Source organism: Enoplosus armatus, chromosome 14, assembly GCF_043641665.1.
Source record: "Enoplosus armatus isolate fEnoArm2 chromosome 14, fEnoArm2.hap1, whole genome shotgun sequence".
Lineage (NCBI taxonomy): Eukaryota > Metazoa > Chordata > Actinopteri > Centrarchiformes > Enoplosidae > Enoplosus > Enoplosus armatus.
In genome coordinates this window covers 10,357,694-10,493,047 of record NC_092193.1, presented here as the reverse complement: position 1 = coordinate 10,493,047, position 135,354 = coordinate 10,357,694, and the positions used below count along the sequence as shown (strand labels likewise).

General features: G+C 40.1%; 7 protein-coding genes across 14 annotated transcripts; 5 read left to right on the top strand and 2 right to left on the bottom strand.

Moving 5' to 3' along the window:
• Positions 1 to 8,978: 8,978 nt before the first annotated feature.
• LOC139297062 (coiled-coil domain-containing protein 178) lies at positions 8,979 to 25,930 on the bottom strand. The gene is made up of 19 exons (XM_070919644.1): positions 25,867 to 25,930; positions 23,458 to 23,594; positions 23,291 to 23,349; positions 23,126 to 23,205; positions 22,587 to 22,790; positions 22,218 to 22,438; positions 20,823 to 20,965; positions 20,288 to 20,441; positions 20,095 to 20,190; positions 19,728 to 19,864; positions 19,424 to 19,607; positions 19,242 to 19,304; positions 18,754 to 18,882; positions 18,521 to 18,634; positions 18,170 to 18,315; positions 17,697 to 17,856; positions 14,939 to 15,088; positions 11,493 to 11,627; positions 8,979 to 9,134 (listed from the first exon to the last, which is right to left on the bottom strand). The coding sequence occupies exons 1-19, from the start codon at positions 25,928 to 25,930 to the stop codon at positions 8,979 to 8,981; spliced, it is 2,532 nt and encodes an 843-aa protein (XP_070775745.1).
• Positions 25,931 to 29,266: 3,336 nt separating this feature from the next.
• Positions 29,267 to 45,925, top strand: dtna (dystrobrevin, alpha). The gene is made up of 24 exons (XM_070919311.1): positions 29,267 to 29,283; positions 31,879 to 31,946; positions 32,767 to 32,847; positions 32,935 to 33,148; positions 33,493 to 33,578; positions 34,073 to 34,227; positions 34,348 to 34,453; positions 34,992 to 35,158; positions 35,365 to 35,489; positions 36,459 to 36,467; positions 36,872 to 36,955; positions 37,166 to 37,246; positions 39,174 to 39,269; positions 40,501 to 40,582; positions 40,941 to 41,035; positions 41,996 to 42,109; positions 42,322 to 42,418; positions 43,464 to 43,487; positions 44,108 to 44,267; positions 44,370 to 44,459; positions 44,536 to 44,635; positions 44,743 to 44,860; positions 44,999 to 45,037; positions 45,850 to 45,925. Exons 1-23 carry the CDS (start codon positions 29,267 to 29,269, stop codon positions 45,014 to 45,016), a joined length of 2,187 nt encoding a protein of 728 aa, XP_070775412.1. The 3' UTR covers positions 45,017 to 45,037; positions 45,850 to 45,925.
• Positions 45,926 to 49,045: 3,120 nt separating this feature from the next.
• Positions 49,046 to 61,816, top strand: mapre2 (microtubule-associated protein, RP/EB family, member 2). Of its 4 annotated transcripts, XM_070918514.1 has the most exons (8): positions 54,183 to 54,419; positions 56,983 to 57,110; positions 57,758 to 57,903; positions 58,015 to 58,231; positions 58,479 to 58,621; positions 59,990 to 60,148; positions 60,415 to 60,556; positions 60,732 to 61,816. In XM_070918514.1, the coding sequence occupies exons 1-7, from the start codon at positions 54,298 to 54,300 to the stop codon at positions 60,511 to 60,513; spliced, it is 1,014 nt and encodes a 337-aa protein (XP_070774615.1). In that variant the 5' UTR covers positions 54,183 to 54,297; the 3' UTR covers positions 60,514 to 60,556; positions 60,732 to 61,816. The 4 variants fall into 4 exon arrangements, with proteins under 4 accessions (XP_070774617.1, XP_070774615.1, XP_070774614.1 ...); XM_070918516.1 differs by lacking the exon at positions 54,183 to 54,419 and adding an exon at positions 49,046 to 49,065 and having other exon boundaries at positions 60,415 to 61,816; XM_070918513.1 differs by having other exon boundaries at positions 60,415 to 61,816.
• Positions 61,817 to 62,995: 1,179 nt separating this feature from the next.
• spidr (scaffold protein involved in DNA repair) lies at positions 62,996 to 91,735 on the top strand. The gene is made up of 20 exons (XM_070918564.1): positions 62,996 to 63,010; positions 63,370 to 63,531; positions 63,653 to 63,716; positions 64,270 to 64,476; positions 65,287 to 65,429; positions 67,997 to 68,232; positions 69,001 to 69,104; positions 70,594 to 70,807; positions 75,561 to 75,765; positions 76,752 to 76,996; positions 82,666 to 82,824; positions 85,150 to 85,237; positions 85,362 to 85,502; positions 85,609 to 85,671; positions 86,171 to 86,369; positions 87,843 to 88,022; positions 89,277 to 89,373; positions 89,448 to 89,559; positions 90,536 to 90,592; positions 91,222 to 91,735. The coding sequence occupies exons 1-20, from the start codon at positions 62,996 to 62,998 to the stop codon at positions 91,339 to 91,341; spliced, it is 2,811 nt and encodes a 936-aa protein (XP_070774665.1). The 3' UTR covers positions 91,342 to 91,735.
• A 109-nt stretch (positions 91,736 to 91,844) lies between these two features.
• cebpd (CCAAT enhancer binding protein delta) lies at positions 91,845 to 93,261 on the bottom strand. Its single transcript, XM_070918565.1, has one exon. It carries the CDS (start codon positions 93,046 to 93,048, stop codon positions 92,167 to 92,169), a length of 882 nt encoding a protein of 293 aa, XP_070774666.1. The 5' UTR covers positions 93,049 to 93,261; the 3' UTR covers positions 91,845 to 92,166.
• A 4,206-nt stretch (positions 93,262 to 97,467) lies between these two features.
• On the top strand, positions 97,468 to 104,327 carry mcm4 (minichromosome maintenance complex component 4). Its single transcript, XM_070919306.1, has 16 exons — positions 97,468 to 97,546; positions 97,706 to 97,864; positions 97,987 to 98,150; positions 98,247 to 98,348; positions 98,432 to 98,527; positions 98,636 to 98,731; positions 99,157 to 99,295; positions 99,493 to 99,713; positions 99,863 to 99,983; positions 100,511 to 100,770; positions 101,249 to 101,614; positions 101,729 to 101,856; positions 102,506 to 102,713; positions 102,861 to 103,089; positions 103,326 to 103,459; positions 103,693 to 104,327. Exons 1-16 carry the CDS (start codon positions 97,483 to 97,485, stop codon positions 103,786 to 103,788), a joined length of 2,583 nt encoding a protein of 860 aa, XP_070775407.1. The 5' UTR covers positions 97,468 to 97,482; the 3' UTR covers positions 103,789 to 104,327.
• Positions 104,328 to 105,805: 1,478 nt separating this feature from the next.
• ube2v2 (ubiquitin-conjugating enzyme E2 variant 2) lies at positions 105,806 to 110,466 on the top strand. 5 transcript variants are annotated; one of them, XM_070918315.1, is made up of 4 exons: positions 105,806 to 105,851; positions 109,512 to 109,660; positions 109,760 to 109,885; positions 110,083 to 110,466. In XM_070918315.1, exons 1-4 carry the CDS (start codon positions 105,836 to 105,838, stop codon positions 110,227 to 110,229), a joined length of 438 nt encoding a protein of 145 aa, XP_070774416.1. In that variant the 5' UTR covers positions 105,806 to 105,835; the 3' UTR covers positions 110,230 to 110,466. The 5 variants fall into 5 exon arrangements, with proteins under 5 accessions (XP_070774416.1, XP_070774417.1, XP_070774420.1 ...); XM_070918316.1 differs by having other exon boundaries at positions 109,512 to 109,672; XM_070918317.1 differs by having other exon boundaries at positions 105,836 to 105,851; positions 109,515 to 109,660.
• The last annotated feature ends 24,888 nt before the right edge of the window (positions 110,467 to 135,354 follow it).

Genomic DNA, 135,354 nt, shown 5'->3' with positions numbered 1-135,354 from the left:
ATCTTGCTGCACACCCTCCAACAATGAGGACATTACACATCGCACAGATTTACGGAGTCATACAAAGGCAATTAGTTTGCCTTCCGAGCCGTCAGCAGCAGTACGGGTGCGTTTCGCTTTTAGCCTAACCCGAGTTAAGCGGACGTGAGTATCGAAATATATTCACTGAGATGCAGCTTTCGGTAAAGTTAAAAAGCAATATGCATATCTATTTGTTTCTTCGGCACTACAAAAGCTATTTCTATGTGCGTAGTGTGTGTAAACTTGACACGAGCGTGCTGTAACGTTGTCGCCAGATTCACTAAAAGCGCCTGTCACAACTAAATGATGTGAGCAGCTTGCCTGAGAAGGAGCCAAACTTACCTGACTTCAGCTCTTGACCAAAAAAAAAGGAAAGTAAGCTTCAGGTCCCCAATAATCTCACTTGAATTTTCCTTTGTTCTCCTTTTAAGAAATGTCCTTTCCTTTAAAGTCTATGGTCGGCGGTGCCTCAAAATAACCATTGATTTCCAACTCATAAAGTCACTATTTCAGGTTATTTGTTGACGTTGATCATTTGTTCTTCTGAATTAACAAGAAGTGTGTGAGTGTGTGAGAGGGAGCTGTGCTTTCTGCAAGAGAAGAAGAAGAAGAAATATACGTGTGACAAATTATGCTACCAAGAAACAACACATCATTATCCTTGGGCCTGGGGCTCAGTGAGTCGTAACGAGAGTAATAGGAAATCCACGGTTGGGGAGAGAAACGGTCGTGCATGGCCGGTGGAGAGAGACCATGCAGGGGTATGGATGCTGGAGAGACTCGCAAAATTATGGCTCAAGGCTATTGTAAAAACTGTCGAGCGTAAATGACTGCGATTTCAAACATCTATGGAAGAAAGAAAAGAGAAAGGGGGAGAAAAACCGAGTCTTTCCCTCGCTGTTATAGAGAGAACCGTCAAGTTTTAGTGCGCATTGCTAATTAGTCAATTTCTCTCTGCCTTCACAGCCCGACGACTTTGCTGCTGAGCTGAAACTGCTAATTTCTGGGACCAGCCTTTTTTTGGCTGTGAACTGGATGGATGAATGGCTTGTCTCGCACAAATGACAAAAAGCCCCTGCCTTAATCTCCATCGCCAAAATAACCCCTCATCTCATTCTGCTCCTGCTAGTCCTTCAAAAGAAGGTGCTCTACACAAACTCCAGTTTTGCATCTGTATCATAAATACCACATTCACTAAAATCTCCACACGTTGTTTATAATGTTGAATTAAAAATCCCCCCGACAAGCATCAGGCCACATACACAATGAAATACAAACACATGGCCAAAGTGATGTAAAGTTATGAAACAACAAGCAGAAAAATAAAGTATAACATGACATGTAGTGTTTTCACGTGCTATTATCTTGTCTGATCAGTTCATTCTTTCACGACCTGAGGTCTAGCTGCAGGCCTGAACACACAAAAGGTTTGAAACTTAATACAACATCCATCAGTGCACAGCGGTGTGTTGTATGTGAAAGTCCTGGTTGGATATTCAGATTCCATATCACACTTTCACCTCCACAAAGCTTCAAGACTGGCCATTAAAAGAAGTTGACTGATGAATCACACAATGAAAACACAATGTTGTCTTGAATGTCCACTTGACCTTATGGTGTAAGGTGTAATCCACAGCACTCTATCACATACAGCCGACAATCTAAAAGCCCAGAGGCACTGTCAGTCCTGTATTAGAAATATAGTTACTGTCATAGTACTTTATGGTTCCTTCATTTACTTCAACCACAGTATACAAACTCCCTTAAGTTCCGTCCAGCTCCTGCCTGAGCCTTGAGGTGTAGATGTCTTACACTGACATTTAAAAACAAAGCCATCTAATCTTATTATCGAAATGAAGACTGTATCCTTCCCACGACCCTGTTCATGAATAATCAGGTTCAAAATAAGCAAAATAACATCAAAAACTGTTAGAAATGACTTATTAGGACAGAATAAACTGTCAATTAAATAAAGAGCTCAATTAGAGTAAAAAAAAACTTACATACAGGACTCCCGTGGGACCAGAAGTGACAGATACCTCACAAGTTATGAAATGACAGATAGGGATAAATGGGTTTGTTCATGTACTATGAAACAGAGCAACACCATGCTACCGTCAAGCAATAACAGGCCACATATAGGTAGCATTTATAATAGATAGGAACCAGAACATAGTTTGATGTTTGAGTGTTTGACAAGTATGCAGCCTGCATATCCCCCGCTTGTAGTTATACCGAGCAAATTCATTCCACATGAACTCTGTGAGATGACTCATTAGATTGTGCACTGCATCTAAAATAATAATCATCACCGAAGGAAAACTGTATTGTGCTGTAGTATTAATTGGTGGTTTGAAACCGCTATAAAACAGTTTGTAGTATTGTTGTTTACTACTATTATTGTGTTGCCTCATTTTCAAAGCACTTGACACTGCAGAGCATTACAGTAGTTCACTGTATTTCACTTCGGAGTCACATACTGTTATCTGTACTAGCACTCAGTTAGCACTACATTACCCAAGTCTCGAGCGAGCTATTCTAACGCAATAAAATGACCATTTCCAACTCTTTCAGCTCTTTGTAGCAACTCAGTCTCCTGAGGCCACTGGTCTTCAGATTGCAGGGCGTTTATGGTTGTAAGTTGTTGCAGTGTGCAGAGGGAGGGGAGGTGGGGAGGGGTTGGGGGGGGGGGGGGTCATCAGATAAGAGAAGAATTTCTAGACTAATTAAACCCTTTGAGACAAAGAATCACACCACAGTGATTTACAACTCTCTGTACCAGTTAACCCAACTCATATTTATCTGTCATATTACTCAGATACCATATCTACCTCTATGGGTAAAAAGTGTTTTTGTCCTCAACATAACAGAAACACAAGAGGGGTAGATATTAGAGTAAATAACAACAGTTAAATGAGATTTAAACACTGTAGTTCACTCTTGAGTTTTCAAAGAGACAGCTGCTAAAAAAAAAATAGATTCCAGACTGACCATCTACCTCAGTCAGTGAATGTACAATAAGCTCCTTATTTTACTCTCAGCTGCTACACAACTTCCTGTGTAATGCTTACATTATAGCATGATTTCTCATTGTTTATAACATATAAAAATGGAACTAAACAACACAAACTGTAGACATTGCTGTGGCCTTGAATGACTGATTAAAGAGTGAACATTTAATCTAATCAGTGCAATGGAACAAAACAAAAGGAGAAGCTCCAAAGTTGTGAATAGCAAAGTCTACCAGGCATAATTCCTTTTGCTGGCTGCTGCAGAGGGGTATGCTAAGATAGAAAGTATTATTTTCCTAAATGGAAGGTGTCAGATGGTCACGGAAATGTGATCGGCTGTTCAAGATCACTGCTTCCCATCTGCAATTTGTGACGTGTGAAAGATTCAGCCCAAATGTGCTCACCAAGCGTAAATCCTCAGCACTTTCTCTTATCGTGGAAAAGCAAGATAACCAGCTGTTTACAGATCAGAGAACATATCATATTAATATCATGGAGAGGGTGATATCATCTTGTTTGTAAAATATTTTGTTAACTAAGTGTGGTGTGGTATGGCAACCTATAAAGTGAAAGTTGTAATTTATGTGTTAGTGAAACTGTTATAGTTTAAAGGTTTTTGTCTGATAAAAAAATATTAAAAGGGGAGAACAGAAAACGCTGCAGGCAGCCTCTTTAGAAAGACAAAATTAATGCAAACTGCAGGTTACAGTAAATACTAAATTATAAAGCTTTCAGCAGTTACATTTGAATTAAAGCCCCCCCTCCCTCCAGTTAACTATATGTCTAAACACAAGCAGGGTTCCTGCCTCCCTGTATTTTATATGATCTTAGAAGAGTTCACAGTTATGTGTGAAATGATATTATAATGTAATAAGACTGCTTTGGACATGGAAACAGTCTCTATTCAGTATTTAACAGGGTTTTGATTAGGAGTTCCTGTTTCAGAGTCCCAGCAAACTGTAACTTTAAGTGTTTGTGACAATGGTTGTACCAGTTTGTCATCTCCTGAGAGTGGCTTTGACGTGACAGAAACAAATAAGTTTAATTGAAGCATTAGTTTAATTTATAAAGGTGAGGAGGAAGCGGAAGGGTCAGTTAAAGTGAAACATTTCTGATGGCGGCTTCAATTTATCTGGATGAATTTGGAATTTGGAACAGATGTAGTCACGTAATATTTTTGACATATATTTTGATACTGGGACTAGTTATTGCCTGCTTGTCATCTCAGATCAAAGTTAGTCAGAGATGATTCATAAAATGTCCACAGTGTAATAAAGTGGAAGCTCTTATATTTGCCATTCAGGGAGTATGGGAGGCCTGCTGTTTTAAACCCCTAGATCCCCACACATGGCGTAGCCACCACAGACACGGCTCAGAGAGTCAGCCGGCAGCCGGGAGGTGAGCAAAAAGGAACAGGCGGTGTCCCCTTCAGAGTGAGCACAGGAGCGTGTGTGTGTACAGTTTTTGTGTGTGTGTGTGTGTGTGTGTGTGGCATTTCTCAAATGACAAAAGGATACCAGTTGTGCAGTTCAGGTGGGAGGAGACATGGAGGTGGTATGGAGACTCACCTGGGGGAGAGACTTGGCTGTTGGGACCAGGGCTGTAGTGGAGACCCGGAGATGTGTAGGGGCCGCAGGAGGCCACTGTGCCGTGGAGGAGGTTTTGGGGGCTGGTGGGAGAGGGGGCTGCTGTTGCACAGTCTCCCCAGCGTGATGCATCTACCTTCAGGGTGGCAGCAGGCGTGGAGTGGGGTGCGATGGAGCGAGCACGGGCTCAGTGGCGCGGTCACCTAGGGACGCTGAAGCTGCTGTAGCAGGACTGATAGTTATTCCTTGGGAGAATTGCAAGATGAGCCCCATTGTATTAGCAGCCCCCTTCTACTAAAACGGTATCAATGTTCTCAAGCCTTTAAAGAATGAAGTTAGGGTGCAAAATATCTGACATTTATCTGAGAAGCAAATGCAGCATGCTTCAAAGTTCTTTGAAATATAATGTTAAGTACTATGTATCGTCACTAAAATAAAATGTAAAATACAATAAATTATCACAATAATTAATTAACAAATAATTAACAAGGTTTCTCTAATTAAGCATAATATCCTAAACTGTATGGTTCACTGTGAATCAGAATCACTGTTGTCAGAGTTAAACTTCAGTAAATTCCTTTGGCAATGAGAAGCCAGGAAATTATTCCATACTGATTTGAAATTCTCAGACATTGAGCTTTTTAATTTCCAAGCCATACTTTTGTGTTGCTACTGTTTGAGTCGTATGTTTTAGAAATTCTCTGTGTCTAATATGGTCAGCACTCCCAATTATTCACTCCACTGACAAGTGAAACAAATGGGACCAACCAGTGCATTCTGTATTATCTACACCCCTTGGATTCCCTGACAATAATTAATACAATGGCAAGCTGCTGTTACCAGCCCCGACGACATGAGCTCAACAACATAAGCTCTCCCTTTCCAAGAGCTCTTGAGAGGAAATTACATCCAGCGGCGAGGTCATATACATTGTGGCCCCTAGCAGCCGGGTCATATCATACTATAGATAAGGGTCCTATTGTAGGGTGCTGTTAACATCACCAGGTTATTACTCACATCATTACACCATGAATGTAAGGAGCATGGAATATGTCGAGAATAATATGAATGTAGCCCTGACCATAGAGATATACGCAGCCTTTAACAGCAGATACTGTCCCATATATATCAGGGAAGTTCATTAATATGCCACATGATCTTACTGAAGCAGCAGTGCTGACCACCTCGTTGGTATGGTCACACACCATTATGTAGTGTTACTTCATTTGCTCATAATACACATAAAGAGCAACAGAAAATTACTAATATATCATATAAATAGCATATAGTGTGTGTAAGGTAGTTCAGGTGTATATTTTTCCAATAGAAACACTAGTCTCATGGTAAAACTAAATTAACTACATGCATTTTTTGGTTTAACAGTCAACTGACCAATACGTCCTTTTGAAGAGCTGTCATGTAATCATACTAACCCCTTATTTTTACCTACGAGGATATTAACAGGTTTTTTAATTATAGAGGAGCACATTCCCCCAACATCCATTAAAGGAATGCCATGCTAATTTTAAATCCTCGCAGCAGGCATTGGCATCAACAGAAGAAAAGTGGATGAGTTTCTCTTTAACAGCTGTAATTTGTGTTTTCCAATCACCATGCTGATTTCTGCTCATTATACTCCGGTTTCACACCGGTAAGTGAGCAAAGTTTGGATTGATTGACTCTAATTAACTAAAAAATGTTCCAAGCCATGGATTTATTATCATGCTAGCTAGCCACAAATGTCAGAGACTTTCACAAATTATTATCCTGTTAAGATAAATATCTTTGAAATCAAAAGAGTGTGGAAACACAAGGAACATGTTATGTTATTGTTATACTGATGAATTTGTTTGGCATGTTTTCCGCCGAGTTCCACATTAAAGACTCACCTGGGCAAACACGCAGTTCCAGTGTATTGTTAAGCTGTACAGTATGACTGAGTGACAGATGCTGTGGTTACCTAAACTTTAAACCAACACACTCCCTAATAACCTACTGCAGTGTATAAATACTGAATGGAATGAACAGTGGACAGTGTTTAACATGATTTTGTTCAAATAAAATAGAATGAAATCTTCTCCATAAGATAGTTTACGTATGAAGCAGTGCATTGCTGCCTGGTCTACTCTATGTTAACAGAAGACCTTTTCCCTCTTGTGTGCTCCAAAACTTGGCAGCACCTCCCTCATTGATATTTTAGACACAGTAGCACCTCTCTCAACTCACATTCTTTCCTTGACTCCATCAGCTCCATGGCTCAACTCTCCACTTGCTTATGAACAAAGACAGGACGGTTTGAGTGGACACCTCCATTTTCCTGGTTTTAAAAAAAAATATCTCAAAAACAGAATTCTGGTTTGCTCGAGAAGACAGAACGTTGCTCTGATTCACTTGGCTTCACGTCAACGATCAGAAGTGATCACTGGAGTGAATCCAAATGAAACGGGCCCATCGTCTGCATGGTGGCGCCAGGCTGAAATTGAGAATCATGCTGCCTGTAAATCAGATTTTCCCAACATGTCTCTCGCAAAATATGCCTTTATACAAAAACTACAAAAAAATCTTTTAAACCAGCTTTGATATATCACAGAATACAACAACACAGTGAGGCTTGTGCTGTATATCCCATCCTCATCATACTGAAACAAACATCTAACATGGAAGAAAATACATCTCAGCTGTCAAGTAGCCCCATCAGTATTTCCACAGTCTACCCTCTTTAGAGTAGCAGCATTTAGGTGTGTGCACTTCGAGGCGCGCCTGCAGATAAATGTGATGACATCTAGTTGTGGCTCACTTTCATTTATTTAGGGGATTGATTAGATGCAAAGAGAGTAGATAAATGTGTTGGGGAGGCACTTTCATTTGAGATATTGCCATATAGTCAGTAAGGAACATTAGACGGACTGAGCATTTTTCTCTTCAAGGTGCTTTTGGAGATCATGGCTTAGTGAGCAGTCGATATGAGGTACCGCGTTAGTGCCATTATGCTTGCATGTTTGTGGCTGTACAATATTATATAGTATATTTAAGTTCAAAGCTACGGAAGAAAACTTTATTAAAACTCTGATAATTCCCTTTCTCGCAGATAAAAGAGAGTACAGTTTGAAAAGTTTGAATACTTCATACATTATACATTATATTCTAATATTCCAATTGACTGAATAATAATAATCCTTAATTTGAGATGAAGTGCTGTGGCCATGTTAAGATACTAGACAGTCTTGCAGTCAATTATATCTTCCTGAGGTTGTTGTGTTCACACTGCCCCCTTCTGTCCCCATGAGTAGGAGAGGCATCCGGCGTATCAACAAAACAACAGCATCTCTATCAACCAGACACAGACAGAAGGAGAGGGCAACACATATTTCCAAGGAGCAGTCTAAAAGCATCGACCTTGAGACCACCAAAATGGAAAAGACAGTCAACAGCATGTGAACTCTTTCAAGAATTATATGACCATTATTATTTCCTAAATTAAAAATATGTAATAAGTCTGATAAGACTTAGACAAGTATTGTCTATCCAGAAACCTTTGTACTTAATAAAGTAAGAAGAAAGTTTATATGGAACAGGTATTGTTGTGTACCATTAGTATGACACTGTTGAAACATGATGAAACAAAAATCAATTTTCTACAAGTACTAAATGTGATTCAGTTAAGATTCCAAATTGAAAACAGTGTTTCCCCAGGGTTTTTTAGAAAGCCAGTGGATAGTGCGCACACAACATCCTTTTGTGCACACTATTTACCCCTGGATTGCTTCAGGCTAATGTCTCAATAATTTTCACTCCTTTCTCAGGTCCTTCCCACAAAGGACTTAACTAATGATCCATGGACAAAATGAAGCATTTAAATTTATTCATTAATCATTCATCTCCAGCTCATTGAAAATGCTAAACTTCCACAAAATTAAGATTGAATATTGAAAAGTGATTGAGGGAGACAGCTTTCAGAGAGTGAGGCGAGTGGAGGAGTGTGGGGCTCGATAACAAACACAGGGGTCTTTCGAGAGACAGTGGTCTTCACATGGGCATGGTCAAGGTGGCCAAGGTGTACTAAGTGCTAGTTAAGGTCACAGGGTTTCACTAGTTGTAATTAGATCTTGGAATCTGGAGAAGCGTAGAATTTCTGTCAACACTGCCTGTAATTATTCTCTTTTCCAATTAATGGTGACATAGATTAATTATCTGATGAGGCAAAGCCAATTGCAATCATTCACCCAGCTAAAATTAGATCAGTCCTGACAGCAGCATGAAAGTCACCTGTTTCATTGTTATGGATTTGCTGCAAGTGAAGAGGGGGGAATAGTGAAGCGTGCTAGGGTAAGTAAGTTGTCTGGTACAGGTGAATGTCCAATTACACTGCTATTTGAACTGAAGGCATCTTCTCATTCGATCCAGCGGCATCTGGACTGGCTTGTTTGTTCACACCGGCATCATCAGTGGTAGTAGAGTCATCTGTCAAGGATCGCAGGGACTCAGAGATGAGCTGAATTTCTTCTGACAACCCCTCCTGTTTGAATAAGGGACAAATGGAATCAATGGAAACAAGCTAATTAAGAAAATGCTGTTTTTGTAGAAAGGCAATTTTGCAAACTACTTGCTCTGTGTGCATCCCACACACAGCTGATGGTGGGTCTACAATTGTGAGAGTAAAGTTACCATCTCGTTCTTATTTTTGTGGGGAAGGAGAACAAGAGGCTCCTGGTGAACCACGTCCAGGTTCAGTGCTCTTCTGTTTTAAAAACCTCAGCATCCAGTTTTTCTATTAAACTGCCTGGCACTGTCAACCAGCTTGGGAATCTGAACCGGCCTAGCCATGCAGAAATTCTCTGACTAACAATTATATCAGCAACAGGATCTTGGATTACTGTCCCCTGGGACTGGGGCAGTGGGCGTCTGCTCCAATCATTACTGGCCATTCAACAAGGCTCTGCACTGCTCTCCGCTGTTAGCCATTGTCAATTATGCCATCCCTAGTGTAAACTCGCAGAACACAAAGCTGAACTGCCAGTTCTGGCAGGAGTGTAACAGGATGACAGCCCGCCACCCCCCCCCCCCCCACACCCCCCCCCCCCCTCCCGCCACTACCCCCACCCACTCCCATCCACCCACCCTAGGGTTCCCCCGGCCTTCCTCCCCTCAAGCTACTTTTGAGCAAACTGCCATTTGGCTCCTGATTCAAGCACGCCGTGAAAGCGCTAACCTGACCTCTCTTATGTTCTGCTTGTGGGGTTAAGTGGACATGATGGATTAGTATAGGCCTCGTCGGGATTCAGCCTGGTTTAACTCCAGTTACAACTGGTATCAGTTTTGATTTCTTCATTTCTTTCTTACAAAGTGGCAACGATATTCATAAGCTGTGTATCATGTAATTGTGAATCTCTGTGGTTAGTATGGACCCACTGAAATATCCTGTGCATTATCACTATCTGCATACTGTCATTTATTTGTGGATCATAAGATCATATTAAAGGTCTTGATTTTTAGGTAATCACGCAAATTGTGTGTTTTTGCTGGCTAATAAACTAATAAAGATTTTTATTCTCAAAAAGGTTTTTCTACATGTGTACTTTTTGGAGCATAGACCCTGAGCTGGACTGTTCATGAGGAGCCTGTTTAAAGTGAGTGCTGCCTGCTCTGATGGACCCTGTGCTGAGCTGTGACGGGTGACGGTGTGGTGCGCATGAATACACCAGCTCTTTTGTCCTTCACACTCTGCAGCTCCCTGATAGCTCCTCCCCCTGTGCCCTACTCCTCCCTGCCTTGAGCTGTGATCTGCTGGGGCCTTTTGAGGCTGGGCCAGTGAGACATGGCTGCTCCCTGTAATGTCTGGACCAGACCCATCAAAAAAACATGTCAGCAGTCAGAGGAGGAGGAACTGAGAAGGAAACCACTTAATAGTATTTTCACCAGGTACTCCCCTGGAAAACCTCTAATCAAATCTGAGCATGTTTTGCCTCCAGCATCTCTGATAAAGTTGAATTAGAATTTTGGTGAACAACAAATTAACCAACAAAAACAAAATAGGGATTTTTACACAAACAGATTGCAACTGACATGGCTAGTTACGTGTTTAGGATGCCCTACTGTTACGATAAAAAATAAGCAAAAAAGGTGGAAGTAGTTCATAGTATGGTTGCATGCCACCTGGCTCTGCGGTAATGCTGGACAGGACATTTCATAAAGATTCATCACTGTCTCTCCGTCCGCTTTGACCTCATCTCACATCACAGCACAGATTAGACACCGATTATCCTCTAAATGAAGATCCTTACTTCTCAACCTTGCAGAATATGCTGCTACTCTTCTGCAAGGCAGACGGAAGGTTATTCTATTCACAAAGGAGAAGCTGTAACACAGATATCTTCCATGTGGTGTAATGAACTCACTCTGAATTGTCACAAATGCCCCCACTAAACAGGACACCGGCTCAAATGTGAATGCAATGTGTTGTGTATATGGAGTTATCTAGAGAGGAGTAGAGCTAGCCGAAGACATGGAGTCACTGCATAGGCACTCTAGCAGACACATCATCCATCACATCAGTCTGCGATCTGATGAGTGAATGTATAGACTGTAATGTAAGAGTGGCGTCTTTAACTTCACCATAGCAGTGAGGCACAAAGCCTTGGTGGATGCTTGCGTGACTGCCCTTGCTTGGCACAGAAGACACAAGGCAACTGACTAGCCGGATGAGGCTCAAACAATGCCAAGCATAACATGGAGTTACTGTAGTATGCAAAAGAATACGCTTCCATCCGGTAGGATACCTAGACTGGGATAAAAGTTGAATAAAGGGATTTACCATTTAAATGAATGGCGACAGTTTGTGAAGTTTTCCAGCCTGTTTTACATTATGTACAAATACCTGGGCTGTTTTTATTTTCTGGTCGGTCTCTCGAGAAAGAGCCTGGCACCGGTCCAGTTCAGCCTGGCTGTAGAGGCTGCGTTGTTTGAAGTATTTCACCAAAGCTTTGTGCATCCTCTTCTGCAACAAAGAGAGCTAGGGGGAGAGAAGGCAGAGAAAAGGAATTGGTAAGGCAGGAGAGGAAATTAATGGCAGTGTTCAAGAAGAATGATGGAGGGGAATAGAGAAAGCAGTCAATAGCCCATTCTGCAGTACACGGGCCTGACAGGAATTTCACAGTCTCTTGGTTTCTCTGCCCACTCGTGTGCACTCATCAGAATCCAGTCACATCTGGCTGCCAGGATGGGGGGTTAATTTTCTCTAAATGCTTCAGCAGTTTTGTTCTAGCCGAGGCAAACTCTGTGACTGCAAAGCTGATGAGTAAAATATTTCTACTTCACCCAGTTTAACTTTATACCAATCCCCTCAAGACATATTTTACACATACACACAGAGTCATGAACCCCCCACTGAAACCAGAAATTATTCCTAGTCTCTTGGAAAGACATGCTGCTTGCTTTATTATTTGAACACAGTTTCAAGCAAAGAGGTTTAAATTCTGATAGATGCCATTGCTTTTCTCCCCCCTCCATCTCTCTACTCTTCCTACAAAGCTTATCATTGCTTGGCAATGTGTTCCCCAGTGCATTGAAAACTAAAGCGAATTAGCTCAGTCATCAGCTCCTGAAGGAAAGACAATAACAAGAATGCTCTTTATGGTGTACCCTGTTAAAACCCAAGTGCTGAAAGCCTCCACATAAACAAAGCAATGCTTACATGTACAGTAGGATCAAGAGGATTTTTATAAGAGGCTGGCAAGTGCTGTCAGATGCTAATTAATCATGCATTTTTTAATTTACAAATGAGAATTTTTATTATGTGAATGTATTTATACTTGTTGAATTTTGATGAAGTAACATCTAATGTAAATACATTATATTACATACATAACATTACTACATCCTGTTTTTTAAAATAAAAACTGCTATCTGTAATATTGGATAGCAGAAGAGTGTCTTGATTGGACAATAAATAAATAGGAAATGCTTCTTCCACTACAAACACACAAAGCCGTGGTATGCCACAAGATACACAAGATACACAAGATACACAACACTTTAAGTTATGTGGCTGACTGGAACTGTTCAGTTGAGTTAAATCTGTATCTGAAAGTACATTAAAGCCGCAGTCTGCAATTTTTTGATATTGGTAATAAATATAGAATAAACAATAAAGTAATATCAGTGTTGGATAAAGTGTGATCCTTTACTTTAGCAAAAGTAATAATACTGCAATACAGAGTATAAGTATATTACAAGTACAGTCCTGCATTGAATTAAAATAACGGTACTTAAAGAATTAAAAGTAAGCACTAGTATGCAAGTGTTATACTATTATATATTATATTATTGGATTATTTTTACTGATGCATTAATAATTAAGTAGCATTTTACTGTTGCAGCTGGTCTAGGTGAAGGTAATTCTAACCATTTTATACACTGTTGGGTAGTTTAATCTATAACAGCGCATCATATTTTATAAACTCATCATGTGTTTTGTGTGTAAAATCTTAATCTGAAAAGTAACTAGTATCTAAAACTGTCAAATAAATGTAGTGGAGAAAAAAGTACATTAAATGGAAATACTAGTAAATAATATATAATAGTCAAGTACAGCTACCTCAAATTTGTACAGTGCTACATGTACTTCATTACAATCCACCACCGACTAACATTCAAGGCAACAAGTAACAAGACTGAAACTAGATGCTCCATCTACTTTGCTGTATTTCAACGTGACAACTTGTGGAGAATTAATAATTACATATTCAAAGGTAGAACTACAACCTGCATTTTAACATGTTAACATCAACTATGGGCTGTGTTGATGTCTTGGAAAAGTTCAAATCACAATTATGAGCCCACTTCCAATCATCAGGTTTCCATGTTTTAGATGCTTTTTGTATGGTTTTGGACAAAAAAATCAAAGCGCAAAGAAATGTATTTATAGTAGTAGAAATCCAACTGTACTTCATGCCAGTTCATATTTAAGGCATTACGCGCTGTGTAGTAGTTGCCTTGAAAGCACGAGGGTTGTTTTAAACGTGTCACTTGAACTATACGTCAGAGATGCCTGCTGTTAGGATTATATTTCTATATAAGGAGACTTCAGAGATGGTTTTCATTGTGTCCCTCAGTTGAATATAATAAAAGAGATTATGGGCTCTCCAAACACACAAATGACTGGTGTGAGGCATTTCACACACATGCACTAATGTTATGATCTCTCAAATGATCCTGACAACGTTAAATGCATTTACCTTGTTGCCTCCAGTTACAATCAAATCAATTAAGGGCAATCACATTGTGTAATATATGTACTAACTGGGACATAAAATGCAAACATTATAAGGATAATTGTAAATTTGAAACAGGAAAGAAGAGTGCTTGACTGTTCCTGTTTAAATCAGATTAAATGTGATAGGCCTGCATCTACATTTCAGAAACACTGCTGATTATAAGCTTGTTATAAAAACTAAATTCAGGGATAAAACACTAGCCGAGAGGCTGCTGTTGTAGAAGTGTGGAGTTGAAACAAACAAAAATGGTGAAGGCTGAATCCGGAGTAAAAGAAAATCAGGCTTTGATCATGAGCGTGGAAAATCCTGTCCACAGGATTTTATTTTTGCATGCATTTTTCACTTGATAACATTCATGCAGTTAGATGAGGAATTGCTCAAGTAAAGGTATTAGTCATTTTTGGAACAAATAATATGTGTTTTTCATTGCAGGAGCCATGTGGCTTCTTCCTGGTGTTATGGTTGTCATGTGTAATTCTATTACAGTTAAATAGTGTCAAAAACTATAAAGATTAAACAGTAAAATGCTGCCGAGTTGTCTCCCTCAACTAGTCAAGACCTCTGCCACAATTTTAGCACTGAAGGCACGTTCATTGTCTGTCTGTTCCTAAACTGTGTATGTGTGAGCTGTGGTGAGCAGAGGCAAATTTGTAATACCCTGATAATAAAACGTTTCACCTCTAACCACCTTACAAAAACCATAATCAAGAAAATGTAGAAGGTATAGTATTTACATGTACCATCAACCTCTCTCTTTACTCCCCTTGGTGGCTAAACTACATAACTATCATTACATTATGCCACATCCATCATCCTCCTCCACTCAAGTTATCTCATCATTATTAGATTGCAGCAGTAACCTCCTCACTGGTGGCCAAACTAAAACCTTCTTAAAATTACTGCCCATGCGAAGACGAGCAGCATTGAATAGAACACAAAGGGACAGAACATGAGATAACAAAAGCAAAAATTCCTAAGTCATAAAACATAATTAAAAAGAGAGGGGGTGAGAGATAGTAAATATAACAATAGGTTATGTAAACTGTACCTGTGTATAATAATGAAAAGATTTATGTGCATGGTTTTTCTCGCTCAGTGCAGACGCTGCTTCCTGTTTGGCCTCCATGAGGATCTTCTGAAGACCTTCATATTCGCCTGCCAGCTGTTTGTTCTCCTTCAGTGCAATTTGTAGTGCTTCCTACACACACATGAAAACAGGTTTATGTAAAACGGTGAAGGTAAATAATATGTTTACAGTAGCTATTAAATAACCACCACAACACCAGCAGGTGCAAGGTCGACTACAGACCAATACTGTTGCCACTGTAATTGTGACAAACCTACTCTACATTGTCACTGACTCAACTTTTTGTCTCGCAATCCTGATCCTGATACATCAATTCAGAAAATACCGGGTACTGATCTGATACCTTTCCCAAAATTAAACTTTATATATCTTACTGCGCAAAACTCACCGGAATAATTTTTATGAAAGGTAACATGAGGCCAGGGGTCGCTGTGGCACTAAAAACTGGAGCTGGTGTCCCTCTGTGATTAAATGAATGTAACTGATTTCACAAACACAGAATTTTATAATGACATTAACAAAGACGTCATATTTAATGTCGATCAGTCACGCCAAGATCAGTATCGGCCCTGATACACATCTGGTGTATCTGATTGGCAATATACTGAACAAAGTTACAAGGATTGGAGCCAGGGACCTCTCACATTTAAATGTGAATATTACAATTAGAGCAATCAGCATTCACAAATGGATTTGTGTTAGTATGATGGCCGTTTTATCAATATGTTTGTATGAGACCACAGCAACACTGGCAGAAGAACATCTGCTGAGGCAGCATTAAGTGCAGTACAGATGTAAAATACATAATGAATGATCACATAGATCAGTGTTTTCTTGACTCACCATCTGCTATGTACAGATACCCATGAAAAGATGGTGAAGGGAACTGGAGAGTCAATATGCAGTACTGTACATACTATGTAGTAACAACACACTGACCATTAGAGGATGCTTTAGTTGTACCACTGACCTGCTAGGTGTGCGTACAATACAATAATACATGCTTTCTGTATTTGTGCTGCAAATAGCAGGAATACAACAACGGATACTTTTCTGGGAAATCAAGCAAATAAATCACAGTGAGTATGTGTCTCTCTGCATGTCCTCTTCTCATTTGAACAATGTTTCCCAAGTACTGGATATGTGGCTGGTGAATATCTCAAGTCTACCTGCAGACATAATGAAGTGTGTCTCTGCAGTAAAACAGAACAGCACTAAAGTGATGAGTTTAACCCAGCAGAAAGAGGGGCTGTAAACATGACAAATGCCTGCTATTGATTTCAGGTTTAATTACTCCATGCAGCACTGACAAAGCCCATCTGATGCTGTTGTGAAGTGTAAATGGAACAAATTACACTTCATCGCCCATAAGAAACTGATAGCGTCGGCAGTTTGCATTGTTTACTTTGTGCTCGCCAAAACGACAAGCCCTGATCAAATCAAAAGACAGGTGCATGTATGAAAGACGAGCTACTCTCAGATATGTATGGGGGGAATAGAGATGACCACAGATTCCACACCTATTTCACCTTGATATACCCTGTTTTTGTATATTTAAAATGAACCATCTGCAGGTTGTATTTCATACAGCCACAAACCAATTCCCATCTGGCCATTAGTCATACTGACCTCTATCAGCTTCTATAGCAAAGAGGAGCTGCAACCTACAGGAGCTTATAGGAGTATAGTATGGGGTCAGCATTTTCAGAAGAAATCTCTTCTGTAAGAATATTTGAAAGTGTCTAACCATTCTGCTTCATGCACTGTGATTTCCGAATGCACACTGCTTATTATGTTATGCTAATGCAGACATTATGTGTGCTTTATATTGGTCTGGATGATTAAAGTGACCAATTTCCTTAGAACTTCAAACTCTCTCTGATCTTTTTATTTGGTGAGGAGTATTGTTGTTATATCATCTTATTTCGTCAAGACTAAACCCTTTTTTGCATGGCTAACTTTTATCTGGCTAATGGGAGTTGTGTCTATGAGGAAGACTTCTAATTCTTAAATTGTCTCACGCCAACAACTTCTTTAAAGTTGCTGCACTTGGATGCATGGCGGCTTAAGCTCCATTGCCTTTTCTTGTTTTGAACTAATGCATTCTTGATCACCGTTTAATGAAACTATATACCACATGGCGATTTCACATTAGATAAGCCATGTGAAACCCCCATCAGCAAAGAGGCTCTGGCTGGGGCTGATAATCCTGCAGATGAAAACCTTACAATAAATAGGGGTTTCTCTTACAAAGGAGTGTTCAAATACATGCCATTTTGTGCACGGTACACTCATGTTTTTACATTGGTTTCTGACATTCATATAAAAAGTCCAGATTATATGCTTATGTGATACTGTGAACTGTACGCTTACATTAAAATAGCTATTGAAAATGTTGGCCTACAGGTAACAAAATAGGAACCGCATCTCACCACGACACGCATCATCAAATTCGTCCAGACAAAAGACTATAACAACAGTGAGTTGTCATTTGTGGGAAAAGCACTTAAACAAGATTGACCATGGCTTGTAATTTTAATTGCACACAGCTCTTTTTTCTGCATCTTAAGGGAAGTATTGTGACAAGCAATGTGCTGACACTAATCCACAAACAAATAAACAATGAGATGTTTTTTACAGCTTGTCTCTGATTGCACAGTATTTGACACAAAGAAAGTCATGTATTTACAGGGAGTTACACTGAACAGCGTTTTGTTACCTTGGTGTCTTCCATTTCTTTTTTTCTTGCTGCAAAATGAGCAGTGTGTGTCTGCATGGATCGCTGTGCTCGTTGTTGGCAGTTATTAATATCAGACTGCAAGGTGCTCATTATGAGAGCAGCTGATTTGTTTTTGAATTCCACCACATCAAAAACACTTCTGGAAGGAGAAATCAAACACATAAAATTATATTATTTTTCTAAAATTACTTATCATAAATACAGTGGGAGAGCTGATGGGAATTTATACTCAAAGCAAGAAATACTCAGCGTTTTTGAAAAAGTTGAATATTATTAAATATATAATCAAAGAAATACTAAACATTTTTAGAGAAAAGGTTGAATATTTTGATTGATTCATTTTCTTTCAAAAGGCTGACATTGAATAAAAGGTTGAGTACTCTCCAACTATAATATCCCATTCCTTATTATAAACTATTATATTGAGTGTTTCCTGTGTATAACTAACTTACTGAAGTTCTGCTATGACTTCTGGCATGCTTTCAACTATCTTTTCCATTTTATCTGAAGCATCTCGGTATTCTTCGCTCTTCTTCGTGAGGTCACTGATCTTGCCCAGGATGCTGTTATATCTCTTTTTAGTGGCGGTGTGTAAATCCTGTCAACAAATAGTAGCATTAACATTGTAAAAAAAGACTTTGTTCAAAGTGCTTAGAGCAAGACATTACCTTGTTCAACAAAAGAATAACATGATAAATAGCTGTGACTAGCTTTGTGCTCAACAAGCTTCAGAGTGAACCTCACTTAACAACTGTTCTTTTACTCAAGAAGAATTGCTTTATGCAACCCTTAACTTTTCTTACCTGAGCAGCTTTCAGCAGGTCACATTTGAGTTTTTTCTCCTTCTCAAGGTTGACTAATGTGTTCCTGTGCTCACACTGGATCTTTTCCAGATTTTCTGTAATTTTCTTGATTTTCTATACAAACCAAAGATGAGTCACAAATGCAGTTGACTTAAACTGTTACTAAAATGTTGCTTTTTTCATGTAAAACTATCTTCAGACTATGAGGAATCATTATTAAGCTTTATCAGTACCTCAGTTTTTGTCTCCAGAGCTTTTGTTGCTGAGGATGCATCTTCAAATTCTTTCTGAAGTTTTTGGTTAGTTAGCTCTGAGCTCCTTTGCTGTCGATACAATTCTTCGTTTATATTTTCACACTGACCCTGATGCAAAAGAAAATACAAGACAGAATGTCATTATCCTAAAGACTTCAAACATGTACAAGGGGTTAAAACAGTAGTGGGAAAAGTAATGGGAGTGGGAATGTACAAAATTATGCAACTGAATACAGGCAGGAATTTAAAACTACCTGTAATGTTCCATTCCACATAGGTAGGCGCTTATACAATAAAAGTATTCCACAGAAACTGAAAAGGTTTTCAAAAATACTGTGATGCATTTTGAAGATTTCAATTTAAATCTACTTTGTTTGCATCACAGTTTTGTGATTACATTTTTCTTCCACTCTGAGTAAAATGTAGTCGGTCACAGTGAAGACTCTGAAGCGCCTCATGAATTATACCTTCAGTAGTTCCAGGGCAGTCATCTGACCTGTCAGATCTTTCCTCAGGTTTTCAATCTCTTTCTGTAGAGCATAGAAAGAGCACTGAGTAACACTGGAGAAAGCACTTGGTTTCTCACATCTTCCTTACAAACTGTGACCCCTGCAGTATACATAGAACATGTACATATGTTGTCACTGACCCTGGCCCTCTGTTCTTCCATGAAGGTGAGCCGCTCCTGCTCCTCCAGTTTAGTCTGGGTGACACTGTGCTGGGCTACAACTTGGGTCACTTCCTTCTTGGCCTTTTCCCACTGCTCGTCATTGTCAATGATTTTCTGGAGCATCTGCTTCCTCTCCTCATGCATCTGCTTCACTGCTTTCTCGCTAACAGAAATCACAGAGAAAAGTAAAGGTAGACACTCCTAAGTAGTCTACTACTGTATATAGCAATACAAAATATGGGATGTTGTATGTTCCTCCTCCATTCAGGCTTTGACACTGTACCTCTCAGAGAGTTTTATCTTGTAGTCTTCTACATTCTGTTCATACTCCATGTTTTCTTTACGAATAGCTGCAAAAGCATTACGTTTTGAATGGAGCTGCTCTTCTATGCGGGAAACCTCTGCGTCCCCGTTAAGTCTCTGTGGATAACATAACATACAGTGTGCCACTGAGTGAGTGCACTTATCCAAAACACCTTACAGTACCATGAATTCAAACATTATTAGCATGCAGAGCTCCAGTGAGAGTCCAATCATAGTCTGGCAGTTATGTGCCATGCTCTACCAAATGAACTATCAAGACACACATAAGTAGCCAAAGCAGCACCAACATTATAAAGAGATTTGAACAGAAGTGTGGCAATACTTACAGTTTTCTCAATGTCTTCTTGCAGGGCAATTAGTTTCTCCTTTAATTTCTTATTCTTTCGTATTCCATCCTCAATTTGAAATTTCAACTGCACAATCTGTTATAAAAAGGGAAAAACACGAATTTGACTACTTTTGTAAACAGTTGAGAGCTTTTTTAACTTTAAAAATCAAAATACGGACAATATCAGTTACCCTGTCCTTTTCTGTTTTCTCGAGCTCCATAATTTCAGGGATACGTTGTGTTATGGCTGCAGACTTTTCTTCAGTAAGAGCGACTGTCTTCTCAGCATCCTTTATTTCAGCGCATACACCTTCCTCAAGCATCTTCAACTGGTTTAAATCTTCCCTGGAGGGAAAAACAGTTTTGTCTTTTCTTATTAAGTTGGTGGATTAAAAGCAGTTTTTGAAATCCAATGCTCACTTAGGGTTGAGAATCACAGGATAACTCCTAACACAATGTTGTCACAAGATGCTGCACATGGAAGCGATGGTATCACAACCCAAGCGACTCATATCATTATACTGCAAGAAAATCATCTACAACACAGCATGATAACTGAATAGGAAAATATAACCTTAGATAAGCACATTTATTTTTTTCAAAGCAGGAATGAACCCTATTGATGAAAGCTATTCAAACTTCTTTATGAAAGATGTCTCCTGTCTCAGTTGTACTACTTTGCTGGTGAACCTGTTTGTTTTCACTGCAGTTAGGATGAATACTCACAGTCTGTTAGCCAGCTGATTCTTCATCGCCATCAGTACATGATATAGTGATATCTTTTCATTGTTGGCGTCCAGTTCCATATTTTTTAACTCCTTCTGAATCAGTATGAGATTACTTTGTGTTTTTGTGTATATTTCATCAGCCTTAAAAAAGAAGGTGGGAATCATGGGGTTATTATTTTCCTCAGATTTCATTTGTAAGTCATTTCATAAAGGTACTGATATTGAAGGCAATACATTATCCTCTTATCAAATCACTGTTGAAACGAAATATTCTGAATCCCATACACACCTAAAGTAACCCCTTCCATAAGCCAACAGCGAGGCTACGCACTAAAAGGTTTTTTTTCTTAGTTTTGGCAAATCTAAGAAAATCCAGGAAGCCTAAAGCTAGCTATTAGCTCTGTGCTTTCAGTAAGCCTGATTCTTAAGATTCACACTTGAGAGCCCAGGGTTAACATCTTCAGAACTCTCACAGCCAATGACTTGTTAAGATGTGAATAAAAAACAAACCTTTAATGTGTTCAGAAACTGAGTCAATCTGGTGTTTCATTTAGCAACCATAAAGCTGCAGTGGTTTCGGGTCAAAGTCGACCTGTTGCACGTTGACCCCTCTGTCTTTTACCCATCACTCTTCTGGTACACTTTTATATTGCATATTTGCAATATAGGCATGAAAGTCAAGGTACAGCTGAGGTTGAATTTGGTCATTAGATTCTGATGCACCCTGACTTGAACTAAAGAAATTAACAAGTAGAAAAGCTAAATGAAAAAGTCAGGGAGTTATCAAAGTTAGTAGGATTCATCCTCTGGGGGCCATGAATGTCTGTGCCAAATTTCATGGCAATCCAGTCAATTGTTAAAATGGAATGATTTTACTTGAGACCAAAGTGTTAGACGAACACTGGACCAATAGACCAACACACACTGCAATCCCTAGTGCCATGCCACTTGTGGATTAAAAATAGTTAGAAAAGAAGAGAGAGTGGGTGAGGGAGATAGAGCTAGTGTGCAAGGGAGAAACTAATCAGGAACTCAAAAATGATCCTCATTTGGTGCATATTTTATTGTGGTTATTTGCTATTGTATAAAATGCACCAGAATGTGGTTCAGCACTTGCAAACCCAGACCAGGGATTAACAATAAAATCTGAGAAATTGGGGACTGTGAGATCTTAATCACATTGAGCTGGAAATGTACTAAGCAATCAACATTTTTTAACTTGACACAACTGGACTGTGTCAACAACAAACTCTTAACTATTCGCTGGTTAATTCTTGCAAAAATGCCAATTCTTCAGCTACTACTGGAGACAGTGCTATTAACCATATCCCTTCAGCTCCCAGGTGACATAGAAACTGTTTTTAAAACAAAAATAAATTAAATTAGAGGTTACCTCAGCTTGTGCAGTGTTGATTTGATTTATGATGCCTCTCTGGAGGTCCAGGTTTTCTTTCACAATGGGAACTTGTTTTTTGGCAAAGCTGATGTCCTCATGTAAGCGCTGGTTCAACACCTCAGTCTGTGACAGTTTCTCCTGGGCTTTGTCAAGTTTCTCTCTTTCCAATTTTAGCTGCCACTTTAGTTCAGTGATGTCTCTAATGCAAGCCTCGTGCTCTAGAAAAAAGCAATTGTCAGAAATGAAAAATAAATAAATAAATTTTAAAACATTTAATAAATAAATTTTAAACATTTATTTGTTGTTTTAAAGAACAGCAGCATCACAACACTTCACAAGACACACATACGTCTATACGTCACTGACCTTTTTGGACTACAAAAGCGTGCTCTTGTTGCTTCCACAGTGAAATGCTGTCAACTTTGTTCTCCAAAAATCTTTTTCTTCTCTTCTCTTTGTGGAGAGCTTCCTCTGCATACTGCCGATCAGCCTCCAGCCGCTCAATCAGACACACAACCTCTCCGAGGACATCATTTATTTTCTTCAATAGTGGCGATAATGGACAACTTTCTAGAGGATGAAAAACTTTATCTGACCAACTACAGAGTGCAGATAAACATTACCATGGTCTTTTATTAGTAGAAGTGAATACTGGAAAGTATCTAATTAACTATTATGTAGAGAAAAGATGTGAACCAGTAACTGGGACTCAATGATTGTCACACTGAGTAGCCACTTCTGCCATGAAACAACATCTAAACCTAGAGCTTCATGGAAAAGTCATGGAGACATGTTGCTCTTTTATCTGCATGTACATTAGTGACAGTGTTTGGTTTTCCATGGCATAAGAGAAATCAAGACAAAATGAATGACTTTATGGTATTTTTGAAAAAAGACTTGTTCACCTCTTGTACTAATTGCAATGCCTTCGACGAACAACTCTGTAGATGTCACTGATTCAGTATCTGAGTCTTTGGACTGAAATCTGTTGGAAGGGAATTAAACTCATTTTTACGTCCTACTAAATATAACAAAAAGAAATGGGACATGAAAACAAGAGACGGCTTTACCTTAACGTTTTGCTGTATTGGTGCTTGTCCTGATCGATCTGCGGCTGATATTTTCCAGACTGGTGCAAAACAAAAGGCAAAAAATACTTGTAAATTGATTTTTTACTCCTATCTGATATTAATCTTACAATTGCTCACAAGTTTGATCACATCTGACATCAGTTTACCTGTTGAGACCAATTTTCCACTGTCATCTTCAGCTCTTGGATATGGTAAATAGCATTGTTGACACATGGTGAGGGACTGTTGAGCAAAGCACAAGTGCGACGTCTACCAGAACAGACAGCTTGAAGATCTGCTTGATCTTGGGAAACACAAAATATTGAGATCTGTAAATCCAACTTAAAATTCTAGTTTATCACAAACAAACAATTTCTTTGAGAGAAGCAATGGAAAGCCAACCCTACCTAAAGTTGCTCCTTCACATAATGGCACAAAGACCCTGAAATATTTTATACATAACACATTGATGAACCATCCCTCAATGAAAGAAAACTCAGAAAACAACAGACTTTTGTTGGAACAAACACTCACCCTACTTCATTAACTTTATTTTGAAAAGTAATTACAAAAATGTATTTGGCTGTGAAAGATGTCCTGTGATTCTTTCCGTTCTCTTTGACTCTGCTTGCATAGACTCTGCAATATATTGGAGGCATCAGTGAGAGAGCAGAGACAACAAATTTGAACATCTCAAGACAAACCCAGGGGCGCAATTCTTAGTGGTGAAAGGACGCCATCTGGCTGACAAAAAGGATAAAAAACACCAACGCTGCAGATTGCAATCCTTCACATGAACGTCTAAGAAATACTGTCTTTTGTCTATATTATAGTACAGAGAGACGTCATGCACACTAACAAGTATCCTTTGGGCAAATTCAAAAGAGTAAAGATTATTGAAGACCAAATTGATCTTAGTAGCAAAAAGTTCCCTATGCTGTATATTATTTCAATATATAGTATATGAATGCTACTACAAACACTATGTACAGTTACGTATAAGGATTGGAATAGTTCATTTCTGCATATGTGAAAATGACATTTTGATGTCTCTGAGGTGAGCTGTCACAGGAATATCTCACAGAAATTATGTCAAATTGAATTTGTGATACAGTAAGTAGATAAAAAAAGAGGAAACAACTACCAATATTACTTGTACAATCGACAAAACTGTACAGAAATGTACATTATATGTACTCCTCTGTCTTATACTGTAAGCTGCAACGTAAGATAGCAGGTAAGATGGTAATGTTTTTTTCACTGCAAAGCCCACCAGATAGAGTGGGGGAGAGCTGTCTATAATAAGCAATACACTTTAATCAACTTTATTTAATTTTATACATTTTCCATTATTAGGGAAATAGGGCTAACTTTTTGCTGTCATGGTCTAGATGAATGAAATATAGATGGAGAACCATGGGTGGACTGCTAGTCGCTAAACTTTGCAGGGTGAGGACACATACACCTGTCTTCCCAGAGGTGCCATCATAGTGACATCTGGGGTTGCCTGGCACCTTTGAACAGCATCACATTTTTGGGGTAGTTGATAGGCCCCCTTCATTACAAGTTTCTGTATAGCTGCGCAACAGCAACAGATGTTGCGCTGCTAGACAGGTAAAAGACCACATAGTTGAGATACAACCAAAACTGTCACAGACCTGTGGACAAACAAGTAACTCTAATCAGTAAAAAATAGGTAGATCACAAACTGTATGTGAGACTATTGAACCTTTCCCGGTTAGAGATAACAGTTATCTTGCCACAGTGCTCCATTAATTAGGAGAATAGCTAGTGAGTGAGTTGATTTAGACCAATACAAGAACGGCTGAGGAAAAACTGTGGGGAGACCCGAAATGAAGGCCATCTGTTGCTGCGCAGTTTAGATGAATAATACACAGTGAAAGAACCAAGTGGGGTAGGAAGGTGGTAAGGTAATATGTCATCAGTGGGCTGAATAAGCTCTAAATCATACTGGCAGGGTGTATTATTGCCACAGGGCAGGCTCATGTGAGTCTGAGGGCCCTCACCTGCCATTTCACTAATGATATTAGATATTTAAATGTAAGTATCATCTAAATGTATTCACATTTATTCACCACCTTCACATAATTTCTAATATGCAGTCCTGCTCAAGCACTGACTGGACAACAGTTTACAGTCTACAAGCTGGACTTTGTGAGTGAGTGTGGCTTTCTTGCAGTAGTTGAGCTCTCCAGATGAACTTTTGTCAACATTTCAAGTGTTCAACAGTTCAATAAATACATTAGCAGGTATGTTAACCTAAAAACCACAGTCAAAATGAATAAAGTAGACTGTGAACACAGTCAGTTTCTTTCATCCATATTTGTTTGTTGTTATCTGTTACGTGATATTGGGAGCGTTATCTGTTGTAACAGAATATCTCCATCAGATTTAACGTCTGTTTAAACCAACAACCTAAGTTCAGGCGAACTTGTTGAAACAGACGGATAACACATTCTAACTGCAGCATCATCTGTTTACTGTAATTGTAAATGCGAAAAAATGTATTACTTAACAATAAGTCGGTTAACGTTAACACCGTTAACTCTTCTCACCTTGCTGACTAACGCTAGGTCGTCCTTCCCTTGATGGGAATCTGAGAGGTTCAACGTCCGGCATTGCTGAAACTTGTCCGGTCGGATTAGAAAAACACCACCAGTTTAATCTCCACCGTCCTGTGGAAATGTAGAGGCGTTTACGTTCAAAATTAACCTGAAAATTCAGGAGAAAAAAAGCAACCGTTAATTAGCTAGCTACTTTATTCACACTTTAGGTTTAATATATGCCGTTAATCTTTCATACAAAGTTAACGTTAGCTACCGCTAGCTAAAGTTGCAACTGATACCTTCACTCATCTCGCCCTCTTAGCTAACGTTAAGTTAACACGGTTAATTAACTGAGCTAATGACAAATTAATGAGCAGGAGGGGCGTTGTCATGGCAGAAAGTGAAAGCGAAAAATGGCTGGCTATCAACTTACTTGTATTAACACACCTTTTGTTGCCAGCTATCTGTTAGCTATCTTGAAGTGTGTTGTTCTTCTTCTGTGTGACAACGCCGCAGCTGTCCTGTAAAAAAAGTTGCCTTTCATTAAAGTTTTCTCGACATGAATCAACTGAAGTTACTGTCAATCTCCTGTGGAGGTTGCTAAGCAACAAGGGGCTGCACTTGAAGAGGATGAGTTGCGTTCAAGAGCAGCAATGAAGGTTTATGCTTTTGTTTAGCAGCACTGAGGGGTGTTGCCTACTCGTTTTATGAGATGTTGGGCACATTTTGTTAAGGAATAGAATAAAATCACAGAGGAGTTAATACTTATGGGCTTGTTTTTGATTTAGATCATTTTAGGCTATGATAGTTAGGCCTTCTGCCATACAACTGTAAACACAAGCATACTAAAGACCACAATTATAATGACAACATGCTACAGTATATTTTAGTCTTATACAGTAATGTATGATATATTTATGTTGATTATCAAATGCTAAAAATCTAAACTTAAAATCCAAATAATATGTGTTATTTTGACTTTCTTGGACATTGTTTTACAGGTCTTTTCAGAACTAAGCCAAGGACAGCAAAATCCTATAAAAACTATACAGCCTTTGAAAGACTTTTTAGTTTGTGGTTGCAAAACCTCTGCAATCTGATGCTAATTTTATTTACTATTAGTAATAGGTTGGGGTACTCAAAAATAGATTAATTATCTAGGGATATAGTCAGTGTTTTACAATTCAAACTGTTCAACCACAGAAAGAACAATTTGCAGCATTTGACAACACTTAAATTAGTGCAAAAAGTGCAATTTAAGAAAAACACATCTATCTATGTTCAAGAAACATTCTGAGATAAAATTTGTTGTAACTACAACTATATTGATTGAATATTGTTTTCATTCACAAAGATTTACTGAATCTCGATGACGTCATCCTCCTGAAGCCGCAACAATGCTTACACCAGCGAACGGACGCATCTTTTGCACGAGCGCATCTACGAGTATGCGCAAGTAAATCTGCTTGTTTTCTTCTATTTGTGTCCCTTTTTCGTATCAAACAAACATTTTGCAGCCGAAGCACACTGACGCAAGCGAAGAGATTCCGCATTACGTCATCGCGAAGGCCACATACTGGAGGCAAACGCTGCCTGTGCTCCGCTCAGCCAGTACGCTACCCGAAAATTTCCACTACACAAGCTTTGCGGGAGAGCGGCACAAGAACGGCCGCTTCGTGCAGTGATGCAGCAACCTACACCAAAGAAGCCCTGATTGCACCGCAGGACACGACCGCGCTGTCGGATTCCTGGCTGGAAAACAGTGATGTTGCATGACATGCCTCGAAATAAATTCTGGTAAGTCTTGTGCAAGTGCGCTGCTGCAGCTGCTGGAGGCTGGCGAGCAAGCAAGCAGCGGAGGAGCGACCTTAACCTACTTTGTCACTCTGGGTGAAATGAGTTTCCCCCGATCAAGTTACAGCGATAAAGAAACGGGGATGTGCGAGGATAAAAACACGAGAAACAGAGTCGTATATGCAGGCAGATATTCTGCAACAATGAGACCTTTTGTCTGTCGTACACACAGGTGTCTCTGGCGTGACAGGTGATGCCTGAGCTGAGTATGTACCATAAGGTGCCCGTTGTCTTTCTCGCTGCCCTTTTACCTTTGACCAGTGTTGCTGTGGTGGAATTTTGATGGTTTTCTTAATGTCTAGAGGGCAACGTGACACTTTCCATGCCCAGGAGTGCATCTCTATTCAAGCTTGTGATTGAAATGCAAATGCAATTCTGTGCTGGCTATCGCATCACACATTTGCACAGGCAAACATATTGTATTTTCATTTGCTCCAGTGTTTCCACTATTTTTGATACTTCAACGATTTTTTTTGATTCTTTCAAAAACAGTGTTGTAAACAAAACCACAGCACCTGCAACCATAAATTTGTAGCTGCACTCTCTTTTAACCTCAGGGTCCCAAAGTTTTGGCCTTTTTGCAGCTGAAACCATGGTGATCATCAGCAGGGGACGGAGAGCAGTGGGCCCTCCAGCAGACATCACTGGCTGGTACCAGACAGGAAAACAGTTTCACTACCTACACAGCATTTGCAACACTAAAGCACAACTTCTCTCGCTTTGCTGAGCTCTAACTGATTAACCTTAAGTCAACGGTGCAGCTTTTTTTTTATTCAAGTCAGGAGGGTGGGATTCGGATGCCAGTGTAGTTTATAGTCCCGTGATGTAAAAATAGCTCTGGCCAATCAGTGGTAACAGCTGCAATGCACTGTACCGAGCCGGCCAAACAAAGATTGCTCTGTAACTCTTGTAAGTGCTTGTGTTTGGAAATGTTGCATGACAATCTGTTCAAAGTACATCAAGTACATTAACAGCACTGTCCACCATGTTTTATTGAGCTGCTACAGAAATAGACTCATAATGTAAATAACTGACTAATTGTTGTTGTTGCTGCTGGCCTGACATGCAGTTGAATATTCGGCCAACAGAAGTCCGTGCAGCATTAAAAGATAGAGTGAGTCATTACTGAGAGACCCTTGCTTTGCTTTTGGCAGTGCTTAGCCCCACCAGTCTCTTCTGCAATGTTAATGGTATTCGATGATTTGCTCTTTTAAGGGCTTTTCTAATGCTGCCAGTGTGACAGTGCCACAGAGAAAGAGTAATGTTTGCTGGGCACATGCCAGGAATGAGGTTTGGGGTCTGCAACTAGAGAGCCAGTAAAGCTGTTCAAGAATGTGGAGCCTTCTCATTTGTAGTTAAAGATAGAGGCAGCACAGGCTGTATCCTAGCTGACAGTTTCTAATTTCAGATATCTTCAGTCAGCCCCGTCCATTTGGGCTGCTTTTGTTGTAATGTTTCCTCGTTAGAAAGGAGTTTGTGGTGTGTACAATTGTTTCTAGATGGAGGACTTGGCTTTCTAATAACTCAGGCTCAGGCAAGGGAAAGGAATACGACCATGGTGCTTTATGAAAGGTATGTTGATCATCTCGTTCCCTTCACCATCGTACAATTTGTATTGGCTGTGCTGGTTTAATATCTGCTCTTTCGCAATAGATTGTATCAACCTTAGTTATTTCCGAGACTGAAAACAAACCGCAGAAGGTCACATAGCTGGCACTCAGGATGTGTTTGCTTGTGATATGGAAAGGATATCAATGTTTATCTGTAAAATAGTGTATATTTGTATGCTTTTACATTCACTCACTGTGTAAGTGATGAATGGGCTCGCATATCCATTACTTTCAAGATGACATTGGATTTACTGGCTGACGGCAGTGGCCTGACATTGCTGGGTTTACGTCTAAAACTGCCATTTACTGTTGTAGGTACATCCATCTTCGCCTTATAACTGATGAAACACTCATTTATTACTTGTGTTTTGACAGGGTTGTCATTTGCAACATTGCTTTATAATAATAATAATAATATAAACCCTAAAATGCAGATCATTTGAATTCTTATGTGGATGTTCTGTTCTGTCTTGTCACGATAACATGCCATTAGTAATTAGTTATTACCATTTTTCCTGTTGCAGCTCATACTGTTATGTTGTGAGGTAATACTGCACTTGATTCTTTAATTCCAGGTCAATTTATTAGCTTAATCATTTCCTTCTTAAACTGGATTTCAAAGGTTCCTAGAGCTCTATAATTGACTGCCTGTACTGACTGGAGTCAGAGGAAGGATAGCAAAGGGGGAAAAAAGTATGCTGTTGTTTGCTTTTTAACACTAGGTGAATTCTAATTTCCACACTGTGGGTCTCTGCAGCATAATGTTTGGGTCTACCAATTACTGTCAAAGTAATTTGAAATACCATGCCTGAATGATTGTCTTGCAGAAAAAGTGTTTTCGAGCCACTCGCCCACCGAGCGTTATTATATCATAATTTACTAGTGAAAAAACTTTTCTCTACAAACTTTGCTTGTCTGCAGTGGGAGATGTAGTGTGTGTGTATGTGTGTGTGTGTGTTTGTGTTGGGGGGTGACTAGCACTATGTTTTTACGAACGGAGCGGCTGGGATCTTCGCTGCCATGGCAACAAACCACATGACTAGGTGTATTAGATTGCCTCGGACAGTGTGCAGTGAGGCATGGTGTGAGCATTCTCTCTGCTGCTCTGCCCCTTTGAAAGTCTTGTCCTTGTCTTACTTAAGTTTTTCCTGTGCCCCCTGCCTCTCACATTTCTGATAAGCACTGTAGTGTGCTACATTCAATTTGCAAATGTACTTTAAAAAAACTGAAACTGAAAAAAAAGTGAGGTCAGTGTGTAATTACCAGGGCTGGATTAACCTGCTATGGGGCCCTGGGGTAAAATAAGCTGTAGGCCCCTATTGTCCCCCCTATTAGTATTTAATAATTTGTTGTTTAATTGAGCACACATTTATTTAGGAAAGTGCACAATGCAAGTACAATACAACTTGAGATAATAAAGGCTTTATTATTTTAAGCTAGATTTGAACTGAACTGTTGTTTTGAACCGTTAGCATGTCCGGCTAACCTCTTACTTACCAGTCTTACTTCCAAAGCCAAGGAGCATATCATTAGCTACCGACATTAAGTTGTCCGGTTATAGGTTACATTAAAGAAAAGCACTGTTCACGACTAGCACGTCCACTGTGTAGAAGCTGGTCCTGGATTACAGTGTAGGCTAACGTTAGTACCTCTGTCCTGCTATTTATTGGATTTAGTTAACACTCCAGCAACTCCAGCCAATGCTACCTGAGATAGTGTTATGTTTACCTATAACACACATAATGCTAGGGCAAATTAGCTCACACAGCAATGCAAGAATAATGCTGTTATTTCCATGTCTTCTACATGATCATCACCTGGTGAGGATGCTAACTTTATGCTTGGGAGCTAAAGTTAGCTTAATTATCTAGGTAGCTACAACTGATAAAATCGGCTAAAAATGAGAGGCTGCTTTTGTCTGCCTCTGTCTGAAATCATGTAGCCATTGTTTCAAAAATGACTATGAATTTTGAGCGGTAAATCTGCCGCTGATATCATTGTTAACTGCATATGCGCTGAGCGAGAACAGGAAGCTTGACAGGCATAGCAACAGTAACTAAGGGGGGTGGGGCTTAGTGACCAGCCAATTGCCACACAGTGAACCTGGAGCCTCTGGGCCCCTTGTAGGTCTGGGGCCCCGGGCATCTGCCTGCTTTGCCTGGTTGGTAATCTATCCTTGGTAATTACTACTAAAACATTATGTAACGTCATTACTTGATGACAGCTGTTCACAAGTATTCCTAGGGGAGAGTTTAAATATGTAAACAGTAATGATGTATTATTTAAAGTGAAATGACTCGATGTAACTGTGAGTTGATGTCAAATTGACATAATATTATCACAGTATGTCTACTACGTGTTGTAAAGATTAATAATACACACTAGTTTAACAAATGCTTTGTGATGCCTCTGTTCTAGTTTAATTTAGCAGTTGCTTTATACAGAATACAGCTGAAAGCAATAGGAAGAGCGTATTCAGTGATTCCTTTATTGGAACTGTTTCTGTTAAAAGCAGGTGTTCACCGGCTCTGACATTATTTTTTCTCCTCTTGATCAGAATGATTGAAGACTTCGGGTGGAGCGGTGACAACATGGCAGATAGAAGGCAACTGTTTGTCGAGATGAGTAAGTGCTCAGGGCCGTAGCTCGGCGTGATCTATGCGGGGCTGTTTTACTCACTGACCATAAAAATGGCAAATTCTTCTCTGTAACTTTCATGTAGAGCAAATATCATGAAGATCAAGTGTCCCCACTAGTGTCAACCAGAAGTGTTCAATATTAGATAAATAAATAAGACATTATGAAGTGAAAAATCATATTAATAAATGCAGACAAATAAATAATAAACATGCAATTATAAAATAATACAATTCATCTTTAAGATTCAGTGTTTTTCCATCACAATTCTTAATTGCAGCTTAAGTCTTTTTTTATTTCACAGCGGCATGTTTCCCAATGACTATTTCATTTCATAATGCCAAGTCTGAAACTGTGTCCCATTTCCATACTACACACTCATTCAAAGCAAGGTTTGAGTATGTTTTGTGTTCACACTAGAAAAATGGCAGAGTCAGTATGCATAGTAAAATATGCTTTATTTTTTTTGTGTGCTGTTGATAGACACATCACAATGCATTGCACATTGTGAAAAGGTGGCATTATAAAATCAAAACAGACAAAAAGGACAAATATGAAAAAATATGACTGGAGTAAAATAAAAATGACCTACTATAAACTCTTATAATATAGAGCTGAGTTTTAAATATTTATTTGGTTATTTCACAAAATAATATTTATAATATATACTTTTATGTATTTATTCATATGATTACTTGTTTATCTAATAGTGAACACTTACACACACTCTCCCTCCAGGGTTCCACATTATCTATGAACTGACATTGACATTAACGATGTCATTCATTAACAAGTAATTCTTCTTCAGGGGCTCAAGACTTGGATTCCATACGATTGTCGACATACAGAACAGCGTGCAAACTCAGATTTGTGCAGAAGAAATGCAATTGTGAGTATGATGTGTGTACTATGTGTACTATACTTATAATCCTCCCCATCACGATCTTTATATTCAGTTTTCCTGTTTGCTGTCCAGTGCACTTGGTTGACATTTGGAACGTCATCGAGGCTTTCCGAGAGAATGGCGTCAACACCATGGACCTCAACGCTGACCTCTCAGTGGCTCGTCTAGAAGTGGTACTGTCCACTATCTTTTACCAGCTGAACAAGCGCATGCCCACCACTCACCAGATCAACGTGGAACAGTCCATCAGCCTGCTGCTCAACTTCCTGCTGGCAGCCTATGACCCGTGAGTAACACGTCACATGATAGTCGACGGCTGGTTGTGTACTTTCACGTCTGAGGTTTTGACGCGAGCTAATGTAGTGTGAAATGTGACTCTGAAGTGTCTGCCAAAGCGGAGTGGAAATACAGACTATTTACCCTCATAATGTCTCAACATGCTCGTGTAGAGTGTATATTTTTAGAGATGCTAAAAGCCAAGCTAAACATTTTTTAAGACGATGTAATTCAAGTTTGCCTTTAAGGGTTTTGCCTCTTAGAAGAACACTTAAGCTCATAGGATTCTTGGCCTTGACAACTCTGTTTAAAAGAATCCATGACCGTAATGTAAAATGTATTTGCTCCTTTTAGGGAGGGCCATGGCAAGATATCTGTCTTTGTTGTGAAGACGGCCCTAGCAACCATCTGTGGAGGGAAAATTCTGGATAAATTGAGATGTAAGCAACACAACAAATCCTTATTTTACTTTTAATTGTGAAAAATTAAATGAAAATCACTGATTTTACCTGTAATAAATCAGCTAATTGTCTTTGTAAAGTTCATGGAGTTTTGAATGTACTGCTTTGGAATTTCTAATACAAAGTTATTATCTATATCGCTGTCTGCTTAGCCTATTGTCCCTAAAAGAAGAAACAGTACTGGCCCAGCTCTTCATGGCTGAGAGAAGTCATTATTCATTATCTGAAGGATAGGGTTTATTACATAATCTACAAAATCCGTGGGAGCAGTCGCAATGGCTCGTGAAGGAAAAAAAAGGAGTACTGTGTTGCTGGTGTATCATAACAATTGATTTGAATAACTGCTGTACTTTGATTTGTTTTCACAAATAAGTGGGATAATTGTATTGTGTAATGCTGTAATTAGCCGACTGTGGTGGCAACTGACAATTAGTTTGATTCATTCGTATAATGTCTCCCTGCATTGTTCCCAGATATTTTTTCACAGATATCGGATTCTGCTGGAATAATGGTGCACTCACAGTTTGACCAATTTCTGAGGGAGGTTCTCAAATTACCAATGGCGGTTTTTGAGGGACCTTCTTTTGGTTACACCGAACAAGCTGCGAGAACGTGCTTTGCACAGCAGGTGAGGGGTCATTAACCACAGAGTGTTAATATGAGTGAATCTGTGATTGTTTTAGCACTGACGTTGTGGAGGATTTTTCCCTGTTGAATGTCACCTCTCTTCTGCACCGAACGTCAACAGAAAAAGGTCTCCCTCAATACATTCCTCGATACGTTGATGTCAGACCCACCCCCTCAGTGTCTGGTGTGGTTACCGCTCATGCATCGGCTCGCCAACGTGGAGAACGGTAAGACACCACACAGAATATTTATAAACCGAGAAAGCTAGCAGGGGCTGGGAGGATGTAAAGTTCAACTTTGCATCATAATCTTGAGTCACCACATACACACACAATCAGTCAAGCAGACATATATACAAGAAAACACACACACACACACCTCCAGTGAAGATGACCCATAGGGACCTTACACCCTGTGTGTGTGTTTGTGTGTTTGTGTGTATGTGTGATGCACTCATCATCACAAGTCATCTCCAAGTGAGCAGAAGAAACAGTTACATGCTTACACATGTACAGCGTACAGCTGGTGTCACACTGCTTTGTGCGTATTTGGTTTTAAATGAAATGAATGTTCAAATCAAAACAAACTCAGTAGCACATCTGTCCTTAAATTAATTGAAATTAATCCTCCACTCTTGGCAATGTGCAAAATATCTGGGTTTGCGATCACAGCTGTTTGTGTGCATGTGTTTGTCCATCTGCGTGCATGCGTGTGTGTGTGTGTGTGTGTGTTGTGTGCGTCTGACCCCTCCCCTCCTCCCTGCAGTCTTTCACCCGGTCGAGTGCTCCTACTGCCATACTGAGAGTATGATGGGCTTCCGTTACCGCTGCCAGCAATGTCATAATTACCAGCTCTGTCAGGACTGCTTCTGGAGGGGGCATGCCAGCGGTTCCCATAGCAACCAGCACCAAATGAAGGAGTATACGTCATGGGTAAGCGAAGGAGAGGGGAGGACGAGGAGAGGGGGTGGGCTAAGGGAGGTGTGTCTGCACTGGACCAGTCATTGTGGCTATTTTCGTTCTGCTTCACCACAGTGTGAGGATGCTGAATGTTCGAGGTGACAGTGTTGCTGTGATGATGCCATGTGTTTTGAAAAGAAATTAGCGTCCTCATGTGCTCACTTCTGTGTTTCTCCCAGAAATCCCCTGCTAAGAAGTTATCCCATGCCCTCAGTAAGTCACTGAGCTGTGCATCCAGCAGAGAGCCTCTTCACCCCATGTTTCCCGAAATGCCAGAGAAACCTCTCAACCTATCTCATATTGTGTAAGTCCATCTTCTTGCTGTTTTTTCTTTATGAAACTGAAACACAGGAGTCCAGTTCTGTCAGAAAATTGTGTTATTTTCAGAGCCTCCGACTTCCATTTCAGATTTTTTGAAATGTTTGATTTCATCCCTCAGCTGATAATTATCTTGTTGCTGCCTCTAAGTCTGAAGTGATTCCAGTCGATCTCTTGGGTCAACTGATCAATGAGGCTTAATTATAGCCTTGGGAATGATTGTAATCTGCAACGCTGCTGCTACCTTTTCCTTGACTTGACTGATGTGTTTGTGTTGTTTTATGAATAATGAAACAAAAGCCTACACAAGCACAGACTTCGTAGCACTCTGGTGCTGTTTATTAAAGGCTGAACCACGTTTAGGGACATAACGCTACTTCTGGTGCAAAAATCACCCCCCTACCTTTTTCGTCTACCTTCAAGTGGAAGGTAAAAATTGATGTTCTGGCCTTTATAGTTGCTGCATTTTATAACCCTTAAACAGCCAAAAGGATTCAGATTATTGCAGCTAGTTTTGTAGAACTCAGTGTCAGTTTTAGAGCCTGACCATACTGGATTTTTGAAGCCAATATCGATATCAGTATTTGAGAGTAAAAACATCTGATAATGATACATATTGGTTGATATAGTTTTTTCACAAACACATAGAAATACAACATATCTTTTATAAGGATCCCTTAAAAGTGTGTCCAAGATATAGATATTCAAGATAAGATATTTTGCACTGCAATTTCTTGTTACTTACCAGCTGAAATATATGCAGATACCCTTATATCTGTTGTAAGCTAATATCACCCAGTAATATTTTTTGGTAAATTTATTGAAAAGTCTTGTTTGTTTGTTGTTGTTTTTTTACTTTTTCAAAATTATTTCTACATTTAGTGTCTTCTCTGCACTGCTGGGCTGATTGTAATACCTTATTTTCATTCCTTTTCTTGTTCTGTACTTTCATCAGAGATACGTGGTGAGTTTGCTTTGATTATTTAACACATCCCAAAATGTGTCTTTGTACATTTTTGTTACTGTAGATTTGAATCCTTCGTATTCACAGTGTTGTCAAGTCCCATCCACCCTAGCGTACTGACAGTCACTGTTGTTAATTTCTTTCTAAACACTTGCTGTCTTTGTTGACTCATTCCTCCATTCATTGCATGTGTTCATTGTTCACCACATCCAACATAACTAATCATATCTGACTTTGTTGCCACATCCTGATACATGTACAGGAGGTCATCTGCCAAAAAGGAAATTCAAAGATTGAAAGAATGAAAGGCAAAATAAAAAGGCAGGGGCATTTGCTGTCTCTTTAATATGAAAAAAAACCCAACCTTGTCAGTTTTGGATTAAAAAACAACTTTTCCTGTCCAGGCCACCGAGACCAGTGAACTTCACCAATGACTACTCACTCTCCCACTCCATGCCTACATCAGGGAACCCTTATTCCACCAAAAAGTGAGTACAACAGCGCAACAATGGATGTCCTGGATTTTTACCACAGATCTTTTCAGTTTGCCATGCTCCCTAAAGGCCCCATGCCCTGTAGACTCTGTGACCCACACTGCCTTTATTTTCCAATGTGCGTGTGTGCGTGAACATTTGTGTATCACCGTGCTTTTTTTTTTCTTTCTTTTCTTTGTGGTTTCTTGTGCTGAATGTAAATGGCTTGCCTTACAGCAAGAATAATGATGTTGAGCAAAGAAAGCCCTTGACCGGGGCTGCTCCACATCTGTTGAAAGGGAGAGGGTAAGTGACACAGGTGTGCACATGAGAATGCCTCTGTAGCTCAAATGCATGTGTGAACTAAAATAGTTAATAATCACGGGGCATAAACTAGAGTGCTTATCGTGCTAAGGAAACTATTAGTGAACCAGTTTTCTTATAGAGGGGTTTACATTGTTGCACTCGAGGGGCTATTTCAAAGACGCTAGATGAAGCATGCATCATAAAGATCATTGGCAATTATTTTCGAGTGTCTATTACAATGTTTTCATTCACATAGAAATGGGAAATACTAACTGTTTCTAATATGAGCCGCTTTGAATGTTGCACTCAATCGCCTCTATGTTGAAGCTATAGCAGTTAAATAGTGTACATTCCAGGGCTCATTGTTTATGATGTATGTGAACAAGTGTACTTGTTTAGATGAAATGGGTTTAACTTGCTTTTTCAGTTGCTATTTATGTTGTAATTTTGGGAGATAAAAGTATTGTTGATCCTGATTTCTCTTGTAAAAGGCCGTAAAGCTCCTCTGCACCTGCACTCGATGTTTCTTTAGGGAACACTACTCCCTTTCATAACTCGGGTTTATAGAAAACATACAGATGTGATGAGTGAGTGGCGTTCTTTAGGTTATTCTCGATGTGCATGTCAGAGCATCTGACATTGCGGTTAATGTTTGCACAGGCTGAGACATCATATAATACGGGGCTTTCAGGTGATGTGCCCTCTGGAGGTTGACTGGCTAGCTTTTGCTCAGAGTTTTGACTCTAAACAGCTGGAATGTGCAGTTAAAGGGGCAGTCCTACGAATTAGTGTTGCACGTCCAGTTGGAGGACTTGAGAGACCCAGAACCCTACACTTTCCGTAATACAACACAATAAGCTTCTTCAAATGCCATGCCCCCAGTTTGTAATGCAGACTTTCTGTTAAAGCTGCATCAACCAATATTTTTATATTGAAATACACTGAAAATTTGTTAAGTAACTGTGAACATTCAACTGCCAGCCAAACTGCATACTGACCTCATAATGTCGCTTGACACGTGTTAACAACAAGCTAATAATGTTTAGCTGATCATTTCAACTCTGCTAAACATTAGCTTGTTGCTAGTGTGTTTAGTAGCCATCAATATAAGGTCAATATCTTATGCAGTAGCTGGTACTTAAATGTTTTTTTTGGGGGGGGGGTTTATTGATTTAGTTGCTTTGGTAAATTAGCTTAATGATTTGTCAGCTTGCTGGTTAACAAACCAAAAAGGCAAATTTTCAGGTTAACTGACTACAACTTGAAATGCTTTAAAGTTCAAGATTAAAGAAGCAAATAATTAGTTTCAGTTTAACCTCAAGTTGGAAACAAGACGATCAAGACAATATGCATTTATTTATTCTAATTGTTTTGAAATTTCTGGAAGGATTGGCTATGCATTTCTTTGCTGTTGTTGTTTTGAGACATTTTATGGCAATTCTGCATCGACCCTCCACAATGGCAGAAGGAATGGTTGCTGTAGGAGTTTGTGATGCAGGTGGAAAGCCTCTATAAATGTAGGTACCTCAAAAAGACTGCGCATGCTTGACATATCTTGGGGGGTAGATTGTTTGAGTCAAAAATAATGACTTTCAGTAGTTTTAATAATAGAGCACTGAGTGATTGATGCTTGTAGAGTGTAAACAGTGCATGTAGCTTGGAGAGTCTTTTTTTTTTTTTTGCTGGGCATGTCCTTAATCGTGCTCCTAGCCTTCATCAGTGGTGTTTCTCCCAAACATAATATGGCCTTGTTTCTCTCTAGCCAGCCATGAATGGCTGCTTTTCAGCCACTCTCCTCCTCCTCCTTTCCTTTGTGGCGTTCTCTCCTTTTCTCTCTCTGCTTCCTCTCCCCTCTCGTCCCCCGTCCCTCTGTTGTCACCTGAGTAATGTAATTTTTTATGTTTTGTGAAACCCTACATTGTTCCAGGTTGAACTACAACCTCGATGTTGCCGATAGGCTTGCTGACGAACATGCTCTGATTGCCCTCTATGTGAATCTACTCCAAAACAACCCCAAAACATGGTTAGTTGGTGTGGTGCTGTGTTTGCCAAACACCAGTGGAAACTATGTGCTCTGCTGAACTGCCACCTCGCAGTCCTTCCCCTAACCCGACCTTATTCTGAGTGTGTTGCAGCCTTAACGCTGCATGCTGTCAGTTTTACAGACTGGTCACTTCGACCTTTGACACATCTGTCAAGGCATTATTGTTATTCAGCAGCAATAGTTGTTTCTGACTGATTTGTATCCAAAATGGTATCAGAGTTTATTTCTACCAAGAGAACGGTAGAGATTTGATCTGATTCCAATATGAAACTAAATTTTTCATATTTGAGTCCTCAAAAGACCTTGTAAGTAGACACATGACTACATAATATTAAGTTCAACACTTGTCTCAATCATAAAATTAACACATCATTGTCTTTGACTGAACTTTGTAAAAGAAAAAAGGCCAAACAGTCACATTTGTCATGTTGAAACTGAACTCCAAATGCTTAAAGCAGATTAGTTAGTTAATTGGTGCCAAATGCTTTAAACGCTTTTAGCTGCTGTTTTCCTCAGATTTGGCTGCCTCCTTATAAGTTTATCTCTAAAATGAGTTTGGTGTGTTTAGCCCAGAAAAAACAAACACAAAAGCGTATGGCATATTGTCTCCTCTTTTTAGCATTATTGCTTATTTCCTTTCTTACAAGCAACATAAAACTAGGGATGCCTGTATTTTCTTTGTATGTGTGCACTAATATGCTTGTGTGTGTGTGTGTGTGTGTGTGTGTGTGTGTGTGTGTGTGTGTGTGTGTGTTTTAATGCTGGTTGCCCTGTCATCCATCATGTTGGCTATCTGTATTATATTAGCAGCTCTGTCGAACCCCCCTCACATCCTCCTGAGTGCTTTTACTGTATGTGTGCTTGCAAATACATAACCTTTTTTTTTTATGGTATCAGAGACCAGACTGTATTGTAAGTAACCTTTGTGGCCTTTAAATACAAAGCGAATGATTACTTCACCTCCACTTTTATATAATAACCCAACTTCATTCCTGCTTTTGTGGTTTTACATAAGAAGCTTAGCATGATTACGCAGGGCCTCGGCTGTAAATTGTATGAAGCTTTCCTGCCAGAGAACTAATCTGACTCCTGAACAAACTAAACTTTCTTGTATTTTTTGGCATTTTTTCCCCTGCATAGTTTATATGTACGTAGCTGTATAGTAACTGTTTCATGTTGTGACTCCCATCTCTATTTTCCTCTTGATCAGTTTGCTGGAGAGCAGTAACCATCAAGATGAAGAGCACAGTCTCATCGCCCGCTATGCTGCTAGACTGGCTGCTGATGCTGCGGTGAGATATATATATATATATATATATATATATATATATATATATATATATAGAGAGAGATATTTATTGCATAGTAACATGGCATCTTTCATCTGTGTCCACTGCCTAAAGAGAAGACAGTTTAATGTTCGCTGCTACCCTACCTTCAGGGGTTTCAGTACTTGTTAAGATGATGAAGGTGGTGATCACTTCTAACCAGACCTGTATGCCTGTTTATGTTCTGATCAGGTCTTGATGGATGGCTGGTGACTTGACTGTTTTGTTCCCCCTGTGAGATATGAGATAAAGTAGTGGATGACATCATCCAGAGGTAAAGCCGGCTCACGTGTTGATGTCTCTTGCTTGGTTTCACCGACAGGCTCAGCAGCAGCGGGTCCCCACAGACCTCCCCTGCTCTCTGGATGCCAACAAACAGCAGCGGCAGCTCATTGCCGAGCTCGAGAGTAAAAACAGGTCAGGGATGACTGCTTTGGTGATACCGTTCAGTTCTTTTCTGTTTGTCTCTTCTCAAGAAAATTCATCTTGAGAATAAAGGGATTCCTGGTCTGACAAAAAGCATCATTACTGAAACCTACCATTATTATTATTTGAATTTTTAGCCAAGGATGATCCTTACTAAATATTAAGTATTAAGGAGGTAACTACCTGCATGTGTGCTGTATAGAATATAGGCCTATGAATGTCGGATCATGCAAGGCAAGTTGAGTTATTTCCATAGCATATTTCAAATTCAAACTGCCCTACAAATTGCTTAAAATAGGGTAAGACAAAAAAAGCAGTTTTGCAGACTTTTGCAGACCCGAGTTATCACCCGACTCTACATTTAACCCTCAGCTCTACAGAGCTTCATATTCTCACTGTCATGCCATTGCTTATGTTATTAGTTGACACTTGTGCTTTTTCTACTGTGACAAGTCAAAATATACATTGTGAAAAAGGGTCTATAGCCTCTTTCACCTCATTGTTTTAGTTTTCCAGCCTGCAACTTTACTGTTTTGGTCCGCTGCTCTCATAGAATAGTTTTTGTCAGCAGCAGACAGCTGTTTCTTTTTTAGAAACCTACTAACCTGCCCAGCACCAAACCGCAAAGTGAACAACTAGCAGGTGAACATGGTGGAGTGTTTAGCAGCTAAAGAGTCAGATATTTCCCTCAGGACCAAAAAAAGCTGAAAGAGAGTGAATATTGGACTTACATTCATTCATTACATACACAAGCTAATATTGCTCTCTATCTGCTGAATGTGCAAAAAACCAAGGTGATAAAATGTTGTGTTCACAACTTGTTTTCGCTGCCCCCAAGTGGCCAATTTTGTTTTTTAGATTTAAGCATCATCAGGTTTGGCTTTACCGTATTTTATGTACAAACCATCATTTTCTTGATCTTGTAATTGCATATGTTTGTGCCTGTCACAGAGAAATCCTGCAGGAAATCCAGCGGCTGCGCCTTCAGCATGAGGAGGCCTCCCAGCCACCACCTGACAAGGGTCAGCAGAACCCCACTCTGCTGGCTGAGCTACGACTTCTCAGGTAACTATGCCTGCTTTAATCCTGCAGACATTTATAACACTTTTATACACTTTTGCTTAGGCTGCAACAGAATGTACATATTGTAATTGCTTTTTTCCTAAATAAATGAACAGCATATGTTAGGGTCTACAGATCCCCCCCCCCCCCCCCCATTTTGCTATTGACATAACATTATGGTATCATCACGTTGTACAACTTGTTTCCTCTGTTAGGCAACGCAAAGATGAGCTTGAACAAAGAATGTCGACTCTGCAGGAGAGTCGCAGGGAACTCATGGTGCAGCTGGAGCAGCTAATGATGCTTCTCAAGGTACTACAGACGCGCCTTTCATCTCTTTGACTTCACAGTGCTCAAACACAGAACACAGTTCAGGCGCCTTCATGATCACTGAGCGAACACACAGTCTGTTTCCTGTGGGGAACAATGAGGTTGTGGTAATTTTGTTTGAAGTTTGCTTCTTGGCCAGAATCAGTTCTGTTGCAGCTGAAGTTTGCATGTTTATATAAGACTACATGGACATGTGTACTGTAGCTTGTATTTTTTTTTGTTTTATTATTTTGAGGCAGGTGGTCAGCAATATGGCCAGATGATGAGTTTCCCGTGTAGAACAATATCTCCCAGCTGTGAGTGATCACTCCAGCTCATGTAAAGCAAACACTGCACTTTGCAGATGAGGAAACGTGTGAGCAATTACCCAACATGTCCATTAGAGGGCGCACATCTTTAACAGTCACGCCCTGTTGTGTCCTTTTTTGAAATATGCTTTTGTGCGTTTCTCACCTGAAAATATACTGGCCTGTTTTACTCCAATATTTGTAGATGTAAACAAACCTTTAACAGCATCAGGAAAATGTATTATCTAGTTAGTCCTGTCCGTCAATTTGTGAGTGACAGCATGCTGTGTTTCTGTTCACATTTGGATCATCTAAAAGTGACTAAATGTCACTAATGCACCTGATTAGCCATGTTATATTAAGCTATCTCATGCTGCCAAATAAGAGTCCAGACAGGCGAGTTAAGAACAGGATACTGAGGCTGGGATTATGCTCCATCACACCTTACAAGACAGCATGTCTACCCCCCTCTGAGGAGGATAACCTTTAGTGCCAGAACATCTTCTGCAGTCAACAAGACAGGAGTTCCTCAAAGCCTACATAAACTGCTTACTATACTGGCTTAAGTGGGGAGGATATCAATCTAATTAGGCTAAAAGGATCAATGTTAATCCATTAAACTTGCATGAGGAAGCCACATGCTTGTCACGTCCTGGAGGAAACACCGATTGGATTTTCTTTTAGAAATACTCAACGTAATGTGGTTGTTGTTTCATGAGCCATAAAATATTGTTTTTCAGCTGGAGGAGGAACGGAAACAAGCCGTAAGTGTGAAAACTGTGAAGCAAAAAAGAGACTGACACTACACTTGGATCCAAAATGATCGCATGCATGTTTGAAATAAATACATTTTCTGTTGTCGGGTGAAAACTTTGTATCTACAAAATCTGAGCTTCATTTTTTTTAAAGACTAAAGAGGTGAACATACTGTGATTCTTCAGTTTATCTGGAATTTAGAGATACAAGGTGTTCAACAGACAGCACCAACTTGTGGTTTGGTCTGTGGGAGGAAAAGAAAATAAAGCTATTAGAGAGAAGAATCTGTTTTAACAGCATGTTGAGTATTGTGCAGCTTAACGACTCCACATACCGTACATTTCTAGCATGTGTGTAATGTTGGTTACTTATAAAGCTATTTGTGGTGAACTTTTTAGGACAAATGAGTGTCTCTGCTGACTTGTAGATGTTTGGAGTTTGAATTAAGATTCTTTGCTGTGATTTCTCAAAATGAAAGTAGTTATTTGTTGCATTGCTCGTGGAAGGTTTGCTTTGATAAGAAACCTTTTGATCCTCATTAGATTATATTCTATTTACAGTCGTGCCATTACAGCATGGGTTTCTCTGTTAACAATCCCAACACTGAAACGGTCCGTATGTGTTGCAGACTCAGGGTCCCGGCTCTCCACGCTCTTCCCCCAGCCACACCATCAGCCGGCCGATCCCCACACCAATCCACTCGGACTCTGCCGGCACGACCCCGACTCACACACCTCAGGACTCACTCATGGGCGTGGGAGGGGATGTTCAGGAGGCCTTCGCTCAGGGTAACACAGTCAAAGACAGGAGCATTTGCTTATGGATATGGTGTATGGTTGGAAGCTGCATGTAATCACATTTCAAAATTAATGTATTTGTGTGTTTCAAAGGTCCAAGGAGAAATTTGAGAAATGACCTACTCATTGCTGCTGACTCCATCACCAACACAATGTCATCACTGGTTAAGGAACTCAATTCAGGTAAAAATGAATGAAAAAAAAGTGTTTTGTGTTTTGTTTTCTGATCTTTTATACAACAGCTTTTTTTCTTACACAGAGGGCGGAAGTGAGACTGAGAGCACTGTGGATTCAGACTTTGGACGTGGTGACCTATTTGCCACAAACTCTTCAGATCCCTTCTTCACATATAAAACAAGGTACTTATCAGATATACTGTAGGATTTGACCTGAAACACCTTCATATACCTCCGGTTTTCAGGTCCGATCTTGTGTCTTGTTTTATACTGCCAGTTATCTGTTATAGGAGAGCCGGCGCTGCAGAGGCGGAGAACTTTGAGAACGATCTGGAGCAGCAGCTGGAGGACGAGCTCACGTTGGAGGAGCTAATGAAGCACAGGCAGGAACCAGACAAAGCGTGCATGGTGCGTTCTAGCTTTCAAAGATCGTAGTGGAGAGAGAAGGTGGCATATTGTGAGTTCTGAATTATTAAATTACTCCTTGTCCATACTTATTCTAACCTGCTGTGTGTGTGTTTTGGTGGTGTTCTTACTGTGGTACAGGTGACGCTGCAGCAGTGACTGTGTTTGTCCAGATGACTGGTGAGTTCATGGTCCCCAGAGGATTCATTGTAAAAACTCAACTCCTCTGACATTTCATTTAGCGCCATCATTGGGCAAAAATGTTTATGTGTCCAATACTTTGGTTTATAGCAAATACCTGCATAACTAATGACATCCCTATCATCCTCAGCTTTGACCTCAGCAAATGTTAGCATGCTAACACGCTAAACTAAGTTGGGGAACATTATACCTGATGAACGGGAACATGCTTGAGTTACCATTGTTAGCATGTTGGCTTTGCGCCGCCCCTCAAAGCCAGTAGCATAGCTGCAGACTCTTCGTCTCTTGTGGTCATAAATGAATAAATGAATAAATCGACATTTCAGCGACTCTCTGTCATTTCTGTACCCACAAAGTTACCTCAGCAGTCGAGGATAAACCATTTATGAACCCTGTTTTGTTCGTTTACCAGAACATTTGCCTCTCTGCTGTCTCTCTTGCCTTTGTCATCTGAATAAAAAATATCCTCTACATTACAGGTGTCAGACGTTCACTCTCATCCTAGCAGTTAGATCATCATCACAGTGTTCATCATCATATCTTTTGTTTTACTGACTACAAAACATGAATCGGATGAAACACTTGCCCTCATGACAGACATGACATGTATTACATGCCACAGTATTCAGGTTTCAGTCAGAGTTTCTCAAAACAGAGATCTGATGTTTACAGTTTACAGCCATAATGGGGATACTCCAAAAATGTCTATGTAAACACGCTTATGTTGCTTTTATATGTTGAGCACTTCCATTACAACATGCTGTTAGTAACATGTACTGTTTTCTTCACAGGTGAGCAATATGAAAAGCAACAATAGTAGAAGGCACTGGACGAGACAACACTGGGCCGACGGTACAGAGCACTGAAGAAATGTTGAATTTAAGTTCCAACCATAGAAAACATTTATGTAAAGATATATTTTTTAACCAACCACATATTTAAAGGTAATACTGTGAGCTGATGTAAAGAGATTAATTAGTGAGCTGTCTATTATACCACAGGTGCCATAAAAACCACATGACTTTGGGGAATTATTTCTTAATTTTTAACCTTTTTATATGAGTTGTCAAGCAAATGTGCAACCACACTGTTAGTACACAGTGGCAAACCTGATTCTTTCAAATTCCCACATCTCTGAAAACAGTGAACCAAGTTTAAGTGTTTGTTTGTCATCTGTTTTAAGATATAAACCTGAGATTACGTTGGAGCTGAAGTTATAGACGATAAAATTTGCAATATTTTGTAAATGTATAACTCAGACAGATTTGCAACTCTTCCATAGATTTCTTACTGTTGCTGTCGAGTGGCTTTTGTATTGTTTTTTTGACTTGTCTTTTGGAGCAGGCCAATCATATAAGTTTGTTTTATTTGATACATTAGTAATAATAATAATAATGCACACTGCCTTAGCTGATTGGATGACCTCTGGAAGGAGGTCATTCAAACTGTCAATGCAGCATGTAGCTAACAACAAAACACACCTGTTCAGCAGCAATGCTAGTTGTCTCCACTGGACAAATGAGGCTAAACTCATTAAATCTCATGCTGGGAAGTGATTTTTGTCTGCAGAGGGATTTGGTCTGCACATGTGTGTACACTGTCTACGTATCAATTGATAAAAAATTTAAAAAAAGATATAGATGGATCGGTTCTAATATCTGGATGTGTTTTTAAAATACAGTGAAAAAGATGTAATACAAAGACTTCCAAATCGCTCAAATTCAAAGGTTTACACTGGAAAGGGCATTGAACAAATTGTGTTTACTATCAATGGTTTATGAAAAAAGGTTCGACCATAGATCATTTGCCATTGTTTCATGTGTTAGCGTCAATGCTCTCACACACACACACACACACACACACACACACACACACACACACACACACACACACACACACACACAATCTCTGTGTGACTTGCCCACCAAACATACACACTCTTGATGTATTTTCTGAGTGTGCGTGAAACTTTATTCGGTCACTTTGGGAAAAGTGGCAAGCCAATCTAAAATCATAAATGTGTGAAATATATCTAGTTTGATTTTTGAGCAAGTTCATAGCAGTGATTTTTGCATGGTGGTGATGCATAATAAAGTGTTGACACAATATCAAAATTTTTGCCTATGAACTCCTTTTTCTCTTTCTTTTTCCATTCCAGAACGGCACACTTCAATTGGCGTGGTTTGGCAGTGCACATTTATTATCTGTCATAAATGCACTGTTGGCTGCCCTCAACCTATTGTCTATAATTCATCACATAGACCCACCATCTGAGGTAACATAAAAGCAGCCTTCCAGCACTGAATCTCATAGTCATGTGAATATTAGGAGGGAGGATTTGCCTCTCAGAGTCAGGCAATATTATCAGCACATGAGTTCACTAATATTAGTCTTTATTATTATTATTGTTATTATTATCAGTACTTTTTAAAGACATCAATGCAAGCCTGTCCTTTCATCATTTAAAGACAGTAAGATAGACCTACAGCATCCATCACCAGGTCTTTGCGTGATTACCACAGTCTTCCCACAATATGCCCTTTCTTTATCTGGCCTGTGTTGTGTCTGCTCTATCTATCAGTGCAGTTAGCAAAGCAGCTATGATAGTGATGAATTTTATACAAAGCCTTTTCCAGCAACCTTTTGCCTTTTATCAAGTGCATGACTGCACCCTGGTGTTAAAACATGAGGGATGCAGCTGCGTCAGCGGCTGAACAGGTCAGGTTTATTTCATCAAAGATGCAAACTTTGTGCATTTCCCTCTGTGAAAAACAGTGTTGCTCTTTGCATAGAATTATATTAGGTAATTTAAAAAAAATTGGAAGCAGTCTGTCACAATAAATCTTTTAAGATGCTGGATCAGCAAGGCCCCTAGCAATTCATAAGGGCATTTCCCCCACAAGATTTTAAGAATTTACAGTTAATCTGATCCTGTAGTGTGCAGACAATACTAGGCAGGAAAATGACAAATACTATCAATCATGTATTTTCTCAATTAATGATTTAGTCTATGAAATGTCCATAAATAAATCAATAATTAATACTGAAAATGGCCGTCACAAATTCACAAGAAACCCAAGGTGACCTCTTTAAATGTCTTGTTTTCTCTGACAAACAGTCCAAAATCAGATATTTAATGTAAAATAATATAAAACACAGATAAGCAGCAAATCTTCACATTTGAGAAGCTGATTTTGTCATTTTTCTTTGCCATTTTTGCTTGACTAAACCACTGTAATGATGAATCGACTATTTGGCTTTTTTTCACCCGTTTCTCACAACACAAGACATTGCTCTCTAATAATATCTTACTATACTAATAAGCATAAAAGGTTTTCAGAATTTTTATTGTTTTTTAAAGATTTGTCTACGTATTCATCTAGTTTGAGTTGTGAACTGTTGTTATACATGTGATATTTTACTAATTTACTAATAATCTTAGATGGTGGTGAATTGAGTCAATTTTGCGCTGAATAAATATTTATTAGTTCAGGAAAAGCGTTTCTCTGTAGGAAAAGAGATGTGACACAGAGTGACAAGACGGAGAGATACATGATGTTCTGACTGATCAACGCATCAGAACGCGATTGGTCAGAATAACAACAGATGTCACGAGCGGGCCAATCAGCTCCAACGCCGATGAGACGTTGTCCAATCAGCTGCCCGCTCTCAGCTCCTCGTCTAGTGAGAATGGGCGTTTGAGGGTGGGGTGACTCAGCCGGAAAACAGCAAATTTTTAACACCTTGTAACCTGCGGCTCGGAGTTCACTGGTGAGTCTCTTTTGCTTTGCTGAACAATTCCAGTCTGTTAGTGGATTTGAAACGTGCATTATGGTGTGTAAAAACAAAAACCGGGGCGTATTTACGTGTGTGTCGGTGGCACGTACGGTGATGTTACCCAGGGTCAGGGCATATGTCGGCTGTCACTATTCTGACAAGTGTTGGCAGGAACAAAATTAGCTTACTGTAACTTGGCGGTTAGCTGAACAACGTGTACAACCGTCACTGTAAGTAACGTCTGGCTTGGTAAAACTCTCTCTTTGCTCCGGCATTGTTTGGCTGTGTAGTAGCTTGCTTACCAATCATTGTTTCTCATTTAACTGTCATTTCTAACACGAAGCCGAGTTAGCTTCATTAACGAGGTTTACTGCAGCTAGCTGCTTCGTGACGGATTCGCTTTAAAAAATCTCAGAAATTAGCAAGACTGTCTAGTGTTTTTCCTCCATCAGCAATGACAGTCAAAGCTATTTCTGAGCGTGCGCCGGGGACAGAGAAGAAGAGGGGGTGACCACGGACCTCCTTGGTCTTTTGTCTTGGGTGCTAAATTTCCCCCTTCTAATGGCAAATGAAAACTTTTCTTTCCACACATATTGTATCTAACGGACTGTCTTTAAAGATACCAATGTAAGATGTGAGTCATCAGTGCTCCCTCCTCTCTGGTCCTGGTCCTTCCTGCCCTCATTTTGGTTTGGTTTGAGGTTCCCCTGAAAGTGTCTGTTCACACCCCTGAGTCTGTAAAACCTTTATCTTTGTCAAAAATATTTTGCACCCTGAATACTAACCTTAAAACCGTGCAAACATATGAACCTGTCCAACCTGCAGTTCAGGGTAACGTGACCTCTTTGCTATTTTTTGAATGTTGAGGGCTGGATCTGTAGGGTGGAGCTGCCACCCCTCACCCACCCACTTGATTACCCAGTGCAAGAGAAAGCCTGGAGAGATATGAATGGAGAGAGTAAGCACAGCTCTGCCTTTACTCTAATGGGAATGCGCCCTTGCACAATTGCCCAGTGATTCATTGAAGCCTAACATACAGCATTAACAGAGACTGTAAAACATCATCCTCCAGCTGTGCATTACCAATATGTTACTCCACCTTCATAAAATTGAAAGGAAGCAACATAAAAGCTATACAAAGCAGCTGTTATAGATTAGATTATCTTGCTTGCATGCTATTTGGGACTGTTACCCACCTGATTCTACCATAGCTACTTAAACCCACTTAACACCACTCAATTCCAATGAATACATCATGCTACAAAACAAAACATTCATGTTGTGTGTATGCATTGAGGTCACTGTTTCCTGAAATTACAGCACTGGATTTGACACATAACTTGGCTGATATTTCACTTTTTTCATTCTGCAAGTAGGCCTACTGCATATTTTCTATCTAACAGTCTTGGTACACATTGAGGCCATGTTCAGGCAGATATTATTACTTAATTAAAAAATGCAGCACTCTCGTTCATGTTGGACGTGGGGTTGTCCGGCAGAAAAGTTGACTCTGACTGAACTTTTGCTGCAACACAGTGCAACTTATCTGACTGCATTGGCCAATTAAATATTGCAGTACACCTTCCTGGTATATAACGTTTCACTCTTGTAAAATCATTCCTCATAGTATTATAAGCCATTATGTCATGTTTTTGGCATCTAATATGCCTTCATATTCATGGCCATGTTAACCAAACTGGACTTCAATTGTCTTTCATCATCTCACCGGTACCTGAAACAATAACGCTGTGCTGTTTTCGGTAATGCATTGACAGACAGCCGCCTCAGATCAGTCATTCTTTTCAAAATGTTGTGGAGGAGATGCTCAAACTTTTTGTACCTTTTTGCAATATAACTGCAGATTTTTGGACATAAATGCTAGCCTTTTGTTAAGAGCACCAAGGAGGACAACCCCTCTATAGATGAAGGTGTATGCGAAAACAGGTCCCTGTGTGTCTCTCTTGTTATGGCCTAATATTTATTTATTGTAAGGCTTCACAGTCAACATTAATTTAAACGAGGCCATGCATGCTGCACATCTGTGATGACACGTTAAGGCCCGTCAGACTGGCAAGTGGCAAGTTCATTTCAATGACAGCCTGGCGATAGCTTTGAGACCCAGCGGCACAGTAAGGAGGATGCAGTTGCTGCACACGTGAACAAGCACAGAGTTTCCCGTTTTCCTGCTGCCCCTGAAGTTTGACTATGTCTTACTTTTACTGCTTGCTGCGAGATACAAACGGCCCTCTGTGCTTGTTGTTGTGCAATTGTGATGAGACCAATACGCTGGCGTTGTCACTTTCCAGTCTGAAAGGGCCTTTAATATTACTGTAGTAGAAATGTAGCACTGCATGCTTTTGGTTCTTTGTGGAGATGTGTCTGGTGTCCACAGTTTGGTCATTTAATGAGATTAGCACTTGGTTATGACTTGTACTTGGCTCTACAGGAATTTGTGTAAAGGCTAAAGAGTACATTTGACCCAGTAGAGTCAAATGTATCCTGAATATTTGTCCTTCCAGAATAACCACACAAGAGATGGATATCCTGCATGTATGCCACTGCCTTGATTTATTTCTGATATTTTCAAATGTTTTGAAACCACTTGAAAGAGTAGCTTAATGCACATCTCAGTATAAGGTTGAATTATTGCAGTCTCAGTCAAATGTGGAATCCGTGGCACATACATCCGCTTTGCTGACATGTGACTTTTAAAAGCTCCAGGGTGATTAGTTTAAGATGAATGAAAGAGAGTAATGATATAAATTATGGCCACAATTTCACAGCGAAACGCGGTTGGAATTTGGAATATGTCGTAGTAACGTCTTCAAAGCAAAGCTTTACTTGAAGTCCGGCATCATTTAACTGAAGGCGACTTCATCAAGCCGTGGCTGTACATATGGAGAATCCAAATCCTGTTGAATAACTATAATAGGCTAAGTGTAGTGAAAATTGGATTAACTGGTACAAGACAAAACTCAAAATGGAAGTCAATATTGTTGGGTCAAATCAATCAGACTTTATTTGTTGACCATTTATCTTTATCTTTGTCAGGTTTATCAGACTCTGTCTGCAGGCTCTATGTAAAAGTTCAGAAGTTGGAGGCAAAACGTGACCTCGATTTTGGCCTGATGGTGGCACTAGAGGAACTGTTTCAAGTGAGCACACAGACGGTGACCGAGAGTTGTGTGAATATTTGACATCCCTTATCCAATTTTAAAAGCATTGATGGACAGTTTGAAATATGATTTGCCATTGTGACTGAAAACAAAACATTTTACCTAGTGACCTGGCTGACTAAATCTTGACTCAAGAAACTCAGAGGACAAACTATTAACACACAAAAAGTTTAAGCATTACCCGTCAAAATGTGAGTTGACTTTTGGACTGACGGTAGTGATGGATGGATTGTTGTATTGATCTCAAAATCTGTACCTGCAGTTCTTTGACTGTGTTTAAACAGCCATAGGACTGTTTAAATAAAGCAACAAAGGAATGACATGAATGTGTACATTTTTGGCAATATTAGAAAAACAGCAGGAAAAAAATCAAGGCAGTAAAATAACTTTACAGAATCACAGAAATGCTGTACCTTTGCCCGGAGGCCTTTGCTGTCGGGGTGTCAGGGTCCTGACAGCAAAGGCAGAGCTACATGAGTAGAGTTAGAGGTCGTATGAATGGCTGGGCGTACTTCTTGCATATAATTCCTCATCATACCTATGTTGTATTGACTCTTGGTGCAGTCCAGTGCTGTTACAGAGATGTTTTCCATCATGCCTGTTAGATACCTCGACCTGCTGGTCCACATATTGTAGCTTCTTATCATTGATTACTAACCATGTTCATATCAGGTTGGACTGAAGTTGGCTTTACTGGCTGACTCATACAGATATTTTGATGTTGGGTGTAATGATTCATGGAACATATGGATTCATTGTCAGTCTCACAATTTGACAAAATTTCGTTTCAATACAGCAAAAATAAGTTGAGTAGTTGAGAATTCACCTTTTATTTTTAATGTTGTACAAGACTTGAATGAAACTGTAGTTCAGCAGAATATACAACACAAAACAAAAGAAATACAAAACAACAACATAAAAACAGCAGATGTGGCAACACAAACAGGAGATAGCTCAGCAACCACAGGATTGCATTGTTCAGCTTTTAAACACAACACATGTGTATTGAATTTGAGATCCTTGTATGAACCAATAAAGCATTTTGTTACACCCCTACTGGATATTTGTAAATTCATACACATTTTAGAGCTAAACAATTATTCAATTAATCGATTAATTGGTTTACAGAAGTTAATCGACCATCATTTTGATGATTGATTCATCATTAAGTCATTTATCAAGCAGAAATGCAATATTTACTGGTTCCAGCTTCTCAAATATAAGTATATGCTTGTTTCCTTAATCTTCTATGATAGTAAATTGAATATATTTGGGTCTAAAGAGGTCACCTTGGGCTTTGGGAAAGGGTGATGGGCATTTTTCACTATTTCATGACATTTTATAAACAAACAAACAAAAAAATTGGTAGATTAATCAACATATTTTCATTATCCATGAATCTACCTGTTAATGGTTTGGTCTATAGACTGTCAGCAAACAGTGAAAAATTCCCATCACAAGTTCCCAGAACCCAAGGTGACACAACATGTTCACATTTGAAAAGCTTGAACCAGTGAATTTGTGCTTAAAAATTACTTAACAAAATGAATGGATTATCAGAATTGTTGCTGATTAAGTCATTAATCAATTAATCAACTAATCATTGCATCCCTAAAACATTTAAGTGATAATATAGTTGGAGCAGTTTAATTGATTTTGTGATGACTATTTTAATTTATTGAGGCATATATGGTTAGTAATCAAAATATTTTACTACACTCCCTCATACCATTTGTTGCCATCATTTTCATCATTACCGCTTTTATCTGTTAGGATCTTCCTGCTTTTTCTTTTGTCTTTTTACCCACATCTGTTGGGTGTTGTAGTGCCAAGAAACTAATAATCATCCAAAGATTTGAAGGTGAAACTGGGTGGGCTGCGTTTTCCTTTTTAATCAAATCCATACCTTCCAGTTGATTGGGTATTGTCTCTGGCCATTTGATGAGTGGCCTCGCGGTCACAAAGTTGATCTGCATCTCAAAAGCGAAGAAGAAGCATTAAGCATTGATCGATCTGAAAGGTGATGATGCTTTTTTAGCACGCGAGTGATCAATGTAATTTGGTGTACTGAAATAGCTCACCATAAGGAACAGGCAGCCAACCCCATCAGTCACGTGGTACAGGGTGCATCGACGTCATTAGGGCAGAGATTTGTGAAGAATAAGCAGACAGAAGGAAAGATCCCCGGAGGTGCGGCACTTTCTTAGCATTTGCATCGTTCGTGTTGTTTTTTTTTCCCCGGCCAGAGAGAGAACAGAGTATCTGTTCAACATTTTAGAGACCCAAATGCCCGGTCCCACCCAAGCCCTTTCCCCAAATGGAGAGAATAACAACGACATCGTCCCGGACAACGGATCCAACATCATTCCTTACAGGAAAAATACAGTGCGGGGAGAGCGCGCCTACAGGTAAATCAGTGTAACGTCGCATTTGGTTTGATGTAAGAAAGAAATCATAAAAAAAGACACTGCTGCAGACTGAAACCTGCATTCTGGCCTGGTCCTCCTCCTCGTCGTGTGTTGCTTTTGCTTTGCACCCATCCGCTATCCCCCCCCCCCCTGTTGTCTCTCAGTCTCCTGTCATGTTAGCTTCTCTGTATGTGTCCGAGACTATGGCGTATATCGCTCTCAAGTTAGCTTAAAAACCCTTCCTCTGCTGGTGTGTTAGCCCCCCGAAATTATCGCTGACACCAGTAATAATGTTGTCAATCGTTTTGGTCCGCAGTGTCACGAGCATATTTTGGAGGAGTGTGTCGAAAAGGTCCAGCTTGTCAAATGACAGGAATACACAGACAGCCGCCCCTGCTGCTGTTAAAATATTCCCATCGTGACATGACACTTCGCAGCAACCTAATAATCTCTTATAAAGCGTTCAGTGTGTTTGGGGTGATGTTTTCATGCGTGAAACCCCTCACGACCTGCTGCACAAGCCCGATTGTCCCTGTTTGAATCCGGGCATCAGCCCAGCCCCGGTGTCGGCTGGCTATCCCTGCCCGGCTAACAACATGCTAACAAAGCATGCTAGTAGCGCATACATCCGCTTTGTTGACATGAGATCGGCTGGCCCAGTTTCCGACCTTCCTTCCCAGAGAATTGGTCAAGCGAGGCTCTGCTCTTGCGGTGCTGTGATAGCCAAACTTTAGTGCTGAAGGGTTATTATTACCCTGCATACCCCGGTGTTGGCTAGTGGATAGTGGTGATGATGATGATGATGATGATTTAACATGATTTAATAGCATATCAGTCGCCATAAGCCAATAAGAGGGATGTTTTAGTGCAGCTGTACTGCTGTTCTCTATCAATGAATTAATCCGAAATGTTTTTTCTGCAGCCTTAATTTCTGTAGAGGAATTGATTACGGCTGCACACTATATACTACTACTCTATAATATAATATACATCCCCCTATAGTGTAAATTGTCAAATCAGTCAGATTGGGCTTTAAAGGACTGACCTCCACAAACGTACCCTATGTTGACAGGCAAACTGTAAACAAGATGTTTTGTTCGTGGAACTGATAAATAGTTTGATATTCTCAGCACAATCAAATTAAACTGCTAATATTTGTTAAAGATGGGTCGAGATATACCTGGGTGAGCTTTGACATACTTGGCCTGGCTGTTCATGTATATTCAGAGTGTGAGAAACACATGAGGCCTCTTTCAATGTTTCTGTTAAAATGAAATTGTAAGCATGCATTCATTGTGTTGTGGCTGCGGTGTGTAACCAGTTAATCTGTAGCTTAAGGATCAAAGTTTGAGTTCTCTGATGCATTTTTTGGCACATAGTATGGTACGGTGTATAGACCTGAATATCCTCAATGCATGTGGGGCAGCTGCCCTGGGGCCACAGAAGCCACAGTTTTGCAAGCAGGTAATATTGCACCATCTTTGTAATCCAACATTGCTACAGCAACACAACAAGCTATGTAAATTTGTTTAAAGCTGCAACAACTGACACATTCATCCGCAACATTTGATTAATAATTTTGATTATTAATATTATTTTTTAAGAAAGAATTCTCCTGTTCCAGCTTTTAAAATGTGAATATTTTCTGTATTAAGTCAATGTATCTTTGGGTTTTGGACCGTTGGCCAGACAAAATAAGACCTTTAAAGACATAACCATGGGCTCTGGGAAATCATAATAGACATTTTTGACAATTTTCTGGGATTTTATATATCAATAATATATATTGAGAAAGTAATCTGCAGATTAATCTATAACATAAAATATTGCAGCACTACAGATTTTAAACTCATTAAGTAATTGGCTAGATAATATTGTATACAGAGATAATTTTGGCCACTATGATATGTTCACATTGCTACACACCTAATTCAATCTACAGGTCCATCCGTGTCGTTTTAAAATGAAATTGTGTTATTATTGGAGCCTTGACTACTTTGTGTTATTGTTTGCCTACCTTTCTACGACAGGGTGTGCACTGTACTCAGTGGGCACACTTGAAGAAGACGGGGTACATTCACAGTGTAGAGAGTGGACACTAGTACTGGTGACATGCAGCAGTGAGGGTGTTTTTAGGGGCCCTTCTTACATTTTTGTGCTTCTTTGTAAGTCATATGGATAAATGCTAAATATCATATTATGATGTAAATCTTGCTGTGGGGCTTTTAGAGAAATCTGATGTGTGATTACTGAATGCAATATGGCTTGATTTGTTGGATGTTTTGAATAAACATCAGTACAGTACGATCGGTCTATTCGAATTGTTCCAATCATTAGTAATTGGTCTTTTGAGAGGATTTTCAACTCGTCTATGTCTGGTATTGTGGTTTATGTGCTAAGTTTAAGATACAATAAATTTGTTCACCATCTTTTGAAATCAATTTATTTGAAAAGTATGTACCTTTTTTGGGGGTAACGAAACTGTCCTGAGGCATGAAGAAACAGCACCTTTATTCTAGATGCATTGCTTTTGTTTTTAAGTGTTGTTGTTTCTCTGTTGCAGTTGGGGGATGGCGGTCAACGTATATTCTACCTCAATAACCCAGGAGACTATGAGCAGGCATGACATCACTGCCTGGGTTAACGATATTCTCTGCCTAAACTATACGAAAGTGGAGCAGCTCTCCTCAGGTGAGAACAAAAATAAAAACCTTCTCTCTATTCATCTCTTCCTCTTCCCTCTGCTGGTACTGCATGTGTCAATGAAGTTGTGTGAGATGGGAGGCGTGTTTTAGAGATTTAGAGATTACTTTTCCTGTAAAGCACAGGGTTCAAATCATTTTGGCAGTTAAAGCAACCTGTAGAAACATGCTCACCTCTCCCTGGCAGAGAGTTGTCTATAAATAAACTTGTAGCCTGCCGTGTTCTCAGGCTGTGACCAAGTAATCCAATTTCAACCACTCTCTGCCTACAGACAGACAACCCCCCCCCCCCACCTTTTTCTTAAAATGTAGGCTACTTGTTTGATGTAGATTACTTCTTATGCGCTCTCTAGTTGGGTTTATGTGGGTTTTATCTGCTAGCTGACCCACTGCCAGGTTTAGCTGCTGCCCTCTTTTTTTCAAATGGATAAAGGTTTAACGAGGCTTCAGTTAATATTAGCCATGTTACCAAGAATGTGAATTAATAGTTTTCTTTTTAAGGAAACGGGGTCAATGATCTGGACATAGAAAAGGGCCCCCGTCATGATAAATCCTGACCTATATCCGGACTCCGGTTTTTTGTATCTTCTGATTTTCGAGCTTATGTACTCAACTAACATTTTATTACGTATTTAGGAGCTGCCTATTGCCAATTCATGGATCTGCTCTTCCCTGGTTGCATCAGTCTTAAGAAGGTCAAGTTTCAAGCTAAGTTGGAGCACGAGTACATTCACAATTTCAAACTGTTGCAGGCATCCTTCAAAAGGATGAATGTGGACAAGGTGAGTTTGCTTAACCTTACTTTAATCATGTTCATGCAATTTAATTTTTGCTCCACACTGTGTGAGGAAAACGGCATGAATTATATTATTTTTTCCTCCTCTTTGATTCAGATTATTCCAGTGGAGAAACTGGTTAAAGGCAGATTTCAGGACAATCTTGACTTCATCCAGTGGTTTAAGAAGTTCTTTGATGCCAATTATGATGGTAAAGATTATGACCCAGTTGCAGCCAGACAGGGTCAGGACGCCATTCCCCCACCTGACCCTGGTGAGCAGATCTTCAACCTGCCAAAGAAGTCCCACCATGCAGCCAGCTCCCCTACTGCAGGTAAGCCTCATCTGCTGCAGAAAGGACAGTTGCAAACATTTATTGTACTATCCAAGTATATGTGAAATGTTTGCAGACACTGTGGCATGTTTTCATATTTGTGCACCTTATGAGACCTTATGAGTGATTGTCTTCTTGTAACTTCCAAGCTCAGAACTCATAGAACTTGTGTAATTTCCTGTGAAAGAAGTCATTATTACGTTGTCAGTCATCCATCCCTGAGTACCAAACCTTTTGTCTTCCGTAGGAGCATCAAGGTCGAGCTCTACAACCCCCAAGTCCTCAACACCAACATCCAGACCCTCGTCAGCCAAAAAGATCCCCGTACCATCAACTCCTGCCAAAGGAGAGAAAGAACTGGAAGCACAGGTTACACATCTTACTGAGGAGGTATGTTTTATGAAAAGCGGTTGGACGGTTGGATGTTAAATTTTACTATCATTCTCTCATTCACTTGTAAACCCCTTCTCTGTAACGAGTAGCTAAACTTGTGGTACAATTTTGCTTTGCTGACGGGATAGATGATGTTGTATGTCTTGATCTAATTCAGTATACTTTATATCCACAGTAGAAGCTTTATTGAATTTTTCCATAGTTGGTGTTTGTGCAACAGCTTGGCATCTTCAAAGCATTACACCAGATCATCAGCAACACAGCTGACAGCTGACTGACTAACTGTTTAACTGTTTTGTTGTCTTCTGTAACTGATGTTCGACTAGTTGTGAAATTTAAACAGTGGAAGAAATGGAATGTAAATATATCATATGCCTGTCAGAAAATGGTGCACTGGCACTATTTTTATTGTAGATCAAAGTCACGTTTGTGTCCTAAAGTGGCCAAGTCATGGGTCCAGTCCTCAATCCAATTCAGGATTTGTGGCAAGACTTGAAACTCAGTCACCCATGGCTTCTTTGTAAATTGACAGAGCTTGAGCAGTTTTGCAAAAAAGAATGGTGGAAAAGAAAGGTGGAAAATCAAGGCTGATAAAGACCTATCCACATAGACATTAGCTGTAATTTCTGTCAAAGGTACTTCTAAATATTTACTTTACTGGGGGAAATGAATACATTTTATTTATTGTGTATTTTATATTTGCAATACATGTGGGTTGGCTTTTACTATGACTTTTTTATATTAGTTTTTCTGCTGATCAGTGTCAAAATCCTATTTACATCCACTGTGATTCAATATAGTAAAAAATATATAAATAAGTAAGAATCAAAGTGCAGGCATATTTATGTACATGGCTGAGTAGAGCTGCACATACATAGTTCAGTAAAATAGAAGCCATGTGTATATCACATAGTTGTTCCATTGAGCGATCCATCATGTTTCTGCAAATGTAGCCATGTAGTCATTCTGGATGCATTCATTTGTTGGGGTGCACATCAGATCCAAGCCAAGGAGATGAAAGTGAGCTGGAACTTGACCAGTTAGCAGCAAAAAACCCACACTATTGAATTTATAATGGATAATCAAATGAAGAGAAGTCTTAATCTTTAGTGAAGCTGTAACCAGCAAATGTATGGTAGTTTTTCTTGACAAATGACTAAACAGATCAATAGATTATCTAAACAATGATTAGATAAAGATTGAGTTATAAATCCATAGAATAATCAATTAAGCAGCTTACTGTGGACTACTCTACTTACATGTGATTTGTGCACTTGTATCAGTTGTCTGTAACCAAAGTCCATGTTGTTTTGTGTGTTTTGATATTGCTAAAAACAAATTATCTTATGAATTCAATTTTTGTAGGTGAACACATTAAAGTCGGCACTGGAAGGAGTGGAGAAGGAGAGGGACTACTACTTCAGCAAGCTGCGAGAGGTGGAGCTGCTGTGCCAGGAACAGGGTGAAGAAAATGCCCCGTTTGTCGATCGGCTAATGGAGGTCCTTTACGCTTCAGACGAACAGGTCAGTCTGTGACCTGAGATTGATCTGAACAGGACTCAGGACAGTTGGATGCTGTTTTCTTGACTCAGATAAGCAGCTTAAGATTGTGCAGCGGTGTACTCCAGTAAAAGTGTCATTTTTGTGGTAAAATCATGTGGAAGTTATTGTGTGGTTAAAAGAGATGAGAACTCAGTCTTTGTGCGTAGTCACATGTGTTTGCCTTGGAGCATACTGCAGTGGCACTCGTATTGAGGTGTATTAACCCCCCCCCCCTTTTCTTTTTTTAGGAAGGAGCGGAGCTTGCTGAGGGTGACGGACAGGAAGTGGACCAGCAAGCCCACGAGGAGGCACCAGATGATCAGCAGGAGGAACAGGATGAATACTGACTGCCATCATCCCTCACCGCAGTTACACCCTTCTTTTTAATATGTGAGAACTGTTAAAGGATTTTAATTTTTCCTCATAGTCTATTTTTTGTTTTCCTCCAAGACTGAGCACATGAAGCAACCTCCTGAATACAAGCACCATCACAGTTTTTATTTTTTTGTATCCCTCTGCTCACTGTTCGATGTTTTTTGTGACTTTTGGTGAACTGCTGTGGCAGGTTTTGTGGAGATGGCCTCCACCAGCAGACAAGCTCAGACCATCACAGAAGTTTCCGAGGACTGTGCGGGTGGAAAGTCAATTCAAAACCTACAGTAGATGTGATGAAATGCTGAAGTTTAGACAGGTAACTGTTATCTGTCTGTGCAAGTGTTAACTTCCCAGCTTCTGTCCTTTTTTTTCATTTTATTTTGTTTTTATTTTGCATATCAACAATATTAATCACAAGAATGCAATAAGCAAAGCCCTGAAAGGGCTCGTAGTAGCTCTTATTTAACCTCCTTCCATATGTTGCACTGACATTTGACTCTGTATTGGACAATCTGTCCATAGACCCTCACCATATTTATTATTATTATTATTATTATTATTAAGCCTTAGAAATAGTGCAAGATTTTGCATTGCATCCTCATGAAGGAGAACAATACAGTCGATGAATTGTGAATAAAATGTAGTATAATGCCATCATATGACTGTTTGACAGCTATCCTCACAAATTAGACTTCAGATAATCAGTGTGCTCAACAATGTGTTATTCACACCATACAGGTGGTTTGGTGGTATAGTTTACTTGGTATGCCATGAACATAGGGAAGGAAGAAACATTATTGTGGACTAGTCTTATTATGATGCAGCATTTTAAGTTTTAAACCTCAGCTGGAACTTGTGGTCTGTTCAGATTTCAGAGTTTTCTTTTTTTTTTTTTAAACCCACAGGTCTTAGGGAGATGAGTCTGTTCACTGAGTAATTTGCCATGCTATATTCCAGTAAGTACATTGTATACCCTTTCTTAATATTGCATTTACTAATATTGAACTGGGCAGTGCACCATAATGCTTTAGTCATATACTATTGTGTAAATGAAAAGGAATGTAAACATGTACTGTCAATAATTAATGAATGGTAAATGTTTTTTTTCATGTCCCACTCATTATGCATTCCCCAAAAAACGTGTTGCATGTTTGCATTTTATTTGTGAATAACTTGACCTGCTTTTTACATATTTAATAAAAAACAAGTATGTTAAGTGAGCTTTTTGTATGTTTAACCTGCTATTTGAAAGATGTTGAGATTCGGATGGATTTGCTGTAATAAAATTACGTTTTGAGTCCATGGGAGTGTTGTCATGTCACTCCGACAGCAGCAAATAGACATGGTTATAGTAATAAGAACTTAAATTAAATTCTTATATCTGCTGTAAAGTATTTCATTACATGATAATTTAACATACAAGCAGGCAGTGTCGGAAGAGGTACTCATATTTTTTACTTGGGTAACGATACTAATACCACAGTGTGAAAATACTGTTTTAATCAAGTAAAAGTACACAAGTATTATCAACAAAATGTACGTCAAGTATTAGAAGTACTTATAATGCAGAGTGTTATATGTATTATTTTATTGGATACATGAACATGTAAGCAGCATTTTAATAGACCTGATGGAGATGGAGCTAATACTAACTACTTACTAATACTGTTAGGTTGTTAAATCATATATTTTATATGTAAAAATGTTGCTTACTTCTACTCTACTACATTTCAGAGAGAAATATTCACTCCACTATATTTATTTTACAGCTGTATTTCTTTTTTTCATCCAATTCATTGGTTATAGGTCAACTACTACATACTCAATTATTATTTAAAGTAGTTAAAATCAGCTCCAATTTATAACCAATAATTATAATGTACATAATGACATAACTCTCTGCAAGGAGCATTGTACAATGAGTACTCTCACTTTTGATATTTCGCTGGTAATGCCTCTGTACGTTCACTTGAGTAAAATTTTGACTGAAGGACTTACTTGTAACGTAGTAACGTCAGTACTTATTTCTAGTACTTCTTCCACCACAGCTGAAATGTAATGATGTAGAAGTATGAAGAAGCAGAAAATGGAAAAACTCAAGTAAAGTAAAATAAAGGTACCTAAAAATCCTACCTGATTAACCAGTCCTTGATTAAATTGTACTTAGTTGCTATCCACCATTGCACGTAACCCATCATTTTGAATAAGAAGCTAACGCGCTGCCTCCGGTCCACGCTGTTGAATAATGAAACACACCCCTCTTCAGATTGAGCAACAGCGACGTGTATGTGCTTCTGGTTTGTTAGCTTAGTTTGTTAAAACAGTGAGGTTGCAACCACCGGCAAACTGCAACTGCACAACGATGGGTCAACTAATAGAAAATAGTTGGTTAGATAACGTTTCGTGAACACACACATAAACTAACACCGACCAAAATTACTTCATTTTGTCGTCATGTCTTCCAGAAAGGTAAGAAAGCTGCTACCTAGATAGCTTGCTAACTTGCTAGCCACTTTACGCTAACTTTAAGCTACAGGCTAGTTAGCTTTAGCTACCCAAGTTATCCGCCTCTACCCGCCCACAGCGCAGTGGAGTTTACATGTCAGTCGTGTATTACCTGATTTCCTTTGTCATCACAACAGATACAGTGCTGTTTGTAGTTTAAGCTCGGTAGCTGTTACAGTGAACCCCGGTAAAAAGTAATCTTGAAGCAGGACAGCCATCACAATGAGAATCAGGGCTAAATAAGAGCTATCAAAGCAGTTGATTCATTCAGTAATGTAAAACGTGTTTGACGTGACCCCACTTTTTTTGTTCAATTTTTGTAGCGTAGAAGAAACTACAAGGATATAAAGTGTGTTTTCTTTCCGGATGATGTCCAAAATGGTTTCCAAAAAGTGGGGAGAGAGCCATCATCACTTTCATCCGTGTCTTCCGCCAAAAGCTGGGAGAAGTGTGGAGACAGTTTTCTGGACTCTCCAGTGATGAAGGTTGCTAGTTTTATGAGGTGCATCATGACATGATGGATACTCACATTATCCCCAACTCTTCTGCATTATTCCCCTGTTGTTCTAACGTTGTTGATGGTGTTGATACTTGTTTTTGTTGCAGAGCCTCAAGTCATCAGGAAGGAAACTGTCTGACATAAGAAAATTGGCACAGACTCCTGCTTTAGGTAACTTGTTATTTAATCTAATTAAAGTGACAAATACATTAAGGGCTGTGCAATATTTTATCATCACTATAAACATACTGTGGGTTTTCTTAGTTTACTATGATCCACAATTTTGTTATTTAAATTGACCAAGCATTATAATTATGATATCTGTACTCTTAGTAAAATCACATTATATGTAATATATGTTTACCTGAACAGTTGAGTGTCAAACCTCCATATTTCTTTTTTGAGTCGACCAAAATGTCATACCACAGATAATCAAAAATAGCAAAGTGAAAGCTGGCATTGAATGTTTTATCAAATTCGTAATCATGTTTAACATTTTTTGAGCAGCAAGTTCCTGATTTAATCCAATAGTTTTTTTTACTATTTTATGAAGGAGAAGTTCTTGTACAGCTGCTTGTGGTTAGACATTTTATATTTGAGAAGTCGTCCTTGTTTTGTTGAAAGAAAACAAAGAGCTTGTATGTAAGTTAATTTTGACAGGCACCCCATCTTGTCTTGATCATGGTACGATATTATCCTCTTATGTTCTCTTGTGTTTGCCCAGTGCAGACCAGTCCTGGTCACTGTAATGAGGACTCGGTGCACATTGCGTGGAGCTCCAGTGACAGTGATCAGTCTGATGATGAGGGCCAGGAGCAGCATCTGTCCAGAGTTGTGGCTCAGCAGCAACAACATCCTCAGAGACCGGAGAGACCCACAGCTCCTGTTCAGTCTTACTCCAGAGCGCTGCGCATGCTCAGCACTGATAAAGGTAAATTAAGTCTGCTGTGATTTGCAGAGTCAGGGCTTGGACATATTAGGTTGTTCTTAATGTGCGGTTCAGCTTTTCAAGAGCTGACCTTTGTTTTAAATCTCATGCTACACATGGTCTATAAGACTTATACCCATTTGAGTGTGAAAAGTGATTCCTGACCTGGGGAGCTCTTAAAGGAATAGTTCAACATTTTGGGAAATACTCTTATTTGCTTTCTTGCAGAGAGTTAGAAGAGACAATTGATGCCACTCTTACGTCTGTACATTAAATATGAATAGATATAGAATAGATGACTATTTCTTGGCTGGGTGCAGTAGCTTCAGGTAGTCTTGTCACTGTGAGTTTGTCAGGCAACCAGCTGAGACCTGACCAAGAAATAGTCCCTCACATAATTCCCTTCAAACCACAACTTGTCGTTTTTACACTTTGTCTTTTGTTCACATTAAACAAACAAGATATAATATGTTAATTAGTAGTGAGTTTAGATATGTTAGTTTTGTGACAGAACCAGGCTAGCTGTTTCCCCGTTTCCAGTCTTTGTGCTAAGCTAAGCTAACTGGCTGCAGGCTGTGGCTTCATATGTACTGCAGACATGAGAGCGGCATTGATCTTCTCTTCGAACTTGTGGCAAAAAAATTAATAAGCATGTATTTCCCAAAATGTATTTTTACACTAGCTTTTTCCAGAGTTTTCTCAGTTGTCATGGTCAAGTAAGGAACTTCGTTGCTTGATCACAGCTGAGCAATCTCAATCACTGGTTGGCTGTGAGATGTTTGTTTTCATTCATGATTTCTTTTCTTTCTTTAGATAACCTTCCTGTCATTGACACAGATAGTGATCTGGATGAATCTGAGGAAGATGTTGAAAAAGACAGTGGGCAACAAATCTCTGACTGTGAGTCCGAGTCCTTTGATGAAAAAACAGAGGATTTACCTCTTAAACCTACAAAGGTGAGTGAACTATACTTATTCTGATGCTTTCTGTTGATTCCAGAAAATCATTATTACAACCGGCAGGAGATCAAAATTATGAAATGCATTAGTGCAAAATACAGGCACCTTACGACACAATGTACAATGATGCTGAGTGGTCTGTACACGGTATGGCCATTTTCTCTAAGGGTGTCATGTGTTTTAATGAACACTAGATGGCGCCACACAACCACTTAAACTCTACATAGCTAATTGAGTCCAGACTATGTTTCTAATTAGAAGTGTTGAGTTGACTGTCAGCGTATGAGTTTTTCTAGAAGTAGTGCTGTAAGCGTCAGTACTTTTCCTAGAGTCCAGTGAGACACCAGATGCTCATATTAGTGTTGTTTAGATTTAATTTGTTATGATTGTATTCCATTGTACCACCAGGTGGAGTATTGCAGGCATGTCCTCATGTCCTGAAAGGGCCTTACAGGCTCAAACCAGCCTGCACTGTGCACTTCAGATTCAGGTTATGTTCCAAACTGTCAAAGTTCACAAGCTGAGGCTGCAATTAAGTATTGACTGAGTGTGGAGGGAAATACTGCCACTTATTCACTGATATTAAGCAGATATTTAAAACAGGTGGTAAAGTGTGAAGATAAAACTTTTCTACTTTAAGGAAAGTTGCGTTTGATCCTCTGAAATTATTTTCAGTAGTGTCATTTATGGAAATCAAAACACTGTAGAGCTGCAACACAGTTTATTAATTGATCCACAGAAAATGAGTGGGCTATTATTGACTATTAGTAATTGTTCAAGCAAAAATACCAAACATTTGAGGGTTTTGACTGTTTTTAAGAAAAAAACAAGCCATTCAATGAAACTTTAGAGACCGAGGTATTAATCGAGAAAATAATCAGCAGATGAAAACTGTTTTTAACTGATCACTATCTTCTTGCTATTTCATTATCATTGGAGTTAATCTTTCGTGGGCTCTCCTGTATGCTGTGGAGACTTGGATTAACTGCTCCTTCTCAGAAGTCATTCAGGAGCAGTATTTGTTAAAGGCAGGGTTGGCGTGGAGAGAATCTACAAGGAGTGGTGAAGGTGTTGTGCTCAGGTTCAAGACCCCACACACACAGCGTTTAGTCGTGGCAGCACACATTACAGCATGTAATGGATCGGCTAGATATGGCCAAACGTCTGAGGTGATGCGGATGTCTAGATAGCGGTTTATGAAAAATGTCCTTGAAGAGGATGGCGCTGGTGGAAGCCAGTAATCATCTGAGTCAGCACAGCACTGTACAACACTGTGCCCGCTAATTAAACTCTGTTCATACTGTAAAACACAAGATGAATTTAAGCAACCAGGGCCTTGTGACGAAGCTCTGAGTTTGCAGGCTCTATGTGGAGAGGAAGCCCATAGACAGATTAACATCTCTCCCGCAGACCCAGCTACTTCCTCTTGTCACAGTTTAATTTGCTGCTATCAGCTTTCTGGGGTCAAATAGGATTTAAGATCAGAGGCCCACTAGAAATGTATGCATGTGGTATTTTTAACAGTTTGATTGCTCATTATTCAAGTGCATATTCAGTAATGGGAATAGCATTTGGGTATCTAGCATTTATTATAACGTAGTTATTAACACTAGTTTGAGTTTTTCACTGCCTGGAAAGCTTGCTTACACACTGCTAAGTCCATCCGGATCTAACAGGATACAGAGAAGGGGAAGATCCAAGTCCCAGTTTACAGATAAATGTAAGGCTGACTCACTTGATGTATGTCTGCCAGATTTTTTGTGTTATTGTACTTGCGCTGAAAGTGGACAGGCGGAGCTATGAGGGCGACTTCACATCTCAAGGCTGAACAGGATGGCCACTTCCCACATGAAGCATGTTGCTCGCTCCCGAGTCTGCTAACATCGGCCGCTCAAAGGGTCAACAACCTCCACCACATCAGGGCTACGCTAGATCAGGGCCGTGTCAACAGAGCAGGACTATAAACATCTTTTTACTACTGTTTGTTCAGGACGACATGCGAGTGGATGAGGCTGCGCAGAGCTGTGTACTTACAATGCTTTCAGTGCCGGGTGAAAACATTTTTGAGCCCGGGCCAGGAACATAGTGTTCCTTATTCTCTGTAGCTGGTTAGAGTGTGACGTCTGCTGGCACGCCGCCTAGCAGGGTCAAGTTGATTCAAATAAGAGAGCACGTTGGCTGACAGAGCCTGGTATGCTGGTCTTGTCTGCACATGACAGGAACTCAGGTTTCTTGTGGATTTTTCCATGAGAACTGACTCCCTCAGGTGTTCTAAGCAGTGATACAGCAAAAAAGATTGTTTTGTTACCATATCTTGCGAATCAGTGTACCATATCCACCCACAGTATTATTGAGTTTGTTGATTTTATTTAATCATTAATGACTCATTCATTAGTTTACTGAAGGCTGGGGCCATTTTTAATATTTAATATCCCCCTGATATAAAGTGGTATTTTATCTGTGATTTAACACTTAAAAGTGTTGAAATTCATTCAAACATGATAATTTTTAAGAAATTGGGTCAAATAATTTTCATTAATCAATCATTATTACTTTATCCCTAGATGACAGAGCTAGAGATCTCGGGCTACATGTCTGACGGCGAGAATATTGGCGATACAATGACCTCAAGCAGACTGGACTCCGAGAGCTTTCCTCTCCAAACTGGTGAGGGCAGCAAAAGGTCGGTCAGTGACTGGGTCAGATCTGCTCAGGCGATGCTGCAGACGCCTCAGAAACATTTCGACAGGGAGTCCAAGACTCCCGAAGACTCCGCCAAAAAGAGAAGGAAATTTCAAAGGTTTGACTGTTATTATTATTCTTAAAAGTCAAATTAGGTAAGCTCCAATTCAGCTTTTTCCTCTCATGATACCGATTCTGATATCTGAACTCTGGGTGTCTGCTGATACCAATTCCCAATTCAATACTAGTCTTCCCTTTTCCCCTAATTTAAAATCTGTGTACTACAGTGTGTGGAACTCAGTGGGATCGTTTTAATGTAAGGTAACATGAGTCCAGGGATGGCTGTGAAGCTAAAATCGATCGAAGTCAGCACCCCGTTATGACTGAATTACTGAATCTTATAATGACATTATTGAAGAAACTATATTTAATGTGGGTCATGTGTAGCCGATCGCAGATCTGCTTAAAAAGGTCAGTATTGGCCCAATGCTGATCTGGTAGATCTGATCAGTTCGCCCCTACCTCACATTATTACATATATCAAGTGTTACAGAGTATTGCCTCATAAGAAGAGCAAACAAAGTACAAAGACACATTTCTTGCTGCCAGGTGACAGTCAAACTTTGGCAGCGATGTTTCCACAGCAGAACTGATGATAAAAGGGACACCTGGTGTCATGATGTGGGTGCTAAATGTCATTGCCATCTCCAAGCCCCCCAAATCTGACAGATGGCTATCTGTAGTATTCGACATCTTGGTTGGTTTTTTTTTAGGCATCAGAAAATCTTTTTCTTTGAAATAAAGAATTTTGCACGTGCTTTTGTTCAAGCCGTGTGAGTTTATCGAGTAACGTCATCTATTGTACCTCTGTCTGTCTGTTTCACAGTGGAGGTCTCGCTGAGAGGCTGAGTCGACTCCAGAGCAGACAGAGGTCAGCTATTAGCTTCTGGAGGCACCAGTCCATCTCTGACACCTCAACAACAACAACAGGTGATCCTCACAAACTGCTAATGTTGCCCACACTTTCACCTCTGAATCACCATTCACGTTTAACGGTAAACTTTGATTTGTGAGTGGGTTGAAGCCAGTCTGTACGCAGGCGTGATTCTCTCTTGTATGTGATTGTACGGAGAGGCCGCGCTGAGGAAGTGCTGGCTGTAGGTTGATCACTGTGGCTCTGAACTGTGAACTCAATATGTAGGTGACAGGAAACTGCTTGCCTAGGTCTTTTTTCCTTTTCCGTGGTGTACCAAACCACTTGCGTTCTCTTGTTGTAAAGTATATCCTTTTATGATAGGACACAAGCAGTGGCTTAAAGTTGACGGTTGATTGTGGAAAAAGAAAACAACCACCCGATCCAACTTAGAGTTTGTGGTCAGTCGATGGTTTGATTAGTGTGATGTGTAAAGAGTTAAACGGAGGTTTAAAACGTGGAGGTTCATATTAACTCTTAAAGTCTAATCAATATTTGGTGTTTTTGCATTGAAGGCTCCTGCTTCTGTTTATGTAGAGCTTTCAAACCATCAGATGGTTCCCATCAGCATTTTTTAAAACATGTAATTTACTACATAATGAGACTTTTTCAGGAGAAGTTCATTCTTTTATTTTTTTGCCCCACTGACTGGCGAATTCTTAACACTGTTCTCTAACCCGACTAGATCATGCTGTTATAGGACACCTGTTTATTTTGGCTGTAGTAATTTTGGTGTGTGATGTAAGTGCGCTTGCACGTGTAGGAGGCCTTGTTTCCTGACATAATGCTCTGCCTACGACTTATCATTATAGGTCAAGAGGAGGACTCGACTGCTATCTCAGTCTTGGCCTGCTGCTCGTGGTTATTCTGACAATTTTGTAATCTGGGACCGAAATGCACAGAGCACAAATGAAGCACTAAACATTCATGTTTGGACAAATGCATGTTAAAACTTAATAGCTCTCTAGCGATCCCTTTGATATGATTTACTCTTGTCATATTAAAATTTCCCCTCTGGCCACGTTCAGGGATCGGTTACTTACACCGACACTGAACTGCATTGACTGTGTTCTCTCATGCTGCAATTTTCACAATTAATTGCAATCAACTTTACACACAAGAATGTGCATGCAGCCAAGTTGCCCTCTTATCTCAGTTTGATTTAAAGTTTTGAGGCATTGTCTTGATTTGCTCTTCTTAATTATCTCTGTCGACTTTATTGTTCAGGCCAAAAGCACAGTCAGCGTCGTGGTAAAATTCCAAACATTTGCACACTCACCCAGTGGGATTCACTGAGTTTCATATCCAACTCAGTCTGAGTCAGTAACAGCTTTACAGTTATGCAGTGCGAACTGTCCTGATGCTAAAAGTGAATTTCTCTTGATTAACGAATAATGAGTCCCACAGAGAGCAAGAGTCCGTGAGAGCATGTGTATGCTCTGCACACAGACACACACTGAAACACACACTCAACATCTGTGTTGTTGTTGTTGCTCTGCACTCCAGTGGACAGGCCTGGCGTACTGGTGCTGGAGGTGCTGGAGGTTCAGGAGGAGTGCAGCTTGCAACTGGCGCACTGCAAGCACCACCGACCCCCCGGAGAGGGCCACCAACACAGTAACCCTGAGGAGAGAGCTCGTATGCTGGTGTTATTCAACAGAGAGACCGCTGCCCAGCTGATTCCTGCACCCAGAGACATCATCCACATATACCCACCATGGTGAGAGGATGCAGGACACGTCACCCTTTAAAGCCCCCCTCCACTCAAAAATACGTTTTGCTTATTGTTTGACCCTCACTGTGCAGAAAAGTGTTTGCGCAGAGTTTTACACTAGAAGGCTGTTTTCTCATTCATCTGCTGAAGGGTAGGGTTAAGAAAGTTTCTCTGTGCTCACCTTCAATCTGAGTTTAACATGTGAACATTTGAGCAGGATTTTGTGACATCACAACCAGTTTGGAAACCAGTCATGGTCCAGTATGCAGCATACACAAGTGTGATGTGGAAACTTGAAACCTCCAGTGCACTGAGAATGGACTTTACAGTGACATAGAAGACATCTTGTGTTCAGTTAAACTTTTAGATTAAACAGGATTTGCATTTATTCATAGAATCTGGATTTTCCAGGAGTAGTTACATTTTTACAAAATGTACCCCTTTTAGTGGAAAAACCATATCAGACACAAATTTCTATTCAAAGCAGAATATTTTCACATGTCTTAAAATGTGTCTGATTTTGCTTGATTTGATTAGTTTGATTTGGATATTCGGTGCTGCAGGGCAGTTAGCAGAGTCTCACAGTGACGACCATTAAGCACCAACTGCAGAAAACTAAGTAAGGATCATTTGTCACCTTTGAGTGTTCTTCTGCAATTCCAGATGAATTTCAAGCTGTTACGAGAATTAGGACTACAATTAACGATTCTTTTCATTATTAATTAATCTGCTCATAATATTCTCGATTAATTATGTCTATAAAATGCACATAATTTTCTAAAGCCCAAGATGACGCCTTAAAATAGATCTTTTTGTCCAACCAACAGTCAAAAACCCAAAGATGTTCAGTTCACAACGATATGAAACACAGAAAATCCTCACAAGTGAAGCTGGAACGAATGATCGGGGGAAAAACAAATTAGTGATTAATCGATTATCAAAATAGCTGCCGATTCATTTTCTGTCGATCGACTAATGTCATGTTATCAATATTTGGTGGGTGGCACATTTCTGTGACTAATGGATATTATACTGATCAGTGAAACTCTTTCTAGCATTTCTCTGTCTTTCATTTTTAACTAAATCACCTCTTGGCAGGCGATCAAAAACACTGTTACACAATACAAGACTGACTCATTACGTGCAGAACAAAGAGTAACAGGGTCTCACAAAATAATGCTGAGGACGAAGTACTACACATGATTTTATACATTAAACAATGAAAAAATCACGATTTAATACATTTATTTGGGGTTTAAAGTATAAAAATGTGCTGTTCTCAGCTCACAATAGTAAGCAGCAAAGCACCAGATGTGAAGAACAGTCCCTCACATACAGGGCAGAGAGGCTGGGAGGTGGGAGGTGGGGGCGTGTGTGTTTTCAGGATTGTTTTGGAGTTGGAGCGAGGCAGCAGTTGACTCCAGCTGTTGGGAGTTTGGGGTTGAGTGTGCTCTGGAATATCCAAGCTGGCGGAAGCACAGGGGCCTCCTCAGCGCTCCGACGTCACAAACAGCTCCAGGGAATGCTTCACATTCCTCTTCCTGGCAGTAGTTAGGTCATTTCCAGCAAGCCGGGGAAAAAAAACACAGTAGGATTATTTTCTGGAGCATTTGGGAGCAGAGAGTGGAGGGAGCCAAAAGGCCTGAGATTGAAAACACATGGTGGTTTGAGAGTATCTCTGGCTTTAGCACCTCTCCTTCCCTGTTGTGTTCTATTCCTGAAATCACAAGATGGAGTAAGAGCCCCCCACCAAACTCCCTCAGTTACTCTTTCAAAGAATTATTTTTCATCTGAACAGGCATCCTAAAATCCTCTTTGATTGCGTAACTTACTTTCAGCAGTTGCAGCATTTGGTCTACATTTTCAATCAATCAGTATTCTAACTGAATAAAAGGTCCCTAAATCATAACAAAACAGTCATAACCAAGAAAGGCTGGTGACAAGCTTAATATTCTCTCAAGAGATATTCATTCATCCAACTTCTACAGCTACAGGCCAACGTGGAAAAACCCGGAATTTAAAGCATCTGAGTGTCTGGTAAAATTCCTCTTATCAGCTTCCTGTATGACACGCGAGGGGTTAACATCCCCCATAATTCCTGTGAGTGAGTAGGTTGGCTCCTCCCACCTCCCACGCCTTGCTGTGAGTGGGCCGAGGCATGAGCGGAAATACCTGCAGGGATTGTTCACTTAAGAGCTGTGACGCCAGCAGCCGCGGCCACTCCTTAAACCGGCTACCTGTCTGGTGATGACAGCTGCCCACTCACCTGTTCACAATGGGTCACACTTCCTGTACGGCTGCTGTACCTGTTCTAGTGAACAGTACGTTCCGCTCTACTAACATAGTTGTATGGCTTCCCCTGATTACTGATCTCTGCTCAGATGTTGGACTGTTAAACGTCACTATCGGGCTTAATCATGAGTTGAGTGCTTGCTTTTCATTGGTGAGAGAAGTCAGTATTATGTTTGGCAAATGTCAGCAGCAGTACTCACAGCACATACTTAGTACATAGTAGTAAAATACCTAATTTCAAGTACGTGTGTACGAGGAATTTGTTTTGGTGCAGGTGTCAGAACAGCAAAATGAAGGAATAAGATGGCAATAAAAATAGAAAAATAAGATTAGATAAAGAAGAGATTACTTTATATTATTGAATAATATTATTCATTGGTCTTGATGCATCAACATGCAGACAGTACTTCACAGTACACACTTGAAGTGGAGCATATTGTTACTGATTTGTAATTTATTGTAAAACATTGCATCATGTATTATGAACTAATTATATGTTTTAAGTTAAATGTAGATAATATCTAAAGCTGTATACTGTCGCTGTCAACCATATTGTCAAATAATAGTGGAGTAAAAACTACAATATTTCCCTCAGAAATGTGGTGCAGTATTAGGATTAAGAAATACTCAAATTAAGTACAGTACTTGATTAAATGTACTTAATGTGAAGTAATGTTACTTTCTACCACTGAATTTCAAAAAGGTTTTTCATTATTTATTACCATTTTCAGCTAATTATTAAATAAAATGTTGAAAATAATGACGCATACATAGTCTGTCTTGCAGTATTTATTTTATAATATGATTTACAGAAAGACAAGAAGCACTTTTCAAAGTGCAACCAGCAAATGTCAGTAGGTACGTCTGTTTGATGAATAACTTATTACTTAGATTATTGACCGTCATTCATTTTCAGTTGACTGACAAGTGTATGAGTCATCCAGTTGTCTGCACCGACATGGTAAAGCACGCAGTGTCAGGAACTGTATGTACAATTAAATGTAATCAAGAACAATAGTCCTGCAGTAAATATTTCCTTTGTAAAGATTACATAATAATTTATATTATATTAAATTTAAGTTAGTAGACATTCTCAGGTGTTGATTTTGTCCAGATGTTTGTGTAATCGTGTCCACCCTCTTTAGACTACGTGTGCTGTTAGTTTGGAATATATATCCTGTGAACATGTAATCATGTCTACAGCTAATTATTATTAATAATGCTCTCTATTGATTTGTAAAAGGAGAGTATTTACCAATTTATATCAGTCAGGGTAGATTAATATTAGAAACACCTGTTCAGTATAATGCAAAACAATTCAGTAGAACGACAAATAAACATCTCTCTAAAACTTAATCTAACTCTCACAAAGGTTCCACTGCATTTCGCTGTAGCTAGCTGCACGTAAAAGTAGCGTCTGAGTGTATGTAATAATAATTTGGTCTCTGAATGATTTTTTTCTTCTCCCTGTTGTCATTGCACACTATCCAAACAAATAGTTTTTCCCACTTTATCACCACGGGTCTGAGACGAGCTGTGACATGTACAGCTGTTCCAGTCACAAAGTGCATTTGGCTCTGAATCAGTGATAAGCCATCATCACACTATTAACCGTGTCACATGTGGAAAAAGTCGTAACTCAAACTTAACCACAATCAGCGTGCCATGTTATCTGGCTGTTATTCAAGTTATTTTATTCCCAGGCTCAGTACCACTCAGGTGTATGTGTCGTTAGCTAAAGCATGTGACCAGAAATGTTTTCCCAAGATTTTATGGAGACGTTCAGCATCTTCTCTTCTTCTTGGCAGTTGAGTGAAATCTGAGCTGGTTAACAGTAAAATGAAACACTAACCCAAGAGCACTTCAGGTCACACATACGCAGTCCTTGCGTTTGATTTGGTGTATTTGATCAGTTTGGTTCTGAGAGGCGTTCAAGTGTTTTTCCACACATGATGTCACATTTGGAAAGTGTTTTAATCAAGCTGTGCAGCGCTGCGAGGTGAAGCCTTTTAAGAACCACAGTTACATGGAAAATGTATCTTTTACCTCAGTAAAAAAAAAAAGAGGACAAATGCATCCGCTGTGTGTTTTCACTTGTCTCGGAAGAGGTTAACGTATTTGAACTCGTACTCTGTGCTGGGTGGTACCTAGTGAACAGACCTGTGGAGGTGGTTGGTACCTTATCTGAGTCTGACATTCAAACATTCTCGAGCTCTCGCCCCCCCACGTTTGTGCAATAATCTATTCCATTTAATGTACTGTAAAATCTGACTTTCTGCATCTGTTATCAAGGCAATCACAACACAAACTGTTTATCATTGCCCAACACCTTTTTTTAAATCTGTTTAATTTCATGGTGAATTCAAGGTCCTAAACTCCGTTATTTAGCACCAAACAGTAAGAAACTGCAGAGTCAAACAACCGCTATACCCCAATTCCAAAACTAATGAACTTTATCTCTTTGCAGGCAAAGTCTTTCCATAGAGGGTTTCAGCTGTGATATTATTTTGAACACACACTTCAGCCAGAAAGTCTACTCTGCTCCCAAACCAGCCGACATGTCCGTTCCTGGAGGCCATCTCTCAGCGGAAAGATGCCACCCGTATCCTCTGTGTAAAATATTTGGACTGCTGGAGGTATCCAGGACCACAGAGGAGAACAGTGACAAACAGGTGTGTGTGGCGTTTATATCATTAGAATCAAGTGCTGTACGTTTAATTCCCAATTCAAAATGTTGGTCATACAGGACTAAACTATGTCACTCACTTTCACTTTCAGTCAAAAACTTAAAACAGAAAGATGTCATCAGTTCCATAAATCAGCATCTAAACACAGCTGGTGGTTACAGCTGGAGTATGTTGTGTGCAGGGTAGTTTGGCTACTGGCCATCAGGTATTACTCAGGTTTAGTTGTTTATGTGCAAACAATCTGCATTGAATCATCAGACATTTGGAGGCTTGTGTGTTCAGTCTCTACTGTCGGGATATCATAAGTGGCTTGTTTACATGTATGTTTGATTTCCTAAATCTGAATCTCTGTTTGCTTTGAGCAAATACAAATCAATTTACCAAGCACTCCTGGCAGCGATTGAGTAGCTTCTGAAGAACGTGGCGCCATCGGCCACGGCCTACTTTTTAAAGCAGATTTCTAATGCAGCGTAAAGAAAAGGTGATCCTCGTGATAAATACTGCTCACTGCCAGGATGATTGTTGACAAAAACGATGCGCAAATTATTGTGTGATGGCATAAAATGTAAGTGATATGCATATACTTGTGGATCAATCAAGAAAATAATCAGTGGGTTACATGATGGTATTATGATGTTTACATACTAAACAAAACTAAGCTATTCAAGTAGAGGTGAGTCTAACTGAAGAGGCTGTTTCAAGAGGTTTCAGTGGAGCTGCAACTAGTTGACATGTGTTGTCCAGCCAGCAGTCCAAAACTCAAAGATAGTCTTATATGATATTAAACTGAATAATAAACCCAGCAAATATTCATATTTGAGAAGCTGAAACAGGCATTTTTGATTTTTTTTAAAAATGAATCGCATATCAAAATACTTGCAGATCAACTAAATCATTGACTATCGCTTCCATGGTTTAATACAAAATTTACATTAAGTACTGTCTTGTTTTCCTGTCTTTCTCCCTATCAGGTTGCTTCCCCAGATGCTCCGTGCAGTTTTGGAGGTTCAGGGATTTTGACAAGACACTGCCTTTCTCTCCTGGAAGCTATAGAGGGGCTGGGACTGGCTGGCTCTGTGGGGCAGGACGTGGAGGTGGTGGTCCAGAGGGTGTACTCCATCCCTGTGCCGGGCTGCTCTCCTGTGTCCATACTCAAGGCCAGGGTTCCCTCCAGGTCTTCCTCAGCTCCTCCTCCTGCAGAAAAAGGCAAAACCAGGTACTGTTGGACTAGCTGATGACTGGCGGCCCAGTGGGGCCATTGGTTTGTCACTTGCTGCCAAAAGAGAGTGGGAAAATTGAATCACATGTTATCTGCTGTGTATGCTTCTCTCCCACAATATAAATGACTCTTTTTGTGAAAACATGCATGCTGGTCTCCTCGGTCTCAGGCCTTGCATGCTTCTCCTTGGTGGCAAAATGTGTCTCAGTGGTCGAGCTATTGTTCACAGAGCAGCAGGCCCCACAGAGTGCTCACACTGTCTCCAGCCATATGGCATTGTTTGACAAAGGACACAAACATTTCTAATTGAATCCAGCCCCTCTGTGAGCGATTCTGGCCAATTCTCAGGAAAGACAACATGATGTTTTCAGAATCTCATGCACCAGCAAGCCAGAGTTGAATTGGTGCCCACTCATTCTCCACTGGGTGGAACAGGTTTGCAACAGCTTTTATTACCTTAATGCTCTAAAGAAAACCACAAGTGTATTCTATATGGGTGTTAAAATGTCACATACAGTTGTGTGGAATGGAGTCAGATTTGTTTGGTTACTTTAGCTGAAGGTTGAACCTATAAATTGTACTAATATCCATTGATCTGCAGAAAATTAGTTGGTTCCTATTTTGATAGTTGAGTAATGGAAAACTCCCTTTTTAAGACAAAATTCCAAACATCTGCTGGTCAAATATGAGGATTTTAGACTTTTCTGTGACAAACATGATAGTAAACTGAATATCTGTATGTTTTTGGCTGCTGGTCGACAGAACAAGACATTTGAAGACATCACTTTGGGCTGTGGGAAATTGTAGCAGGCATTTTTATTATTTATTTATTTATTTTATAGATAAGACGATTAATCAAGAAAAATGTGTTAGTTGCAGCCTTTATTTATAATTTACTTTTATTTTAAACCAGAATTAATTTACTTTTTTGGCCACTTGGGGGCAGCGTGACGAGCTGTAACACAACACTGACATATTATCACCTTATAAAGTTACTATGGCGACAGCGTTGGCGAACATTTGCTTATTTACACATCCAGCAGACACGGAGAATTGCATTAATTTGGAGTCGTGTTTTGGCCTCCTGACCTGTTAAGTCCAATATTCACTCTCCCTTCAGCTCTGTTTTGGTCTCAACCGACTCCTGAAGGAAATATCTGGCTCTTTAGCTGCAAAATGCTCCACTATGTTCACCAGCTAGTGGCATACTTTGTCTGTGTGCCGTTTGGTGCTTGGCTGTAGCGCACAGTGGGTTTATCAGACCTCTTTTCACTGAAATCAGCTTCCTGTTGTGACTGGAAATGATGCTGAAACGAATAGTAAAGTTGTGGACTGTGAAACCAAAACAATCAGCTGAAAGACGCTAAAACGCCCCGTAGAGCTGAAGGGTAACTGCAGAGTCGAGTGATAATTATCTGTTGGTTTGTCACTGTGAGTGACTAATTCACATGGCTGTGGTTTCCATTGTTGATATGATATTGATTAGTGCAGCTTTAAAAATGTCCAATTATCTGTTTTATTTTACTGACAAATAACATCTAAAACAAGTGCATATTTTTAAGCAGTGACGTTTCTACAAAATGCAACAGTAGTTAAACTCTTGTTAAAAGACTTGCAGTGCGAGCTGTTCAAAGGTTCCTGTGTCATTGAAATGACTTAGAGGTTTACTCAAGTGGTCTTGTTATAGTTAATGAATCAGTGAAAGTTCTGTTTGAAGCAAATCCAGCGAGCATGACCTTTTGTTGCCTGGCCCTCTCCAGGCTTGTTGTTTTTGTCCTTTGCTGAGTAAGAAAAGAAAACTATTGGTTCCTCTGAGTGGGGCACTCTGTGGTCGAAGGGAGGAGAGCCCACGGTCAGCTGATGAGCTAACTGACTAAATGATCATTGGTTGTAATATGACACTCGCTCCTGCCATGCTGCTTCTGAGGCTGGTAAACAAACGCCGCCCTCTGACCGGAAACACTCCTGCCCTTCCCTCCTTTTCTCTTCAACTCAACCAGATTCAACAGGCTTGGTTGGTAGTGAAAAGATGGAGGATCACAAGGGCTTGAGTTCAAAATATCTGGGTGACACTGCCTGCTTATTGTGACAGATTTGAACATTGTCTGGAAAGTTGTATTTTTAACCTAAGTCCTAAATCTCTTTTATTTGTCTGCCCTTTTCTACCTTTTATTTTCATTGTTTACCATCTAAAATATAACAGGGTGCTAAAGTAACTAAGTGCCTAACACTTCTTTCACTTTCATGTCTTTTAATGAAAGGTTTTGGTTGCTGCACAGAAACAACAACTTTTGGTAGACTGTGTTGCTTATAGTACTTTTCCAGGATGCATGCCTGCTCTGTGGAGAGGAGGGTAGTTTACTTCCCAGCCCACTGGCCCCAATCTGTATAAAGACAAGGACAGTGTGTACCTCTCATGTTGTGTCCCCAGCCTCTATGACTCACTCCCCTGGTCAGCATGCTTATTTGATCCTTTTTGTTGTTTAGCCTCTGTGTTAACACACACAGGGGAGAGAGGCCAGCATGATATTTATGCCTGAAGAAGATGTTAACTTCCCGTAAATTCAGAGTAGAATAAACAAGAAGATTAACTGTTTGCAGGAAGTGAGGAGTGAAGCTAGTTGTTCTTTTTTTTTTCTTGGTGGAGAAGGAACACAATGTGCTGCAAGGATCCTGTTACAACCGTGTTTATCACTCTGCCTGCACTGATTGGTGGACAACACATAGGAAGGAATCCCGCCTGTCCGCCCCCCACCAATGAGGCCTCTCATCTGTATTCTTAATGTGTGGGTCACTTGCTTAGTGTGTATGTTTGTAGGAGGGTGTGTGTGTGTGTGTGTGTGTGTGTGTGTGTGTGTGTGTGTGTGTGTGTGTGTGTGTGTGTGTTTGCACAGGCTCAGTGGATCGTAGTTCCTGGAAGAAAACCTGAGTTACTGAGAATTCTGAGATCGCTCACAATAACAAATTCCTGAAAACGGCCTGTGACTGAAAACGGCCAATGCCAGGATAGTGAGGGGTCGCTGTTTGAGGAAGTGGGGCAGTGAATGGCAGAAAGGAGGACCTGAACGGGGAGGTGGTTGTTTATGTCAATCTGGCACTGCCAAGAGTCTCGGAGAGCCTTTATCTTTTCTATCTGTCATGTGTCATATCAGATTTTTTCAAGTTCAGACAAGCTCCACTAAAAGTGAAAGTGTATGTATGTATCCCCACCAAATGTGCCTCTAGCAGCTGTATTCATATTGTAGGCAAGGTCAACTATTGATTTATTGGTTTAGCCTAATAAAATTTCATAAAACTACTGTTGTAAACTCCTGGTTTCAAACACAAGTATTAGGTACAGAATACAATATGTAACAGCGTTTTTTAATTTCTCTTTTATAGTGATTGTTATATAGTAATAGTTAAAGGACAAGTCAGGTGTTATTCTATATTTTTGTTATTGTCAACAAATTAACAAGTAGACTATTTCCTGTGTAGCCAAAGGCTGATATATCTTATTCCTCTGTACACTAATCATCCCAAACATTCCTCTAACATTCCCTAACCCTAACCCATTGTTGTCCAAAAATGATTACAAACCGATCAATAAGCCACACTGTTGAACTGGGTCGCGTGTTTCTTCATTATGCTGAACATGCACACTGTAGATCATCTTAAGTCGATCCCACAAACACCATCCTGCTGCTGTAAATACTCACTAGAGCACCAAATGTGTATTTATCCGCAGCTGAATATAGTCCCCAATAAATGCACTATTTCCTCATGTTTGAGTAATGTTTGCTAAAAGCCATTGTGCCCAAATGGTTTAAAGAGCTATTTAACCTTTTTTTAAAAACTATCTATATCTTAGTGACACACTTTCAAAGATTAAAAAAAAAACTGTGGGTTTGGTGAAGTTGTAAATTATTGAAATGCATCGTTGATTTAGTTTTTTTTCAAGGGATTTGTTGACAAAAGAAAAATGCAGAACATCTCCAGCCTTACTTGTTAAGATATTCCATGCATTAAAGGTTTCATTTGGCTATATGCAGTGTGAACATTTGCATTGATAATGTTGAATTAATGACATACTGTAGATTCCAAAAAGTTGGTTGTTAGGAAACAAAATGCCTCGTGCTAAAACGTCCGAAGTCGCCAATCAGTCATTTGTAAGTAATTTATGAAGCAAAAATGACTTAATTTTCTGTTTTACTTCACTTTAACAGCAGTAAGGATTGTTTTTGTGTTTCGAAAGTAGTGTTTGCCTTTCAGGAATTACATTTTTCTTTAGGCATTTCCTTGTCTGAGTTGACAAGTTGAAGTGTCCAACTTGCTTTGATAAATACCATCCATGTAAAGGGGGGCTGGGCTCTGTTCACTTTGCTTCACACTTTGAACTTGTGCACTCGTGTTTACAGCTCTGTAAACATAAAACCTACAGAAAACATTATATTTATATTTCTCACTTTTGTATATGTATGTGTATGTTTTAACAAGATGTTATATAGGGCTGCTTTTGGATTGTGAATAAAGCAAACAACTGAGAATAGTCTTGGTTAAAACATTGGCCCACGCCACCAAATGTCATGTCAGGAATGTTATTTAGATATCTATTTCCAGGTCTCCCAAAACAAACACAGACAGACCCCATGTTTACCAACAGAAGACATTTATAGGCTCAATCAGGTGGTTGAAAACAGTCTCAAAACTTTCCCAATGTCTGGGATGTGCGCATGCATGCACATGCATGATGGGCATGCTAACAGTCCTCCCTCTTCTCTGTGTAGTTTTTTTTCTTCCTCCTCCTCCTCCTCTTCTTCCCTGGCCGTTGCTTGTCTAACCAGGGGATATGAACTCCACTGTTTACTCTCAGGGCTGGTACAGGGCTGTGTCTGGGCTTGACTGACTGAGATACTGGAGCCTACAGCAGTCCAGCTCCGCGCTCACTGGGAGCAGCAGAGTTCAGGAATACACAGCAGTTTACTGCCTCACAACTTTGTAGGCCAAAGGTCTTTTCTGTCAGCAGCAGCCTGTCAAACCAGCCACCAGCAATAACACTTCCAAATGTCAGTACTAAACCTTAACTGTGTTTGCTGGTGTGTCACTGGGAGCAGTGGTGTTTCAGTCCTGTAAATGCTTAAATGTATAAACTAGTGCAGTGTTCGTTTGGAGCCACTCAGCTGATCGACTTCACACTCGACACTGCATTCCCTTGGGTCCTCAGAAGTACACCTACCAAGTGTGAAGTCGATCGGATGAACGGTTGTCGAGATAATCGAAGGACAGTCAGACAGAGACTCCTTCCTTAGGTGGCCCATTTTTATTGTAAAACAAAAAAGGATCGGATTATCTGATGTAAAAAAAAAAAAACAATAATACAACAATATGGGGGAAAATGTAATTTATTTAATGAATATGTATTTATTTGATTTAGAATTACTCATGAAAGAATTGGACAGTGTGCACATCCAGCCCCAGTAGGGTGCAGATGCAGCCACTTAGATCTCCTCAGATCACAACTGACTGGTTAAGTTTTGAGTCATCAAAAATATTTAACTGAACAATTAAAACTTGGAAAATGTATTTCACTTTGTCTTTAACGTGATTTAAAATGTTAAGATGAAGATCAGTGTATCAAACCAGTCTAATTTTTGACTCTCCATTTTTGTTGTTTTTTTTCCCCCCAGGCTCTGTGTGCTTGTCCAGGACAGCTACGGCATGTTCAGCGTGGTCCAGCTCCACCTCCTGTCCTGCAGAGACGACCTCCACCACTACCGCCACATGTGGCAGGGGAGGACCTGCGTACTGAGAGGCATTAAAGTGGTGCAGCGGGTCACACGAGAAAGGTGAGACCCACACTCTGTTCTGTACCCGTCGCTCCAAGCCTGAGTAGTTCATTTCACAGCCAAGGGTAAACTTCAACCTGTGACCAATACCATTTAGTTATATGGATTTCTGCTATATGAGAGGTTATCTTATCTCGCTCCTTAGCCATCTGAGACAACAGCCTTGGCTAAATGCGTGTGATAGACAGATCCTGATATGAAATTCTAGTCAAGTAGCCTCAGGACCTTGTGCTATAGAAGTCTCAAGCTGAACCATCACACATGTGGATCTTGGTTTTAGTGCCTTATGTGTGAATCTCTAGTATTATAAACCGCAGCAAATTCCCCATTTTTATCCTTGAATGCCCCTCTCAGACATCAACACCCACATTTACAATACAATGAGAATTTAACGTTCACATGAACCTGATTATGCTGTCCTGCCAGCAGTGCCACTGTGTTTACATGTAAAGTGATACCGAGGTGCACGCTCTGTGTCCCTTGTGAGTTTCCATAGTCAGGATCCCAGATTAGCAGCAGTTAGAAGAACTGACATGGGAACATTTAGAGACCGGCTTGGGGGTATGTTTACATCCTTGGTATTTTCAATGCCACCGCAGCCTATAATGTCCCAGAAGGTTGTCTGTGGTCAGCCTGTGATGGATGGGATCTTCTGTGCTCACACATGGGCCGTCTTATTAGTGGAAAAACACGTGGGCCTGGTTGGGATAACTTAGGGTTTAATTTTTCCCCCCAGTTTCTTAGAACCAGTAAATATTGGACTTCTAAGAATATTGTAATAATCTCTACCTTAAAGGAATAGTTTGACATTTTGGTGAATTTGCTTTTTTTTAATGACTGGAAGCAGGGGAAACGGCGAGCCTGGTTCTGTCCAAAGGTTAAAAACAAATAAATTCCAGCACCACTAAAGCTCACTAATTAACCTCACTGTGAAGACAAGACATCAGGAAGTCACTGTGGCCGGCCAAGAAATAGTCCCGGACATTAACCACAATTTGTCACTTTTTCCACTTCGTTTTTTGTACAGATGAAACAAACAAGTTATAACGTGTTAATTAGTGAGCTTTACAGGTGCTAGTAGGTGTATTTTGTTACCTTAGGGCAGAGCCAGGCTAGCTGTTTCCCCCCTGCTCCCAGTCTTGCTAAACTAAGCTAACTGTCTCCTGACTGTAGCTTAGCTGGGCATATATAAGAGTGATATCAATCTTGTCATCTACTCTCAGCAAGAAGGAGAAAAGGTGAATTTCCCAAGATGTCCAACTATTTCTTGTGTTAGTCTTTGAGGGGTGTGTGGTTTCTAAACAAATAATCAGAGGCCACTCTGGCACCTGTGTGAGTAGTGAGGCCTGTCAATATTGTCCTTATGGTAAGAGAATGTTTTCACAGGAAAGTTGCCTATTCTTGGATTTATGCCAACCAAAACTAAAAGAAATGTCATAACGATCTACACCTCAGCTCTTAATGGAGGGAGACATTTGAAGATTACTAACTACAAACGGTACAGCTGTACCATTAAAGCTTTAAAAGGTGCATTAATGTTTGCTAAACAAGTGTATAAGCTCAGTATCAAAATCACAATGAGTTAAATGAGTCCTGTTAGTTTTGTTGTTACTCATCCTTGAGCAGGCCTCACTGGACTTGTATGGGCTGCAGAACCAGTTCCACACAAAGAAACCCTGTGATTACAGGCTGACTAACAGGTTGTTAAGCACTGGCTGATATGACGGCACACACATGGATGAATAAGTAACGTTGACCGGCCACCCTGAGCTCGGCAAGTAGTTCTTGGAAAAGAGAGGTTGACGTGCCCTGTTGGAGTTGCTACTTGGTTGAATTTCCCCTTTTAATGATTTAATCCCTACTTCCAGTATCAATTTGACGTAAATGAAACATCATAAAATTTCATTTCAATCTGTCATTACTGAGATTAACAATGTGGTGAAAGAAGGCAAATGTCATTAGACATGTGGTCGTTAAAATCCCGCTTTAATTGATTTTCTAAACCTTATTATTTTAGGGCCACAATGATATAGTGATTTACATAGGGTGTGAACCGTTTTCCCACCCTTCAGTATCTCAAAACCTGCTTGTAAAAACAGTTTTTGTGTGTATCTGCTCTGCCAGCCCAAGCATGCTCTCTGTTAATTCTAGGTGACGTTGAAACGAGCTCTGTCTTAACAGATTCGTGTTTCAGTGGAAGTGAAACTGGCTGTGAAAGCTCTCTATCTTGCCATTGAAGTCCCGTATTCACTAGTCGCCCCCACCCACCCCCCTTCAGTGCCTCCCTCCTTACTTTTTCCCCCTTTTTTTTTGTCTCACTCTCAGGCGCACCAGGCTTTTCAGCTTGATAGACAGTCTATGGCCCCCAGTGATGCCTCTTAAAGATCATGGAAACACTCCCAGTATGTCCAGTGTAAGTTCTTCCCACAGTAGGAATCCTGTATCTTCACTAAGTGAGGGCTTGGTTTAGGATTGGATTGACTAAATATTTTTTTTCTTAAAAATTAAGCTGCTATTCACATGTCTTGTTTTTATAGGAAAGCAGACCTGCAGGTCCAGCTCCGAGTTTCTGCTACCTGCTGTCTGGTCAGGAGGGCTCAGTTGAACCCACAGAGGGGCAGACTGTGTCCCCGCTTTACCTTCCCCGCACAATACAAACCTTACGAGACCTACTGCAGGTGAACAGTTTCTCACACAGGCAGAGAACATTTAAAACTTTGCTGCAGATTGTGATAACTTATCTTCAGTAGGTCGATTTCAAACCTGTTTTCTTCTCTTTTTCAGAGCGAGCTTAAAAACTGCCGCTGCAGTTTTGTCGCCACTGTTGTATACAAGAGAATAATGCAGGTATTTCTGCTTTTTTAATTTAATTTTACTTCAGTCAGAAGAACATAATAAACATTGTGTCTTGTAGAGCTCCTCAATCATCCTTTTGAGATCATTTGAACCAGCAAACTGATAAGATTGAGTTCTGACGTAGAGAGCAGCGTCCATATCGCTGCTCGTATGACAATCTGTGTGAGGCCCAGGCGTCCTCTACCATTGATTGGACCTTTAAACTTTGACCAAGATGAGATAGCAGCTCAGAACAAAGTGGTGGACTTTGCTACTGAAACACACTTTTTAATGTTGTTGTATGAGTAGCCAGCACTGTGTGTATCCTGTTTAATGAATAATCTCATCAAAGCTGTGATTCTTGAACAGAAATGACAATTTGCTCTAATTTGTGCTTTGTAAGCTTTTGTTATGTATTGTTTCCTTTAAGCCGCTTCTTTCTAGGTCAGTCTGTTTCTCAGTAATTCCTAACCCTTTTCTGTCTTGGTCTGCCTTTCTGTTTCTATTTCAGAGCGGCGATGTAGGCCAGGGTGAGGTTTGGTTGGTGCTGACAGACCCCAGTCTTCAGGAGGAGCAGCCCGAGAGGCCATGCAGGCGAACAGTGGCCCTGTGTGTGAACACTTCCTGTGTGCTCACTTCCTCTGTCCTCGAAGCACTAAATTCCCCCGCTGCCTGTCGCATGTCATTCAGAGATGCCATCAAAGAACATGGTAGAGACTTTATTATGACCTGACCTGACATGCCACTCAACCACGATCTCATAAGGCGTTTAATCTTATCAGACTGTGGGCACCCTAACACTAGTGGAAAGTAAATAAGGGCGTTTACTCAAGTAAAATTCTGAGGTACTTGTACTTTACTTGGGTACTTCCATTTTCTGCCACTTTATCCTTCTACTTTAACACATTTAAGAGGAAAATACTGTACTTTTTATTCGTCTACATTTATCTAACAGCTATGGTGAGTAGTTACTTGCAGTCATGGTAGAAGTACTCAGATCTTTTACCCAAATAGAAGTGCCAATACAACAATGTAAAAATACTCCATTACAAGTGCAAGTACTGGTGGTGCAGTAGTTCTGGGCCTCTCTGTGTGGTATTTGCATGTTCTCCCCGTGCCTGGGTGGGTTCTCTCTGGGTTCTCCGGCTTCCTCCCACGATTCAAAGACATGCAGGTTAGGTTAATTGACTCTGAATTGCCCGTAGGTGTGACTGTGAGCGTGAATGGTTGTCTGTCTCTGTGTGTCAGCCCAGTGATTGACCGGCAACCTGTCCAGGATGTACCAGCTAAAACTTTACCGTTTTGGTTCACTCTCACCGCTCACATAGCAAGAGAAAAAGCTCTAAAACCTCACTGTACACTACCTGCTCAGCAGCAAACAGCAGACAGAGACAGGTGGCCACTAGCTGGCGAACGAAGTGGAGCATTTAGCAGCTGTAGAGCTAATTCTTTGTATACAGTTCAGTTGCTTAGAGGTTGGACCCCTCCAAAGGGTCACAAGATAAATTGGTGAGGTAGTGAGATGATTAAAGGGAGGAAAGAAGGAAAATCAAAGTTCTGCTACAAAAATTCTGTTGTTGTGTTTTTTTACTTTCCTGTAAACTTTGATTTATTGGATAATTTGAGAAGTTGTTTAAATGAAACCATGTGAGAAGTTCAGAAGGATAAATGTCTCTTTGGTGGAACTGCTAACAACTCTTAGACATTTGAAACTTGTACCTCAATTACACTCCTTCAGGAAGTGAACTTGGTTACTTTCCACCACTGGTTGCTTGATAGTTTATGACAAGCTTATAAACTACAGTAAAGATTAAACCAGTATTTCCCATCCCTTCTGGCTTATGAGGCCTTGTTTGCTGTCCAGTTGGGGCTCCTTGTTACGTTTCAGATTTCACCTTTAAATCTCTCAGATGGTTTCATTTAAATAACTGAGGCCCAGAGAGGTCAAATGATCCAATATTTCATAACTTTGCTTTTTTCGTCTTTCCAGCCCCATTAATCATCTCATGACCACTCAGATTTATCTTGTGACCCTTTGGAGGGGCCCGAGCTCTATGTTGGGAACAACTGGACTGAACTGAACCCCAGCACTATACAAATGCTACTTTCACACTAATGCATCAGTATTAACAATCTAATGTCATATGTCATATTGTATCAGTCACAGGGAGCATTTTTTCCAGGTGTTCTCCTGTGTGCAGAGCAGTCAGTTGTCGAGATGTGCTCTGTGGATCCTGAGGGCAATCTCGAGTCCTCAGCCGGGCCAGAGCCACTTTCACAGTCGCTGTCCCAACTGCCCCAACCTGTGAGACTGGATCCCCTGAGTCCCGAGATCACGCCCAACTCCCTTTGCTCTCTCACAGGTCAGTTTCCCGCCTCTAACTCGCTTCATCTGAAGTGGTTCCTGCAGAACATGCCCGATGAGTTGTTTTCTCAGGGGAAGAAAACCACTTGTTTTTTCGTATGTAAGTTTACAGCTCAGCGAGAGGCCTTGATGTGGCTTTAAGGCATCGCTTTCTGCTGTTTGTTATTCAGTGTCCTCAGGCTGTCATTGTTTGGGACTTTATGAAATAAAAACACATGAAATTCTGTTGGATTTGTCTCAATTCCCATGTCATTTTGGAGTGAAATGAACATGCCTGTTCTCCATAAGGCATTACAGATGAGGGTGCAATAATGTTGTGAAAATGAGTTACAGTTTGAAGGAATATAGCATGGTTTCCCCAAAATCTCTATTGGATACAGTCAATGTGCATGTTTCCTTACATTTTAAAGCTGGTTACTATTTGCTAACATCAGATATTATTGCCACAGCTACGTATATGTTGAAGAAACGTAACTTTTTTCAATTTAATTAAAATGTAGAAGAACTTCTTTTCTGCTTTTATCAACCTCATTTGCTTAAAGCGTAAGTTAAAAGTCTTTGTCGTGCAGTTTTTACTGTCTTCGATTCTTTTCTGTTATGTAAATGTGGTGCAGAGAAGAGCAGCCTGAATCCGGTAATAATCTGCATCTGTCGACTTTGTGTCACAGTCGAGGGCAAAGATCAAACTGTGAACCCTCTTGCTTCAGGCCCCTCTGGCCGTACATGTTTGGTCAGGTGGCTGAAAAAAAATAAAACAAACTTATTATCTTTTGCACTCGTGCGAAAATACTATCTCCTGGAAATTACCAGTGGAAAAAGGCTCAGACCGGAAAGTGTGAGATCGATTTATCAGTGTTAAATTTAGTATCTTATTTAATGTCCTGTGGTTGTGTTTGTGGGGCAGCAGCTCTGGTTGTTAAGTGAAGATGGTGTTAAGGCAGGGAGTACTCTGCTGCACTGCATTTATCACCGCAATCTCAGATAAGAATGAAAGGGATGTGTTTATCTCTCACACCCTGTCACAAACACACACACTTTGAAACCTATGCATAGATGATTTATCTGTGTTTCTTCTAGTTAGGCGTCAATGTTTTTTGCTTTGGCATTCACCAGTTGAAAAACTTGAAATGAAAAGGAAATGAATAATGAAAATAAGCTCGTAAACTGGAGGTACAGTGTGCATGGATGTTTCCCAAAGATGATTTTGTGTGTTTTAATATTACATTTTTAACGGTTTCATTTCTGCCTGCAGGGGTGATAGTTGGTGTGGATGAGAGCACTGCTTATTCCTGGCCTGCCTGCAACCACTGTGGAAGTGACAACTTGCAGATGTTAGCCGCTGAAAGACAGTAAGTTTAAGCAGAATAGCTTAATGTTGAACATCAGGGCAAATCATAACTTTATTTTTGTTTTCTTTATACAGTCAAAACTTCCGCTGTGTTTCTTGTAAGTCAGTGTTGGATCAGCCGGACACAAAGATTCAACTGGAAGTGTTGCTGAGTTCTTCATTAAGTAATTGCACTTTGAAGGTTAAGGTGAGAACAATGTTGTTGGGTTTGCATTTATATACCAATATTTCAATGTGGTGAATCAAGCTTCAAAAATCTAAATGTTTTTGGGCTGATGAAGTATTATTTTACGCTGTGTAACTCGCATGCATTTACTGGAATAGTTTTGGGAAATGCTCTTATTCGCTTTCTTTCCGAGTTAGATGAGAAAATTGATACCACACAAGCTACAGCCAGGAGGCGGCAAACTAAGCTTAGCACAAAGACTGGAAACAGGGAAACAGATGGGAAACAGCACCTCCAAAGCATATTAATTAACATGTTATATCTCATTTGTTTAATCTGTACAAAAGCCAATGTGTAAAAGTGATGATTTGCTGTTTAACGGGAGGTGATGTGTCTGACTATTTCTTGGTTGGGACCAATAACTTCCTGGAGTCTAAACTGGTTTCCTGGCAACTTCTCCCTGGCTTTTAGAGGTGTTAGTAGGCAGAGTTTGTTAACCTTTGGACAGAGCCAGGCTAGCTCTTCCCCTCTGTTTCCAGTCTTCTTGCTAAGCTAAGCTAATTAGCTGCTGGTTGTAGCTTCATATTTGCGCTACATACACAAGAGTGGCATTGATCTTCTCTTCTAATTCTTGGCAAGAAACTGAACAAGCATTTCCCCACAAATTGCGGAATCATTGCTTTAAGCAGAGAAAAAAAGGAAGCAGCAAGTATGAAAGTTCAAAGAGGTTGAAGAAGTAAAATCCTTCACTCTATGTGCATCTGCTGGTGTTTTTATTATGGAAAACCTGCTGTGACTTTGTAATCAGAGTAAGTGAGCCTATCTGATTATCAATGTTCTTCTTATCAGCAAGCTAATATTTTAACCCTTTCTATCAGTCTGTTACTCACTGGCGAGCATGACATGTTAGCGCAGCAGTTTGTTTTTCATTTACAACATTAGGACGGTGATTATAAAGACATTAATGGCTCTCAACACCTTTTCATCTCTCCGACAGCTGCAACAAAAGACAATCATGTCCATCTTAAACACCGCAGCCCTAGAGGGTAATGAGGTAGGTTTGCTATCTCAACCTGTTACATAACTTAGGGCGAAACAACACGGTGCATTGATCCTCTGTCAATATGTCCTGAAAGCACAGTCATCGGTCCATGTCAGGGTGATAAAGCCTCTTCTGTACTGAACAAAAAAGCAATCCCTGAGTCATGCTGGTCATTGATACAATTGAAGGAATTTGCTGTCAAAATACTGAAGCAATCATTTTCCGCCTCGTGTATTTAGTGACTTCTTCTACTTACTCATGCTAGTTTTTACACAGGAAATATTATAATTAGTTTCCTATGTAACCTAGAGGTGGTGTTCGTAATGTTGCACATAGTGTTGTTTGCATTGTAGGCATTAATGCTCTTTACCAGGGGAGCTCATGGGTGCAGAATACATTGTTAAATCAACAGGAATCCTGCTGACCAGTGTGCAAAGGTCAGGGCCTTAAGTGCACTCAAATGTTCTTGCAACCTCATCAGATAAATAAACTTTTAATAAACTATTTTTTTCATGTGCAGGTAGAGGAGGAAAATGTTAAGGGGAGATGTTTGGTTAAAATATGAGTTGTCGGTCTAAACAAGTTGTAAATAAAGTTTCAGTATTCCAGGCGGGAGTTTTTTGATGGAGCATCTGTTTCAGTTCCCAGGTTACGATGTGGAGAATGTCCTGGGAAAAGAGGTGGGGCCCCTCACCGTTTACGTCCGAGTCGTCACCAGGAACCCCGCCCTCTGGATCGGCCTGGAAGAAATCTGCCTCTGAAGCTGACGGGGCAAGTAGCTAATGATATCAATCCTCAGCCTTCAGCTGGCTCCAAGGATCTGCACGCCATACCTTGGTCTGAGCCAGTTTAGTCCCCCGCCCCCCTACCCCCCTCTGAAGGCCTCCCTGACAGCTTGAGGCTGTGCTGGAGTGAACGGACTGCAAGAAGACAAGGTCTTGTTTGTGTTAATGATATGTGATCCCGTGGACCAGGAGTTGACAGCCCAAGGGTAGACCAGTGGCATGCTGTCTGTCAAAGCAGACCACGTGGTTCATCAACTGCGATGGGATTTTTTTTGAACAGGACTTCTGGCTGTAAACACATTTTTTTCCAACTCACCTACCTCTGCATTTAAGATTTCTGACACTGTGTCAATAAACGTTGTATTTTTGCTGACTCTACTTTCTATTTCCTGTTGCACTTTCTGACTTCTTGTGAAAACACACTCCAGCTCAACATACATTAACCATTACATGCAAAAGACTACTCACAGACCAGGATGTTTCTGCACCTTTTCAGCAATTTTATTATAGATTCCATAAACAAAAATGTTTTCAAGGTTTCATACAAACTATATAAAAGATCATGCTCTGGCTCTTATACAAAGTTTGGAATTATAAAACACGTACCATATCAGGTATAACATCATGTAAATGCAGTGGTAAAATAATTTAATACAGGAAAATCCCACAAAAATATGGCAGCAACATCATATATTTTCCAGTGCCATTATGGTAAGCTTAAAATACATCTGGTACAGATGGTAAAAAAAAGTCTGTTGAGGTATGTCTCCTAAAAGCTCAGTTCATAGGATAATGAATTCGTCACCGGCCCTCTGCACTCAAGGAGCCCGCAAAGGAGGAGTTGGGCATCTGCTTGAAGAAATCTCTGAGCCCGGTGAGCTCTCTGGTTAGCTGCTCGATGGTTTTATGAAGCCTGTCGTTCTCAGAGCCCAGCTCCATCAGCTTCTGCTGCATGTCCAAGTTGCGCATCTTGGCTTTGTCCCTGCTTTTCCTCACTGCAATGTTATTCCTCTCTCGCCTCTGTCGGTACTCAATGCTGTACCTGTCCACCGCCTTCTTCGCCTTCTCCCTCCCGATCTTCCGCGGGGAGGATTTGGCCGAGCTGACATTGGAGACAGGCTCCGGGGTGGTGGGGGGAGTCGGCTGCCCCGTGGGGAGGCTGACGGAAGTCTGGGCGCAGGACTCGATCTGCGAAGGCAGGGATGAGGACATGTCGCTGTCACTCCAGTCGGACTCCTGCTTGATAGGCGCAATAAACGCCCCATTATCCAGCCCGCTGTCCGCCTTCCTCTCTGCTGTGTATGTGGCTGACAGCTGCTGCATGCTGCCGGTCTGCACGGAGCTCTGCATGTTGTAGAAGTCCACCTTCTCCTGCTTCACAGTGTTGAACAGGTCGAGGAAGAGCTCGTCGTTGCACAGCTCCAGGTTCGGCACGGCTGTCATGGACTCGATGTACTGGCTGAAGTCGATGGCACTCTCGTCGTCGTACATGGCATGGGCGGTGCTCAGCTCCACCATGGTGCCGTCCTCGCCCGTGCCGTCGCTCCTGCTGCCCGGCTTGCAGACCCCCTGCTGCGGACCGCCCAGCTTGGTGCTCTCGTAGAAGTTAGCAGGCTCCATCGCCCAACTCATGTTGCATTGTGGAGACACGCAGTGAAAGTCCAGGCTGTACTTGTCACACATGAACCCTGGTGACTTGCCCACGTGGTTTAGGAAGGAAAAAAACGTGTTAAAGTGTGACCCACAGGTGTGACAGCTCTCTGCGTCAGTAACTCTGCAGCGGCTTCACCTTCTCTGCACGCGCCTTTTCTCACTTTTTCTTAAAAAGGTCTTCCCTGGCTGTTTATCCCTGGGTGTTGGCTGTCAGGGTCTGTGTCACTGACGGCACCGAAACACTTCTTGACACTTCTCTGAAGCATCTGTACTTTCGCGGAGTGTTTTGTATCGTTTACCCGCTGACGTCACACGCACCGCCCTCCCACGAGCCAGTAAAGTCAAAACGGAGGTCACGTGGTGTCCGTTAACTTCCCATTTGAGGAGAGAGGGGCGTGTTCCTCATGCCACCCTCTTTTTACTACGGCTGTATGAATGATTCAGAGTTGTTTACACTCTCCAGGCTCTGAGTGTTTGGGATTGAGTTTAGTTTGTCACAAGTTCTGTGGATGTTTGTCTCAAACAGTGGTGGAAGAAGTATTCAGATCATTCACTGGAGTAAAAGTATCAATGTTACACTGTAAAAATACTCCATTACAAGTAAAAGTCCTGCATTCAAAATGTTAAAGTACAAAGTGAAATTATTATCACCAAAATGTATTTAAAGTATCAAAAGTAAAAGTACTATGTGTGTTATGTTATGTATTATAGTATATATATATATATTATAGTATATTATTATATTTTGATGCATTAATATGTAAGTGGTACTTAAATGTTGTAGCTGGTCGAGGTGAAGCTCATTGTGACTACTTTATATACTGTTTGGTAATTTAATCTGTAACAACACATCATATTTTGTAAACTTATCACATGTTATGTTTGTAAAATCTGAAAATTAACAAGTAACTATAGCTGAAAGATAAATGTAGTGGAGTAAAAAGTAAGCGGAAATTGGAAACACTCAAGTAAAGTACAACTACTTTTAAAGTATAATACACTACACTACTTTCCACTACTGGTCTCAAAAGTGAGGGAAAACCACCAAAACGAAAGCAACATATCCTCTTTTATAGGCTGCGGTTACTCCTTCAGACATGCATTCATAGTTTATAACAAAAATACTGTCGTGCTGATGTACATCATAAGGATATGTGACAATTCATGAAGGGGAAATGTACTAATTACAAAATATAAACGTGACACAAGACAATATACAGCATATTAAATGTAGTATTGTAGGGCCGTGCATTCAGCTTCTAGTTAAGATTTACTTACTTTGGTAAGTCATGTTTTATATTTTACTTATTTCTTATTTACCCCTTTGAGGTAATTATGTTGTTTATGTATGATTTGGGATAAAGTTGAATTTGTCGTCCGTCACCAGGCCTATAAACGTCTGTCCCCAAAGTGATTCAATGTACAAAATAGCATGTGGTAAAAGTGTTGCTGTGGAGGGAAAACCACCAAAAACAAAGACAACATAACCTCCTTTTTAGGCTCTCATTACATTCACAATTTAAAATGGCAAATATGATGCTGATGTTGAGAGGAAATGCACTGATTTGAAAGTATTTAAAGATATATAACAGATTTTCTGAATCAACTTTATTGGACAAGTGTGTTGGCACTAGAGCTGGCAGGTATTTTGATACGCTAATCGATTAATTGTTTCATTGTTTGTTGTTGCCAGCTTCTCCAGTGTGAGGATTTGCCGCTTTTCTTTGTCATTTCAGATAGTAAATTGAACATCTTTGTAATGATACAAACAATCATTACTTACAACTTTAGTTAACACATGCAGGGAATTTGACAAATGTTCTCAAGTTACCTGCACACAGAGAACAAATCCACACAAGGATACAAAACTGCACACGCACCAAAACAAAAATTACAACTTTAACAGATAAACAAACGTAAACATACAGTATAGCTATTATAAACTGTCCAGAGCTGGACAACAAACTATCGCCAATATTTACAGGTCAAATTGTTACTGTGTACTAAACACACAGGTTCATGGCACAGATAGGTGCAGGGATGCAGGAATAAATATTGTATGGATATTAAGTTATACAGAAGTGGTTTATGTGCATATGCTGAGAGTAAACAGTACATATACACTAGTATGATAATGAAGTGTCTGTATATTGTAGGCTATATTCATTGAAGTTTACATTACAAAAACCCTTATTTACCCTGTCATTATTAAGTTATTAACATCATTACACTTTATATTACAATACTATTTGATGATAGATATTATCTTATCCTACAAATCTTATCTCTAAAAAAAAGGACGCGTGTACTGACACTTCTCGGAAACGCTCCTATGTCGTCCCCTGAGGAAGTGTGCAGTACTTTTCCTCTGTCAAAGCCCTTTTTTTAAAATGGGAACTGCGCCACATGGTGGTCCCTGAACGTACCTGCAGGGTGAAGTCGCATTTCTTTAACCTCATAGATGTTTATCACCAAATAAAGCCAAAGAAATGCATCATTCAATAATACACCTGTATTATCTAACACCTAAATACTGATCATTTTGCAACAAAGAGGAGGATTTGGTTTACTCCAGACATTTCTCTATTATTTCAACTAATGTAAATATATATATATTCATTTCCAGTTCCATCAAACGTGTACCTTCTTGGAAAGTTTCAAACTCATTAGTCGAGAATTATGAATTTCAAGACAAACTGCAGCCTGTACTTCGTAAACCTTTCTTAAAAAATGTTTCCCATAAAAAACCTTATATTTTGGATAAAATTACATGCACCACGATGAGATATGTAAGCCTATGTATATTATCCTTTTTGTATTGCATGTATGAAACTCATTAAATAGTTTTATCTATTTGTTATTAGCTTATTATTCATGTCCTTGTCTCAGTTGTCGTTTTATTATTTTTTTAAGGTCTTAGCTTCGCATTTTGAAAGTTTTTATTAATATGATTTTTTGTATTTTTGTATAGTGAACTGTGTATGGTGAAAAGGCAGAAAAAAGAGACGTTTGGTGTTGGATCAAACCAAATCAGCTCAGGGTATCGATGAGCACAAGGCCGCGCGCAGGAAACAACAGATCGTCTTTTGAATATATCATAGAGAAAAACGTGTAGTTTTATTTATATTTAAAACTATTTAGTTTATTCATTAAGACATCGTATTGTGTTTAATTAAAGTCGTAGTGAGTGAAAGTCAACATGAACCCCCCTGCAGTGAAGGAACTGGCCGGAAAGAAACGGATGATCCTGCTCTGCTATTGGTCCAAACTTCCCCGCGAAAATAACGTCACCCGCAGTTTCGCGCCAGATCTGCTGCACTCGGACGTACACAGTCGGAGGTATGATTAGACTTCATTTAATGAACTTATTTCTTTTGAATATGTTGATTATCTTGATTGAATCATAGTTTCTGTTATTGTACACGTTTGTTTGATTGCGCATCAACTTGTTATTTTACTCGCACGCCCACTTTTAAGTGTTAAACAGTGCACGTAAGTTTCATCTTATTGTTTCCTCTGCAGCCACATGTCAGATGGTGATAAAGTTATCGTTTTCTGGCCCAATCAAATCAATAAAAGTAGCTGTTAAATAATAAATACATCATAATTACACAAAAACGTTACACATGTTTAAGTATAAGTAAAGATAAGCTATTATTCTGAAACATTGGGAGTTAACTTAGTGATGCGTTAACATGTACTGGTTAGCAGTACTTCAACTGTGATGCTAGAACACATTATACATTCATGTAGTTTAAACTGTAAATATCGAGTTCATTGTTTGCTTTGCATGTAAAGTGTTAATCTGCGGAGTAACTAGAGGAGCGTGTATTGAGTAAAAATAGAGGACTTACGTATGACTAAGTGGAAATGTTCAAGTATTGTTAAAAATAATTACAGTCTACTAAGTGGTTATCAAAGCCTCAACCCCTAATCAGCATCAAATAAATGAGGAAAATAAGAAATGTTGGGGACTCCAAAGGATTTATCCACACTTTCACAATGTAGCTGAACACCAGAAGCCTCAGATGTGACAGGTGAATAAATGAGAAAGTATCAAACATATCTAATCTTGGCGTCACTAAGAGGATTATATTTAGCAGGCAGTGGGGTATTAAAGTGGAACCAAAAAAAGCATTAAGCCAAAAAAGAAGTTTCCATATAGCTCTTGTTATCTACAGGCCCTGCAAGGCTGAGCAGACTAATCTAAACAAAACAGCATAGAAGGCAGGAAAACATTTATAAGACTCTTTGTAGATTGCCTTGTAAAATGTTGTGAGGCTATCGTCCTCCCTGGTCTCCAACACAAAACAAGCACAAACACTCCTACTCGCCTGTCTTAAGTTGGTTGGCAGTTTTTGTTTTATTTTCTCTGCAGAAGTCAGTAAATACTATGGCAGCCTTTTCTTTATGCTAAAAATGAATTCACTTGAATCCATTTGATCTTTAGATATCCCTGCAACAATGTCTTCCCCAACGTCGACTCCTGGTGGCCGCAAACGAGGAAGGAACACCAACCCCCCCACACGTACGTCCATCTTGTTTTCATATGACTTTCTATGTGTCCTAAATGAAATGAACTCCTGTGCCACTGAGATGTGTGTGTGTGTGTGTGTGTGTGTGTGTGTGTGTGTGTGTGTGTCTGTGTACTGTTATTAACTGGTCTTTGTGTCTTGTGTGTCCTCAGCCAGCAGTGAGGGCCCCACCTCGCCTCCCTCTCAGCGGCGCAGAGGCCAGGACTCCTCTGCCGGGGACCTGATGCCGATGCCCACCTCCCCAGCCACCGACATGCTCAGTCCAGCAGCACCTCAGGACACTTCTCTGCTCTCCAGCCCACGTCCCTCAGGTACTAACACACAAAGTTGTTTTGGTTTGTTTTAGTCTTATCCAGTGGAAATACAGGAACGTTTTAATGTTCTGTTGTTGTGAGACACTTGAGTTAACTCCAGTGTGGTCTTTATTTAACAGTCCTACCCAATGAAGTGGACATGAGCTCCCCTCTGATGTATGGGACCCCCAGCTCCAGGGTTGAAGGGACCCCACGCAGTAGTGTGCGTGGCACCCCAGCCAGACAGCGTCCTGATCTGGGTTCAGTCAGGAAGGCGCCACAAGTCGATCTTCACTCTGAGCCGGTCAGTGGGGGAGTCAGGAATATTCAGAGAATTAAGTTGATAAGGATGACAAACTTGAAACCACAGTAAGTTAACACTTTTTACGTCGTTGTGCAGCCAAGTGCCGATGGTGCCGTAGCCAGCGAGCCAAACGCAGGCCAGAGACTGGTGATCTGGGGGACTGATGTCAATGTGGGGACCTGTAAGGAGAAGTTTCAGGTATGAAATCTGACATTTCAGCTATTACAAGACATTCCCTATTCTTAATACAGAAGAGTTAACCGTTTGTTTTTTGCGTTCAGAGGTTCCTGCAGAGGTTCATTGACCCAACCTCCACTGAAGATGAGAACGCTGGTCTGGACCTGAACGAGCCTTTATACATGCAGAAGCTGGAAGAGGTAGTGTACTTATTTATGTGTTTATTTCATTGTAGTCTGTTGCTCTGAGTGTTATGTGGTATTGTTTAGGCTGATCTAGACTATTATATTTCTCTTTTTGTCTCACAGATCAGTGTTGTCGGTGATCCAGTGCTGAATGTGAATTGTCTGCATGTGCAGTCCTTTGATGCAGATCTCTACAGGCAGCTCATCTGCTACCCACAGGTAATGTCCCATATTTTATAATAATTTCAGTTTGGACAATTTTGACCCAAAATATTTTCCTGCACCATGGTTGCATATGTTTTTGATACATTCTTAAAGTGATTAATTGACCTTTTATTTTGGTCTTCAAGTTAAAATATATTATAAAAACTGACCAGAAATGTACCCAAGTGCTTAAACAGCCACAGAATAATAACTCATTTATTATACTTATGACAGAAAAGGTGTAAGGCCTTCTCACAATACAAACATTTGAGAACAAGCTACACAGTCCTGAATACAGTGGGAATTGATTATTGGGATTATTGTCACACTTTATCTACAGGATGTTTTAACGTCTGTTTTAAGCATCTTTGTCCCGTTGTTAAAGTTTAAATTATACTTAATTTGTCCATATTGATGCTAGTAATTTGTTCCCTTTGCAGGAAGTCGTCCCAACCTTCGACATGGCAGTCAACGAGCTTTTCTTTGAGCGTTTCCCAGACTCCATCCTGGAGTACCAGATCCAAGTCCGCCCCTACAACGCCCTGAAAACCAGAAACATGAGGAGCCTGAATCCAGAAGGTGTGTGGAGTCATTAATCAAACCCATGTCACCAGATAGGTGCAAAATGAAATCACACTTATTAGGACTACCGTACCAACATATTCCATCCCATATTTAGTGTGGGATTTTTGCGAATGTTGTTCCTTGCTTTGATAAAATGTGAGGTATCGGCTTCAGGCTAAAGCTTCTGTGTGCCTTATGTGTTGCCTCCACAGACATCGATCAGCTGATCACTATTAGCGGCATGGTGATCCGCACCTCCCAGCTCATCCCAGAGATGCAGGAGGCTTTCTTCCAGTGCCAGGTGTGCGCCTACAGCACCCGTGTAGAGGTGGATCGCGGGCGCATCGCTGAGCCTGCTGTGTGTCGCCACTGCAACACCACCCACAGCCTGGCGCTCGTTCACAATCGCTCAGTCTTTTCAGACAAACAGATGGTGAGGGTTCAGTGGGGTTGAGGGGTTGGTAATGGGGCAGATTGCTTACAGTCAATGACACCTAATCTGAATATGTTAAATGGCAATTAGTGATGTGTTGCGGTTGAGGTCATGACATCTGTTCATGTATTGATCTCGTTTCACAACAGATCAAAATCCAAGAGTCTCCTGAAGACATGCCGGCTGGTCAGACGCCTCACACAACTATTGTTTATGCTCATAATGACCTGGTTGATAAAGTGCAGCCAGGAGACCGCATAAACATCACCGGTAAGATTTCCTAAATCTCTACTGCGAGTATTTTCATTATCTGCCTGTTGTTTTTTCTGTTAATCGTTTGGTTAATGAAATGTCACCAAATAGAGAAAATTGACCATCACAGTTTGCCAGAGCTGAATGTGACGTCTTCAGATTGCTTTTTTTGTCTTACCAACTTCCAAAAATATTCAATATTCAGTGATTTACAACAGAGAAAAGGCAGCAAATCATAACATAAGAGCTAGATCATATTTCTAATTTTTGCTTGAAAAATTACTTTTCAAACAATTATCAGATTATAGTTGCATATTCATTTTCTGGCTATAGACTGCTCGTTTCAGCTCTAATTGTTTTGTCCAACAAATACTATAAAATGTAAATATATATTTTACTGTGCAGACATTCCTCACATTTGAGAAGCAGGAGCCAGCAAGTGTTTGTTGGAACACTCCTCTCTGGAGCTCATGCAGCGACAGTAAATCAGTCCATGTTTTCACTCATCAATAGACATCCTAACAGCCTTTCACTTGTCCCTGCAGGTATCTACAGAGCTGTCCCCATGCGCGTCAACCCCTTTCAGAGCAATGTGAAGTCTGTGTACAAGACTCACATCGACGCCATCCACTTCCGCAAGACGGACGAAAAGCGCCTGCACGGTTTGAACGAGGAAGCCGAGCAGAAGCTCTTCACCGAAGACCGAGTGCAGACCCTGAAGGAGCTGGCAGCCAAGCCAGACGTCTACGAGCGCCTCTCCTCTGCCCTCGCACCAAGCATCTACGAGCACGAGGACATCAAAAAGGTGTGTGAGTGTGAGAGAGAATGGATGCAAGCCAAAATGTAAGTGTCAACCTGTACAAGCAACCACTAGCAAGAGTGAAAAAAGTCAACAACACAACTCTGTCACACTGATTTACCAATAACAGGCTGGATATTCCATTTAATGCCCAACATGCATTTTAGGACAAGCTAACAGAAATCTAAGGCAGACATTGTGATACATTATAGCAGGAGAAACACAGGTGCATCGAATAAAATTAATGACTCATGTAGGTGTGCTAGTTTCAGGGCTCTGGTATTGTGCGTACTGGCTTACTGAGCTAATAGCCCCTCTCACAGCAGACACGTTGGTATAACATAGCAGGAGTGTAGGAGGTGCAATTGACTGCATTCCTTCTAGGTGAGCTATGGCAAGTCTTATTAAGGTTGAGAAGAATGAGGTGAGATGAGATAAAGTTGTGAGTAGTTTGAGGATTTATTTCCCTCCGTGTTGGTTTCAGGGCATCTTGCTGCAGCTGTTTGGCGGCACTCGTAAGGACTTCAGTCAGACCGGCCGCGGCAACTTCCGCGCAGAGGTGAACATCCTGCTCTGCGGAGACCCCGGCACCAGTAAGTCCCAGCTGCTGCAGTACGTCTTCAACCTGGTGCCCCGCGGCCAGTACACGTCGGGGAAGGGCTCCAGCGCCGTGGGTCTCACCGCCTACGTGATGAAGGACCCGGAGACCAGGCAGCTGGTCCTGCAGACCGGAGCTCTGGTGCTTAGCGACAACGGCATCTGCTGCATCGACGAGTTCGACAAGATGAGCGACAGCACGCGCTCTGTGCTGCATGAGGTCATGGAGCAGCAGACCCTCTCCATCGCCAAGGTATGTTCAACATAGATTAGGAGCATGTAAGACTGAAAACTCAAGCATGTTTTGTTTAGTTACAAAAGGAAATTGGTTGATTCTCACTCTTGTTTTCTGTTTCTGTGTCTGCAGGCTGGAATCATTTGCCAGCTGAACGCCCGCACCGCTGTGTTGGCCGCTGCTAACCCTGTTGAATCTCAGTGGAACCCCAAAAAGACCACGATAGAGAACATCCAGCTGCCTCACACACTGCTGTCCAGGTGAATACCATCAATCGGCATGATCACACTGAAACACCTGATGGAAAATGATTCTCACTAACATCATCACAATTAAAATGTTGCTGAGAGTTGAGATCCTCACACCACCTGCGCCTAAAGTGCGGGTGACTTGGAAACGCATGAATGAGTTAATACAGTAAAAAATAAAATGAGGAACCCAACTCAACTCAAACCCTTTTGAGTGCAGCGTTTCTCGCAATTACCTCTAAATGAGAGTTTACTAATCATCCTCTGCTCATTTTAATCAAAGGTGAACCTTACTTCAGCCCAGTAACAGCAAAATAATAATACTCACATATTCAGTATAGTTCAAAACAAGCTCTCAATTTGACAACCCCTTATTTTTAGTGTCTTTCAGCTTGAAAGAGAAGGCAAATGGGTGATAAATGGGAAATTTGGGCAGGTTAGTGTGACAGTGTGGGATTATCCTCGTCTCTTTGTTGCCTTTTTTCTTTTCCTGCTCAGTTAAAACATGTTACAGTAATGTAGTGATATATCAAGACCAACAGGGACTACAGTATATAGGACGTTTTTCAAATGCTACGAATAAACATCCAACCTAATGTCATCCTTGTTCATAATGTCTCCGTTTTCCTGTCTTTAACACTGCTTTAACGTGCTCCATCAGATTCGACCTCATCTTCCTGATGCTGGATCCCCAAGATGAGGCTTACGACCGCAGGCTGGCCCACCACCTGGTGTCGCTGTACTACCAGAGCGAGGAGCAGATGGAGGAAGAGTTCCTCGACATGGCTGTGTTGAGAGACTACATTGCATATGCACGAACATATATTAATCCAAGGCTGAATGAGGAAGCCAGCCAGGCCCTCATTGAGGTTTGTTTTCTCTTAAGAATTCCCAATGTTTATGTACGTTACGTTGAGTATTTGCAGCGAGCTTTGCCTAATAACACACCCATTGGTCTTTAAGCAATATTTATTTGACGTCGGCTCTCAACTGACGTTGTGCATTTTGGTCCTCAGGCCTATGTGGACATGAGGAAGATAGGCAGCGGTCGGGGGATGGTGTCAGCCTACCCCAGACAGCTGGAGTCCCTGATCCGCTTGGCAGAGGCCCATGCCAAGGTGCGCTTCTCTGAGAAGGTGGAGACCATCGACGTGGAGGAGGCCAAGCGGCTGCACCGAGAGGCCCTCAAACAGTCGGCCACTGACCCCAGAACAGGATTTGTTGACATCTCTATTATCACAACAGGTATGACGCACAAGGCCTTGTGAATATTAACTGCTTGATTTGGAATAATAGAAACTATTTGAGGTATGTGACATGTGACTTTTTTTTTATTTATTTTTTTTTTACTGTTTTCTGACATTTTATTTAACAATTGCATAATTAAAAATAAACTGCAGATAAATTAATAATGAAAATAGTTAGTTAATAATTAGTAGCAGCCCGACTGTGTGTTTGAGTGTATTCATTTGTGATTTCAGGTATGAGTGCTACTGCCCGCAAGCGCAAGGAGGAGGTCGCTCAAGCCCTAAAGAAGCTGATCCAGGCCAAGGGAAAGACACCTGCCATGAAATACCAGCAGCTGCTTGATGACCTCAGAGGACAATCTGAAACTGTAAATATTATATTTTGCCTTTCATCCAATTAAAGTTTTGAAATCAATTCAGAAAAAGGTTATATATTCATTTTCAACTCCTGAGGTATTACAATTTCATAGTGCTTTCTTTTAAAATTTAATTCAGCCAAAGTAAAGAGAGGCTATGAAAGTAGTTGATTAACATTGTCCATTTTTATCAACAACAGCACCACTTCCTGTACTGACTTCCTTCACTGTCACTTTGTTTTCAGGCGATCACTAAGGAGCTGTTCGATGAGGCGCTCCGAGCCCTGGCTGATGAGGATTACTTGACGGTCACTGGAAAGACTGTTCGTCTCCTCGCCTAAGGCACACCCTGTAATTATGTACAGTCCTTTTATTTTAAATCCTATCCTGTGTCGACCTCTTTTCTTGTTCTGTAAAAAAAAAAAAAAAAAAAAGTTTTGTATAATTAAACCACCATATGTTTTCTGGGCGGATTAGATGTTGAATATCCTCGGATTTAGAGACATGATTCAGAATAACCACATGAGTCATTCAAACTTGGTTGTCCTGTTGTGATTATAAAAAATAAAAAAAGAGAAGAGAGCAAATACTTTTTAAAAGAGTAAAAGAATTAAAAGAGCTAATATTTAAAGTGCTTGTATTTCATTTGTTTACCTGTTTTCAATAATCCTGTCCTCTGAGTTGTGGTTATGTACATTGTAATGAATGAGAGTTTGTTTCTCTTGTTTTGTGGGATGTCTTGGGTTGAGTATGTTGCTTTTGTATCCGGTTTCTACTCTGGAAAATGTAGTACTTATTATTTCCACAGAATTGAATCGTCTTTGTAGCTTGCATTGACTACTTGTTAATAGAGGGAAAATAAAATGTTGCTCACTGAAAATGCTTGGAATGTTTCTTGTTTCCAGTGGTTGTAAGTTTTAGTTGAATTAAATTCCATCATATTTTCCTGAGTATCTGTAAACGTTGTTAAAATCAGATAAATCTGCACTCTCTGGCAGTATCACATATACATTATATTATGTTTCGCACCAGGCTGTTCCAGCTCTTCATTGAAACTATGATATTTATTAAATGGAAATATTCAACATGTCCGTCATTTTATACACATAACCTCATAATCGGCCAGCATATTTTGTATATTTGGAAACTTTGGGTTCACCACAAGAACTTCGTAAATTATGTTTGAGGGTTGCAGCAACATGAACTTAAACCAGAGGGGAGTGGGTGAGGTTGAAGAGGTTAAAGATGGGAATGATATTTGTTTGTTCTGTCGTATTTTACTTAAGCAAGACACTGAATTCTCAAACTCGCTCTGGGAGAAGGCATCTACTGTTAAAAATTAACCTTTTCAACTCTAATCTTTTTGTTAACCCACGAAACTTCATCTAAAATTGAAGTGGAGATTCCAACTTTTCTATTCTGGTTTCATTTGAACATTCTGTTGCTATGGAAACTACTCCTGGCAAAGTTCCATGTGGCAGTTGCAGTTTAACGACATTGTTACAAACACAATTTTGTGTGATTTGTAACCAAGCAAATATTCAAAAGCAAATTTTAGTAGTGCCAGAAATCCCTACTCTGCTTTGTGTTTGTGATCTGTCAATTTAGCGTTTGTGTAATCCATTTTCTGCTAAACTAGCCAAATCTGAAGCTAACATGTTGCTACTAAGTAGCGTAATTAACTGTTGGCCTAACTATCATTATGTATTTTACTGTTTTTAGTATTATTATTACTCTTGTGGGCCCTTCCTGTTATGTAACTAATTTGACAGCAAGCTTGTTGTGAAACCAGTTCCCGTGTTACTGCCAATTCATTTATGCAACACCTTTGGCTTAACTTTTGTTTCACCTTTTTTTTCTGATTTTTAATCACTATCATTGAATTTGTTGTCCAATACTGCTTTGCTTGCTTCCACTTACACTTCAAAGACCTCTACTGTCTTCAGCCTTTGTTGGAAGTGTGTTCATCACATAGTTGTGCACCAACCTAACAACAGAAATAGTGAAGGAAGAAGAGTTTAAACATATCAGCCTGAAAGTTACATCTGATGGAATGGTGCAGCCATTAAAAGACACAAAAGAGTCATATTGCTTTGATGATGTGATGTAAAAAGCACATAGTGAATTTGGATATGTCACAAAAAATGCAGCGTGCTTTGTTGACTTTAAACCTGCTTAAATGTTCAAGAGGCTAAAAGTCTAAAATTCAAGTTGTCAGTGGTGTAACTGCTGTCTCTCAGACTACACTGACGGTGAACAGTAAACAATATGAGTGTGAACAGGGCAGCTTGCAGTGCTCTGGTCTGCCGGTGTGATGTTGCCGTCGGTTTTAGGTTTTAACCGATGTGATGTCACAGTTCTGTGTGCTTCTGGACTCGGCTGAAGAAGATGGCGGCCTCCTCAGGTTTGTGTGCCTTCAAATTAACACCTACAGCGACACAAAGTGTGGGCGAAGCCGGGACCGTGCGGTTCTCTTAACCCTCAAACGCGGCGATTTGCTCACTTAAAATGTTTACAAAATTGCTTGGAACTGTAACGTATTCGTAAATACCTCTCGGTAAAGCAATGATCTTCGTTGGTGCCATCTACCTCACGGAGCTAACGTTGCTGTGTTGGCTAACCTAGCTTAAGCGATCGACTAGCTTTCCCCGTGAGTTAGCTGAAACGGTGTTAGAAATAAGCGTCAGTATTGCTAGTATTGACATTATGTGTCACAAATAAAACAAAAGTGCAACCAGTGTAATGCGATATAAACGTTTAATAAGGCTATATGTTCCTCTTTATAGGGGAATTGTAAACAACCGCAGCACTAACTAGCTTAGCTAGTTTGGCGACTAGAATATTCCAACGCCGCGCGGCAGCTAGCGTGTATTCCGTTGTCGTCGGCTGGCTAGTCACTTGATCGGCATAAACGTACTCTTTATTTGTGTTGACTGTGCAGGTACTCGTATTTTGTTTGCCTTAATAGACATTAAGCTGTAGTAATTCAACAGCGACCAATACAATCTGGGGATTTTGACAGCTTCTATGTCAAGCACCGCACAATGCAACAACCTAACGGTAATGTTTCAATGTAGGAACCAGTCCCCCTGCTGCTTTCGTTAGCACGCCATTTGCTAACGGTATTGTCATATTTTAACACGATTTCTACTCCGTAACACTGGGAATAGATACAGGCAATAACTCAGTGTCTGTAAACAAGATAGGTGTTTGCCATTGTAGGGTGGGGGAGTGTAGAAACACTCCAGATTGATGAAACATACTGTTGTTGGCACGCTTCTTTTCAGCATATAGTCGGAGCCCATGTCTTCTTTAGCGCTCTGCAGGAAGCGTGGTTCTCAAACTTGCAAAATGAACTCTTTAAATAACAGACAAACAAAATAATGTTGATATGGTTCAAATTGTCACAAGGTTATTAAGTTATATTCTTCTGCGTCACAATACGACACGGGGATGTTATTACAAAGTGGAGAAACGAGGAAGTGACTTCATAATCGAAACTACCTCAGGACTAGTTGGCGCGACCTGCTAATTCATTTTTAACCTAGCAAGGTTTAAGTTACAAGTGTCACAGATAACATGACTTGAAAAAGACTGGCCTGGTGAGTTTTCTTTTCTTTCTTTTTTTTTTTTGATTAAATGAGTCACTAATTTGACCTGATTTTTAGTCTACAAATTAGCAAATATTCCTGACGTAGCCCGAATTTGTATATTATCATTGGAATTGAATATAATAATGATGAACTAATAATTTTACATATGTTTAAACATTTTGTAGGGACAATTTTACAGTTGAAAAACAACACTAACAGCAAATATAATAGTAAACTTAACTGAAAGTGTACTTATCTTTTTGAGCTGAAACTCAATGATTTAATTCGATTTAAGTCAATTTACAGAAAGTTAATTGGCCAATGTTTTGATTGTCGTCTAATCACTGAAGTTATTTTTCAAGCTAAAATGCAGAACATTTGATGCTTCCAGGTTCTCAAATGTGAGGATTTGCTGCTTTTCCTTTGTCCTACACCACAATAAATTGATTATTTTGGGGTTTGGACTGTTTGTCACACAAAAAAGCTATTTGATGACATTATTTTGGGCTTTAGGAAATGTTTGACCAGTAGTTTTTTTTATAGGCCAAACAATGAATCTGTTAAATAATCGGAAGATTAATTGAACGTTAATAGATGTGTGATGTGGCCCTAGTATCGTAAGCATTTCTGGGCAGCAGTTTCTTGTTACGTGGTGAGCTAAAATTAGTCGATGATATTGGTCTCTTTACTCAGTGTTTGCATGTGGATAAAGGACTGAAATCTTCTTGTGAGCAAATGCAAATTAACAACTTGTGAGTAAATGCCTTTTAAGAAAATGGGAGAGCAAATGTGCCACTTAAGAATCAATTCTTCATTGTGGCCACTGCACACCAGATGTGAAACATTGATTTTAAAAAGTGATTTATGAAGGCTGACGGTGATGGATGTTGTCTGAGATTGGAGGAGGTGAAATGAAGGATGACGGGGTAAAATTTGAATGTTTCACTGTGTCTTCTGTCTCAGTCACAAGGCCTTTTTAAAATCCCTTTTTCACTTTCCCTTCTGTGAATTTGTCAGCAGTGGTTTTACTTAAGTGCTGTCCCCGCAACCTCCACTCCACACCTCCAGTCATGAGCTGTAAGTGGTTGATCATTTACACCTCCGTGAGTGCCTGTCAGGCTGTATGTAATGCCAACATCTGAACTGTCTTCCAAGAACATTTCCCCAGTAGCCGAACACTTTGATTGACTAGTCTTGAATGATGTTATTATCGAGTCAGCTGTTACAACATCGGTCATATGACGAGTGGATGTTGCCCTGAATCATTTTTTAAAAATCCGCAGTATAGCCCATGGGCTCCAAATCTCATGACTGTGTCCAAAAGGCTGTCAAGAGTGCAGAATTTTATTAAGCTTCAATGTTCAGCAGCATCAGATATCTTTTAGTTAATGTCTTGTGAACAGGGTATCAAATTAGATGCAGATCCACAGAAGGTAGATCAGGATGTGCCATGGCCATGTGTCTGTCAATCTATTGAGTCATTTCTTGTATCAACCAGTCCTGTCTTGCACATGTTTAACACCCTTACTCCTTTTGAATGCATTACTTTTCTATGATTTAGAAAGATGAATGTGTGTCTGCATCAGCTTTCATGAAGGGATGCACAGATTGAGCACCAAAGGTGACAAAACACTTCAACACAACTAATGTTGCATTTCTAATTTAATTTTAAGGCTGCAAGTAACAACTATTTACAATTAAGGATGGAACTAATTATTTTCCTCATGGATTAATCTGTCAAGGGTTTTTCTATTTATTGATTAATAATGTCTTAAAAATGGCAGTGATTTGTAAAAAATGTCATAATTTCTCAATCTCACAATTTTGTCTTAGAATTGTTTTGTCAGACCAAAAGTCTAAATGAAAGATATTTAATTTACAAAGAAATAACAAAGAAAAAGTCCTTTATGAGATTCTCTTTATATAGACTGTATACTCTTATTGTTCCCAAATCCCATGAAAAGATCAAAACCAACAATGTATTGGTGGTTTGTCGTCTTACAGTACATTTTGACTTCAATACCTACCTGACTGTGGCTCTCAGCCATTGCTTCCTACTGAAGGCGTAAATCTAAAGCCTTTTTATTTCAGGCTCATTGGTTTCATAAAACAGCCGGGCACTGTAGATTTTAGCAAAAGTTATTCAAAGAGGAGGAAATGGTGCTATTTTCAGCAGCAGATTAATACACATTTGGTGCTCTTGTGATTATTTCCAGCAGCAGGATGGTATATGCGGGATTGACTCAAAATAAACTACAGTGCCCATCATAATGTAGGAATATGTCACCCAGTGCAGCAGTGTGGCTCACTGATGTGTTTTTAATAGTTTTTAGACAACAGTGGAGCAGACGAATAAGCTGTATCAGGCTTTGGCTGTACACACACACACACACACACACACACACACAAAATACTAGTTGGTAGGATCAATCATTGTTTTCATAATTCATATTCTGTTTTTCTTATTTTAGGAGTTAAAGTCCCACGCAATTTTCGCTTGTTGGAGGAGCTTGAAGAGGGGCAGAAGGGCGAAGGCGATGGCACAGTCAGCTGGGGCCTCGAGGATGACGAAGACATGACTCTCACACGGTGGACAGGCATGATCATTGGACCAGCAAGAGTAAGCAGAGCAGCATGTAGACCGTCATTCCAGTACCGTTGCCTAATCTGGATACTATAACCGAAGTAAATGTTTTTCTCTACTTCTTTTGTTTTTCAGACCAATTTTGAGAACAGAATATACAGTCTGAAAGTGGAATGTGGATCCAGATACCCAGAGGCAGCCCCGACTGTTAGATTTGTAACAAAAATTAACATGAATGGGATAAATAATTCCAACGGGACGGTAAGTGTCATCCCAAATCTGACAAGGTTATGTCTGAGTGTTGCTTTGTGCCGTATCATTTGTTGAACTCAGAAATTGTTTTGCGTTGCAGTTTTGTGATGCTCAGATGTGATCTGTGCAATAACTCACTGTCAGCACTCCTGTCACAATGACTGAGTATGTGTTTGTTTTTCTCTCTCTCCTTTTTTGTCTCACAGGTGGATTCACGTAGCATACCAATATTAACAAAATGGCAGAATTCTTATAGCATTAAAATTGTTCTTCAAGAGTTAAGGCGTCTAATGATGTCCAAAGAAAATATGAAGCTTCCACAACCACCAGAAGGACAAACCTACAGCACTTAATCGTAATGGATTGTTTCGACCCTCTGTCTTAAACCTTACTCTCTTAGAAATATTGTGTAAAATCATCAAGAGGCTCACTTCGCACATCAACAATATCGTCTGCAAGAGCAAGATTGGACTTTCTTATTACATAGCTCATTGAAAAAGAAAATGTCCCTGCGGTTAAGCACTGAATAGATAGTTAAAAGACTACAAGACCACAGTTATCCGCCTTTAATAAAGTTACTTTAACAATGACTTTTATGTTCGACGTGTTCCAGCTTGAGTGGGCTTGAAGAGGGAAGCATGAGGCCACGCAGAGGCTGTACCAGAGTCCCAATACTTTTATGTTCAAACGACTGATCACTGAAATAAATGACAAGATGTGTGTTTGAAGGCATGTTCTGTAACTAATACCTAGTCAAAGAGAAGCCACACTTTTTGAGTTTAGTCAAATTTAGCAGGTTGAAATATCATGCAGATAACTGAAAATTGAACTGTGGCTGTAGTCTAAAAGTAGTGTCACAAGGTAAGAAAGATTTTTTTTATAGATATATATATATATATATATATATATCTGTATTTGACACGATACCAATATGTTTCTGTTCTGCAGCTCTTTGACATGTAACAGACGTTGAAGCCTGTTCTGTTCTGAAACCCTTGCATTTAACTTCTAGTGAAAATGGCAGGTGTATGAACTTGTGATTTTCTGAAATTAAAATCACTGCAAAAAAAAAAACCCAAACAAAAACAAAAACCCAAGGTTGAAGTTTATTTGACTCCACAGCTGCACCTACAGTTGCTGGTTTTCCCACAAGAGGGCCTTAGCTGACAAGTTGACTCCTGTTGGCAACTGGAAGCACGAGTCATGTATTATGTTGTGAGCAAGCTCTCGCTGTCACTGTCGGACCATGTAATGGAAACCAGGTTAATGAAACTGCTGGGTAACACCACTCTGCAGATATTTGATATGTGACTTGTGCTCATTACAATAATATAATCAAAATGCCATTTATTATACACTGCAGTTGTCATTCAGTGGCATATTTACTAGATGAACAAGCCTGTTAATGATTGACAGTCCATCCAAACCTTGTCATATTGTGTGTAATTCTTGCTTTAGTCTGTGAACACTGCACAGTGTTTGCTAGTAGATATCCAATGTGGCTGTGAGAAGCAAGGCTACTGTTCCCTCTGAATGTGACCTTCTGTTGCTTTTCAGCTGTTTGATTATTCATAAAGTTTAATTAACCAAATGGGCATTTAAAAGGAATTCACTGCAGATGGCGCAATCTATCTTTAGTACGCACAGTTTGTTTATCTGTTTAGAATAAATGTGTATTGCTAAACATTAAGTTGCTGAAGCATCTTTTGAATTAAAAATTTTAAACCTTATTTATCAGCAAAATTGAGCAGGACCACATTCTTTGTTCCAGTGACAGCTCGGGACACTATCTGGTCTGTGAGGGAGGGTTAATAGTGTTTTTGGGAGAATTTCTGGCATTTTACATTCCCATTATCCACTGACACCAGACTCAACTTATTTCATGAGGATTAATATTTGATGGACCAGCTGCAAGAAATAAATGTACCATCAATTCAGTTTTTTCTTGCATCCAGAGCTTGTGACATTGACCCAATATTGGGAATTAGATGGATGTTGAATTTGAAAGCTGCAGGGCCCTCTTTGTAAACAACTCTTGATGAATCTGTGTCCTCAAAAGCATTCAAGGCCTCAAGACAGTGTGTCTCTGTGACATCTAAAAATGATGAACTGTGGTGGCTTCCACATTCGACCTGTTTGACCTCCTGGCCGTATATCTCCCTCGCTGCAGCAGAGCCTGACTTGGGGCAGCTTGTCTTGTCTCGGGGGCTGGGACGAGCACACGTCTGTCGGCCACGTTGACCCGCACAGCAACACTGTCACTGCAACATGGCAAGAGCTTGAGTTGAGAGTTGGTGATGATTCAAAAATACCCCCTGAAGAAACAAGATTTTACTGGGGTCACATACTTTATAGTGTATGTAATCTCAAGACAGCTGACTTGCATAAAGATAAATAGACCCACAAAGGCATCTTGTCTCTGTATGTTTTACTTTATATACACTTGTATGAGCACAAGTAATAAAGCAACATATATATATACAGAAAGAAAACATACTTGGATTGTGAACTTTAGGAATTAATCAACCATATATGCAGCATTTGCATATCAAAAGTCACAAATTTTAGCTATTTTCATTTTCAAACCACATTTGCATAGTGTGAGCTTTGATGTGTATTTGGTTGCACTGCAATCGCTTGACTGCTTCTCCATGTCCAATCAACACAGAGCTCTGTCCCCTAGAGGGCGCTCCACACTCATGTATGTCCTTGACAGGGCTCTGTGTCGGGGCTTCTGTTTAGAGGACATGACTTGTCTGAAAAGGCAGTACCACTGTGATGCTTCCAGGCTCCATTTGTGCATGTTGTCATTATTCTTTAGAGAAGTGACGTGCTTTGCAGTTTGCTGTAGGGAACTACAGCCCAGCTGTTTGTAGGCTACTGTCACAAGGGCTCTTTGCTGGTGTCCCCGTGTGTCCTCATGAGGCCATTGAGGTTGGGCACGTCGATGGATAAGTAAGGCAGCATTTGTACTATGAAGCCATTAGATGTCTGAATGCGAGCAAGATTTCTTCTTTCAATTTGTGCGAGTGTGGGTGTGAGATGAGTCAGTGTTTGCTGCAGAGGATGACCTTGCTCTTCCTCAGTCTGAGCAATATGAGATTTGACTTTCTAGAAGTGACAGTTAGTATATGGGACTAGCCTCCATCAGCTATACTCTCCCTGCGTGTTGTTTTGTTTATTTTTCCCCCACTCCTCTCGGAAGTCATGAATATGAAATCAGAAGCGGCTTGTGTTGCAGCCAGTTCACTCGGCAGCACAGTCATCCCCAAATATAAAAGAGACAGCCCCAGGTTACACAGGCTTATTCCTTTATTCACCACATGTATTTCCAGAGTAGACTTCTCCGAACCTTTGCTCATGATAACTACACGTTTTTGGAGAATCTCAATTGAATGGAAGTAGGAAATCCTGACTATTTAACCTCCAGCCCCATCAGACTAATCTGAATTTCAAACTCAGGCACCTGCACCAAAGCACCAGCTGAAGCAATGCTGGAAGCTCACTGAGCTTATAACACTTCTACCACCCGGTTTATTTTGGTTTCTTTATAAGGTGCCATCCGGGCAAAAATAAAGAGTTATATTGCTTTGGGTTGGAAGGGACTGAAGGCAGAGAGCCGGAGGGAGCTGTTAGGTGATCTAAGATGGGAAGGAATGTGGTGAGGACGACATACGTCTTGTCTGCCGGCAGACTGCTGGAACCAGGCCTCTGCTCCCAGAGCTCTCACCTTTTGCCCTGAGGGGCCAAAGGTCATGTCTTGCGTCTGTTGATACTGTAAAAAGCTTTGTCTTCTTTATGGCCACCGAAGGGAGAAGGTGCCTGTCTTCATGAGGAACCCCATTTGTCACCATTCTTTAAGTCCTCGTCAAAACTTACATGTACACAAGAGAGCTCATGAAATCTGTGGCTTCAGATTAAAAAATAAAACCAAATGTGACAAAAGATTTAGTTTATGTGAGAGGGGGGGGGGGCAATAAATCACTACACAACTACAAAAATGTAAAGGATAACACAAGACTTGTTTCCATTGTAGTACTTAATGTAAAGATAGCAATGTTTGGGTGACTACTCGATATACTACCAACAAACCAACACAATAAGTACCTATATCCTCACCAATAATATCACTCCAAGTCAAATATCTCTAAAATAAATGATAAAAAAGTACATAAATTATAAGTAAGATGATCGTTTACAAAGTTTCCCATAAGCCAGAATTTGACATTTGTCTCTTATTTTTTAATGTGTAAAGGTAACTTAATCCAGTTCCTGGCACCACAGGACCTAAAGCAACAAGTACCCATATTGGTATTAACCTTGGAAATCACAAGTCTGCAACACTAGCTCTTGAGTCTGAGTTCCCCCAACCCTACAGGATACTGGTCTTTGAGATACTCAGGGCTCTGTTGTTATAAATATTATGTACTGCACTGCGTTGTAATTCTACGGCTCTATCCTTCAGTGGTATTGATGTTTGCCGACATATTCTCTTTGGTTCAAACCCAACACATCCTTGACTAAGTTGTTCTGAGTGAACTGTAGTTTGTCTTTAATCCGGCATCAATAGATTGTTTTGGCCACTTGTGCAACAAACTTAAAACAACACTAATATATTATTACTTTCTAAAGTTAATATGGCGAATGTGGTAGCAAACAGTTGCCTATTTACACATCCAATAGGCTTGGAGCAACATTAGCACTCATTTGTGAGTTGTGTTTCTGGCCATCTGGTGAATGTAAGTCCAATATTCACTCTCTTTTTGCACTGTTTTGGTCTCCACCAGCTCCTGAGAGACATGTCTGGCTCTAGCTGCTCCGCTATGTTCACCAGCTAGTCGCTAACTGTGCCTGTCTGCTGTTTGGTGCTGAGAAGGGAGTGCACAGTGGGTTTATCAGAGCTTTTCTTTTTGATGAGAGCAGTGCGAGTGAACCAAAATAGTAAAGTTGTGGTACATAAAATCAAAACAATGAGCTGAAAGATGGTAAAATGCTCTGTAGAGATGTGGGGAACTGTTAAGTAAGTCGGAAGCTACTTCTCTGTGGATTCATCACAGTGATGACCCCATTCACATTACACGTAGTTGTTTAATCCAGTGTTTAAATAAAATGTTCATTAGCGCAGCTTTAAGTGTCTTCATCCTGACCCTCAAATCATGAACAGGTTGAATAGTCAAAGCAATTCAAAACCAGAAAATTGGCCACCAGTCTTCAACTTCCTTTATCAATTAAATGAGATTTTCTTAGCCAAAACAAATGAGGTTTGTTGTTCACCTTCCCCAGGGTCTTGAATGCCATGCTCTCTGCACCCACATTACAGTCCAACAAACATCCTAGAAAAATAACAGAGGATTTTTAAGAAACAATGAACTTAGCATGCTTTGCTTAGGTTTTGATCCAAATATTGCACAGGTTTAACCAATAACTAAAGATGGAGAAATGTATTATTTAATCAGAAACAATAACACTGTTTGCTTAAGTTAATTACCCACATGGACAGTTTTTGGGGGGCTTGGGAAACAGTGTGTCTGTTGAGTGTTTAAGTGCTGTATTTACAGTGAGATAGATGAATGGCCTCCTCTCTCGCTGTGAGAAAAGAGACAGATTGGAAACACATGTCTTGTTGCACTGCCGGCTCTCTGGGCTATTGACATGCACTTCACAGAGCCATCCACATTTGGATACGCTGCCGCAGCAAGCGCTCGAGGTCATTTTTATGCTCACTGATGTTAGACTATAAGACTCGCAGAATGACAGTATCAAGTTATAGGAAAGCTTTGGTTTGAATGTGCTGTCAGCGTATGATCTATGGATCACGCTATCTGGAACACAAATTTAAAAGTCAGCGTGTTGCTTGTAACTGCACAACCTCGTCTCGGGTCAAAGTGACACAGAACAGGGCTTCTTACAAAATGTTGCAAAAAGCAGGAAGAAAAAAAAATAAAAACGACCAAATCGTCTGTCTGTGTACTCACTGCATTCCAGGTTATTTATACAGAGTGAAAAAACTGTGTAGACTTCATGTCTCTACTTGGTGAGAACTATTAAATTACTGGTGGATGTTTTTAATTACTTCACATAAATGTTGGAACACAACACTTCTCCAGTGTTTGGAGGAGGAGGGGGGGGTCTATAATGTCTCACATGTTTAGGGAAGCACTGGCTTGCACTTAATCATGGTGGTCCCTGTGTGATTCTGGCGTTGGAAATGTGGCTTTGTGAGAGAAAAGTGAGCATTCCTTCTGCTGGCGCAAGGGAGAGGAAATGGGTAATAAAACCTGGAAAAAAAAGCCTCGGCGGCATGCTGGAGCCAGTGATTCTGGGATCCACTTAATTGCGCTTAAATGAAAAAGATTTTTGGCTTCCCATTTGCTGTGTTTAAAGAAAAGTCAAGTCAAATCCCACATGTATACCAGCCAAGCGGTGACTTCTCATTCAGCAGTATGAGCACTAATCCCTCTCCTTCAGTGGTGCCATCGGTAATATTATTATTAATATTGAGAAAGCTGCTGTTCACAGTCAGAAAACGCCAGAGGAGGCAGAAATTCAGATCTTTTGCTCATTTACTGAGGCCAAAGAGTCACTGGGGAAAGAGGATATCAATACTAGTTTGTTGAATGTTTTATCTCTCCGACAAATAAATATCTTTGCTTTGAAATTAGTAATGGCAAGGCTGTTTTTCTTGGCTATTTTATGATATTTGGGAAGATGGTGTTATATCAAAGACGTTGCAATAATTCTCCTTATAGCTATACAGGTAGCCATGCACTTTGGGGGAAGAAGTATTCAGATTTTACTTAAGCAGAAGAACAGAAGTATTAGCAGCAACATGTACTTAAAGTATTAAAAGTGAAAGTACTCATTAGGCAGCAGAATGGTCTCTGTAAGTGTTACATCATAATATTGGATTATTAATACTGCAAATTGAAACTAAAATTAACTACTTTATATACTGTTGTGTAATTTGTGGTATATTTTGTATGTTGGCCTAAAATCTTAATCTGCAAAATAACTAGTAACTATAACTGTCAAATAAAGTAAAAGTAGTAAAAGGAGTAGAAAGTACAATATTTGCTGCTGTAATGTGGTGGAGTTGAAGTATAAAATACCATAGAATGCAAATACTCGAGTAAAGTACCCCCAAATTTCTACTGAAGTGCAGTACTACTTAGCTACTTTCTGCTGCTGAACATGAGTCTTTTTTCGCATCCTATTGTAGTGTCATTTTTTCCAAGAGTGCGACCTCCTGTTGAATAAAATATTTTAGCAAGTCTTTTCCGTGTTGCCATCATGGGCCATTTTTGTTTCCAAGTGTGATGACCGGGTGTGAAGATGCCACTCAGCGAGCCATTAAGGCCTGAAGTGCCATGCTAAGCTGTCATGTCGTGTCAGCCGCTTCTTTTGTACTCATTAATTGTTGAGAGAAGTGTGTCACATCCTGTCAGGCTGACTGCTGGTGTCCCTCTGGTCACCCCTCGGTGCCCGCTGCCTGTTGATGCTATTGTGGCAGCGATGGCCGCAGAGGAGAGGAGAGCCGGGCCCTGCAGGATGTGAGACAATACTGGGAAGGAAGAGGAGGGAATCCCGGAGCTGTGTGCAGAAGCTCAGTCAGCCGAGTGTCATTCCCCTGTGACCCCCCCCTCCCCCGAAGATAGACTTTGTCATCCTCTCACCTTTGTATGTGCAGGGACTGAGAATGAAGTTTGCCTAGCTTCCTCACAGGGTTTTTTTTTTAAACAAGTAATATATAAACCCTTAATAAATGATTTATAACCCCCTATAAAGTAGTTCTACGCAGATATAAGAACATTAGTTGCATGGAACCTAAACTCCTTGTTTTTTTTGTTTAGAATAAATATATGCTCCTAATAATTTAGCTCAAAATAATTACTTGAATGCCACACCTGCATTATTTAAAGTTTGTAGTGTTTTTTTTGTGTGTGTGTGTGTATTTGTCATCTTCATCATCAGTTATCAAACTTGCAAATATTCGAGTCTATCTCTTTAAGTTATGCTGCTTAGCTGCTAAGCTATCTAAGCTACAGTACTGTTAGCTAGCAAGTGAATGTTATTTAATGATTTAATTACAATAGCACATTTTCTGTCATGTCATTTTAATTTTTAATTAAAGTGTAAACGTTATGTAAAAAAGCTATCAATTTAATGATATCAATTTAAAGTTTGCAATGTTTATTTCTCATTATCAAACTATTACAGTCTAGCTCTCTAGGTCATGGTACTTAGCTACTAACCAAACTTAAGCTACAGATATCTCAATAACTTGTTTACAAATACATTAATAAACACTTAACAAGGCTAACTACACTAGCGGCTCTTTGAGGCTGCTTATGCACAGCGGTGCTCTGAGCTAAATGCTAATGCCAGCATGCTAACAATAAGGCAGTATTAACATGCTGATGTTTTGCATGTTTAATGTTTACCGTGGTCACCATTCTAGTTCAGCGAGTTAGCGTACTAACATCTGTGTAATAGCACTAAACACAAAGTACAGCGCACACAGATGGGAGTGTCGTTAGTTCTGCAGTTATTTAGTCATAAACTGTACTGTATGATGATGGCGATGAGGAAAAGTCAGGGATCACCAAAATGATTGCAGTTCATCCTGTGGCTGACATGAATGTGTGTAAATTTCATGAGAATCCATCCAATAGTAGTCAATTTTGTTCAAAACTACAAATATCAATCTCATTTTGACACTGAGGAAAAGTCAGAGGATCACTAAAGTCAGTAGGATTCATCCTCTGGGCACCATGAGTGTCTGTACAAAATAGCAATCCATCCAATAGTTACAGACCAACATTACCATCCCTAGGGCCACACTGCTAGCATGGCTGCTTATAGCTGTTTACAACTACATTATAGTGTTATAAACCATTTATTAATCATTTATACTGCTTATAAATGCTAAATAGGGGGCTTAATGTAAAGTGTTATAATTCACCTGCTGTTAGTTTAAAGCCAAGGCTTGAACCTCTTAAGAGATGAAATATAATCCAAATGAAAGATTTTATGACACCTCCGCGAGCTCAATGCCTCACTGCTGCCTGACTGTAGAGACCCAGACCCTGTGTGCTCATGTTAAAGCAAAAAGCAATTACATGTTTCCACAGGCAGTTTCACCACATATAACACTGCTTAAGGATACTAGCAGTGACCATTTCTGTCTGACTGAAACACACAGCGTCACAGCGTGCGTGCTATTATGAACCACTGCGCATGAATCAATGCTCAAGCAGTGATGGACTACATGGCGCGGATGGAGAATTAATGAAGAAGAATCTGCGGTGTCGGGATGCGGTCGCAATTTGCTCCTGCTGAGTGGCTGAAATGCAGTCACACAATAAAAAAAAAATGCAAGACCGACCTTTTAAGGTTCTGCCTCTGGCCACTTGAAAACGTGTCTCTCAACCACAAAAGATGATGCACTGTATTGCACTACAGACAAGCGGGGGAGCAAAATAGATGTCCAAATATTTCCATGGCTCCTGTGGCCTTCTGCTTGCATAGTCCTGGCATGAGCTCATCGGTGTGCGGCTAGTTTGTGCTCCCTCAGCACTGTTCTTTCCCAGTCTGTAAGTATCAATGTCGAAGCTAACTAGGCATTGACAAAGTCCTCTGAGCTCCCTTTCCCACTACCCACTAGACTGTGGCTCCACTTGGTATTGAGGGTAGAAGTATTCATAAAGGCAGATTATATCTTGGTGTCACCTAATACTGAAAAAGTGCAGGTCATGCTCTCAGGTTTGACTTAATATTTGGAACACTTTACTCTGTTCAGTGGGCATCCTCGGCCAGGAGTCTGGATGATAGCGCCATTCATCATCAGTTGCATTAAGGTATGCATTCTTTGTGGTCTGTAATGTCTTTTTAAGTGAGCTTACTGTATGAAACAGTTATGTCTTTGATTCCTCCTCAGTAGTTATTTTTGTAAGCTCAGATCCAAATGGAAAAAGTCGTCAGAAAACGTTGAGAGGACCCTCTTTTGGGGGATAAGCATTCTTTTCAACTGCAGTTCAAATCTCCCAAAGAGCGACTCTCTTGTGGTATTTAACCAATGAATAAATTGACATGAAATGTATTCCTGATAATGCAAACACTGGGAACAGAGGAGCCAGAAATAACTCTCGCAGGCAAGATGTGGAAGAGATTAAGGCTTAACCAAGGAAATAAGCGAGTGGAGGCGGGAGGTTTGGAAAATGAGATGAGGGGGAGGAGGGAAAGAGGAGAGGTAAGAGGAGGTGAGGAGATGGTGTCTGCAGGGGTGAGTGTGTATGTGTGTGGGGAGTCCATAGAGGGTTTCGGAGAGTGAGTCGACAGGCGAGAACTTAGCCGAGGGGGGGGTGGCGGCCCTGTGAAAAGGAACTCATAAAAGTCACATTTGTTGGTGATGCATGAGGAAGTGAAGCCAGCTTTGGCACATGTGTCTGTGGTGCTAAATTAACTGTTAACACAAATAATCAAAGTGCAGGGCCCATTGAGCGCTGGCGCCAGTGAAATGAGGGGGAGAGGCTGGCTCGCTTCTCTCTGAGAACTTGCAGCAGACTAGTAGTGAGCTAGCAGGTGGAGGTCTACCAGGGGCTTTCACAGGATGGAAGTGCTTACAAAACAGGCTGACCAGCCCACTGACAGAGGAAAGCACCGCCGCACTCCTGCTTTCCAGCTATTGTGTGGAAGCGTGCTTCTCTTTTTAGATCTTTTCTTTGTGAAGCCTGACATCTCAGAGTACCAAAGGACATGGCACCAGCAATTACCTCCATGACTGGCTGATGGTAATTAAAATGCCACTATTGTGACCTTGAGAGTTTTTGTTTTTTTATCCCACACATGAGGTCCAAAACAAAGTGGACGTCCACTCTGCAAGAGCAAGCCTCGATTTGAGTTTATCTCCTCACTGCTGATATGGGCTTTTAATGAGAGTCAACATCCCTATTGAGTTATACAAGTGAAAGAACATATCCTCTCACTCCTCCTGGAACAAGTTAAAACAAGCTGTAACAGTCTGTTTGCTTGTTGTCATACAACATGAGGAGTACTTTTTAATGTCTATTTTGTTCTCAATTTTACTTTCCCAGTGCACAGTCTGCGGTAATTAAGTATCTCAATGCACACTGTACTGTGTACAATTGTGTTTGCGACAAATAAATCTTTGAATCTTGAAAATATGAAAGCAAAGCCCCTGAGATAAAACTGTATTAAATGATAATCAGCTAGGGACAAAAAGCAATCAAACACTTCAAAAACTTCATTTAAACTGATATTTTGTGAAATACATGATCTCAGCCCCATGAACCAAAGAACACGGTACTGAGTTAAAAAGTAAACAGATCAAGATGTAGTTGTGTTTGCAAAGTTCAAGTCACACATGATACCTTTGATGCCTTTATGCAAAATTAAACAAATGAGCTGCATTTAAATTTGTGATCATAAGAGTAATCTTTGTCTTTACGAGACCATTTCAGCTCTAGCTTTCCCCCTGCCAAAAACAGTCAAGTCGTGAGGGGAAAATAAATACAACAATTTGGAAAAAGTAATACCCTGCAGCTTTGTGACATCAGCACAAAAGAAGCATGGCCCCTGATGCTCTCCACTTCCCATGCAGCCCACAACTGGGCCGTAGACCGAGGTTGCCTGGCGCCACAGTCATCATGTGTGTCAGTCACTTGCAAAACTCACTGTTTTCCTTAGAGGATGAGCTAAGCTCCTCCTTTAGCCCTAACGATTTATTTTAGACTCTAGCGTCCAGAGACCCCCTTTCTTGAAATCCCAGTTTATCTTGGCCATGTTGTTTCAATATGAACCAATCAGCTTAGCCTCCAGAGGAATGTCCCCTGAGACTCGCCTTGGTTTCCCAATAGGCCCATTCATTTTGAGGACACAAGTTTAACATCTGGTTTGTATTAACGCTCCCTACAATAGCTCTCATCTTGGGCTCAGTCACACAGGAGGAACAAGAGGGCAATCAGTCCCTACAGAAATATTATTTGATACTAATACATTTGAAGACATGATTAGCTAAGTATTGTAGTGAAGTAGTCTGTGAGATAACATTATTTAAACAAATAGTTTGACATTTTGGGAAAATAGTTAGCTAAGAAGCTCGATACCACTCTAACATCTGTACGGTAAATATGTAACTGGTGCCAGCAGCCAGTTAGCATAGCTGAGCATAAAGACTGGAAACGGGGAAGCAGCTAGCCTGGCTCTGTCCTATGGTAACAAAATCCTCCTCCCAGAGCCTCTAAAGTTCACTAATTAACGCATTATATCTCGTTTGTTTAATGTATACAAAAACTGAAGTGGAAAAACAAACTAAACAAATGGGAAATAATGTGTTGATTAGGTGTTGGTACGAGGATTGTTTTACCTTTGGACAGAGCCTGGCTAACTGTTTCCCCCCCGTTTTCCAGCTAAGCTTCATATTAGGTGGAAGCTTCATATTTACTGTACAGACATGAGACATCGTCGTCATCAAACTCTGGGAAAGGAAGTGAATAATAATAATAATGATTTTTAAATTTCATTTGTTTCATCCGTTCAAAAACGGAAGTGTAAAAACGACAATTTGCTGTTTTATGGGGGATTGCCAGGCAACCAGCGGAGTTACTACTCTTTGCCAATTGTAATTTTTACACTTTTGTGTTTTTGTACAGAAGATATAAAATTTTACTTAGTGAGCTTTACGGGCGTTGGCAGGTGATTTTGTTGCCTTAAGACGGAACCAGGCTAGCTGTTTCTAAAACATGCTAACCAGGACTGACTCCAGCTTCATATTTAGTGTACCTATAATTCTCGGCAAGAAATTGAAGATGCACAATCCCACAATCTTCAACTATTTTAATTAATTTCAAATCAGTTATTCTCATGTATCCATGTATTAATTTGTCTCTTCATAGTTAGTGTCTCACTGCACATGTAGCTGGATGTCTTATGCTTGGTTTGGTTGACCTCCAAATGTGTGAAAATTAGGCTTTGTGCCACTGCAGAGTGCTGTGCGGACAAATCTCTGTGATACCAGACAAGAACACTTTAATACTCCGGTAATTAGTCTTCATGTTCCAAGTGTATCCAGATGTACCATGGTGGGGGGTTTGTCCTCCGTGAGAACACTCTGAACCAGCAGGTGCATGTCTCAGGTAAAGGCTGCTGCTCCCAGCTCCTGATAACGGACTACCCCCCCCCGCCCACGACTCTATCCGTCTCTGCCTCTTTCTCCCTTTATCATCTGTACCACCCTGGAGTGCAATGCATTGAGGTGCCTGCCAAAATGCATGCCAAATGAAGAGCAAGAAGGGGAAGCAGGCAAGGGTGCTCTAAGTCTCTTATCTGGGTGAAATATTCTTGAAAGAAATAATTCATTTGAAGTAACCTTCAATTAGGCTGTGCACAGAAAAGTATAGTCTTTTGACCGCAGTGTTAAGGCACTTTCATTATCTACCTTATCAAATAAGTATCTCAAACAAAAAAACCCAGATTACGCTTTAAATTAACGTTGTCCTCTCAATTGACTGTATCTGTCTGGTGGTGTTCCTGTTTAACTTAATGGAGGCTTTAAATTCATGAAAATGAATTATAAGCATGTTATCTATTGTTTTCACCGCCCAGATTGCTTTCTTGCTATTCATAAAACAACTCAGGCATATTGTTTATGTTTGCTTCATTAGTATTTACACGGCTGTTTCTGTCTATTGTCACTGTGGAGCCAACTACAATGAAGCCTCCAGTTGTAACCAGAAACTATTCCATCAAAGGTTTTTATATAATATCAGCAAAATCCAATTGACCTCTTTTAAGTCTTTGTTGCTCTGTTAGATCATTGAGCTTGCCATGCAGCTTCACAGATCAACATGACACACTTGCTCCTGTCGGTTTTAACAGGGTTAGTCCAAATGCACACCTCACAAATGAGTCACTTTTCCACATAACTGTTTGTTCATTCAGCTGATATAATGTTCATTCATCCAGCGTCACCTCTCTGACTGGCTCTTTATTCATCAGGACAAATGTATCATCGGGTTTTACAAGGTACAAAATTAACCGTTTCTATCCTGTTGTGTCAAAAGGAAGATTACATCTGATAATAATTTCAACAGTATGAGTGTATTTGCTAAGTAAAGTAAGTTTCTTATTCATGTTATCTTTATTCTGTTTATTTTTGCATAATATGATTTACATCAGCTTATTTTCTCATGTAATTCATATTTTAGAAAAGTAGTAGCAGCAGTCTTTACTTTTTAGATTGTTTTAATTAATGCTACTGAGACTTAAAAACAAAAACAAATGGGCTCATGAAAGCATCCCCCCTATACTCCACCCAAAAGACTAAATAAATAAAACAATGGCAACACATTTTTAGTTAAATGAGTGAATATGATAAAGTTGTAAAGATGAAATAAAAGTCTAGCTAGTGGCTCTGCGAGCAGTGCTTTGAGCTAAATGCCAACGTCAGCATGCTAACATGCTCCCAATGACAATGCTAACATGCTGATTAGCAGGTATAATGTTTACCATGGTCACCATCTTAGTTTAGCATGTTGCTAATTAGCAGTATTTAGTGATGCACCAAAGTATTAGACAAATGGTAATGTTGACCTGGTGATGGCGCAGGAGGGGGCATGAATCTATGCACATCTCACGGCAATCCATCCAATACATTTCACTAAAAGCCAAAAATGTCAACCTCATGGTGGCGCTAGAGAAAAGGTCAAGAGAATGTCAGTACGAAATTTCATGGCAATCTATCAGATACTTATTGAGATATTTCAGTCTTGACTAAAGTGGTGGACCAACAAACATCCATAGAGCCATGCCACATAGCTAAAACAATGAGATAGTAATTAAATACATTACATTAAAAACATTAAGGCAAAAACACAAACAAAATAATAACCACTACTTATATATAAAGCTATAAAACTAAATACAGTATTTCTGAGTTTACCCTCCTAATAACCTGTGTCTAATGCCTGGATGATCTACATCTGGACTTCCTCTGTATTGTCTTCCTACAGTATATGAGGGTGGATGTTAAGGTCACTAATTCACAAGCAGTAACTTTGTGTCAGACTTCATATTAAATCCTGGCCATGCTCAGCCTATGGCGTCTCTCTGAAGCCCAAACATTTTGACCTCTGACCCCCTGGGAGGTTTGGTTTACAGCCGGAGTTAACAGTGCTGATAGCATGCTGAGAACCTGCCCATTTGATCCAGGAGACAGCCTGCTCTGGACTGTTTTACAACCAGTGTCATCCAGCAGATTATCAAGGAAAAGTTCATTTATAATCCTGTAGATAACCATGTACATGTTTTGCTCCCCATTTCCATGAATCCATAATGATATCCAGCCTAAAATAGAAAATACGGCTACATAACAACACTAGAGTCTTTCCATTAACTAGATTTTTAAGAATTGACACATCAAAAACATATTTAATGGTCTGGCTTAATCCCAGAGTCATGATTATTGTTAAATGCGGTAGGTAATGTCATCCAGCAGTTATGGGAGACACACAACACTTGACAAGCGATATAAGATTTATAAACATGACAAGTCACTTTCACAAGGTTTTACACAAGGCAGGACAGACTCTGCTGTGTGATGTACTCGTGAAAGACTTTCTGGGACTTGTCAATGGCGGATGAAGCTGTGGGGACTCCCATTGTGAGCATAGTGTGATTATTAGGGTTGGAAAAGAGCATCAAAATGTCCTGATACATTTACAGTCCTGAAAGTTGTGTTACTTTACTAAATTAAAAAAAAAGTTTGAGTAGAGGCAAGTAAAGGTCAATTTACTGGTAAAAAAAAGGATGAATTCAAAGGATAATAGTAATGAGTGTGAAAGCTCCTTGTTGCAATTTGACGAATAGAAATTTTGGTACCATTTTCTAATAAGGCACATTTATTTAAAGGGATTATAAGTAGTAACTAAGGGCTTTATTAATGGTTAATAAATTACTTTTTAATGCTTTGTACATCAGTTACAAGCCTTTGATAAGAACAACTTTTATGAAACACCCCTTTCGCTGATGCCTATCTTTTCAATTTAATAATAATGCAGTAATAAATGGTGGTAATCCATTAATAAATGCTCATGGGGTTTTCACTTTCCATAATACTCTCAGGTCTGTGGTTAGAAATGTTGATAATTCTTTTACAATAATACATCCTGTCTGCAGTTGTAAGTTGCTAATTACAAAGTGGCTTATTAGAAAGTGTTAAAGGGTAAATACCCGCCTTTATAAAAATGTGTATTATTAGAAAATGGTACTGGTACAACAATACTATTTTTGTTTTTTTTCTCTCTCTGACACACATGCTATACTCCGTACTCCACACACCAACCTATCCAGGATCACTAAAGACACACATACCTATCACTGCCTCTCATACAAACATTTAAACACACACACACACACACACACACACACATTACCCACACATACTCTACTTAATCTAATCCAATCTCTACTCCCGGACTTTTATCACATCATCACATGCACAATCGTAACTGCTCTATGTTATTGTCTGTATGTCTGTTCATTATGTCTATCGTATTTGTTTTCTATGTCACTGTTTTTTTTTTTTGTCACACTATTTCACCAAACTGGTACTAAAATCTTAACTCAAGGTCCACTTACTAGCTCTCAACTGCAAGTAACGGTTTTCATAAGCAGATACGTATGCTAAGATAAATTTGCTCTTGTGTCAGGGACATGGCTCAGTTGTCATCATATGACCTAAATACAAACTTTGGTCACATGATAACAAGTGGTCACATGGGGGGAGACTGCAAACATGGACTCTTTGAAGTCTTTGGTGTTGGATGAAAATGGCGTCTTTGATTTTTCTCTGTCCACTAAGTGCGGGTCGATAATGTTGAGCCTTTAATACAAATGCTTTTGCGTTTTTGAGACAATTTACTACACATCATGTATACTCTACACTACTGCTGACCTTCCAGGCAGCCATTGGTTTCCACTTATTTCAGCTAAATATGAAATACAACTTGGATAATGCATGGCAGTGAACAACATTTATATGTCAGGGTTATGTTATTGTTCTGTGGTAATACAGCGCAGATGTCTCAAATCAAAATAAGCTTTGTTTGTCAGAACTGTTTAGTCAAACAAAAGGTAAATATGGACAATCTGAAAAAGGATAATATTTATTTCGAAGCTAGTTTCATTACAAAGTTTGTTGTTTAGCAGTTGACTCATAAGTCTTGGATGTTAAAGCTTCCCAACAACACATGAACGCACCATACTGGCACACAAATCAACTAATACTTACAGTTGTATTACCATGCAACAATAACAATAACTAAATGTTCATTTTGGTAGAAAGTTTCAGATCTCTCCAAGTTGGTTTTCAAAGACAAAAGAACAAAACATTAATACACTCAAAAATGCATCTATAAGCTTTGGTTTGCTTTAGTAAATGTCCAGCAGAATGTAAAATATATGTGACTTGTAGTGAATTGGCAAAATTATGCAAAACCATCAGTGTGACCTTTTGAGTAAAACTGAGAGGCAGCTTGTTAAGAATGTAAAAGGTCAGTAGAAGTTACATGTGAATTATCGCCTGCAATGCAAAAAGGAGCAAAAGACAGAGTTCAGTGTGTGGTATGTTAATCATGTTGTAACATACAAGTAAGATCACAAAAATATAAGATTATGAAATTCATGTTACTACTTAAACAAGCTTATTGCATTCATCTTTGTGTCAGATTCTCCTTTGACACAGATAATCACCATAATCTAATCAGTGTCTTCAGACTCCTTTCCAGACTACTTTGAGCCACTGATGCAACAACTGATTTGTGACACAGGACATTTGTCATATTGGCAGCCAAAAACCCTTTTTAAAACATGGAATTTATTTCTGCAACAACATGGCATAACTTTCTGTTGATGAATGAATGGAAGTAAATGGGAATCCATCTTATCAGCTACTGAAACAACAACATATTTGGTCCAGGGCCAGTTCTGGTATCTGTCTTACCCCGCAAAGTTTTAGCTCTGTCCCCAAACAGTTAACAGTTGATTTCACTTTGCTTTTGGGATCATTTTTGCCCTCTTAATTGAGATAGAAAACCACGTTGTGCCTGGCTGAAACCAACGTGATGCAGCAGTGCTTCTGAGTGAGTCCTCGCTTCATAGACCATCTGTCTTATTGATGGCCCATAATATCCAAGCCCTCGATTTGATGTCACAAACTTGAAATCGAGGGCACAACAGATAGGTGTTATTTCAACAAGACATATTGCCTCCAAAATGGTGGCAATAGATTTTTTTTTTTTTTGCTACATATGGGAAAGCTATTTCTAGGTCAAGATCCCTTCTGGGTCAGACTGGAAACTATTTATTTTGAAAATACATGAACCTGAAGCTATAAATCATTTGAACTCAAAATGATTTAATGCTTGGTGAATATCTGTTTCATTTATCAATATATAGAATAATTTAACTGAATATTGTCAAAGATGTTATTCTTATTAACTGAAGTGACAAAATTGTGCCTTGTTTCTACTATTTATGAAAAAGTGTTGTCAACTGGACAGTCAACGTTTCTTAATGTCCATACAGATGGATTAGATAATGATGAATTTAAAAACACCTTATGGATTTCAACTGTGATGCTACCACAACTTGCTTAAACAGGACTGATGCAGATACAATTTGTCGCTGGCCAGTTTGTGATGCAGTATTGTAAAGCAGATACAACATGAGTGAATATAAAACATACAGTACAAGTACTTAAGGGCTATACTTCAGACAGAATGTTCTTGATTAAATACAAATTACTGACTGAAAACCAAATGGTACATGTACCCAACAGGGTTTTACACAACAACACATCCAAGCTATTTGTTTTATCCAGGAATATTGGTATATATTCAGGTTCAAAGTCTTGGTAGCACTATGAAATCAAGATTTATTTTGTTACACAAATAGTCTTTGAGTTTGTAACATCTGCTGTCAGTGGAGCAGCTCTGCAAAATATCAAACAAAGCCATCGCTGATAAGCACTGTGACCGTCTGGTTTTTGGATTTGGTAATGAGTGGTCCATATCTAAAAAGCCCATGACCACTTCTACAATATTCTTTTGTGTGAATTATGCTTTAATGCATGTCATGAATTTGCCAAGATAATTGAACTGATATTTAGCCGCAACATTGCATAACGTCTTTGATGCTGACTGATGATGACTTTTGGTGGCGCCTAACAAAACAATCAGTGTTTTAAGAAAAACACCAAATCTAATGGAACACCATAAAGAGAAAATAAAGGAGCCTTTCTGATCAAACAATGCTTTGTGAGAATGAAGCTAATAAGCTCTAAGTGTCCATTAAGAGGGTTCCACATTAACTACCTCATCCCAGACTCTTTTTACCACACGTTTATTTCCCAATTAGCAGTAATCCTCTGAATGGCTGGCAGAGGATCTTGCTAGCCTCTCTGAAATAGGCAACAATTAGACGCATTGTATTGCATTAGCATTGTGGAGCCTGAAGTCGCACTCCTGTGAGGGCTAGTGTTTTATTTGTCACCTGGGAGCACTGCTCCGAGGCCAGGTCACAGCTCCACACAGCAGGGACCCTGTAAATCGCCTTTTGCTGCCGCCTAGGCTGACCTGCAACAGGGCTGCCATTCAACCATCTTGTGAGGAATGTCTCCTGCACCACTGGGGGGGTTGAACGGAAGTTAGATGAGGTTTAAAGGGAACAGACGGATGAACCGTGTGCGGACAGTGTTTCCTTTGAAAAGCCATTCAAAGAATCCTTTGACAACGAGTGTGTCAGCTGATTACAAGTCTTTTGACTCTTTTCTCTGGTGTCTAATGTGCTGAAAGACTGCAACCACTGACACCGCAATATACTCTTCACTTTATGCTAGTTTATACTTCTAGTCCACCACATTTCAGATGTAAATATTGCACTATTTAGTTGAGATTTTACATATAAAACATGATCTACCTCTAAAATCAGCTATGACGTTAAAATGTTGCTTACATGTTTATGCATCAGTAAAAATAATCCAATAATATAAAATCTATATTGATATACTGTATAACATTCTAAAAGGAGCCACTGAACATAATGAGCACATTTCATTTTCATATATTAAGTATATTTTGCTGATTCTGTACAGTAACATTTTTAATGATAGACTTTTACTTGTAGTATTTTAACACTGGTGTTACTACTTGAAGTAAAGACAAGACTCTTCCACAACTCCTCTTATATGACTGGAAAATATCAGTTTCATAATTTTTATTGTCATTAAGCCTTCGAGTGTTTAAGTCACTGACAGCTCCTAGCTAACTAGCAAGTTGAGCTAATGTCAGCTAGCTAACAGTATTTTTAGCATTATTTCAGTCTAACATTACAATAATGCAACAGTGCTGAGGTTATGTAATGGGAGTTTGAGGTAATTCATGAGTACTTCAAAAACAATACAAGTTATACCCATTTATCCTGTTTAAAGCATTGGAAGTTACCAAATCCAAAGCTCCTCAGACTCGAAGGCTAATGGTTAGCTGATCCAGAAAATTACAGTTTAGGTCAATGTGATTACATGCACCTCACAGTAATAAAAAGTAAAATGTGCTAGTTTACTTTTTTTTAAATGTATGGGCAGTGTTGCCAACTCTCACGCACACGCTGATGGTGAATTGAGTCCAAATAAGTGCATGTGCGCGTGATTAAGCCCATGGCATCAAAACCTCACTCCAACCAGGTACCCAAAGTTGGCAGCCCTGATATGAGCCAAACAACGGTTATGACGAACCAAGCGAATTTCTAAATCGAATGAAATTCAAGTATGATCAGGAAACGTTCATCACTTTATCTGAAAAAATAATAATGTTACACTCACACTTTTTTTATATCAGAAAGGAAGAATATTTACCCAAACTCTGACAAGTATATTCAGTTTAGACAAAATATGTATTTCTATGTAAATAGAACATTCACTTAAACCTGTCCTTAGATTAGTCAAGTTCATGCTCATAGAAACACTATGACGACAACTCATTACTACTTGGTGGAATTATTGTAGTGTTTTTACATTAAACAAACGTTCACAGGAGTCAGAAGAAGGAAAGTCCTGAGGCGATTAAAGAGGTCAGTCGGGATTTCTGGCTGAAGATGGAAAAATGGCGTGAAACACTCGCTTTCTGCAGCCAAAAGCACCATGACTTGTGCGTCATCAAATTACCACGAGTGTTGCCAGTCTCAATTGTAGGGTAACATAATGAGCTGCTGTGCTTTGCCATAATAACGAATAATTGCAATTCTAATGGCACGGCATATTTGTCTTCAGCTCTGTATAGTTTCATCATACCTCCTACTGTTTTTTCTTTCTTTCTGTTGATTCCATCCTATCAGTAACCTTTCAGCCTGCTTAGACAATCATGTTAGAAGACTGTATTCACATGAGACAGTAAGTGTCATGAGACACCACAGTGGTTGTATGAGCCTGTGATTACATTCATCCTTCTGCAGAACCACTATCATCAGCCCATCCTCCATTATTCAAGCACAAATGATGAGAGGAACACTTGAGCAAGAGTTTCTCAGTCAGTTGATACTTGCCTCTAGCTAGCTGTGACAGTGAATAGCCCATGACTGGAGTACAATTAGCTGCGGCAGCAGGGGGCTGATCTTAACAATGCTGTTGTTTTCCTCCTGCCATTGCGGTTGAGTTTTATAGCCATCCTGAGCACACGTTTTCACCTCTGTTTTGCATTTACAAGGTACATTGTCGGTGGAGACGTGATGTAAGGAGTAAAGAAAGACAAAGACGATAAAATATTTATCACATTTATTATTTAGTGTAGTTTGGCTGGTGGCAACGTTTGTTGTCAAAATATTCTATTTTGTAGTTTACTTTCTAACTATATTATGAACTTAGTGGTATATTTTCAGACAGTCAGGTGTCAGGTTCATGAATGCATCGATGCTGCAGCAACCTGACATAAGCAGCTAGGGGTGTAATGAAAAGGCATGCTGAGGTGACCTGTGCCAGCTTGTGGTTGGACCTGTGAGTGTGTGTTGCCGGGGAGAATCGGCGCAGTCAGGGCCGAGAGTTGAAAGGGCGAGGGAGGTGGTGGCAGGAGTGCGGCGCGGAGCAGTCAAGGATAGACCTCCAGTGTTTGTGAAGGGAGGGAGGCCGGCCAGCTCGGGTTCTGGGGGGACTGTGGGGCTCGTGGGCTGGCTGGGGCGGGGTGGAGGGGGGTTGGTGGCGGCGGCGGTGGTGGTGGCGGGCAGGAGGGTTTTCTAACCAAGAGACTGTAACTCATTGTAGCCTGACTCCACTGGCTTGGGTGGCAAAGATCGTGAAGTCCTGGACATTCATCAACCTGCCGAGGAGGGCCGACTGACTGGAGCCAGGGTCTGTTTTCTTCCCCCCTTCTTCTCCCTCTCACCGTGTCAATGGGATCCAGTGCGACTGTGCCGAGGCAGCCGCCCTGAGGAGACAGACCCGGGTCAGTGCAAATAATCAGGCCTCTGACGCCTTGCCTTGTTACTGGCCAAGGGGGGGAAAAAACCCAAAGTTGAGTGTGGGGGATCCCAAAGGAAACCAGGGACAGGGGGTCGGGCTGTGGGTCTGTCTTTCGAAGAGGAAAAGGTCATGATATGGGCATGCCTACAGACGGATAACAACACCGACACCACTACGATATACATCCAGTATGGTGTTAGTTTCAGTTTTAGTGGGACTTCAGTTTGTACAATGATCCCTCCTTTCATCTCGCTGTATTGCTGTTGATTTCCCTGTCTGAAGTCTTTGTCATGCACATGTGTACATGTAAAAACCTGATTAGATAGCCGGTTACATAACCAAGAAATCTGCGTTCTCCAGGAGAAATCTAGCAGGGGAAATGAAGTACGGGTACCGGCTTCCCGTATACATGACGTTAAGAAACGGTTAAGAAGTTAAGAAGTTAAGATGTTAAGAAATCAGGTTACTGCAGAAAGCTGTCTGTAATGAATATAAACTATGCGATAACAACAATCATGTCACACTGTGCGAGATGGGTCAAATTTAATTTTGGCCACACTCAGTATCGGACTGTTCGTTATCATTTTTTGAGGCATGCCAGATGTGCGATGAATGCCGGGTGAGTCATAGTGCTACGTAAAGAAGATGCAAGTGGAGACATCCATCTGCTTTCACTTTTGAAAATGAAGCAAAACATTAAACAAGCTTTGTTCATAGTGCTGACACTTCTGTGCAGCAAAAAAAGAGGAAGAGGAGGAGACTGTAGACACAGTTGCTACCAGGGAAAGGAGGGCAACATGAAACGCCAATTCTACAAAGAGAGTTGATATAAATATGTTTTAGCACAAACATTATGCTAGCTCGTCCAAATTGGATGGTTTCCGTTTGGTAAAAACGCTGGGCTACATTTGTACCATTTAGGAAGTTTACCCAATGAAAAGTTAGACTATATTCCAATGAATCCTTCTCCCCTCTGAGAAGCGTGACTGAGATTGACAGGAAGCAGAGTTTAGTGGGCTCAACATGCAATGACTAACTGATGATCGAGAAAAAATAAATGACATTTAAATGAATTACAACTTCTTTTCATTTTCAAATGATTATTTGACTCATTGTATTATATATATTATATCATATCTGCAATGTTTTATGTAAATTGTCACAGTTTGACACTAAATCAGCTCATCATATGATCAGAGACAATTGTTTTTGATTGACGACCAAAGATTTCATCTCTCAACTTTCCTGAGGGGAAAGCCCAAAATTGCACAGTCTTAAAAAGGTCTTAACCCAGTCATTTACGTGCATGTAAACACACTGATTGTTGTAATAAGGCTTTTAACCAGGTGACAGCTAAAACAAAAAATGATCAGCCACCCACTTAATTCCTTCGTTATCTGTAGCTTTCTCCTGCCTCAGACTGCTCAGGGTGACAGAAACATGGCTGACCTTTAATAACATCAGATGGGAGGAAACCACATCGAGGACGGAGCTAAAACATTAGTCTGGACATGAGGGCTTCACTCTGTAAGTCATCAGCAGCTTTCCTATGACTTGGTCCCAGTGATAATGGCGCTGAGTCAGAGCCTGAGCTCAGAGCATGGGAAAATGTAAAGGGAGGAATGTGCGGGGGAAACACTGTCTGCCCTGATGGCACTCCAGAGTCTGCTCTGTGTCCTCTCTCCGAGAAGAGCTTTGTCTCTATTATGACGCAGGCCTTGTGTATTTACATTAACTGAGTGATGTTGTATCTCATTTTCTGTGTTCATGTTTTGGTTTTGACACTCCTGTCTACTCCTGGTCACCGGCACTAACCACTTGTAACCAGTAGCAGGCCTGTTGCAGGCTTGCTGAATCGTCTTGTTTTATGAACTTGTATCAATTTATTTACTTGGAGCTGGTTGATTTGATTTAAAGCTTGCTGAAATACCCCGACTGTGACCTGCTTCCACACTCATGTCTCCGTTTTCTCTGCGAAAGCCATCATTTATTCTCATGTCGACGTCATTCTCTTCTGCTCATTTACTGTCCCGCCGCCGAGCCAACTGAGCTCATTATCCCTTTGGACGAGAGTATTCAGACATTTGCTGCACCTTTTGTGCGAGTTAACAGTGTCTGTCCCTTGCTACTCATCAGTTTCAGTTTTGAGTTGTCACTTCCAAATATCCTCCCCTGCCCCCCTTTTTTTTCTCTCTCCCCTGCAACACCACCCCCTCCACCTCCCCCAAGGCCTCATGGGAGCTCAGCAGTACAAATTTCCGTTTATACCAGTGGCTGGGGCTGACGACACCGCAGCGCTCTACCCCACAGATTGACGAGCCCTCAGATGCCGATTTACTGTACATGGCAGCCACTCTGGAGCCGCCGCACATCTGGAGTGGAGTACGCTTACTGAAAAACAGGGGCCAACCTTGGCCCAAACAAGTGTAGCAGAGCAAAACCGATGAAAGGCAGCCCCCCCCCCCCCCTCCACACACACACACACACACACACAAGCCCCCCCCCCTCCCCTCCAGAGCCCAGATCTCTCAGGCTATTACAAAGACCTTGGAAGGACTGGATTCTGTAAACAAAAACTTGAGAGAGGCATTAAGAGACATGGTGGAGCTAATGATGTGATTGTGGTGGGAATGTCTTCTCTGGAGCTGCTGAAATCTCCACTTTGAAAGTGTGACTGTGTGTGTGTATATATGTGTGTGTGTGTGTGTGTGTGTGTGTGTGTGTGTGTGTGTGTGTGTGTGCGTGTGTGTGTGTGTCGCAGCGAACCCAGACGATTCTTGGAAAAACAGTGAACCTTCCCTTCAGCTTTGACAAAGTTTGCAACAGGAACACTTCCAAAACTGACAACTTTAAAGAGGAAAAAAAAACGAAGGAGAGATTTGAATTATACATAAATTGTATGTGACACATTTATTTTCTTAACATTTCCTAGGAATTCATTTCATTTGGCTTT

Coding starts and splice junctions, on each gene's coding strand:
- LOC139297062 (XM_070919644.1), bottom strand. CDS start 25,930: ATGCCGGACGTTGAACCTCTCAGATTCCCATCAAGGGAAGGACGACCT. Junction 19,305..19,423: donor TGGAAGAACAGAGGGCCAGG/GTCAGTGACAAC, acceptor TATGCTCTACAG/AAAGAGATTGAAAACCTGAG. Junction 17,857..18,169: donor GAAGTCATAGCAGAACTTCA/GTAAGTTAGTTA, acceptor TTCTCCTTCCAG/AAGTGTTTTTGATGTGGTGG.
- dtna (XM_070919311.1), top strand. Junction 33,149..33,492: donor CTGCTGGCAGCCTATGACCC/GTGAGTAACACG, acceptor TGCTCCTTTTAG/GGAGGGCCATGGCAAGATAT. Junction 34,454..34,991: donor GCTCGCCAACGTGGAGAACG/GTAAGACACCAC, acceptor TCCTCCCTGCAG/TCTTTCACCCGGTCGAGTGC.
- mapre2 (XM_070918514.1), top strand. CDS start 54,298: ATGCCCGGTCCCACCCAAGCCCTTTCCCCAAATGGAGAGAATAACAAC. Junction 54,420..56,982: donor CGGGGAGAGCGCGCCTACAG/GTAAATCAGTGT, acceptor TCTCTGTTGCAG/TTGGGGGATGGCGGTCAACG. Junction 57,904..58,014: donor AAAGGATGAATGTGGACAAG/GTGAGTTTGCTT, acceptor TCTTTGATTCAG/ATTATTCCAGTGGAGAAACT.
- spidr (XM_070918564.1), top strand. Junction 70,808..75,560: donor ATCCACATATACCCACCATG/GTGAGAGGATGC, acceptor ATCTCTTTGCAG/GCAAAGTCTTTCCATAGAGG. Junction 89,560..90,535: donor ATTGCACTTTGAAGGTTAAG/GTGAGAACAATG, acceptor TCTCTCCGACAG/CTGCAACAAAAGACAATCAT.
- cebpd (XM_070918565.1), bottom strand. CDS start 93,048: ATGTGTGACAAGTACAGCCTGGACTTTCACTGCGTGTCTCCACAATGC.
- mcm4 (XM_070919306.1), top strand. CDS start 97,483: ATGTCTTCCCCAACGTCGACTCCTGGTGGCCGCAAACGAGGAAGGAAC. Junction 97,865..97,986: donor CTCCAGCCCACGTCCCTCAG/GTACTAACACAC, acceptor TTTATTTAACAG/TCCTACCCAATGAAGTGGAC. Junction 99,984..100,510: donor AGACCGCATAAACATCACCG/GTAAGATTTCCT, acceptor TTGTCCCTGCAG/GTATCTACAGAGCTGTCCCC.
- ube2v2 (XM_070918316.1), top strand. Junction 109,673..109,759: donor CAGCAAGAGTAAGCAGAGCA/GCATGTAGACCG, acceptor TTTGTTTTTCAG/ACCAATTTTGAGAACAGAAT. Junction 109,886..110,082: donor TAAATAATTCCAACGGGACG/GTAAGTGTCATC, acceptor TTTGTCTCACAG/GTGGATTCACGTAGCATACC.